The sequence below is a fragment of the Oncorhynchus mykiss genome, chromosome 2 (assembly GCF_013265735.2).
Source record: "Oncorhynchus mykiss isolate Arlee chromosome 2, USDA_OmykA_1.1, whole genome shotgun sequence".
Taxonomy (NCBI): domain Eukaryota; kingdom Metazoa; phylum Chordata; class Actinopteri; order Salmoniformes; family Salmonidae; genus Oncorhynchus; species Oncorhynchus mykiss.
The window spans coordinates 50,471,536-50,615,714 of NC_048566.1; the positions used below are offsets into that span (position 1 = coordinate 50,471,536).

Here is a 144,179-nt window from a genome sequence, read left to right on the forward strand (position 1 = left end):
CATCTGGTTTGCACACATTTGTTTTTCAACTCAATGACCCAAAACACACCTCCAGGCTGTTTGACCTAGAATGAGAGTGATGGAGGGCTGCATCAGTTGACCTGGCCTCCACAATCATCCAACCTCAACCCAATTGAGATGGTTTGGGATGAGTTGGACTGCAGAATGAAGGAAAAGCAGCCAACAAGTGCTCAGCATTTGTGGGAACTACTTCAAGAGTGTTAGAAAATCATTCCTCATGAAGCAGGTTGAGAGAATGCCAAGAGTGTGCAAAGCTGTCATCAAGGCAAAGGGTGGCTACTTTGAAGAATCTCAAATGTATTTTGATTTAACACTTTTCTTGGTACTACATGATTCCATGTGTTATTTCATAGTTTTGATGTCTTCACTATTATTCTACAATGTAGAAAATAGTCAAAATAAAGAAAAAACGTTGAGTGAGTAGGTGTCCAAACTTCTGTCCAGTACTGTATATGGTCTTGAAATTGGATTGGCATGGTATAATTGGGCGCGTTCGAGCGGATAACATTTTACTAAGTTGCCTTTCAAAATATGTATACAGGGATAAAAAAATTGTCCAACTTGTTCACTGCATGAACTTTACAAAAACCATGTGACCAAAGGACATGCAGTCGCCAGTTGCTTCTCACCAGCTGCATCATGCAGCCAGCGCCTGGCTAGTGGGGGGCACTATTTTTCAACCAATCAGTGTTTTTGTTTGACCCAGGTGAACGGGACCAAAGACTTGACTGAAATAGGAACCAACAGTAGCTAGGTTACCATCCAATTGGCAACAGATTTTCATGCGAATATTCTAGTATTATTTTCCTACTAGTGATGTTTCCATCAAATTGACTTGTTGCGGACAAATGTCTGTGCTTGATGACGTAGTGCACATAAAAATTTATTTTGCGGTTAAATTCCCATGTTCCTGAATAAAAAATAATAATAAACTGCATTCTTTCCCGATGAGTCACAGTGGGAGGACCACACGTCATCGTACGACTCCAAGTTGACTTCAGTCTGCACCAGTCTGCTTGGCACAGGCACTGTTTTACTCCCATGGGCGAAGTGAAAGCTGGTCCCTCTGCAGAGCAGGGGAGGCAGCAGTCCCTGTGCACCTAGCTCGATGACAGGAGAGATGGCACGGTCCCCTCCCCAGATGTTCACTGTGACAACAGTACTCCCAAATAGCATGGCCAAAACACTGGAAGCCGAAGCCCTCGAGCCCAGAGTGGACTGGGCTTCAGGCAAACGTTGGCACTTAGACACATTGTTTCAACTTGGGGTAGCCAAGTTCCAAGGTTGTTCAGAGTGCTGAAAAAACAAGAGAGGCATGGAAAAATAAACAAATTGCCACAGTCCACAAGGAGCCATTACACAACTTTACATAGCGCATTACGGGAGACTCTCTGTCGTCCTGGATTATGCGAACGTTGACCTTGGGGTACAGGCTACAATTCGTTGTGCATCCCTCACATTTTTACAGCATCATTACATTGGTTCTTCCTGAGGCATCAGCACCCCGTTGTGAGGGGGGAGATTTCTTCCCTTCTTAAGAAGCAGGCAATCCAAGTGGCTCCTATGTCAGAGGCCCAGGACGGCTGATTCGCAAAAGGGGTGAGACATTGCGTCCCATTTTAATCCTGCGTGCCCTAAACAAGCACCCCAGGCCAAATTTAGGCTGTGTCACATTTTTTGGCCAATGCCCGCGCTTATTGGGGATGATGACTTCTATGATCGCCATGGTTCCCCTCGGGCTGTTGCGACCTTTGGCGGTTGATAGACACTCGCTTGGACGCATTGCGGCACCTAAACCGGTCCTGTCATGCCTACGGGCTCTGGCTCGGTGGAGGGACCAGCAGCATGTGTCAAGTTATATCCTGCAAGTTGATCACGACAGATCACGATCCCCCCGAGGGTAGTGTATGCATTGTGAGGGCAGCTCAATTTGGGGGTTGGGTACATAGCACTCATGCATTTACTCCCGTTGTCAGGCCAGCGTGTGGTGGTGAGGACCGACAACTGGACAGTGGCGGCATACAGACAGAGAGGGCTGCAATCTCGCCCCCTTTTATCCATAGCTCGCTCCCTACTGCTGTAGAGCAGTGTGCACACTACCCGGGAGCCATGTTGGAGATCTCCACGCGTTATCCGTTCACCCCTCTTGTAGGAAGTTACCCGTGGCGACTCTAAGGCGACGTTGTGTCCTAACGCAGACTAAGTCATGACTATGTCCTACAGGTCTCTAGCTCTACCCTTTTCGCCTCCTCAGTTTGCTTCTGAGGAACAGCGGAGGTTACATGCCTTGTGTCTGGTATGAGTGTTATGCATGTACATTGAATGGACCAGGGGTTGCGCAATACCCAAATACCACAGGTTGGCTTGGAACTCTGGGTGGTCTGCCGTGGGCCATTTCATTTGATGTTGGCTTGGGGCTATCCCCATAGCTGTGTTGCACAAAGTTGACAAAGGGAACGTACAGTTATAACTATAACTACTATTCCCTGAAGAAGGGAAATAAGGTACACCTTTTCGGCCACGTGCTGCCCAGTTCTGGGCTTGGTGAAGAGCGGTACTGAATTGAAAGAATGAATCCGTGCCTCTGGTTTATTGCCTGTGGACGGTGGGGCTTACAGTTAGGCACGGGTTTCATTGGCCTTGTCAGGCGTGATTCTAATGTTCTTCAGTAGAGGGCGCTAGCTCGCAAGCTCCCCGTAGCTGTATTGTACCTAGTTTCCCTCCTTCAGGGAACAGTAGTTATAGTCATAACTGTACGTTTGTAAATGTGTGGTATGGAGGTTGGAGCCTTGCTATAGGTAAACCACAACAGTGTCCAACTTTCAGCTGTTGCAGATGCACCTCCCCCGAAATCACCCGTAGACTTTCTTCTGCAGTCGGCTGTTAGCATTACTGCTCAAACATAGCCAGTGAGTTGACAACAACCAGCAATATACAAATGTAGCTTTAAAAAAAAAAAAAAAAAAGACAGAAAAACAGTGTCAGTTGATCAAAATTAGCTTGTTAACTCAATGAAACTGCTTTCTGGAATACCCTACAGGGAACAGACAAGTAAATAACAGGACGATGACAGAGTTGGTGTTGAAGTTTTTTTTGTCCATTTAATGTTTTTTTTTGGTTGTTTGTTTTTTAGATATATAAGGAACAGCACAATTACTACAAATAACACCAATAGCAAATCACAGCCTACAAAGCAGATATTATGGATATTAAATGCTATAATACAAGATCTCATTCAAGTATTTTACATTTGTTTTTATTATTTTAGTCCCCCTCATGACAAGCCTAGGATATTGTAATGGTAATGAACTATTAAAAAAATCTATGGTTCATATACAGCTATCTTCATTTATTTGGCTTCATGGAATTTTGTCCTTTTTTTTCAGTCCCCAGACATCATAGCCATTCATAACCTCTGAATATTGACAAACCCAAAGTGGGTTACATCCTCCCTTCCCCTCTTTCTCGCCAGTCCACCTGACACTAGGGGGCGCCATGCCTGGTGTCCTGCTGAGTTCATTGGAGCACCAACAGTTCCAACCACAGGGTCTGATGCACTGTGCTAACGATTAGACTGGACCCCAAAGGACAGGTCTTACCTGTCCCCTCTATCCTGGTCTAGGAGGAGTGAGAGGGGACATTCACTGGGGGTGCATTCGGAAAGTCATGTCTTTATTCCTCGAGTAAACAATTTCTTGAGTGATTCAATCAATCATACAAGCACACTCAATTGACTCACAGTTCCCTTGAGTTAAACCCACAAGACAGGGGGGGAAAAAGTTAAAAAGAAAGTTAATTCTCGTAAAAACTCAACTTTTTCAACAATGACAGTTAATAAAAATATAATGGCCAATGTCTTCATGTTTGTTTTAAATTTTGACACAGCGGAACCACCTGTGAATATGAATCCCTTCTCAACCTCCAGCAGAAGGAACAGTTCTGTTATTTATGCCAATTGATATTGAACTAAAGAGGACCATATACCCATAGCATAGCTAGAAACACAGCAAATAAAAAAAGGCCTCATTTCAGACCATTTAAAAAAAGAAAAAGAAGTATGTACACATGCAAGTCGAATATATAAACTGTTCTATAAACAATAAAACAAGTCGCCTGGAGGTGAAAGTTATCTTCTGTCCAATTCACATTGGTGAAGAAAAAATGAATCACTCATCTATTTGATATCATCAGTCCTCTGTCGGATGAAGATGATGTTATCCACACCAGATTATTATAGTTTATCTGACTGTATGTAGTCAGATGTTCATGGGAATAGAACAGGTGGGTTGAGTTCAGGGGTCAGAAGGGAGACCGTCTGTCCATTGGTTGTACTCCTCCAGATGAACAGAGTAGAGCCTCTGGAAAAAAACATACGAGGGGTGTGTGTGTGGAAGCACTGGTGGGATGCAATGTTATAGGCCATGCTAAGCTGCAAACTGAAACCCTGCCTTGTTTAGCCCTGGGAAGCAGAACATAACCCGCCGCACATCTCCCCAAAGCAACCATCGCAGAACACCAGATCTACTGATAAACCTTTGTTTTTTTATTTTTTTCCCCAAGTAATCCGGATTGGTGATTCCAGTCCTGTAGCCTCAATGGTGATTGATGGATGGATAGATTTGGGGGGGATGTCAGGAGCGGCTGCCCCCCCAGCAAAGCGTTTCAGCACAAAGAACCACAACTTGCAAACACACTGAGGGGTGGGCTTTATGACACTTGGAAGACAGTTCATTCAGCAGGTTGCATTCAGAACTGTTTGGCAGGCAGGGAGTCACTGAGTGGCCACTACTGTAGGTGCTGACCAATGTTGCATATTTGCAATTGTCAATGCTGTACAATCGACATTACGGTGCCGGGCACAAGTAAAGCAGGAAAAACATAAAAATAAGGCAACTTTCAATGATCTTGTTCATACTGAGGGACTGGTACAAGTCATTTTTTTTCATCATTTGGTTTGGTTTTGACATCAATTTTTTTCTCCCTCTATTTCTCTCTCGCGCAAAACAAGTTAAATATGTATTTTTCAACGCATACATTTCTAATCCACCAACTAGATGGTGTCAAGTGGAAAGAGGGTCCATCAACAGAAAGGAATCACAAGGTTCGCAGTTGCCATCAAACGTCCTCAGAAACCATGTCAATTCCCCACATTGTAACCACGCGAGAAAATATACTTCATCCACTCCTTCAATAGTCATTCAGTTTCGTCTCTAATAAGTCAAAACGCTGGGTGTTTCAAAACTAAATAAATCAAAATGGAAGAGCCTTGATTTATTCAAATCACAAGCTGTTCGTCAGAAAGTCATTCTCTCATTCTTGCGGCGCAGAAAATATTCAATGACGTTGAGTTGATCCAAGTGGCTGAGGGTTGTCTGGGGTTACTTTGGTGGCAGCGCCCCGTCTGGGCTGCGGGGCGCTGGCTCTGGCTGCTGATTTTGGCATCCTCCCTGGTGGGGCCCTGGGCGAACGGGGCCGAAGCCAGTTTGGCTGTGGGGGCGGCTGGAGCCCTGGGAGGGGTGGCGGCGGCGACAGTCTCCGCTGGATGAGTGTCTCTTGCGACCTCCCTCCTCCATCGGGGGCTGTAAATGAAGGACAATGGTGGGATTGACTGGGGCTCTACGGACATTCTAAAAAGGGCAATTCCACGTTGTCAGATTTTCAAACTTTCAAATCTATGCTAAACAAAAACCTTTGATTTCAAAGTTTAACAAAGCAATGAACTATGCACAATTGAACAATTTACCCAGAACATTTCACAGAAACACATTTACTGGATGAACTGTGCAGATGCAGTGTGGCAACAGAATTACGGTAAAATCAGCTATGACATACAAATCAAAATGTATTTGTCACATGCTTCGTAAACAACAGACTATCAGTGAAATAATTACTTACCAACAACGGAGAGAAAAATAATAATACCATGGCTATACACGGGGTACCAGTTCCGACTATGTGCAAGTGTACGAGGTAATTGACGTAGATACAGCGCATTCGGAAAGTATTCAGACCCTTTTGTTACATTGCAGCATTATTCTAAAATGGATTAAATAAAAATCCTCAATCGACACACAGTACCCCATAATAACAAAGAAAACATGTTTTATTCCAAGTAAAAAAGCGTTGAGCTCAGGTGAATCCCTGTTTCCATTCACAATCCGTGAGATGGTTCTACAACTTGATTGGAGGCCACCTGTGGTAAATTCAAATCGATTGGACATGATTTGGAAAGGCACACCCCTGTCTATATGAGGTCCCACAGTTGCCACAGCAAAATGAGGATGACGTGCGGAGCGTTTATATCCGTGGCAAATCATTTTAAAGATGCCCATCTCCTCCTACTAACTTTGCAGCATCGTTGAGTTATGTATTTGTTTAATTTAACATGTCCCTTTTATGATGATGATTGGGACCTGTTAGTGGTAGTTGTAATAACTGCACTGTGATTTTAGTTGTCAACAAAAAAGTCTAAATGTTAAAGGTCCCAATTTTGTTGAACACCCCTACTCTAAACATCTCTATGCAACAGGGATTATTTTAATGTTAACAAACCCACTTGCTCAGTACTTCGACCCTAGAAAAACTTGAGGAAGCATGATAGCACTCACGTAGCCAGCAGTGAAAAAGTTGTAGTAAAGGTCTCTAAACGTGTACTTTGACAGGTTTCCCTAGTAGTAAAGAGTAAAAGACAAAATGTAACTGACAGGTTTCACTAGTAGTAAAGAGTAGAAGACAAAATGTAACTGACAGGTTTCACTAGTAGTAAAGAGTAGAAGACAAAATGTAACTGACAGGTTTCACTAGTAGTAAAAAGTAGAAGACAAAATGTAACTGACAGGTTTCACTAGTAGTAAAAAGTAGAAGACAAAATGTAACTGACAGGTTTCACTAGTAGTAAAAAGTAGAAGACAAAATGTAACTGACAGGTTTCACTAGTAGTAAAAAGTAGAAGACAAAATGTAACTGACAGGTTTCACTAGTAGTAAAGAGTAGAAGACAAAATGTAACTGACAGGTTTCACTAGTAGTAAAAAGTAGAAGACAAAATGTAACTGACAGGTTTCACTAGTAGTAAAAAGTAGAAGACAAAATGTAACTGACAGGTTTCACTAGTAGTAAAAAGTAGAAGACAAAATGTAACTGACAGGTTTCACTAGTAGTAAAGAGTAGAAGACAAAATGTAACTGACAGGTTTCCCTAGTAGTAAAAAGTAGAAAACTAAATGTAACTGACAGGTTTTACTAGTAGTAAAAAGTAGAAGAGAACATTTAACCTTCTTTAACAGGTTTCACTAGTAGCAAAAAGTAGTAGACAAAATGTAACTGACAGGTTTCTCTAGTAGTAAAGAGTAAAAGACAAAATGTAACCGTCTGACAGGTTTCCCTAGTAGTAAAACGTAGAAAACAAAATGTAACTGACAGGTTTCTCTAGTAGTAAAATGTAGAAAACAAAATGTAACTGACAGGTTTCTCTAGTAGTAAAAAGTAGAAAACAAAATGTAACTGACAGGTTTCACTAGTAATAAAGAGTAGAAGACAAAATGTAACTGACAGGTTTCCCTAGTAGTAAAATGTAGAAAACAAAATGTAACTGACAGGTTTCACTAGTAGTAAAAAGTAGAAAACAAAATGTAACTGACAGGTTTCACTAGTAATAAAGAGTAAAAGACAAAATGTAACTGACAGGTTTCACTAGTAGTAAAAAGTAGAAGACAAAATGTAACTGACAGGTTTCACTAGTAGTAAAAAGTAGAAGACAAAATGTAACTGACAGGTTTCTCTAGTAGTAAAAAGTAGAAGAGAACATTTAACCTTCTTTAACAGGTTTCACTAGTAGCAAAAAGTAGTAGACAAAATGTAACTGACAGGTTTCTCTAGTAGTAAAGAGTAGAAGACAAAATGTAACTGACAGGTTTCTCTAGTAGTAAAGAGTAAAAGACAAAATGTAACTGACAGGTTTCTCTAGTAGTAAAGAGTAAAAGACAAAATGTAACTGACAGGTTTCCCTAGTAGTAAAACGTAGAAAACAAAATGTAACTGACAGGTTTCCCTAGTAGTAAAATGTAGAAAACAAAATGTAACTGACAGGTTTCCCTAGTAGTAAAACGTAGAAAACAAAATGTAACTGACAGGTTTCCCTAGTAGTAAAATGTAGAAAACAAAATGTAACTGACAGGTTTCCCTAGTAGTAAAACGTAGAAAACAAAATGTAACTGACAGGTTTCCCTAGTAGTAAAACGTAGAAAACAAAATGTAACTGACAGGTTTCCCTAGTAGTAAAATGTAGAAAACAAAATGTAACTGACAGGTTTCCCTAGTAGTAAAATGTAGAAAACAAAATGTAACTGACAGGTTTCCCTAGTAGTAAAATGTAGAAGCCAAAATGTAACTGTCAGACAGGTTTCACTAGTAGTAAAACGTAGAAAACAAAATGTAACTGTCAGACAGGTTTCACTAGTAGTAAAAAGTAGAAAACAAAATGTAACTGACAGGTTTCACTAGTAATAAAGAGTAGAAGACAAAATGTAACTGACAGGTTTCCCTAGTAGTAAAACGTAGAAAACAAAATGTAACTGACAGGTTTCCCTAGTAGTAAAATGTAGAAAACAAAATGTAACTGACAGGTTTCACTAGTAATAAAAAGTAGAAGAGAAAATGTAACTGACAGGTTTCACTAGTAGTAAAAAGTAGAAAACAAAATGTAACTGACAGGTTTCACTAGTAGTAAAAAGTAGAAAACAAAATGTAACTGACAGGTTTCACTAGTAGTAAAAAGTAGAAGAGAAAATGTAACTGACAGGTTTCACTAGTAGTAAAAAGTAGAAAACAAAATGTAACTGACAGGTTTCACTAGTAATAAAGAGTAGAAAACAAAATGTAACTGACAGGTTTCACTAGTAGTAAAAAGTAGAAAACAAAATGTAACTGACAGGTTTCACTAGTAATAAAGAGTAAAAGACAAAATGTAACTGACAGGTTTCACTAGTAATAAAGAGTAGAAGACAAAATGTAACTGACAGGTTTCACTAGTAGTAAAATGTAGAAAACAAAATGTAACTGACAGGTTTCACTAGTAATAAAGAGTAGAAGACAAAATGTAACTGACAGGTTTCTCTAGTAGTAAAATGTAGAAAACAAAATGTAACTGACAGGTTTCACTAGTAATAAAGAGTAGAAGACAAAATGTAACTGACAGGTTTCTCTAGTAGTAAAATGTAGAAAACAAAATGTAACTGACAGGTTTCACTAGTAATAAAAAGTAGAAGAGAAAATGTAACTGACAGGTTTCACTAGTAGTAAAAAGTAGAAAACAAAATGTAACTGACAGGTTTCACTAGTAATAAAGAGTAAAAGACAAAATGTAACTGACAGGTGTCACTAGTAATAAAGAGTAGAAGACAAAATGTAACTGACAGGTTTCACTAGTAGTAAAAAGTAGAAGACAAAATGTAACTGACAGGTTTCACTAGTAGTAAAAAGTAGTAGACAAAATGTAACTGACAGGTTTCTCTAGTAGTAAAGAGTAGAAGACAAAATGTAACTGACAGGTTTCACTAGTAGTAAAGAGTAGAAGACAAAATGTAACTGACAGGTTTCCCTAGTAGTAAAACGTAGAAAACAAAATGTAACTGACAGGTTTCCCTAGTAGTAAAATGTAGAAAACAAAATGTAACTGACAGGTTTCCCTAGTAGTAAAATGTAGAAGCCAAAATGTAACTGTCAGACAGGTTTCCCTAGTAGTAAAACGTAGAAAACAAAATGTAACTGTCAGACAGGTTTCACTAGTAATAAAAAGTAGTAGACAAAATGTAACTGACAGGTTTCTCTAGTAGTAAAAAGTAGAAAACAAAATGTAACTGACAGGTTTCACTAGTAGTAAAGAGTAGAAGACAAAATGTAACTGACAGGTTTCCCTAGTAGTAAAACGTAGAAAACAAAATGTAACTGACAGGTTTCCCTAGTAGTAAAATGTAGAAAACAAAATGTAACTGACAGGTTTCCCTAGTAGTAAAATGTAGAAAACAAAATGTAACTGACAGGTTTCACTAGTAGTAAAACGTAGAAAACAAAATGTAACTGTCAGACAGGTTTCACTAGTAGTAAAAAGTAGAAAACAAAATGTAACTGACAGGTTTCACTAGTAATAAAGAGTAGAAGACAAAATGTAACTGACAGGTTTCCCTAGTAGTAAATCGTAGAAAACAAAATGTAACTGACAGGTTTCCCTAGTAGTAAAATGTAGAAAACAAAATGTAACTGACAGGTTTCACTAGTAATAAAAAGTAGAAGAGAAAATGTAACTGACAGGTTTCACTAGTAGTAAAAAGTAGAAAACAAAATGTAACTGACAGGTTTCACTAGTAGTAAAAAGTAGAAAACTAAATGTAACTGACAGGTTTCACTAGTAGTAAAAAGTAGAAAACAAAATGTAACTGACAGGTTTCACTAGTAATAAAAAGTAGAAGAGAAAATGTAACTGACAGGTTTCACTAGTAGTAAAAAGTAGAAAACAAAATGTAACTGACAGGTTTCACTAGTAATAAAGAGTAAAAGACAAAATGTAACTGACAGGTTTCACTAGTAATAAAGAGTAGAAGACAAAATGTAACTGACAGGTTTCACTAGTAGTAAAATGTAGAAAACAAAATGTAACTGACAGGTTTCACTAGTAATAAAGAGTAGAAGACAAAATGTAACTGACAGGTTTCTCTAGTAGTAAAATGTAGAAAACAAAATGTAACTGACAGGTTTCACTAGTAATAAAAAGTAGAAGAGAAAATGTAACTGACAGGTTTCACTAGTAGTAAAAAGTAGAAAACAAAATGTAACTGACAGGTTTCACTAGTAATAAAGAGTAAAAGACAAAATGTATCTGACAGGTTTCACTAGTAGTAAAAAGTAGAAGACAAAATGTAACTGACAGGTTTCACTAGTAGTAAAAAGTAGAAGACAAAATGTAACTGACAGGTTTCACTAGTAATAAAGAGTAGAAGACAAAATGTAACTGACAGGTTTCACTAGTAATAAAGAGTAAAAGACAAAATGTAACTGACAGGTTTCACTAGTAGTAAAAAGTAGAAGACAAAATGTAACTGACAGGTTTCACTAGTAGTAAAAAGTAGAAGACAAAATGTAACTGACAGGTTTCTCTAGTAGTAAAAAGTAGAAGACAAAATGTAACTGACAGGTTTCACTAGTAATAAAGAGTAGAAGACAAAATGTAACTGACAGGTTTCACTAGTAGTAAAAAGTAGAAGACAAAATGTAACTGACAGGTTTCCCTAGTAGTAAAACGTAGAAAACTAAATGTAACTGACAGGTTTCACTAGTAATAAAGAGTAGAAGACAAAATGTAACTGACAGGTTTCACTAGTAATAAAAAGTAGAAGAGAAAATGTAACTGACAGGTTTCACTAGTAGTAAAAAGTAGAAAACAAAATGTAACTGACAGGTTTCACTAGTAATAAAAAGTAGAAGAGAAAATGTAACTGACAGGTTTCACTAGTAGTAAAAAGTAGAAAACAAAATGTAACTGACAGGTTTCACTAGTAATAAAGAGTAAAAGACAAAATGTAACTGACAGGTTTCACTAGTAATAAAGAGTAGAAGACAAAATGTAACTGACAGGTTTCACTAGTAGTAAAATGTAGAAAACAAAATGTAACTGACAGGTTTCACTAGTAATAAAGAGTAGAAGACAAAATGTAACTGACAGGTTTCTCTAGTAGTAAAATGTAGAAAACAAAATGTAACTGACAGGTTTCACTAGTAATAAAAAGTAGAAGAGAAAATGTAACTGACAGGTTTCACTAGTAGTAAAAAGTAGAAAACAAAATGTAACTGACAGGTTTCACTAGTAATAAAGAGTAAAAGACAAAATGTATCTGACAGGTTTCACTAGTAGTAAAAAGTAGAAGACAAAATGTAACTGACAGGTTTCACTAGTAGTAAAAAGTAGAAGACAAAATGTAACTGACAGGTTTCACTAGTAATAAAGAGTAGAAGACAAAATGTAACTGACAGGTTTCACTAGTAATAAAGAGTAAAAGACAAAATGTAACTGACAGGTTTCACTAGTAGTAAAAAGTAGAAGACAAAATGTAACTGACAGGTTTCACTAGTAGTAAAAAGTAGAAGACAAAATGTAACTGACAGGTTTCTCTAGTAGTAAAAAGTAGAAGACAAAATGTAACTGACAGGTTTCACTAGTAATAAAGAGTAGAAGACAAAATGTAACTGACAGGTTTCACTAGTAGTAAAAAGTAGAAGACAAAATGTAACTGACAGGTTTCCCTAGTAGTAAAACGTAGAAAACTAAATGTAACTGACAGGTTTCACTAGTAATAAAGAGTAGAAGACAAAATGTAACTGACAGGTTTCACTAGTAGTAAAAAGTAGAAAACAAAATGTAACTGACAGGTTTCACTAGTAATAAAGAGTAAAAGACAAAATGTAACTGACAGGTTTCACTAGTAATAAAGAGTAGAAGACAAAATGTAACTGACAGGTTTCACTAGTAGTAAAAAGTAGAAGACAAAATGTAACTGACAGGTTTCACTAGTAGTAAAAAGTAGAAGACAAAATGTAACTGACAGGTTTCTCTAGTAGTAAAAAGTAGAAGACAAAATGTAACTGACAGGTTTCACTAGTAATAAAGAGTAGAAGACAAAATGTAACTGACAGGTTTCACTAGTAGTAAAAAGTAGAAGACAAAATGTAACTGACAGGTTTCCCTAGTAGTAAAACGTAGAAAACTAAATGTAACTGACAGGTTTCACTAGTAATAAAGAGTAGAAGACAAAATGTAACTGACAGGTTTCACTAGTAATAAAGAGTAGAAGACAAAATGTAACTGACAGGTTTCACTAGTAATAAAGAGTAGAAGACAAAATGTAACTGACAGGTTTCACTAGTAATAAAGAGTAGAAGACAAAATGTAACTGACAGGTTTCACTAGTAGTAAAAAGTAGAAGACAAAATGTAACTGACAGGTTTCTCTAGTAGTAAAAAGTAGAAGACAAAATGTAACTGACAGGTTTCACTAGTAGTAAAAAGTAGAAGACAAAATGTAACTGACAGGTTTCTCTAGTAGTAAAAAGTAGAAGACAAAATGTAACTGACAGGTTTCTCTAGTAGTAAAAAGTAGAAGACAAAATGTAACTGACAGGTTTCTCTAGTAGTAAAAAGTAGAAGACAAAATGTAACTGACAGGTTTCACTAGTAATAAAGAGTAGAAGACAAAATGTAACTGACAGGTTTCACTAGTAGTAAAAAGTAGAAGACAAAATGTAACTGACAGGTTTCCCTAGTAGTAAAACGTAGAAAACTAAATGTAACTGACAGGTTTCACTAGTAATAAAGAGTAGAAGACAAAATGTAACTGACAGGTTTCACTAGTAATAAAGAGTAGAAGACAAAATGTAACTGACAGGTTTCACTAGTAATAAAGAGTAGAAGACAAAATGTAACTGACAGGTTTCACTAGTAATAAAGAGTAGAAGACAAAATGTAACTGACAGGTTTCACTAGTAGTAAAAAGTAGAAGACAAAATGTAACTGACAGGTTTCTCTAGTAGTAAAAAGTAGAAGACAAAATGTAACTGACAGGTTTCTCTAGTAGTAAAAAGTAGAAGACAAAATGTAACTGACAGGTTTCTCTAGTAGTAAAAAGTAGAAAACAAAATGTAACTGACAGGTTTCCCTAGTAGTAAAATGTAGAAGCCAAAATGTAACTGTCAGACAGGTTTCCCTAGTAGTAAAACGTAGAAAACAAAATGTAACTGTCAGACAGGTTTCACTAGTAATAAAAAGTAGTAGACAAAATGTAACTGACAGGTTTCTCTAGTAGTAAAAAGTAGAAAACAAAATGTAACTGACAGGTTTCACTAGTAGTAAAGAGTAGAAGACAAAATGTAACTGACAGGTTTCCCTAGTAGTAAAACGTAGAAAACAAAATGTAACTGACAGGTTTCCCTAGTAGTAAAATGTAGAAAACAAAATGTAACTGACAGGTTTCCCTAGTAGTAAAATGTAGAAAACAAAATGTAACTGACAGGTTTCACTAGTAGTAAAACGTAGAAAACAAAATGTAACTGTCAGACAGGTTTCACTAGTAGTAAAAAGTAGAAAACAAAATGTAACTGACAGGTTTCACTAGTAATAAAGAGTAGAAGACAAAATGTAACTGACAGGTTTCCCTAGTAGTAAATCGTAGAAAACAAAATGTAACTGACAGGTTTCCCTAGTAGTAAAATGTAGAAAACAAAATGTAACTGACAGGTTTCACTAGTAATAAAAAGTAGAAGAGAAAATGTAACTGACAGGTTTCACTAGTAGTAAAAAGTAGAAAACAAAATGTAACTGACAGGTTTCACTAGTAGTAAAAAGTAGAAAACTAAATGTAACTGACAGGTTTCACTAGTAGTAAAAAGTAGAAAACAAAATGTAACTGACAGGTTTCACTAGTAATAAAAAGTAGAAGAGAAAATGTAACTGACAGGTTTCACTAGTAGTAAAAAGTAGAAAACAAAATGTAACTGACAGGTTTCACTAGTAATAAAGAGTAAAAGACAAAATGTAACTGACAGGTTTCACTAGTAATAAAGAGTAGAAGACAAAATGTAACTGACAGGTTTCACTAGTAGTAAAATGTAGAAAACAAAATGTAACTGACAGGTTTCACTAGTAATAAAGAGTAGAAGACAAAATGTAACTGACAGGTTTCTCTAGTAGTAAAATGTAGAAAACAAAATGTAACTGACAGGTTTCACTAGTAATAAAAAGTAGAAGAGAAAATGTAACTGACAGGTTTCACTAGTAGTAAAAAGTAGAAAACAAAATGTAACTGACAGGTTTCACTAGTAATAAAGAGTAAAAGACAAAATGTATCTGACAGGTTTCACTAGTAGTAAAAAGTAGAAGACAAAATGTAACTGACAGGTTTCACTAGTAATAAAGAGTAGAAGACAAAATGTAACTGACAGGTTTCACTAGTAATAAAGAGTAAAAGACAAAATGTAACTGACAGGTTTCACTAGTAGTAAAAAGTAGAAGACAAAATGTAACTGACAGGTTTCACTAGTAGTAAAAAGTAGAAGACAAAATGTAACTGACAGGTTTCTCTAGTAGTAAAAAGTAGAAGACAAAATGTAACTGACAGGTTTCACTAGTAATAAAGAGTAGAAGACAAAATGTAACTGACAGGTTTCACTAGTAGTAAAAAGTAGAAGACAAAATGTAACTGACAGGTTTCCCTAGTAGTAAAACGTAGAAAACTAAATGTAACTGACAGGTTTCACTAGTAATAAAGAGTAGAAGACAAAATGTAACTGACAGGTTTCACTAGTAGTAAAAAGTAGAAAACAAAATGTAACTGACAGGTTTCACTAGTAATAAAGAGTAAAAGACAAAATGTAACTGACAGGTTTCACTAGTAATAAAGAGTAGAAGACAAAATGTAACTGACAGGTTTCACTAGTAGTAAAAAGTAGAAGACAAAATGTAACTGACAGGTTTCACTAGTAGTAAAAAGTAGAAGACAAAATGTAACTGACAGGTTTCTCTAGTAGTAAAAAGTAGAAGACAAAATGTAACTGACAGGTTTCACTAGTAATAAAGAGTAGAAGACAAAATGTAACTGACAGGTTTCACTAGTAGTAAAAAGTAGAAGACAAAATGTAACTGACAGGTTTCCCTAGTAGTAAAACGTAGAAAACTAAATGTAACTGACAGGTTTCACTAGTAATAAAGAGTAGAAGACAAAATGTAACTGACAGGTTTCACTAGTAATAAAGAGTAGAAGACAAAATGTAACTGACAGGTTTCACTAGTAATAAAGAGTAGAAGACAAAATGTAACTGACAGGTTTCACTAGTAATAAAGAGTAGAAGACAAAATGTAACTGACAGGTTTCACTAGTAGTAAAAAGTAGAAGACAAAATGTAACTGACAGGTTTCTCTAGTAGTAAAAAGTAGAAGACAAAATGTAACTGACAGGTTTCACTAGTAGTAAAAAGTAGAAGACAAAATGTAACTGACAGGTTTCTCTAGTAGTAAAAAGTAGAAGACAAAATGTAACTGACAGGTTTCTCTAGTAGTAAAAAGTAGAAGACAAAATGTAACTGACAGGTTTCTCTAGTAGTAAAAAGTAGAAGACAAAATGTAACTGACAGGTTTCACTAGTAATAAAGAGTAGAAGACAAAATGTAACTGACAGGTTTCACTAGTAGTAAAAAGTAGAAGACAAAATGTAACTGACAGGTTTCCCTAGTAGTAAAACGTAGAAAACTAAATGTAACTGACAGGTTTCACTAGTAATAAAGAGTAGAAGACAAAATGTAACTGACAGGTTTCACTAGTAATAAAGAGTAGAAGACAAAATGTAACTGACAGGTTTCACTAGTAATAAAGAGTAGAAGACAAAATGTAACTGACAGGTTTCACTAGTAATAAAGAGTAGAAGACAAAATGTAACTGACAGGTTTCACTAGTAGTAAAAAGTAGAAGACAAAATGTAACTGACAGGTTTCTCTAGTAGTAAAAAGTAGAAGACAAAATGTAACTGACAGGTTTCACTAGTAGTAAAAAGTAGAAGACAAAATGTAACTGACAGGTTTCTCTAGTAGTAAAAAGTAGAAGACAAAATGTAACTGACAGGTTTCTCTAGTAGTAAAAAGTAGAAAACAAAATGTAACTGACAGGTTTCACTAGTAGTAAAAAGTAGAAGACAAAATGTAACTGACAGGTTTCTCTAGTAGTAAAAAGTAGAAGACAAAATGTAACTGACAGGTTTCTCTAGTAGTAAAAAGTAGAAGACAAAATGTAACTGACAGGTTTCACTAGTAGTAAAAAGTAGAAGACAAAATGTAACTGACAGGTTTCTCTAGTAGTAAAAAGTAGAAGACAAAATGTAACTGACAGGTTTCTCTAGTAGTAAAAAGTAGAAAACAAAATGTAACTGACAGGTTTCTCTAGTAGTAAAAAGTAGAAGACAAAATGTAACTGACAGGTTTCTCTAGTAGTAAAAAGTAGAAAACAAAATGTAACTGACAGGTTTCTCTAGTAGTAAAAAGTAGAAGACAAAATGTAACTGACAGGTTTCTCTAGTAGTAAAAAGTAGAAGACAAAATGTAACTGACAGGTTTCTCTAGTAGTAAAAAGTAGAAAACAAAATGTATCTGACAGGTTTCTCTAGTAGTAAAAAGTAGAAAACAAAATGTAACTGACAGGTTTCTCTAGTAGTAAAAAGTAGAAGACAAAATGTAACTGACAGGTTTCCCTAGTAGTAAAAAGTAGAAGAGTACATTTAACCTTCTTTGACAGGTGTCCCTAGTAGTAAAAAGTAGAAGAGAACATTTCACTTTCTTTGACAGGTTTCCCTACTTACATCGATTCTGAAATCCTCGAGACGCTTAAACTTGCTCAAGCACTCCTGCAACTTGGGGTCGATCCCCATGTTCTTGTTTTTGGAGTATTTAAGAAATGCCCAAAACTTTTCAAGTCCATACAGCTGGCCTGTGGGAGATGGGGACACAGATAAAGGCAGGTGTTAGGGAGAAGTCTAAGTCAAGGTCCCAAATGGCACCCTATTCCCTATATAAGGCTCTGGTCAAAAGTAGTGCACTATATGGGGAATATGGTTCCATCTGGTACACAGAATGTAGTCATTGTGGAGGAACAGTAGTAACCAAATTGAGAGTTATTACGCTGTGTGAATGTGTTGAGGTTCCCTAGGTGATGCATCTCACCAGCTTCGTAATCTTTCATGGTCTCCTCCTGGAAGTCCTTGAAAATGTTTGGCCTGAATTTCCTTTCCAGTCCGTAGCTGTAGTACCTGAACAGGCACTCCAAACCGTACCTGAAATACAGACAACAGGTATTAATCAGCTGTGTGTGGTGATCGACTAAACAAACACCAATTTACTAACACTAGTAGTGGTACTGGAATTTTCTATTCACCCACCCTGTCTAGCTTTTATTTGGGTGATTGTTAGTTCTTAAAGATGATAAACTATGCAAAACAAGAAACATCAATTTTCAGGACCCTGTCTTTCAAAGACATTTTGTAAAAATCCAAATAACTTCACAGATCTTCATTGTAAAGGGTTTGAATGCCGTTTCCCATGGTTGTTCAATGAACCATAAACAATTAATGAATATGCACCTGTGGAACGGTTGTTAAGACACTAACAGCTTACAGACGGTAGGCAATTAAGGTCACAGTTATGAAAACATAGGACACTAAAGAGGCCATTCTACTGACTGAGAAACACCAAAAGAAAGATGCCCAGAGTCCCGGCTCATCTGCGTGAACGTGCCTTAGGCATGCTGCAAGGAGGCATGAGGACTGCAGATGTGGCCAGGTCAATAAATTGCAATGTCCGTACTGTGAGACGCCTAAGACAGCACTACAGGGAGAGAGGACGGACAGCTGATTGTCTTCGCAGTGGTATACCACGTGAAACAACACCTGCACAGGATCGGTACATCCAAACATCACACCTGTGGGACAGGTACAGGATGGCAACAACTGCCCGAGTTTCACCAGGAACACACAATCCCCCCATCAGTGCTCAGACTGTCCGCAATAGGCTGAGAGAGGCTGGACTGAGGGCTTGTAAGCCTGTTTTAAGGCAGGTCCTCACCAGACATCACCGGCAACAATGTTGCCTATGGGCACAAACCCACAGTCGCTGGACCAGACAGGACTGGAAAAAAGTGCTCTTCACTGATTAGTCACAGTTTTGTCTCACCGGAGGTGATGGTCGGAATCGCATTTATCGTCAAAGGAGGACTGTACTCTGGAGCGGGATCGATTTGGAGGGTGAGGGTCCGTCATGGTCTGGTGCGTTATGACACAGCATCATCGGACTGAGTTTGTTGTCATTGCAGGCAATCTCAACGCTCTGGGATCTGTTTATTTCAGCTCATGAAACATGGGACCAACGCTTTACATGTTGCCTTCATATTGTAGTTCAGTAGGTCCATTATCTTTTCTACATACTTTATATCTTTATATACTTTTTTTCTTTCTGAAAAATAATTGTGTACACTGTTAAGACTTAGACGGCCCCAAAAAAACGCTTAGGCGGACCACCCAAGGATATAATTGGCAGAAAATGCCCTGTGCTTGATTGAGTCAGGTGTGTTAGAGCAGGGCTTGAACAAGTGTCTGCCCCTGTTGCCTCCCCTTCCCAAACACAATTTTAGGCCCAAATAATTTTATGGGTCAAGAGCCTTCACACATTGCGCTCTCCTTGCCCAACATGCAATTTTAGGCTCTTTACAATCAAAGTTCTGTGTATAATTGGTAGATTGGTAAGTATTAAGCAAAGAATGAAATGAAGCATTACCTGTATCCCTCCTTGCCGTCCTCCACCACCAGCTGTCTGAACTCCTCATACATCTTCCTGTTGAAGTGATCCCTCAGGAAAAACGACCAGAAACGGAACAGCGTGTTCATCTCCTGGGATTGGCCGATGCCCAACCGCTTGCGTTCTGTGATTAGTGGGGTGGAGGGGTGAAAGATCAGTCAGACACTGGATCTGTGTCCCAAATGCCACCCTATTCCCTATAATTTCAAAAGTAGTGCACTATGTAGGCCATTTGACCATTTGGGATGCAACCTGTGTGACAAAGCAAGCAACAGCTATTGTTTCTATGCGCAGTGTCCCTAGCTATTTACACACAAGTATAATGTGTCGTTACTTTCTAGTCTCCGAATGAGTGATCGTGCCTGCGTGTGAATGGGTGATCGTGCCTGCGTGTGAATGGGTGATCGTGCCTGCGTGTGAATGGGTGATCGTGCCTGCGTGTGAATGGGTGATCGTGTCTGCGTGTGAATGGGTGATCGTGTCTGCGTGTGATCTTTGTTTGGGGAAAGAATATGGGTAGCTATGGGTACCGTTTAGGCAGCGTCGACGGTACTTGTGATAAACGTGTTGTGTGAAGCCGTTCTCCTTGAGCAGCTCGTGGGAGGGGTGCTGGAAATTGGGGAGCGACTGGGGAGTGCAGCCAATTCCCCCCAATGCAGGTGTACCCTCTGAGGGGCTGGCGTTGGAGCTGGAGAGAGAGGGAAGAGGAGTGATTAAAAGTACATACAAACACCACCGACAAATTAAACCTGTATGAAATGAGTATCAGTAAACAATTCCAAACTCTGTCTTAGGGACCCCAAGGTGTGCACATTTAGTTTTTTGCCCCAGCAGATTCAAATAACCAACTCATCATTGGGATCTGATTGTTTGAGTCAGCTGTGTAGTGCTGGGGGGGGGGCGGGGGCAAGAAGAAAACATGCACCCCTTGGGGTCTCCAGGACCGAGTTTGGGAAACGCTGGTATAAGTACACGTACCAATGTGTAAATGATAAACAATTCTGTACGACCTCAACCATTCTTATAGCATTGAAATGTTCTAAAGAAGACCTAACAAAAATACTTCTGTAGTAATATGAACAAGTGCAAACGTTAGCAACAGGAGATGAGGGGACTTGACTCACCTGACGGAGGCGGTGCGAGATCGGTGCTCCCGCGAGTCCATCACCCAGCCAACGTGGCACTCCATGGGGGGGTTGGAGCTGTGCCTGGTCTTCCTTTTCCTGGGGGTCTAAAGACAGGGGGGGTTTAGAGAGAGGACAGTTAACCAAACAGTACCCACAGCAGTCAAGATGCCCAGACCCAAATCCACCCCTAGTCGGAGGTTTCAGATGTAAATGAAAGACACTTCACAAATGAAATGTATAAATAGAGGAGCAGTGTGCCGCCTCACAGATGTCAGAATCAATAACCAATAGACAACTGAACCCTGGTAGATCTACGGGATGTGGGTAAGACTAAGCAAAATGTCAGACACAAAATTGTTACCTTGGCGTCGACGGGCCGGCTCTCCTTCACAACAGGGTAGAAACGGGGCGTCATGGCGAGGTCCTTCCGGTGCGGGGTGCGAGGCGTGCGGGGTGTCCGGGCACTGCGGTAGTTGGGCGAGTCAGGTACAGTAGTCGGGAGGGAGCGTGCTATCGTGGAAGGCTCAGGGGCACCGAACAGTTTGTTCGCCAAGGCGTCTACGGGAACTGAGAGATGAGTCACGTGTTCATATGGGTCATTTCTGTATCACAGCTTCCATTTCAATATGCACATGAATAAGACTTACGTGGTGGTATTCCTATAGCTTGTCGGTGTTGTAAAGCCATAGAAACATTCCCACTGTATTATTCTGCTCTCTATATCTGGTGTTATTTCCCAACGTTGGTTCAGTAGAGTGGTTGTGTTCGGCATGTGATTAAGCCATAGCTGTGTGACCCCCCGTCTTAGTAAGAGGTCTGCGTCTCATCCGTTCATGTGTCTGTGGTACTCACTCTGCTGGGGCTTTGGGGGTCCAGGGGGCACCTCCTGGTTGGGGTCGACGGGGGGTTCTGGGGTCAGGCAGTCAAACTCCTCTCGGCTGATCAGGTGAACCTTTTTGAAGTTCTCCACCTCTTGCTGCAGAGACATGACAGGGAGGCTCAGTGAAACAGCGGTGGTGAACTCAATGGGTCGTTTCAGGGAGGCAGATCTAGTCCTAGAATAAAAAGCATGTACAATGGAGATTTTCCATTGAAAGTGCTTCTTTGTAAAAAGGTCTTCACGGGTCCTGGTTGACCCGATATACCCGAGACCCAACCGAAATTCTAACTTGTCCCTCAAGACCGGGTCCTGTTTGATTGTCACTACAGCTGATAGACCTGAGTGGACCCGACCACAACCGAAATTCTAACTCCATTTAGACCCAGAGAAATCTACTTAATCCAGGACTAGCCTTTATTTGTGTCCGATAAATCGTCCCAATATCAAATCAGACCAGGTGATGAACATTCAAAAGCAAAACATTTGATCATGTGATCATTTTCACCACCTCATTGCATGTCCAAAAACAGTTTTTTTCTTCTTCAATAGTCAAACAAAAGATGGGGGGGATTAGGAAATAGGCTGTAATCAACAATGATCTGTGGAGCATAATGTACCTTCTTCAAAGTTTGGCAACGGTCAGACACGCACCAACATGGCATGGTGACCAAGAATACTACTAGGCTATGGTATTAAAATAGCAACAAAATTATAGGAACTAAACTAGAACTTGACTTCTACACACACTGAGCTTTTGTCGCAAATGGCACCCTATTGCCTATATAGTGTATTACTTTTGAACAGGGCCCATACATTTCCGGTAGTGAGGTAAATAGGATGCCATTTTGGATGCAACCTAGGAAACAAGACGTACTTTTCAAGCGCCAGCCATCTCTGACCAAGTTACCTGTGAAGACATCTGAAGAGCCATTTGTCCCCGAAACCCACTCCACAGAGCCCTTAGCCAGGCAAAGGCAGCCCAGGTAGGGTTTATTTATTAACACACCACTGGATGGGGGGGGGGGGGGGGGGCACGTGAATGGCACAAAGTGCCCTGCCACAATGAGAGCAGGGACAAAAACAGCCCACTTAAGTTATATCAGTGATATGTGGTTGTTCATAACCGATTGGTTTATTATTGTTGTCTATTTGGGTTTTTTTATCTCCGAATGGTGACTGTCACAACAAGAGTGTATTTTGTTTAAATGGTTTCCGGTCCTGGTGGAAACTAGGCACATGCCTCATTTAACTAGAGAATCTGGAATTACTTAGGCTGTCCCCAAATAGTTAGTTACTACCTATTGAAAATTCTGATATCCATCCTCACAGTCCTCAAATGAATGCACCTATTCTAGATAAGAGTGCTTGCTACCTGACTACAGAGTTAAAGTGAAAGGGACTGACCTTGATGGTGGCGTACTCGGGTTCGTAGTTGTCATCCCACAGATCTGCTTCATAGTAGTACAGGCCGTCGTTGATCACCTTCACCAGCTCATTGGTCAGCTTGGAGCGCGACGTGTGGTGGCCCGTGCGGTCACCCCCTGGGTGCTTGCGCAGGTAGGGCGGCGTCTGTGTCACAATGAGGATCTTGTTGACGTCATTGTCGGCGATCTCGCAGTCCGAGTCCTCATCGGACCAGTCGGTAAATGTGTTCCTGCGGCCATCCATCTGCTCCATCTCCTCGTCAAACATGAAGTCCAGCTCCTCGGGCTCATCCTTGGCTGAGGCGGTGGAGGGGACAAGGCTGAGGCCTGCCTTGGGCACCGGGGAGAGAGCGTCTTCCTTCTGCTGCAACGAAGGGGTCTACCATCAGTCAACGTCCATGGGAGGAGGCGTGGATGGATGGATGGGTGCCAAGGTGGAGAGGGAGACAAGGAAGTAGAGAAAGGGCAATGTAGAGGTATGGAGCAGGCAGACAGTCATACTGTATACAGGCAGGGACACCATGAAGAGGGTGCTGGTGAACAGATGAATAGATAACACCACAGGCAGGAGGAATGGACTGGTGATGAACAGTAACATATTGAACATAACCCAACTGGCAACCTATTCCCTATGTAGTGCACTACTTTGAACAAGCGCTTTGGTCTATGCCTACTACCTGGCAGAATTAGATCATGATTACTTGCATCAATCAAGTGGCGATTTGTTTAGCAAACGCTGCAATCGCATGTGAACTACAAAAACACCCTAATCAAACAAATCCCTGGCTGGTGAGCACTTGAATAATGGGTATCTACACCAAAAAATAAACATTTCTTAGATTTTTCCCAGACCTCAAAAGCGGTCACCTGAAGTGGTGTAAGCATTGCTGTGGACTTAAAGCTGCACTATTCAGAAATTGCTCTGCCATTTTCTGGTCGCAAAAATTATGATAGCCAAATTTCAGACTACAATTTTTATATTGTAGAGGCTCATAGTACCATCTAAACTACTGTGAAAGATATTTTCCATAACCAAAAATATTGTATTTTCAGCTTTTTGAAGCTGGTGTACAAACCGAAAGAAAAAGACAAAAACAAAACTTAAGAACGGGAAGCATAGAAATAGCGCACATAAAACTGCTTCATAGACTCGTTTTCAATGAGAATGACAGATCTATAACACACCTTTCCATGTGAATTTGATAACGTCATCAAAAAACGTACATATTACAGTTAAAACATTACATTTAGTTGTTTTGGTTAAACTATCCCCGATTCAATGGAATGTACAACTGATTCTCAAGATCTTGCACACTATTGAGATGCTACTGAGCTGACACTACTACACTGCCTGAACCAAGGACTACACGCTTTCTGGTAAGTTTTGACTACAATACTGGGTGGGGTGAATATATTTTATATGACAATTTTTTGTTAACTAGTAAATAGTAGCCTACAGCAAAGTGTGTATAAATCATTTCTAACTTGTTAACAATTTCTGCGAGTTAGTTTCTGCTACCATGTGGGTTTTAGCTTGCTTGAGCCTGCTAACTGAGGAGTGTTAATTCACCTGTTTCTATACATGTTTCATTTTAAAACAGTTATCTTACAAAGGAGTTGTTTAATCTAGCTGCTTATCTATTTATCTGTACATGGAATTGTATTTGTTTTTTTACTCACTTTTTAAAATAATCTTTACAGGAAAATGCCACAGGCACCATCTGATGTGTGGAGACATTTCACTGCAGCTAATGTAGAAGGAAAAGCTGTGTACATTTGCAAATACTGTGCCAAATCATATGTGAGGAATGCAATAAAGATGCAGAATCATCTGGCCAGGTGCATAAAGTTCCCTCAGCGCTCACAACAACCCCTGACAAGTCCCTCTACTTCTATTTGAGGTGAAAATGATGAATCAGAAACATAATCAATAGCAACAGCTCATGGTCCTCCTGGAATCAGAAGTTTTTTAGACTCAATGGAGGAACGTAGTCCGAGAAATGCTGATGAATGTCTTCCTCGAGCTGTGTATGCAACTGGTTCACCTCTGATGCTCACAGGCAATGTGTATTGGAAGAGATTTCGGAATGTTCTTCGCCCAGCGTACACCCCTCCAACCAGACATGCTTTATCTACTCATTTGCTGGATGCAGAGTTCAACAGAGTTGAAGTGAAGGTCAAGCAAATCATAGAGAAAGCAGACTGTATTGCAATCATCTCTGATGGGTGGTTGAATGTTCGTGGGCAAGGAATAATTAACTACATCTCCACCCCTCAACCAGTATTCTACAAGAGCACAGACACAAGGGACAACAGACACACCGGTCTCTACATTGCAGATGAGCTGAAGGCAGTCATCAATGACCTTGGACCCCAGAAGGTATTTGCACAGGTGACAGACAGCGAACATGAAGGCTGCTTGGTCTAAAGTGGAGTCCTACCCTCACATCACACCCATTGGCTGTGCTGCTCATGCATTGAATCTGCTCCTCAAGGACATCATGGCACTGAAAACAATGGATACACTCTACAAGAGAGCCAAGGAAATGGTTATGTATGTGAAGGGTCATCAAGTTATATCAGCAAAGTGAGAAGAATAAGAGCACCACATTGAAGCTGCCCAGCAACACCCGTTGGGGTGGTGTTGTCATCATGTTTGACAGTCACCTGGAGGGGAAGGAGTCTCTCCAAGAAATGGCCATATCACAGTCTGCCGATATGGACAGCCCCATCAAGAGGATCCTCCAGGATTATGTATTTTGGGAGAGAGTGGTAAGCAGCCTGAAACCTCCGAAACCTATAGCAGTAGCCATTCCACAGATTGAGGGAGACAATGCCATCCTGTCTGATGTTCAGACTCTGCTTGCAGATGTAAGAGAAGAAATCCGTACTGCCCTGCCCACTTCACTGTTGCTCCAAGCAGAGAAACTGCAGTTCTGAAATAGGTCAAAAAGCATGAATACTCCTGCCTGAAGCCCATACACGCCGCAGCGTACACGTTGGACCCAAAGTATGCTGGCAAGAGCATCCTGTCTGGTGCAGAGCTCAACAAGGCCTATGATGTCATCACAAACCGTGTCTCACCCCCTTGGCCTGGATGAGGGCAAGGTTCTTGGCAGTGTGGCGAAGTACACTACCAAGCAAAGGCTTTGGGAGGGAGATGCAATATGGCAGTCGTGCCAACATATCTCATCAGCCACCTGGTGGAAGGGACTTTGTGGATCTGAGGCTCTTTCTCCTGTTGCCTCCAACATCCTCAAAATCCCACCAATATCAGCCACCTCAACTGGTCCTTGTTTGGGAACACACACCAAAGCACGCAACAGGCTGACCAATACAAGGGTTGAAAAATTGGTGGCCATACAGGCAAATTTGAGGCTTTTTGAGCCTGACAACAAGCCATCCTCAAGGTTGGAAAGTGACAGTGAAGATGAGGCCTCAGAGTCTGATGTTCAAGAGGTGGATATTGAGGAGGTCCAGGGAGAAGACATGGAAGCCTGAGAGGAAGACAATTAATTTCTTGATGTATGTTGAAAAAGTTTTTGGGAGATACGATGGATCATTGGGGATTTTTTAATATTCCCTTTCGTTGTTCAGCAAAATCATCCCATGTGAAGAGTCAACTCATTTAATTAAACTTCAATTTGTAACTAAATTGAATTATTTCGATTGGAAGGATTAAAATGTTTGTTTCCATATGATAAATATATCCAATGCAAAAAACAACTATATTTAAAATGATATTAATATTAATTCCCATATATTCCCGTTAATTCCAACAGAAAAATACATACAAATAGAACCGACAATGATCTTTGTTATAGAGATTTGTTTTTACAGATGTAGGATAATGGTCTTTCATTGCCAGACCACTCAACTGGACATAGAGTGGCTGGATCCAACTCCACTCACCTTGGTTCTGGCCGGGGAGGGCTTGGGTCTCTTCTTCACCTCGATCCAGGACTCAGAGTCCAGGTCGGGCAGGCTGGCCGACAGTCCCTTGGGCATGCTCTTCAGGTTGGACACGTCCTGCTCCATCTTGGGCTGCATGGAGGCCCTGGTCATGCCCCTGGTGGGCGTGGAAGACCGGGGAGACCCTGGAGCAGACTCTGTCGATTAGATTGACTCTATAGGTGAGCACAAGACTAGACAAGCCTACAGAGTGGCCTAGTGAGGGTAAGCCCACTCTATATCAGCTATCTTTCAATAGTTGTGTCTCAAATGGCACCCTATTCTGTTTATAGTGTGTGCTTGGGATGCAGTCATAGCTACCACTCATACCCCTTGAACTACCTACCAGTCCTACCTGATTAAATAAGCGTTTTCTAATCATTGTCTATTAAACACAAAGCAGGAAAGCACTTGACTGAATCAGTGTACTCACAGAGAAGCAGTAAGAAATAAGCCCTTTTATCCAATGGTTTTACACCTCACAGTATTACACTGTATACCTCGGTCCTTAGGGAACAAGTGTCTGGGTTCTGCTCCAACTGAGCCAATGTACAGAAGCATTTAGCCTTCACCTGAGCGTTGTGATGTAAGTGGATAGCAAGAAACAAGCGCGTAGATAGTGATTGTGGCTGGCTAGGTGGTAGAGCTACTTTATATGGCTAAGTATCACTGTGTTTTGATAGTGAATGTAATGATAATGATATAATGTAAAGATATATACACACACGTCTGTTCGATAGTCTCTTTATTAGACCAGTCTCTTAAAGTGGGTGCGGCTGACTAGGTTTTTGATTTTCTCTATTTTTGCATATTGTGGACACTGAATGTTAGATCTTCAACCAAAACCCAATATTAGATAAAAAGAACCTGAGTGAACAAATAACACATGTTGATAGCAGTGGAGGCTGGTGGGAGGAGCTATAGAAGGATGGACTAATTTTAAAGGGATGGAATTTAACCAATGGAACAGCATCAAACACACTGTTTAAATGCGTTTGGTACCATTCCATAGATTTCATTCCAGCCATTACAATGAGCCTGTCCTGATATAGCCCCTCCCACTAGCCTATTCTGATTGAGAATGCTTTCATTTATTTAATAAACAAAGTTAAGCAACACCCAATGCCTACAGTCGGAAAAAAAGAATTCCCCCCCTTAACACTCAAATTGTTGTGCCACCACCAACTACAAATGACTGCAACCTAACCAGGGATTTTTCTGCAATTGAAAGCAACACTTGAGTATAGAAATTCACTGAATAACAGTAACGAGTAAAAACAACATATACAGTAACGAGGCGATGTGCAGGGGTACGAGGTAGTCGAGGTAGCTACAGTGCATTCGGAAAGTATTCAGACCTTCACTTTTTTGCTACGTTACAGCATTATTCTAAAATGGATTAAATAGTTTTTTTCCCCCCTCTTCAATCCAAAAGTTTTCAGAATGGCACAAATATTAATTTTCAAAGTCTGCTGCCTCAGTTTGTATGATGGCAATTTGCATATACTCCAGAATGTTATTTTATTTTTTTATCCGTTATTTTACCAGGTAAGTTGACTGAGAACACGTTCTCATTTGCAGCAACGACCTGGGGAATAGTTACAGGGGAGAGGAGGGGGATGAATGAGCCAATTGTAAACTGGGGATTATTAGGTGACGGCGATGGTTCGAGGGCCAGATTGGGATTTTAGCCAGGACACCGGGGTTAACACCCATACTATTACGATAAGTGCCATGGGATCTGTAATGACCTCAGAGAGTCAGGACACCCGATTAACGTCCCGTCCGAAAGACGGCACCCTACACAATCACTGCCCTGGGGTATTGGGATATTTATTTTTTTAGACCAGAGGAAAGAGTGCCTCCTACTGGCCCTCCAATACCACTTCCAGCAGCATCTGGTCTCCCATCCAGGTACTGACCAGGACCAACCCTGCTTAGCTTCAGAAGCAAACCAGCAGTGGTATGCAGGGTGGTATGCTGCTTGCATATGAAGAGTGATTAATTGCAAAGTCCCTCTTTGCCATGCAAATGAACTGAATCCCCAAAGAACATTTTCACTGCATTTCAGCCCTGCCACAAAAGGACCAGCTGACATCATGTCAGTGATTCTCTTGTTAACACAGGTGTGAGTGTTGATGAGGACAAGGCTGGAGATGACTCTGTCATGCTGATTGAGTTCGAATAACAGACTGGAAGCTTCAAAAGGAGGCTGGTGCTTGGAATCAATGTTCTTCCTCTGTCAACCATGGTTACCTTCAAGGAAACACGTGCCGTCATCATTGCTTTGCACAAAAGGGCTTCACAGGCAAGGATATTGCTGCCAGTAAGATTGCACCTAAAATCAACCATTTATCGGATCATCAAGAACTTCAAGGAAAGTGTTTCAATTGTTGTGAAGAAGGCTTCAGGGCGCCCAAGAAAGTCCAGCAAGTGCCAGGACTGTCTCCAAAATTTGATTCAGCTGCGGGATTGGAGCACCACCAGTACAGAGCTTGCTCAGGAATGGCAGCAGGCAGGTGTGAGTGCATCTGCACGCACAGTGAGGCAAAGACTTTTGGAGGATGGCCTGGTGTCAAGAAGGGCAGCAAAGAAGCCACTTATCTCCAGGAAAAACATCAGGGACAGACTGATATTCTGCAAAATATACTGAGGACTGGGGTAAAGTCATTTTCTCTGATGAATCCCCTTTCCTATTATTTGGGGCATCTGGAAAAAAGCTTGTCCGGAGAAGACAAGGTGAGCGTTACCATCAGTCCTGTCATGCCAACAGTAAAGCATCCTGAGACCATTCATGTGTGGGGCTGCTTCTCAGCCAAGGCAGTGGTCTCACTCGCAATTTTGCCTAAGAACACAGCCATGAATAAAGAATGGTCCCAACACATCCCCGAGAGCAACTTCTCCCAACCATCCAGGAACAGTTTGTGGACAAACAATGCCTTTTCCAGCATGATGGAGCACCTTGCCATAAGGCAAAAGTGATAACTAAGTGGCTCGGGGAGCAAAACATCAATATTTTAGGTCCATGGCCAGGAAACTCCCCAGACCTTAATCTCATTGAGAACTTGTGGTCAATCCTCAATAGGCGGGTGGACAAACAAAAACCCACAAATTGACAAACTCCAAGCATATATTATGCAAGAATGGGCTGACATCAGTCAGGATGTGGCCCAGAAGTTAATTGACAGTATGCCAGGGCGGATTGCAGAGGCCTTGAAAAAAGTGTCAACACTGCAAATATGGACTCGTTGCATCAACTTCATGTAATTGTCAATAAAAGTCGTTGACACTTATGAAATGCTTGTAATTATACTTCAGTAGTCCATAGTAACATCTGACAAAAACATTAAAGACACTGAAGCAGCAAACTTCGTGGAAATTAGTATTTGTGTCATTCTCAAACTTTTGGCCACGACTGTACACACAATACCCCATAATGACAAAGCAAAACAGGTTTAGATTTTACAAATGTATATATAAATAAAAAAATGAAATATCACATTTACATTAGTATTCAAACCCTTTACTCAGCACTTTGTTGAAGCATCTTTGGCAGTGATTACAACCTCGAGTCTTCTTGGGTATGACGCTACAAGCTTGGCACACCTGTATTTGGGGAGTTTCTCCCATTCTACTCTGCAGATCCTCTCAAGCTCTGCCAGGTTGGATGGGGAGAGTTGCTGCACAGCTATGTTCAGGTCTATCCAGAGATGTTCAATCGGGTTCAAGTCCGGGCTCTGGCTGGTCCACTCAAGGACATTCAGAGACTTGTCACAAAGTCCCTCCTGCGTTGTCTTAAAGTGTGCTTTGGGTCATTGTCCTGTTGGAAGGTGAACTGTCGCCCCAATCTGAGATCAGGAGCGCTCTGGAGCAGGTTTTCATCAAGAATCTCTCTGTACTTTGCTCTGTTCATCTTTCCCTCAATGTCGCCTAGTCTCTCAGTCCCTGCCATTGAAAAACATCCCCATAACATGATGTTGCCACCACCATGCTTCACCGTAGGCATGGTGATGAGCGGTGCCAGTTTTCCACCAGACGTGGTACTTGGCATTCAGGCAAAAGAGTTCAATCTTGGTTTCATCAGAACAGAGAATCTTGTTAGGTGCCTTTTGGCAAACTCCGAGCGGGCTGTCATGTGCCTTGTACTGAGGAGAGGCTTCCGTCTGGCCACTCCACCATAAAGGCCCAATTGGTGGAGTGCTGCAGAGATGGTTGTCCTTCTGGAAGCTTCTCCCATCTCCAAAGAGGAACTCTGGAGCTCTGTCACAAGTAACCATCATGTTCATGATTTGTTTAACACTTTTATTTTTTACTACATGATTCCATATGTGCAAGTTATAGTTTGTCTTCACTATTATTCTACAATGTAGAAAATACAAAAAAAAAAAAAAAGAATAATCCTTGAATGAGTAGCGGTTCTAAAACTTTGACCGGTAGTGTAGACAGGTGTGTGCCTTTCCAAATCATGTCCAAATCAATTGAATTTACCATAGGTGGACTCCAATCAAGTTGTAGAAACATCAAGGATGATCAATGGAAACAGCACCTGAGCTCAATTGTGAGTCTCATAGCAAAGGGTCTGAATACTTACGTAAATAAGGTACCCGCCTTTTAGGTTTAATACATTTGCACAAAAGATAGTGTTTTTTGCTTTGTCATTATGGGGTACTGTGTGTATATTGATGAGAAAAATATAACATTTTAGAATAAGGCTGTAATGTAACAAGTCAAGGGGTCAGAATACTTTCCAAAGATTTCCCTTTATTGTAATTATGGGGCCTAGACCGAACCATGAAACATCCCCAGACCATTCTTTCTCCTCCACCAAACTTTACAGTTGGCACTATGCATTCAGGCAGGTAGCATTCTCCTGGCATCCGCAAAACCCAGATATGTTTGTCGGACTGCCAGATGAAGTGTGATTCATCACTCCAGAGAACGCATTTCCACTGCTCCAGAGTCCAATGGCGGCAAGCTTTATGCCACTCCAGCCGACACTTGGCATTGCACATGGTGATCTTAGGCTTGTGTGCGGCTGCTCGGCCATGGAAACCCATTTCATGAAGCTTCTGACGAACAGTTATTGTGCTGACATTGCTTCCAGAGGCAGTTTGAAACTCGGTAGTGAGTGTTGCAACAGAGGACAGACATATTTACGCGCTACAGAACTCAACGGTCCCGTTCTGTGAGCTTGTGTGGCCTACCACTTCGCGGCTGAGCCGTTGTTGCTCCTAGACTTTTCCACTTCACAATAACAGCACTTACAGTTGACCAGGGCAGCTCTAGCAGGGCAGACATTTTACGAACTGACTTGATGGAACGGTGGCATCCTATGATGGTGCCACATTGAAAGTCAGGGAGCTCTTCAGTGAGGCCATTCTACCGCCAGCATTTGTCTATGGAGATTGCATGGCTGTGTACTCGATTTTGTACACCTGTCAGCAATGGGTGTGCCTGAAATGATGAATCCACGAATTTGAAGGGGTGTCCACATATATACAAATGTATGTGTGTGTGTGTTGGGGTGTCAGTGTAAGTATACAGTAGGGCAAAAAAGTATTTAGTCAGCCACCAATTGTGCAAGTTCTCCCACTTAAAAAGATGAGAGGCCTGTAATTTGCATCATAGGTACACCAACTATGACAGACAAAATTAGTTTCCCCCCCCCCCCCCCCCCAGAAAAATCACATTGTAGGATTTTTTATGAATTTATTTGCAAATGATGGTGGAAAATAAGTATTTGGTCAAAAACAAAAGTTTCTCAATACTTTGTCATATACCCTTTGTTGGCAATGACAGAGGTCAAACGTTTTCTGTAAGTCTTCACAAGGTTTTCACACACTGTTGCTGGTATTTTGGCCCATTCCTCCATGCAGATCTCCTCTAGAGCAGTGATGTTTTGGGGCTGTTGCTGGGCAACACGGACTTTCAACTCCCTCCAAAAATGTTCTATGGGGTTGAGATTTGGAGACTGGCTAGGCCACTCCAGGACCTTGAAATGCTTCTTACGAAGCCACTCCTTCGTTGCCCGGATGGTGTGTTTGGGATCATTGTCATGCTGAAAGACCCAGCCACGTTTCATATTCAATCCCCTTGCTGATGGAAGGAGGTTTTCACTCAAAATCTCACGATACATGGCCCCATTCATTCTTTCCTTTACACGGATCAGTCGTCCTGGTCCCTTTGCAGAAAAACAGCCCCAAAGCATGATGTTTCCACCCCCATGCTTCACAGTAGGTATGGTGTTATTTGGATGCAACTCAGCATTCTTTGTCCTCAAAACACGACGAGTTGAGTTTTTACCAAAAAGCTATATTTTGGTTTCATCTGACCATGTGACATTCTCCCAATCTTCTTCTGGATCATCCAAAATGCTCTCTAGCAAACTTCAGACGGGCCTGGACATGTACTGGCTTAAGCAGGGGGACACGTCTGGCACTGCAGGATTTCAGTCCCTGGCGGCATGGTGTGTTACTGATGGTAGGCTTTGTTACTTTGGTCCCAGCTCTCTGCAGGTCATTCACTAGGTCCCCCCGCGTGGTTCTGGGATTTTTGCTCACCGTTCTTGTGATAATTTTGACCCCACGGGGTCAGATCTTTCGTGGAGCCCCGGATCGAGGGAGATTATCAGTGGTCTTGTATGTCTTCCATTTCCTAATAATTGCTCCCACAGTTGATTTCTTCAAACCAAGCTGCTTACCTGTTGCAGATTCAGTCTTCCAGGCCTGGTGCTGGTCTACAATTTTGTTTCTGGTGTCCTTTGACAGCTCTTTGGTATTGACCATAGTGGAGTTTGGAGTGTGACTGTTTGAGGTTGTGGACAGGTGTATTTTATACTGATAACAAGTTCAAACAGGTGCCATTAATAAGGTAACGAGTGGAGGACAGAGGAGGCTCTTAAATAAGAAGTTACAGGTCTGTGAGAGCCAGAAATCTTGCTTGTTTGTAGGTGACCAAATACTTATTTTCCACCATAACTTGCAAATAAATTCATTAAAAATCATTTTAATCATCTTTTAATCATCTTTTTAAGTGGGAGAACTTGCACAATTGGTGGCTGACTAAGTACTTTTTTGCCCCACTGTATGTGTGCGGGTAGAGTCTAGAGGGTGTGGATAGAGTCAGCGCAAGACAGTTTAAAAAAAAAAGGGTAAATGCAGGTATTCCAGGTAGCAATTTGATTAGCTATTTAGCAGCCTTGTTTAGCAGTCTTATGGCTTGGGGGTAGAAGCTGTTTCAGGCTCCTGTTGGTTCCAGACTGGTACTGCTTACCGTGCGGTAGCATTGAGAACAGTCCATGGCTTGGGTGGCTGGAATCTGACAATATTTTGGGCCTTCCTCAGACACCCCCTGGTATAGATGTCCTGGATGGCAGGGTGCTCGGCCCCAGTGATGTACTGGGCCATACTCACCACCCTCTGTAGCGCCTTGGGACGGGTGCCTTGCAGTTGCCGTAATAGGTAGAGATGCAGCCAGTCAAGACACTATCAATGGTGTAGTTGAAGGACTTTGAGGATCTGAGAGAGCCCATGCCTAATCTTTCCAGCCTCCTGATTGTCCGAAAGGTCACATTTTGACAAATTCTTCCAGGAGTCTTGATGATCATCCAGGTGCTTTTTGGCTAAATTTAAGTCAACTTTTTGGACGACATGGGTCCCATTATGTCTGGTGAAATCCAAATACTGCATCCCACAATAAGAACATCATAACAACGGTCAAGCATGTTGGTGGTAGTAATGTGATGGATTGGGGATGCTTTGCTGCCTCAGGACCTGGATGACTTGCCGTCATTGAAGGAACCATGAATTCTGTTCTGTAATAGATCATTTTAATGGAGAATGTCAGGCAATTCGTACGTGAGCTGAAGCACAGCTGGGTCATGCAGCAAGACCCAGCAAAAGATCCAGAACACACAAACAAGTCTACATGAGAATGGCTGAAAACAAACAAATGTAAAGTTCTGGAATGGCTTAGTCAAAGTCTGGACCCGATTGAGATGTGGCAGGATCTGAATCGAGCAGTTCATGCTCGAAAACCCACAAATGTTGCTGAGTTAAAGCAGTTCTGCATGGAAGAGTGGGATGTTAAGAGACTGATCATCAGTTACAGGAATCATTTTGGTTGCAGTCATTACAGCTAAGGGGGGCATTGGGTGTTGCATAAGTTTGTTAATTACAGAGCCTTCAGAAAGTATTCACTTTCTTTTCCCCCACATTTTGCTGTGTTCCAGCCTGAATTTAAGCTCTATCAAATTAATATTTTGTGTCCCTGGACTACACACAATACCCCATAATGTCAGTGGAATTGTGCTTTTTGAGATTTTTACTGATGAATTAAAAAAGAGAAACTGGAATTTCTTAAACGGGTTGAATACTTGACAAGGCCAGCCTGAAGAAGTTCAGGAGTAAAAATGTGCTTAACAGGTTACACGGACTCTGTGAGCAACATGATTTTTGAATAACTACCTAATCTCTGTACACCACACATACAGATAATTGTACGGTCCCCTCAGTCGGAGCAGTGAATTTCAAAACACAGATTCAACCACAAAGACCAGGGATGTTTTCAAACGCCTCGCAAATAAGTGCACCTATTTGGTAGATGGGTACAAAAAAACAGACATTGAATATCCCTTTGAGCAAGGTGAAGCTATTAATTACACTTTGATGATGTACCCAGTCACTACAAAGTTACAGGCGTCCTTCCTAACTCAGTTGCCGGAAAGGAAGGAAAGCGTCTCAGGGATTTCACCCTGAGGTCAAAAAACAGAGTTTAATGGCTGTGATAGGAGAAAACTAAGGACATTGTAGTTACTCCACAACACCAACCTAAATGACAGAGTGAAAAGAAGGACGCCTGTACATCATTTTATTTCTTACAAAACATGCTTGTTTTGTAAAAAAAACAAAACAAATTGCAATAAGGAAGGTAAACTGCAAAAAAAGTGGGAAAGAAATGTACTTTATGCCCTGAACACCCCTTAGTGTTATGTTTGGGGCAAATCCAACACATCACTGAGTACCACTTCATATTTCCAAGCATGGTTGCAGCTGCATCATGTTGGGGGTATGCTTGTCATCGGCAAGGACTAGGGAGTGTTTTGGGGAAAAAAAGAAAAGCAATAAAGCGAAGCACAGGCAAAATCCTAGAGGAAACCCTGGTTCAGCCTGCTTTCCAACAGACACAGAGAAACAAATTTCACCTTTCAGCAGGAAAATAACCTAAAACAATAAATATACATTGAAGTTGCTAATCGAGTTACAGTTTTGACTTAAATCAACTACCAACGATCAACTTGACAGAGCTGGAAGATTAATAAAAATGTGCAAATATTGTATCAATCCAGGTTTGCAAAGCTCTTAGGGAGACTTACCCAGAAAGACTCACAGCTGTAAATCGCTACCAAAGGTGAGTCTAACATGTATTGACTCAGGGGTGTGAATGAGACATTTCTGTATATAATTTTCAATAAAACTTGTAAAAATGTCTAAAAACATGTTCACTTTGTCATTATGGTGTATTGTGTGTAGATGGGTGAAAAAGAAAATGTATTTAATCCTTTTAGAATTCAGGCTGTAACAAGAAGAATGTGGAATAAGTCAAGGGGTATGAATACTTTCTGAAGGCGCTGTAAATAAATGATATAAGTATCAACATTGAGTTATTTGCTCATTCGGTTATACTTTATTACATTTTAGGTTTTGGTTGAAGATCTGAGTACATTCAGTCTCTATCAGTTGTATAGTGTGTGGCTGGCTAGGGGGTATAGCTACTATACCTGTCTGCTTAGTGGGCATCTGCCGGGGCACGAACTCGGGGCAGTGGATGAGCTGGGTCAGGTCCACCTGGTTGTGGTCCGGTCCCATGGACTGGCCAGGAAGTGGCCACTTCTCCGGCTCCACCTTCCGACGGATCTTCATGTCAATGATTTCCACCTCTTTGCTGTCCTTCAAAGACTACGGGTAGATTTTTAAAAAGTGTTGAGGGTATTAAACACAATGATATAGTATGCATCTACATGCAACTGTCAAAATAAAGAAAACACTTGAGTAAATGAGGTATATAACGTATATTGAAAGCAGGTGGTTCCACACAGGTGTTGTTCCAGAGTTCATTAAGCAATTAAAATCTCATCATCAAATCAAGTGCCTTTGGAAAACAAAATGTGGAAAAAGTCAAGGGGTTAGAATACTTTCCAAAGGCACTATATACAGCACATTTCAGACATGGATGCAACAGAATATGCTTCACAGAAAAAAAAGTAAACTGAAATATTTTCTACAGAGGGTATATATTGTTTTAAGAATCACAATAAAATCAGACTAAAAAGCACCCTAAGGAAAAGCAGTGCTAAAAAGGTGTGTTTTAAGATCTCTTAATTATGTTCACTGTTTCGGCCCCCCTCAGGTTCGCTGGCAGGCTACTCCAGAGGCTGGGGGCATAATAACTAAAGGCTGTCTCTCCATGTCTCAAGGTCCCCCTCAGGTTCTCTGGCAGGCTATTCCAGAGGCTGGGGGCATAATAACTAAAGGCTGCCTCTCCATGCCTCTTGGTCCTAGGCTTCGGGATAGTTAAAAGGCCAGTGCCAGAGGACCTGAGGGAACTACTGGTTACATAACTTAAAACCATGTCTAAAATGTATTGGGGTGCACAATCGTGGATTGATTTAAAAACCAATAGAATAATATTTAAATGAATTCTAAAACTCACAGGCAGCCAGCGCAGACAGACTTTAAAACTGGTGTAATGTGTGCTCTGTCTAAAAAATATAAATCCATATGCCTTTCCATTGTAGGCTAGGGCACAACATTCTCATCAGGTTTTGCTTGACTGATAACCAGCCTAATGATTGTGATCTACCACAAAGACATCACATTTAGATAAAGCAACATCAACAAGGGGATGTCAATAGAAAGCTCCTTTGGTAATAACCAGGTCCAGAGTATGGCTGTGGTTAAGGGTGGGCCCAGTAGAAAGCCCCTTGGTAATAACCAGGTCCAGAGTATGGCTGTGGTTATGGGTGGGCCCAGTAGAAAGCCCCTTGGTAATAACCAGGTCCAGAGTATGGCTGTGGTTATGGGTGGGCCCAGTAGAAAGCCCCTTGGTAATAACCAGGTCCAGAGTATGGCCGTGGTTATTGGTGGGCCCAGTAGAAAGCCCCGTGGTAATAACCAGGTCCAGAGTATGGCTGTGGTTATGGGTGGGACCAGTAGAAAGCCCCTTGGTAATAACCAGGTCCAGAGTATGGCCGAGGTTATGGGTGGGCCCAGTAGAAAGCCCCTTGGTAATAACCAGGTCCAGAGTATGGCCGAGGTTATGGGTGGGCCCAGTAGAAAGCCCCTTGGTAATAACCAGGTCCAGAGTATGGCTGTGGTTATGGGTGGGCCCAGTAGAAAGCCCCTTGGTAATTACCAGGTCCAGAGTATGGCTGTGGTTATGGGTGGGCCCAGTAGAAAGCTCCTTGGTAATAACCAGGTCCAGAGTATGGCTGAGGTTATGGGTGGGCCCAGTAACATGTTGGATAAAGTCCATAGTCCACTCTGCCCCTGGGGCGTCGGCGTTGAGGTAACGAAAGGAATAACCAAACTATTAACGTTGAAAATCAGGTTTTCTGACAGACTCCAATCTATCAGAATGGTAGAAGACATTTTGTATAAACTCACTAGAAGACACAGTTAGCGGAAGGAACATCAATTCAGTTACTCACAAGTCCTGTGTTGCTTATAGTGAGGACTGGAGAACTACCAGACCCTGTCCATCAGTCTCTAAAACAGTTCATAAATGTTTCTGGAAATAATTCTGGAACCCCTGTGGTTAGGGTGAATCCCGTCTCTTAAAAAGTGCTCGTTGTACCCACAGCAAATTCAAATTATCACAGAAGGAGACATTCCTGTCGCTGCAAAGTTTCATCAGATTCTTGTTTAGGGCAACGAGTCGGCTGAAAACTTTCCAAACCCCTTCGATAGCACGGGAGGGGGACAGATAATTATTCACCTCCCTGTGCTCGCGAGGGTGTTACATTTTTCTTTGTAGTCCTCCCTAAGTTCCTCAGATCGCCTAAAGCGGAGGTCATTAAAACATATTTGAGTGACGATGGTGTCAATATTGGAGTAGTTGTCCAGAACCATGGGCAGGAGGGAGTTGATATCATGATACGGGCTCCTGGGTGACAGTGGACCTTTGGTCGTTTCGAGCTGCCCACAGTGATGGTGCCCGTGATGGAACCCGATGGGAAAGGAAGAGGGGGATGGGACTGCCCCAGGCAGGGCAGATGGAGGCTTCAAATCAGGCTAACTTGACTCTTCGCACCAGCAGATGGCATCGGAAACCCCAGAAAGGTGGAGGATGGCACGAGACCGTTCTGTCTTGAGTCAGCGACCTGCTGAACTGTATGGGGTGGCCGTGGGTGTGGGTGACACTAGGCGCGGGTTTCTGGTATATTCCCAGGATCCGTGCTGACCCCCGGGGCTGTTAGGTCGGTCTCAAGTGGAGCGAAGCTGTTTGATAGCTGGATCAGATCTTCTCGGATAGATGAAGGGCCTTGCGAGTGTCCAGTCTCCCATGGAGTTGAGCTTAGCATCTGTTCATTGAATTGGGACAAATAAACGTCGCCCGACTAATCAACAGCTTTTCTTTGGGAGGCATTTAAAATTGAGATTGGGTTTGCTTGGGTTACAGCACGGTCGGTGTACTTAGAAAGGTTATCCTTTTCTCACAGCCGGAGGATCTCTTCTCTAAGCTGCTTGATGGTGATGCATTAAGGGCAGAAGAATCCCTCTCCATTTCTCAGTTTATGGTCATGTATAAAAATGCCCAGTTGCCCATTATTTTGGCTACCATGGCTAAAAAAGAAATCTCAGTGACTTTCAAAAAGGGGTGTCAAAGGAGCATATGGGGTTTAAAGTGTGTGGCAGGTAGCCTTGCGGTTAAGAGCATTGCCATTCGACACAATGACTAAGCGAAAACAGGTTTCAGTAATTTTTCAAATCTCAAAAAAATAAAAATGTATCTTATTTACATAAGTATTCAGAGAAATTGAGCTCAGGTGCATCCGGTTTTCATTGATCATCATTGAAATGTTTCTATAAATTGATTAGAGTCAGCCTGTGGTACATTCCATGGATTACACATGATTTGGATAAGCACACACCTGTCTAAATAAGGTCCCACAGTTGACAGTGCACCCAAGAGCAAAAACCAAGCCATGAGGTTGAAGGAATTGTTTGTAGAGCTCTGAGACAGGATATTGTCGAGGCACAGATCTGGGAAGGGCACCAAAAAATGTATGCAGTATTGAAGGTCCAACAACACAGTGGTCTCCATCATTCTTAAATGGAGGAAGTTTGGAACCAACAAGACTCTTCCTAGAGCTCTGGCTGCCCGGCCAAACTGAGCAATCAGGGGAGAAGGGTCTTGGTCTGGGAGGTGACCAAGAACCCAATGGTCACTGACAGAGCTCCAGAGTTCCTCTGTGGAGATGGGAGAACCTTCCAGAAGGACAAGCATCTCTGCAGCACTCCACCAATCATGCCTTTCTGGGAGTGACCAGACAAAAGTCACTCCTCAGTAAAAGGCACATGACAGCCCGCTAAGAGTTGCCAAAAGGCATTCGCTGGTCTGATGAACACAAGATTGATCTCTTTGGCCTGAATGCCAAGTGTCACATCTGGAGGAAACCTGGCACCATCCCTACAGTGAAGCATAGTGGTGGCAGCATCATGCTGTGGGGATGTTTTTCAGCGGCAGGGACTGGACCCTGACTTGTCTCCAAGGGAAAGATGAACGGAGCAAAGTAGAGCGAGATCCTTGATGACCTGCTCCAGAGTGCGCAGGACCTCAGACTGGGGCAAAGGTTCACCTTCCAAAAGGACAACGATTCTAAGCACACATAAAGACAATGCAGGAGTGGCTTCGGGACAAGTCTCTTAATGTCCTTGAGTGGACCAGCCAGAGCCCGGACTTGAACCCAATCGAACATCTCTGGAGAGACCTGAAAATAGCTCGCCAAATACAGGTGTGCCAAGCTTGTAGCGTCATACCCAAGAAGACTCAAGGCTGTAATTCCTACCAAAGGTGCTTCAACAAAGCACTGAGTAAAGGGTCTGATTACTTATGTAAATGTGATATTTTTTGCTTTGTTAATATAGGGTATTGTGTGTAGATTGATGAGGAAAAAATACAATTGAATCAATTTAAGAATACATAAAAATATGGAAAAAGTCTAGGGGTCTGAAAACTTTCCTAATGCACTATGCATACATACAGTACCAGTCAAAAGTTGACACCTACTCATTCAAGGGTTTTCATATTTTTCTTTTTACTATTTTCTACATCAAAACTACGAAATAATACATAGAATCATGTAGTTACCAAAAAAGTGTTAAATCAAAATGTATTTTATAGTCAAGATCTTTCAAAGTCGCCACCCTTTGCCTTGATGACAGCTTTGCACACTTGGCCTTCTTTCAACCAGCGTCATGAGGTAGTCACCTGGAATGCATTTAAATTAACAGGTGTGCCTTGTTAAAAGTTCATTTGTGGAATGTCTTTCCTTCGTAATGCGTTGGAGCCAATCAGTTGTGTTGTGACAAGGTAGGGGTGGTATACAGAAGATAGACCTATTTGGAAAAATACCAAGTCCATATTATGGTAAGAACAGCTCAAATAAGCAAAGAGAAACAACAGTCCATTATTACTTTAAGACATGAAGGTCAGTCAATCCGGAACATTTCAAAAACTTTGAAAGTTTCTTCCAAGTGCAGTCACAAAAACCATCAAGTGCTATGATGGAACTGGTTCTCACGAGGACCACAGGAAAGGAAGACCCAGAGTTACCTCTGCTGCGGAAGTTCATTAGAGTTACCAGCCTCAGAAATTGCAGCTGGTGACTATCGGTGATTTATTTACAATTCAAGGCACACTTAACCAGCATGGCTACCACAGCATTCTGCAGCGATACGCCATCCCATCTTGTTTGTGCTTATTTGGACTATCATTTGTTTTTCAACAGGACAATGACCCAACACACCTCCAGGCTGTGTAAGGGCTATTTGACCAAGAAGGAGAGTGATGGAGTGCTGCATCAGATGTTCTGGCCTCCACAATCACCCGACCTCAACCCAATTGAGATGGTTTGGGATGAGTTGGACCGCAGAGTGAAGGAAAAGCCTGACTCGTAGTCTGCGTTCCAATTCATCCCAAAGGTGTTCGATAGGGTTGAGATCAGGGCTCTGTGCAGGCCAGTCAATTCTTCCACACCTATCTCGAAAAAACATTTCTGTATGGACCTCACTTTGCGTACGGGTGTAGTGTCATGCTGAAACTGGAAAGGACCTTCCCCAAGCTGTTGCCAGAAAGTTGGAGGCTCAGAATCGTCTAGAATGTAATTGTATGCTGTAGCATTAAGATCTCTTCACTAGAACTAAGGGGCCTAGCCCGAACCATGAAAAACAGCCCCAGACCATTAATCCTCCTCCACCAAACTGTACAGTTGTCACTATGCATTGGGGCAAGTGGTGTTCTCCTGGCATCCACCAAACCCAGATTAGTCCGTTGGACTGCCAGAAGGTGAAGTGTGATTCCCCACTCCAGAGAACAAATTTCCACTGCTCCGGAGTCCAATGGCAGCAAAATGTACACGACTCCAGCTGACACTTCGCATTGTGATCTTAGGCTTGTGGGCGGCTGCTTCAGTAAGGTCATTCTACTGCCAATGTTTGTCTGTCTATCAAGATTGCATGTCTGTGTGATCGATTGAATATAACTGTCAGCAACAGGTGTGGCTGATATAGCCAAATCACCACATTGTAAGGGGTGTCCACATACTTTTGTAGATTGATAGATATTAAACAACAACATTAAAAGAGAGATCAGTCCTATTTAATACGGTCTGCAGAAACTGTTTTTTACAAGTCAAAGCTCGATGAAAAGCCATGAAATACCTACAAATTATACAGCTGATGAGGCATAGAAACATATTTAGTTATGAGACTAAAGCCATCTGGCTAAACATGTAAATAAGGAACATAATGTACCTCTATGATGAGGCTGACATCAGTGGTGAGGGCCTGCACCCTGTGGAAGCTGGCAATCAGGCCAAGTGACAGGAAGCCCTCCTGGTCCATCTTCTTGCGCAGGAAGAAATCCCGCTCCAGGTTGCCAAGGCTGAAGTAGTACTCACTACGGAGAGACGCGGAAAGTTCAAAAACAAGGAGGATCAAGGTACTCTTCCTATAATTAAAATGCCTTTATTATGAAGGCATGTTCAATAGAAGAAACACTGTCAAGCCAAGCCCTTGTCAGGGAATACAATGACATAATGTGGGAAAAGTTGAGACTAAATATTTGCCTACGTTCTCAGCATTGTTTGAGTTGGAGATAAACGTAATTTCAATTGTCATCAGATGTTTAGGAGATGGAATTTGATTCAGATTCCATGTTATATTCTGGGGACACCCATATGAGAAAGTATGCATGCATGTTTAAGTCGGTTTGGATAAAAGTGTCTGCTAAATCGCATATATATTATATTACACTATTCCAAGGCTGAACAACAGTGACATCTGCTTCCTCTTGAAACATTGACCTATAAAGCGTAGTAACCAATGGCAGAACTTATGACGCATAGTTACCAATGGTAGTACATTTAAAGCAACGTAACCAACGGTAGGTAGGTAAGTACTCACATCTGCCTTTTGACATAGTCCTTGAGCAGGCCCTGGTCCACTGTGTACAGGTCACTGCTGCTCATGTTGTCGTAGTAATAGGTCACTGGAGCACCAAACTTCTGTCCGTAGGCACCGTCCTTCCCGTTGTAGGCCTTGTAGCCATAATGGTAGTCAGGGTGACCTGGTAGGAGACACGGCAGTAGTAAACCATTACAGGGCCACTGTCACAAGCCTACTACAAGTGAACAACAAGGCTGCAGAGCTACAAGAGTTCACCAACAGCAGGGAGACATTTGCAGCACAGCTGTTGAATCCCAGGAAGGCGCGCAATGATTTACTAAATAGGAACTAGCTAAGATTTAAAATGTGGTGTCCCCCGGGGGAAAATCCTTTGACTTCTGAAAGTAACACTGTGTTCCTGAGGAGAGGGAAGAGTCTGAAAACTCAAAACAGGTGGATCTCGGCCAAGTGAGAAGGAGAAGAACGGCAGGTTTCATCACAACAGGGGGTGGGTGGAGGGAGGGAGTGTCACCTTTACTCCTCTTCCCCTGTTCCACCCCCTTTCTCCTCAAATGAAAGGTGGCAGTGTTTTCCTGTCAGAGGCAGACTCCCATGGCCCAGTCAGAGGTGAGAGAGGAGCGGCTGGTTGCCAAAACCAACAGGCCCAGCCAGGCTAGGGATGTAGAATATTTGAATATCCAAACGGACGTTAGTATTCGAATACTTGTGTGAGTACTACTGCATCTCCCTCTCAATTAAATTCAAGGGGTTTTATTGGCATGGGAAACATATGTTAACATTGCCAAAGCAAGTGAGGTAGATAATACACAAAAGTTAAATTAACAATAAACAATGCACTCACATAAGTTCACCTCTCCCTCCGTCTGCTCCCTCCCATCTCACACCGGCCCCTCCACAGCTGCAGCAATAGAGCTCCACCCTCTCTCCCTCCCATCTCACACCAGCCCCTCCACAGCTGCAGCAATAGAGCTCCACCCTCTCTCCCTCCCATCTCACACCGGCCCCTCCACAGCTGCAGCAATAGAGCTCCACCCTCTCTCCCTCCCATCTCACACCGGCCCCTCCACAGCTGCAGCCATAGAGCTCCACCCTCTCTCCCTCCCATCTCACACCAGCCCCTCCACAGCTGCAGCAATAGAGCTCCACCTTCTCTCCCTCCCATCTCACACCGGCCCCTCCACAGCTGCAGCCATAGAGCTCCGCCCTCTCTCCCTCCCATCTCACACCGGCCCCTCCACAGCTGCAGCAATAGAGCTCCACCTTCTCTCCCTCCCATCTCACACCGGCCCCTCCACAGCTGCAGCAATAGAGTGCCTCCCTCGTGCAGCAGTGCTCGGGTCAAACACTTAAGCTAATTAACCCCACATGGATTTTGAATATGCAACACATTTATGATACTACTCCAATAGTGAAATTATTTTAAACTCTTAATCCCGAGCACCATGTCTAACCCCACTGCCCTGAGCTATCCCAGGTCTTGACACGTCCTAACACACTCTGGTAGTTATTAAATTGTTTTGCTCATACTGTTTCCTTAGTGAGGCTGGATCAGGGTCACACAAGACCAAGGCAAAGCCAGCAGACAGATCATTCCACCATTTCCACATAAGCACAACCACACATTGATCGGAACCAGCAATGGAGCGCAACCACACAAAGAGAGAGCTGGTAGAGTGGAGAGCTGGGCTTTATGACATGTGGCGAAGCTTCATTCAACAGTATTGTTCTACAGAGGATCGAATGCGCTCGAACCATCCAGCTGATAGCCCTCCATATAACAATTCATGATTTTCCACTAAGGGGATTTTGGAAATGTAACCAGTTTATTGACTGACAGCACGTTAACAAAAACTAAAGAATTCATAACAGATTTTTTTCTTGCACAATATAGGTTCAGCATACCCACTTAGATGCCTTTAAGAGTGACATTTAGAGGCCAATGAAATGTTTTATCCCAATAACAAAACGGTCAGAACAATTAACATTATAAAATCAATGGTGTCGAAAAGTGTGAAGGTGCAACACTGGCCTGGTGAGGAGGTAGGCTACAGTCCCCCCATCAGGGTGATAACTTGACTCTGAGACATGGCGAAGGTGTAGCCTCTCATGGAGGGTTGCCTGGATACTTGACTACCGATGCCGGTCTACTCTGCTTAGCAGCAGCAGAAGAAGCCTGATCCCTCATGACTGAGCTCACTCATCTTGTCCAGAAGGTCTACTACTTGTTCTTACGCTGGCTGCTCTAACTCATCGTTATCGTACTCCTCACTGAGCTCTTCCTCTAGCTCAACTGGGGGAATGAGGTGGACTGGAAAAACGGACTCAATTCGTACATTGGGGCCAGACTGTTGCTGAGTAGACTTTTTTTTTTGGGGGGGGGGGGGTATAGCTGGCTGCAGACCTTATCCACAAGCTTCCCCATTTCCTGTTTAACGCCATGAACCTCGAATTCTCGCTCTACGGCTAGATGAGATATCTGGTGTCCTGTGTGAATTTAAGTATGCTTTCTCTAATTCTCTCTCTGAGGACCTGAGCCCTAGGACCATGCCTCAGGACTACCTGGCCTGATGACTCCTTGCTGTCCCCAGTCCACCTGGCCATGCTGCTGTTCCAGTTTCAACTGTTCTGCCTGAGGCTATGGAACCCTGACCTGTTCACCGGATGTGCTACCTGTCTCAGACCTGCTGTTTTCAACTCTCTAGAGACAGCAGGAGCGGTAGATATACTCTGAATGATCGGCTGTGAAAAGCCAACTGACATTCACTCCTGAAGTGCTGACCTGTTGCACCCTCGACAACCACTGTGATTATTATTATTTGACCCTGCTGGTCATCTATGAACATTTGAACATCTTGGCCATGTTCTATTATAATCGTCACCCAGCACAGCCAGACTGGCCACTCCTCATAGCCTGGTTCCTCTCTAGGTTTCTTCCTAGGTTTTGGCCTTTCTAGGGAGTTTTTCCTAGCCACCATGCTTCTACACATGCATTGCTTGCTGTTTGGGGTTTTAGGCTGGGTTTCTGTACAGCACTTTGTGACATCAGCTGATGTAAGAAGGTCTTTATAAATACATTTGATTGATATACGCAGCTTCTCGTTCTCTTTCCGGATTTCCTCTAGCTCTGCTTGGAAAGCTGTTGGCAGCTTCCTGTGTTCCCGGTAAGGGTAGGGTGTGGGGGCTTCTCAGCTTACCTCCATGTGTTCTCTTTTTCTCTGCAGGCTGTGGGCTATCTAGGGTTCTAACCCATACCCTCTGGTGATGGCTCTGATCCCTCTCTGAGCCAGCATCCCATTGAACCTGGCGAGTGGATGAGGTTGCATGTGACAAGGTGAAGGGGGTCATCTTTGCCGCTCCTTCATGATGAAAATACCACTCCTCTTCTTGACCATTTACATCATTCGGTGCTGTGCTATGGTGGGGTGAAGTATGCCGTGTATGGCTCACATAGCCTACCTCGCAATCTTGTAGATGCTGTGGTGGCCGTTTCTGATGCGTCGAACGAACTGCTGGATGTGTGAAAGCCTCACTCACGTAGTAGTCTTGCACCTTGCACCGGGGAAAAGCACTTAAGATCCGTCTCGAATGGACCATAATGTAGTGGAGGAGGACCTGCTGGACTGTATATCTGGGCTCCCGAGTGGCGCAGCAGTCACTGCATCTCAGTGCTAGAGGCGTCACTACAGACCCTGGTTCAATTACAGGCTTTATCACAACAGGCCGTGATTGGGAGTCCCATAGGGCAGCGCACTATTGGCCCAGTGTCGTCCAGGTTAAGGTTTGGCAGGGGTAGGCTGTCATTGTAAATAAGAATTTGTTCTTAACTGACTTGCTTAGTTAAATAAAAGGATAAATGTTCTCTCCCAGGTGCTTGTAAGGGCACAGATGGCAGACCGGTAGGATTCCAGTTGAGGTAGTTTAATGAGGCTGATTCTCATAGAGCAGGAATGGCACAGCACACTGTATGGCTTGACAATTGTGTTAACCAAGAGTGTGTGATTTCTGAAGGAAAGTAGGTAAAAATACAAGAGAATGGAGACAGGTGAATTGCACTGAACAGTTCAGTAGATGTGAGTCGACTGTATCCAACTAAACTGAATACTAATAGAAACAACATGTAAAGTGTTGGTCACATGTTTCATGAGCTGAAATAAAAACACTCCAGAAATGTTCCATACACACAAAAAGCTCATCTCATTTTGTGCAAAAAAATGGTGAAGTCAAAGAAGCATAATTATTACACAGATGCACCTTGTGCTTGGGACAATAAAAGGCCACTTTAAAATGAGCAGTTTTGTCACACAGCACAATGCCACAGAGTGTGCGATTGGCATGCTGACTGCAGGAATGTCCACCAGAGCTGTTCCAGAGAATTGAATGTTAATTTTGCTCCCATAAACTGTCTCCAATGTCGTTTTAGAGATTTTGGCAGTACATCCAACCGGACTCCAAGGCCCACCCATGGCTGCACCCCTGCCCAGTCATGTGAAATTAGGGCCTCTATTTCTATTGACTAACTTCCTTAAATGAACTGCGACAATTGTTGCATGTTGCGTTTATAATTGTGTTCAGTATAGTTACAATATGATATGACTTTGACCATTTGCATGGTAATGCATTTTTGGGGGGAGATTATAATTTGTATTTTTGCTTACCTCTGGAGCCTCTGCCTCGTCCCCGGCCCCTGCCACGACCCCGGAACCCGGCACGGAAGGGAGCACCCTCGCTCCTCACGCTGGACACCTCATCATGGTCATCACTCCATTCACGCTCGGACTTCCCTCTGTACCCGTCTGAGAACATAAAATACACTATATATACAAAAATATATGTGATTTCGGCTATTTCAGGCACACATTGCTAAAAGGTGTTTAAAACAAAGCCATGCAATTGCCATAGACAAACATTGGCAGTAGAATGGCCTTTACTGAAAAGCTCAGTGCCTTTCATCATGGCACCGTCATAGGATGCCACCTTTCCAACAAGTCAGTTTGTCAAATGTCTGACCTGCTTGAACTGCCCTGGTCAACTGTAACTGCTGTTATTGTGAAGTGGAAACGTGTAGGGGCAACAACGGCTCAGCAGCAAAGTGGTAGGCCACAAAAGCTCACAGGATGGGACCACCGAGTGCTGAAGACCTATGGACACAGGTCAAAATCTTCTGTCCTCGGTTGCAACACTCACTACAGAGTTCCAAACTGCCTCTGGAAGCAACGTCAGCACAATAACTGTTCGTCAGAAGCTTCATGAAATGGGTTTCCATGGCTGAGGAGCCGCACACAAACCAAAGATCATCATGCGCAATGCCAAGTGTCGGCTGGAGTGTAAAGATCGCCACCATTGGACTCTGGATCAGTGGAAATTAGTTCTCTGGAGTGGTGAATCACACTTCACCATCTGGCAGTCTGACGGACGTATCTGGGAAAGCTACCTGCCCGAATGCATAGTGCCAACTGTAAAGTTTGGTAGAGAAGGAATAATGGTATGTGGCTGTTTTTCATGGTTCGGGCTAGGCCCCTTAAAAAAACACTATAGCATACAATTACATACTAGACAAATTCTGTGCTTTCAACTTTGTGGCAACAGTTTGAGGAAGGCCCTTTCCTGTTTCAGTATGACAATGTCCCCGTGCACAAAGGGAGAAATAACAGTTTACGGCGCGTATCAGGCCCGTATCACTAAGTGACCTGCCTAGCAGTCAAGATAAACAAAGCAAAAAAAGAAACGTTCGCTCACTGTCAACGTTTATTTTCAGAAAACGTAACATGTGTAAATATTTGTATGAACATAAGATTCAACAACAGACAGACTAAACAGGTTCCACAGACATGTGACTAACAGAAATGGAATAATGTGTCCCTGAACAAAGGGGGGAGTCAAAATCAAAAGTAACAGTCCGTATCTGGTGTGGCCACCAGCTGCATTAAGTACTGCAGTGCATCTCCTCATGGACAGGTGCATGTTCATTCATTGTTTATGGTTCATTGAACAAGCACCCATCCGTAGCACGCGCTCCAGCAGGTGTATCTCACTGATCATCCCTAAAGCCAACACCTCATTTGGCCTCCTTTCGTTCCAGTTCTCTGCTGCCTGTGACTGGAACGAATTGCAAAAATCGCTGAAGTTGGAGACTTTTATCTCCCTCACCAACTTCAAACATCTGCTATCTGAGCAGCTAACCGATCGCTGCAGCTGTACATAGTCTATTGGTAAATAGCCCACCCATATTCACCTACCTCATCCCCATACTGTTTTTATTTATTTATTTTTCTGCTCTTTTGCACACCAATATCTCTACCTGTACATAACCATCTGATCATTTATCACTCCAGTGTTAATCTGCATAATTGTAATTATTTGCCTACCTTCTCATGCCTTTTGCACACAATGTATATAGACTCCCCTTTTTTCTACTGTGTTATTGATTTGTTAATTGTTTACTCCATGTGTAACTCTGTGTTGTCTGTTCACACTGCTATGCCTTATCTTGGCCAGGTCGCAGTTGTAAATGAGAACTTGTTCTCAACTAGCCTACCTGGTTAAATAAAGGTGAAATAAAAAAATAAAAAAAATAAAAAAATAAATTTAAAAAAAAGCATGGGAAACAGTGTTTATAATGTAGATCTGTGAAGTTATTTGGAATATTAGGCAGGGTCCTGAAAGGGGACGTTTCTTTTTTTGCTGAGTTTATATCGGCTGTTCAGATGTGTAGGAGGAGACAGCCTAGGAGGAAGGGTTAAATATCACTGCTTGTGTGAAAAGGGTTTGTCTAATGCAGCTGTATTGATCCTCTGGGAAGAATAAACTTGGTCAAACTTTTCATTTTTTACAGTTTTTATGGTGGAATCCATAATGTGTTACGGGGAATTAAAATCTTTCTGGTGCAACATTTCTCTAACAGGAACCCTGGTGTGTGTGTGTCAGTCACCAGATCTCAGCCAAATTGAACACTTAAGGGAGATTCTGGAGTGGCGCCTGAGACCGCGGTTTCCACCACCATCAACAAAAACCCATTTATAGAATTCCTCATGGAAGAATGGCATCGCATCCCTCCAATATAGTTACAGAAGCTTGTAGAATCTATGCCAAGGCGCATTGAAGCTGTTCGGGCGGCTTGTGGTGGCCAACGCCCTAGTAAGACACTGTTGGTGTTTCCTTTATTTTGGCAGCTACTTGTAAATCCCCTATGGACACAGGTCAAATGTAGTGCACTACATAGGGCATAGGCTGCCATAAGAGGTCAGGTTGGCGATGGGAGATGACACTCACCTCGGAGGTCGTTCTTCCTGTTGGGGGGCATCCTGGGCACCTCGTTCTGACGGGAGTTATTCCTTGAGGCCGAGCGTTCTCTGGGCCCCTCAGACTTCACCTCCATCATCAGCGGCACCCACCTATGCTTGTTTCCTACAAAAAACACACAAAAACAATACCGTTAGGGAGTCGCCTGTCTGCCAAATTTCCACAATGTACCACAATGTAGTTATTTTGTTGTGGTGTTTTTTTGTTGTCCAAGACCAAGAGTCCCTTTCTGTAGTGAAATGCAGGCAGGCAGGCAGGGATAGTATGAAACTAGTTGATGTGTGTAAGGGGAATGGACAGAGCAGCACAGTAACTTATTGTGCTAGACCAATTCAAGTTTAAAAGGTTTCACGTCTGGGATTGTGAATGGGAATTCTAATCCTACTGAGAGGTGAGAAAAAACACCCCAAAATAAATACCTCACGTTTTACTTGGTTGATATATAACCCCCCCCCCAAAAAGCTATTCAGTCTAATATGTAGTTCCCCATGCTGGCCAGCAGGCTGTGTCAGTGGTCTGTTAGTGGAGTATGTGCATAGGTTTAAAGTACTTAAGTAGTATTTAAGTATTTTTACTAAAGTGTTTTTTTGGGGGGGTATCTGCATGTTACTATATTTCTGACTACTTTTACTTCACTACATTCCTAAAAACAATGTACTTTTTACTCAACACCCAAAAGTACATTTTGAATGCTTAGCAGAGAGAGTGAGACAAAGAAAGAGAGCAAGACAGCAAGAGAGAAAGAGCAAGACAGTGAAACAGAGCCAGACAGCGAGAGAGAAAGAGAGCAAGAGAGCGAGACTGAAAGAGAGCGAGACAGCAAGAGAGCGAGACAGCAAGAGAGCAAGAGAGCAAGAGAGCAAGAGAGCAAGAGAGCAAGAGAGCAAGAGAGAAAGAGAGAAAGAGAGAAAGAGAATGAGACAGCAAGAGAGCGAAAGAGAGCAAGAGAGCGAGACAGAAAGAGAGCGAGACAGAAAGAGAGAAAGAGAGCGAGACAGCAAGACAGCAAGAGAGCGAGACAGAGAAAGAGAGAAAGAGAGCGAGACAACAAGACAGCAAGAGAGCGAGACAGCGAAAGAGAGCAAGAGAGCGAGACAGCGAAAGAGAGCAAGAGAGCGAGACAGCGAAAGAGAGCAAGAGAGCGAGACAGCGAAAGAGAGCAAGAGAGCGAGACAGCGAAAGAGAGCAAGAGAGCGAGACAGCGAAAGAGAGCAAGAGAGCGAGACAGCGAAAGAGAGCAAGAGAGCGAGACAGCGAAAGAGAGCAAGAGAGCGAGACAGCGAAAGAGAGCAAGAGAGCGAGACAGCGAAAGAGAGCGAGACAGCGAAAGAGAGCGAGAGAGCGAGACAGCGAAAGAGAGCGAGACAGCGAAAGAGAGCGAGACAGCGAAAGAGCGCGAGACAGCGAGACAGCGAAAGAGAGCGCGAGACAGCGAAAGAGAGCGCGAGACAGCGAAAGAGAGCGCGAGACAGCGAAAGAGAGCGAGACAGCGAAAGAGAGCGAGACAGCGAGAGAGAAAGAGAGCGAGACAGCGAGAGAGAAAGAGAGCGAGACAGCGAGAGAGAAAGAGAGCGAGACAGCGAGAGAGAAAGAGAGCGAGACAGCGAGAGAGAAAGAGAGCGAGACAGCGAGAGAGAAAGAGAGCGAGACAGCGAGAGAGAAAGAGAGCGAGACAGCGAGAGAGAAAGAGAGCGAGACAGCGAGAGAGAAAGAGAGCGAGACAGCGAGAGAGAAAGAGAGCGAGACAGCGAAAGAGAGCGAGAGAGAAAGAGAGCGAGAGAGAAAGAGAGCGAGACAGCAAGAGCGAAAGAGCGAGACAGCAAGAGCGAAAGAGAGCAAGACAGCAAGAGCGAGAGAGAAATAGAGCGAGACAGCGAGAGAGAAAGCGAGCGAGAGAGAAAGAGAGCGAGAGAGAAAGAGAGCGAGACAGCAAGAGAGAAAGAGAGCGAGACAGCAAGAGAGAAAGAGAGCGAGACAGAGAGAAAGAGAGCGAGACAGCAAGAGAGAAATAGCGAGACAGCAAGAGAGAAATAGCGAGACAGCAAGAGAGAAATAGCGAAAGAGAGTGGAAGCCAGAGCCAGCAAGTTAAAGTGATCGAGAATGCGAGATAGCAAGCGAGAGCGAAACAGAGAGCGAGCAAGAAAGTGAGATAGCTGGCACAAAAGAGAGCGAAACAGAAAGATTGTGAGAGCGAAAGAGTGCGAAAGAAAGAAAGAGCGAGAAAGAAAGCTTGAGAAAAAAGAGCGAGAGAAAAAAGAGAGCGAGAGAAGAGGGCAAGAGAAAGAAAAAGAGTGAGAAAGCGAGAGAAAAGAGCGAGGGAAAAAGAGCAAAAGAGCCAGAAAGAAAGAGTGATAGAAAGGGAGCGAAAGAGAGATTGAGAGCGAAACAGAGAGAAAAGGGAGAAAGAAAGTGCGAGAGAAAAAAAGGGGGCGAGAGAGCAAGAGAAGGAGAGAGAGAAAGAGCGAGTGAGCTGAAAAAAGGCATGGGACGTCTCATTCTGAAGGTCAAAAACCACTTGCTGGCAGGCTGGTGGAATTTCAACCCTTTATTTCTGCCAACACATCTCCCTGTCTGCATGGCCTCCTACTCATTCCCTCGCCGTGCATTCAAAGGAGTGTGGGAAAGGCTCAGTGTAGTAGTCACTACTAGGGCTGTGGCGGTCACAAAAGTGTGTCAGCCGGTGATTGTCAAGCAAATAACTGTCGGTCTCACGGTAATTGACCGTTATTTAATAAACACATTTAGCCTCTCCTGGCTCCCACACATAGCCTATAAGCCACTGATGTAGACCTTTGGAATATCTACATTTTAAAAAGTCTAATAAATCCATGTAATATAGCCTACACCTTCACAATAAAAATCTATTATTCATTTTTAGACAGGACTAAAGAAACATGATATGGAGGAAATGTGGTCTATTTCAGCAGAATAGCATACTCTGTTGTCCTTATGTTAGGTCCTGATATGGCTATGTCATATGACTGTGGGCTACACTAGTTAATTTAGCAGATAAGATTTGCTTAGAATTCTGTGGCATTATTTTACAGTATGAAGAATATGATTGAACAAAGCTGAATTAAATAGATTTTATCCAAATTATTTGATTGAGTGCACACATAAGGTTATTCTGTGTTGAGTGGTTAAAGAAAAAGGTACTCCTATATGCTTAAATTTAGAGTTAATGTAACTTTAGTTGATCTACAAACGTTGGGCTATATGTTTTGATTTTTAATACATTGTAATGCTGCATAATGCGATGATGATTTTTAAAAAGTTGCTTGAAAAGCATGACTTCTGATTTGTTTTTTTTTGTGCAGGCTGTACACACTTCATCAGTCTCTCATTCACAATTGAACAAGTACTTGATAATGCCTAGAATTTCCCGGTGGCATCCCCTTTGTGTTGCCGTAAGGCACCCTAAAAAAATCCATGACTTTTGCGGCCAGTGGCAGTTGTTCCCTTCACCCCGAGTGCTCCGACTGGGGTGCAATCCTCAGATAATAGCGTTGTTTGCTTTCGCCGAAAAGCCTTTTTGAAATCTGACACGTTGGCTGGATTCACAACAAGTGTAGCTTTAATTTGGTATCTTGCACATGTGATTTCATTTAAAATTGCATAGTAATTTATTTGAATTTGGCGCTTTGCATTTTCACTGGATGTTGGCTAGTTGGGACGCTACCGTCCAGCATATCCCAGAGAGGTTAATTAACGGGAAGACACCATTATCAAAAGCGAACACAAATGCATGCTGTGTGTGTGTGTTTTTGTAGGTCAAGGTGAAGTCTGAGGGGTCTAGAGAACCGCTCCCACACACACACCAGGGTTCCTGTTAGAGAAATGTTGCACCAGAAAGATTTTAATTCCCCGTAACACATTATGGATTCCACCACAGGTGCTCAGAATCACATTAAATTATTTGAATTAATCTTAACAGAAAAGTAATAAAGTTGTAATAAAATAAAGAACATTTCTTATACCAACAGAACAGGTTTTATTGAAAAGCAAAACATTGCCTGTGGTCTTCATCCCTGGTATAAATCATGAATTAATATAATTGAAATGTAAAAACCTTTGTCCAAGAAGAACAAATTGCCTCCGCAGTGTTAGGTTCTAATAGTAAGAGTAAAAACTCGACGGACACTTGCACTCACTGTATATAGACTTTCTTTTTTTTTCTATTGTGTTATTGACTGTACTGTTGTTTATTCCATGTGTAACTCTGTTGTTTCTGTAGCACTGCTTTGCTGTGGAACGGTCGTTAAGACACTAACACCTTACAGACGGTAGGCAATTAAGGTCACAGTTATGAAAACATAGGACACTAAAAGAGGTCTTTCTACTGATTGAGAAACACCAAAAGAAAGATGCCCAGGGTCCTTGCTCATCTGCGTGAACATGCCTTAGGCATGCTGCGAGGAGGCATGAGGACTGCAGATGTGGCCAGGACTATAAATTGCAATGTCCGTAATGTGAGACGCCTAAGACAGCACTACAGGGAGAGAGGACGGACGTGTAACAACACCTGCACAGGATCGGTACATCCGAACATCACATCTGCGGGACAGGTACAGGATGGCAACAACAGCCCGAGTTACACCAGGAATGCACAATCCCTCAATCAGTGGTGTCACTGTCCGGCCCTGTTGTAAGGCAGGACCTCACCAGACATCACCGGCAACATTGTCGCCTAAGGGCACAAACCCACCGTTGCTGGACCTGACAGGACTGGCAAAAAGTGATCTTCACTGACGAGTCGCTGTTTTACCTCACCAGGGGTGATGGTCAGATTCGAGATTAACGTCGAAGGCTTGAGTGTTACACTGAGGCCTGTATTCTGGAGCGGGATCGATTTGGAGGTGGAGGGTTCGTCATGGTGTGTCACAGCATCATCGGACTGAGCTTGTGCGATACAGGGAAGACATCCTCCTCCCTCATGTGGTACCCTTCCTGCAGGCTCATCCTGACCCTCCAGCATGACAATGCCACCAGCCATACTGCTCATTCTGTGTGTGATTTCCTGCAAGACAGGAATGTCAGTGTTCTGCCATGGCCAGCGAAGAGCCCAGAACTCAGTCCAATTGAGCACGTCTGGGACTTGTTGGATCGGAGGGTGAGGGCTTGGGCCATTCCCCCCAGAAATATCTGGGAATTTGCAGGTGCCTTGGTGGAAGAGTGGGGTAACATCTCACAGCAAGAACTGGAAAATCTGGTGCAGTCCATGAGGAGGAGATGCACTGCGGGACTGAATGCAGCTGGTGGCCACACCAGATACTGACTGTTACTTTTGTTTTTGACCCCCCCTCTTTGTTCAGGGACACATTATTCCATTTCTGTTAGTCACATGTCTGTGGAACTTGTTCAGTTTGTCTCAGTTGTTGAATCTTATGTTCATACAAATACTTACACATGTTAAGTTTGCTGAAAATAAACGCAGTTGACATTGAGAGGACGTTTCTTTTTTTGCTGAGTTTAATTGTGATACAAACCTTATTAAAACATATAGGCTAGGCTACATGCAGTGTGTGACTGTTCTTTACCTTATGCTGGGCATCATTCACAAGTGATGATATATAATTCACAAGTGATAGGCTAATATTGTCAAATCAGACTGTTCTTGATTTAATCTCGTCTTCACATACACTAAATAATGTGTGAAATTATCATGCACTGGTCTCGATACAGGGGCAAAAATACATAATCTATGCACTTAAATAACAAATGGAGGACACTTTTCCCGTGGTCCTTTTCATGCCAGCCAGGTAGACTATATTCCTGTTGTAAAAATAAGCAATATGCTTAATATCAGGAAAGTTAAGCATTAAATATAGTAGACCTAGCCTATAGAAAGCTTATGGGATCATACTATTTTTTAATAGAGGCCATCCCTCAGTTTTGTTATGCAATTGCAGAAAAATGCAACATTAGCTGATGGGCTCTCATGAAGTGTTTGATTAGATTATCGATCACATTTGCATTGATGTCAGAGTGATTAGAGGGACAATAGAGTGCTGAGTACCAGGCAGTTAACAAGTTTGGTCGGCTACTAATGACCATCAGCAGCATCAGAGCTTAGAGAATCCTAATTACCATGACTAAATGGTCACGTGGAATTTGACTACCTTCATGACTTGTGACCCCCGGTGTGGCGGTAATACGGTCACCGAAACAGGCCTAGTCACTACAAAGCTAGACTGGGTCCTGCCCTACACAAAAAAATAGGAGGATAAATTATTAATTTTCCTCAAGTGAGAAAGTATCTTCCCACATTGTTAAGGCCTATAGCATGTGTCCACTAGGGTAAAATTAAACATGGACAGTTCAACTGTTAATATAATGAGTGTAAAAAGTAGGCTATAGATACTTGTGTTTCCACACAAACAAACATACGGCAGCAGATCCACAAGGTATGTCATGAGAGGTGACTGTATAGTTCCCTGAAGGAAAAGCACCTTTAGTAAATCTGCTTTCTCTGTGAGAGCTTCCAATGTCTGGAATACACTGCCATCAGACACACATAACTGCACCACATATCACACTTTCACAAATGTATGAATACATGGCTAAAGGTCATTCAGATTTGTGAACATAATCCCTAGCTGTGTATTGCCGCTTTCCATGTTGCCCTGCTGCTTTTTGTTCTGTTGCTCTGTCCGTATGCTACACCTTGCGTGTCCTATGTTGCTCTGTCTGTATGCTACGTCTTGCTTGTCCTATGTTGCTCTGTCTGTATGCTACGTCTTGCTTGTCCTATGTTGCTCTGTCTGTATGCTACGTCTTGCTTGTCTTGCCTTGCTTGTCCTGTCTTGCTCTGTCTGTATGCTACGTCTTGCTTGTCCTGTCTTGTCTTGCTTGTCCTATGTTGCTCTGTCCGTATGCTACACCTTGCTTGTCCTATGTTGCTCTGTCTGTATGCTACGTCTTGCTTGTCTTGTCTTGCTTGTCCTGTCTTGCTTGTCCTATGTTGCTCTGTCTGTATGCTACGTCTTGCTTGTCTTGCCTTGCTTGTCCTGTCTTGCTCTGTCTGTATGCTACGTCTTGCTTGTCCTGTCTTGCTTGTCCTATGTTGCTCTGTCTGTATGCTATGTCTTGCTTGTCCTGTCTTGTCTTGCTTGTACAATGTTGCTCTGTCTGTATGCTAGTCTCACTAGTCCTATGTTGCTCTGTCTGTATGCTACGTCTCGCTAGTCCTATGTTGCTCTGTCTGTGTGCTACGTCTCGCTTGTCCTATGTTGCTCTCTCTGTGTGCTACGTCTCGCTTGTCCTATGTTGCTCTCTCTGTGTGCTACGTCTCGCTTGTCCTATGTTGCTCTGTCTGTATGCTACGTCTCGCTTGTCCTATGTTGCTCTGTCTGTATGCTACGTCTCGCTTGTCCTATGTTGCTCTGTCTGTATGCTACGTCTCGCTTGTCCTATGTTGCTCTGTCTGTATGCTACGTCTCGCTTGTCCTGTCTCGCGTGTCCTGTCTCGCTTGTCCTGTCTCGCTTGTCCTGTCTCGCTTGTCCTGTGTTGCTCTGTCTGTATGCTATGTCTTGCTTGTCCTATGTTGCTCTGCGTGTGCGCACTGCTCAATGATTGTCTATATTGTAAATGTTTTTCATAACCTGCCCAGGGACTGCGGTTGAATATTAGCCGGCTGGCTAAAACCGGCACTTTTACTGAAACGTTGCTTAATGTGCACTGTCCCTGTAAAGATAAACTCAAACCTCCAGCACCGTCCTGGTCCCTTCACATTATTGTCTCTGGTAAACACACTATATCAAATAAAATCAACTTTTATTGGTCACATGCACAGGATACAGAAGGTGTAAACGGTACAGTGAAATGGTTACTTGCATAATGGAGTCTTTTGTATAGACATGTAGCTAGCTAGCTAAACAATGAACCATAATCCAAACTCATAACATTACTACCCTGCATGAATCTACAGGTAGCTGAATGCTAACCAACTAAGTTCAATGTTAGTTAGCTAACATTAGGCTATAACTAGCAATGCAAATGTTTCTGAGATACAAATCATATTACTACACAGACCATACACGTGAGGTTAGCTAGCGAGGCAGCCAATATTACCGAGCTAGCTAACAGTACGCTTTAAATTGCAATGAAAACAACTTCCTGATGAAATTAGATAGGTATAATATCTGAAAATTTAGCTCGCTAGACACTCTTAACCGTATACATGGATGAACGCTTCTCCCTCTCTTTCAGATACCATGGTTGCCCTTAGTTTGAAGATGCAATCCAGGGAAAGGTGTTTTACAATAGCCTTCTGTGATCATTTTGACTCCCTCAGCATTCACAATCAAATGCCTGAATTTTCTCCATCTCCTTAGCCATCATACTCTGCTTCCACTGGGCACTCCAATGATTTCAATACTCTGTCCTCCAGAAATTGGAGAGCCATCTTCCAAAAAAATCTGCATTAGAAAGGATTACCTACACACACACACAAAGCAGCTCATTATAGACAGGAGCGTACTACATGGCAGACCAATCGAAAATCTTCTCTCTGCATTTCCAGCCCATCCATTATCTCAGCCAATCATGGCTAGCGGGAAGGTTCCTGTCTTTTTCCGTGGCTAAACCAACTACGCTCATAATTTAACCATTTTACTCATATTTACAGATGGCATTCAAGTTTGTTATTAAGGCACATGAAAAGTCACATGTTCCAGAAGGCCTCTGGCAAAGTAGTGACATGGGACATAGTTTCCTGAAACGAGTCACTTGTACAAAAGTGCCGTTTTTTCACACGTTCTGTCGTTAAAAAGAAAAGGTCAATCCAAGTAAAGGAACGCACCTTTCTTCTTCTGTCCGTTCTTCTGAGAGTCCTCGTCGCTGTTCTTCTGAGAGTCCTCGTCGCCGTTCTTCTCCTCTCCAGAGTCGTCCGACTTCGCATTCTGGTTCTCCTTGCCCTCCTCGTTGGTGTCACGCTTCTCCTTCACCTCTTTCTTCAGCACAGGCTTCTTGGGGGCCTGGGGGGGGGGGGGGGGGGGGGGGGATAGGTTAGTTAACACAGGGTACAATATCACAGCAGTTTTACCACCCAGGTTTAAGAGCATCAGTTAGGCTGCGTCCCAAATGGCACCATATTCTTTATATGGGCACTGGTCAAAAGTAATGTGCTAAATAGGGAATATAGTACAAACACTAAGGTCACTACTGGTCACTGGTCACACTCACCCACAGTACACTCAGGTGAGACTGACCTGGCTACTGGAGTTGCACATAAGCCATCATCATTTGGGGCAAATCCTAACTTCCATTTAAGTCAAATGTTCACTTTGTCATGCTTTGATGTCAAAGGGTGAAAAGTGAAAATCTGACTGAGGTGGAAGTTAGGATTCCCACTGTAGTGCTCTTAATGTGCAACTCAATTGTGCATGGGAAAGGAAACCAACTAAGCACAGAAATCCCATTCTATTCATTATTGCTGTCACTCATGGACACAGCCAGTCCTGGGGTTAAGACTAGTGACTGGTGAGTGACATGGGCCATATAGATGGCCAGACTATTTCATTAAAGGTTGTGCTCCAAATAGCACCATATCCCCTATATAATGCACTCATTTTGACCAGGGCCCATAGGGTTCATCACTGAAGTCATTGGTGGTATGAAGTGGATAAGATCCAGGCAAGATGCACACACAGAGAGCTGCCTACAGACAGTTGCAGATCCTGTGTGTACAATCATTTTTGCTCGTCATGAAGTGTGTGACATGGTCAAATCAAATGCAAGTTTAGTTCACTTGATGTTTGAGCTCACTCCCTCAGCTAACACTTCCACTCATCTAAATAACTCCTCTTCTGGGGCACTTTTGCAAAGCATTCAGTTGAAGGGTTAGTTTTGCAAGAACAGGTTAGTTGTTTTCTAGCTTCACACACTTTTACCACACTCACTTAAATATGCGGTGGGATGTTGTTTTTTTACTTGTCACAAATGAAGTAATCCATAAAAAAAAACCCTGTCACCTATTTAGCAAGGACAGCCCTAATGACGCACTGCACTAGGGCCTTACATGGACATCCATTCTAATCTGATGGAAAACTAAATCACTATACAAACCCATACAATCCCACTCAAATAGAAGATGAACTGTACACTTCCTGCATTTTAACTGGATCCAGAATCGCTGTCCACATTAAGCATAAATGAGTAACTACCGGAAAACCAAGAGCCTAAATAGGAAGTTAACGGCCATTGAGGAGTGAATACCTAATATAAAGCCAATTTCACCCCAGCAGCAGGCCAGTCCACCATTATACTCCTTCTGGACATCCAAAGACAGCTGGTTACACAGACCCACATTCCGACAACTACTTGACTAAACCATGTTCATGGTGAGTCACCATTGATTGGTAGTTCAATCCAGGAGTAGGCTTAGTCAGAGTCTGTGCAACAGTCTCCCCATATTATCATTCATTCCCCAGCAAGCTTTAGATTGGTTAACATCACTCCAGGTAACAGGCCATACCACTAAACTCCTGCTGAGTAAGTATCCTGTGTTTTCATTCAGGTTATATGGAGCCAGGAGGCCGGAAACTCCAAGTCCAGGCTGCTCCAGGTCCCTGTGGAGGGTGAACTTACTGGGGATCTCCGTGTGGAGCCCACTTCTCTGACCTGCCTGACGGGCATGGGGCATGACACAGTCTGATTCACAACCTCAATCTGAGCAGATGGGACAGAAGGGAAGCTTTTTAGGACAAAAGGGCGCAATCACAATCACAGGATTGCGTCATGAAGGAAAATGTTTGCCATTTCAACAATGGCACACACACGACAATGACAGATGATGATGATGATGATGATGTGTGTGTTCAATGCCTTGTAATGGGAGTGTGTATTTAAAATGGTATGGAATCAGTCATTGTTATGAGATTGTGTTGGTTGCAAAAAGTGCTTATGACATGTGCTCTGAATCATTCTTCAGAATTTGCTGTCATTCATTGGGCAGAACTCTATACATTGTGCCATCATTCTACAGAATTTGCTGCCAGAACTTTATACAATGTGCTATCATTCTACAGGCAGGACTTTAAACACTATTCTCATTCTGTGGACAGAAAGGATACTCAGAAGATCGGTGTCTGGGACCTAAACTAACACCCTGTGTGCACCCTAAAGTAGATATACCGTGTGCTAACTAAGGCTAAGCAGAAAGACCTCAGAGACAAAGAGCAAGTTGAGTCTCATCTGAGCACACTACAATTACACCACACCACAGAACACCCAGATCAGTGTCATAAACAGAGGGAAAAGAGCACCAACTTTATTTACATCTCATCATGACTCCACTCTGTGTTGTTCTTCAAACAACCCCCGCCTGGCCTGCACACCCTGTTGTTTTCCTACCAATGAGACGCTAGAAAAAGTCTCCTGTTTCGAAGAGGTATTATTAATTGATACGTGAGGGTGACTTGTTAAGCCTGCGGAAGTCCTGAAGGGACTACTGAATAAACAAGAGCCGTGTGTTCACTACCACTGCAAACGCACTGTGCCCTACTCAACTGGCCACTGGGGGGGTGGTGTGTGTGTCAGTAGTATTACCTCCGGGCACTGACTTACCTGCGTTTCTTTAGTTGCAATCTCCCCAGGGGTTGGCCACTTCATAGCATCACCAAAATCTCCAACCTAAAAAGAATATCAAGGGATTTTAACACTCTTCAGCACTTCTGTCACAAATGGCACCCTATTCCATACACAGTGCACTACTTTTAACTAGGGCCCATAGGGTGCCGTATATAGGAAATAGGGTGCCATTTGGAATGCAAACATGTCTTTATGCTCATCACATTAAAGATTCACCATATCAACAAAGGTGTGGCCCAATAGAAACAATCCTCATTTACAACATAAAAATCTAAAACAAATTACAGCTCGGGAAGTATTCAGAACCCTTGACCTTTTCCACACTTTGTGATGTAGATTGAGGATTTTTATTAATTAATTTATTTTTACACACAATGCCCATAATGACAGAGGAATAACTGGTTTTTAGAAATAAAAAATTGAAATATTCAGACCTTTTACTCAGTACTTTGTTGAAGCACCTATGGCGGCAATTACAGCCTTGAGTCTTCTTGGGTATGACCCTACAAGCTTGGCACAGCTGTATTTGGGGAGTTCCTCCCATTCTACCTTGCAGATTCTCTCAGGCTCTGTCAGGTTGGATGGGGAGCGTTGCTGCACAGCTATTTTCAGGTCTATCCAGAGATGTTCGATTGGGTTCAAGTCCGGGCTCTGGCTGGGCGACTCAAGGACATTAAGAGACTTGTCCTGAAGCCACTCCTGCGTTGTCTTGGCTGTGTGCTCAGGGTCGTTGTCCTGTTGGAAGGTGAACCTTTGCCCCAGTCTGAGGTCCTGAGCGCTCTGGAGCAGGTTTTTATCAAGGATCTCTCTGCACTTTACTCCGTTCATCTTTACTCCGATCCTGACTAGTCTCCCAGTCCCTGCCGCTGAAAAACATCCCCACGCTTCACTGTAGGGATGGTGCCTGGTTTCCTCCAGACGTGACACTTGGCATTCAGGTGACACTTGGCATATTGGTTTCATCAGACCAGAGAATCTTGTTTCTCATGGTCTCAGGGTCATTTAGGTGCCTTTTGGCAAACTCAAAGCAGCTCAGTTTGGCTGGGGGGCCAGCTCTAGGAAGAGTCTTGGTGGTGCCAAACTTCTTCCATTTAAGAATGGAGGCCACGTTGTTCTTGGGGACAATGCTGCAACAAAAAAATGTGGTACCCTTCCCCAGATCCGTGCTTTAACACAATCCTGTCTCGGAGCTCTATGGATAATTCCTTCGACCTCATGGCTTGGATTTTGCTCTGACATGCACTGTCAACTGTGGGACCTTATATAGACAGGTGTGTGCCTTCCAAAATCATGTCCAATCAATTTATCACAGGTGGACTCCAATCAAGTTGTAAAAACATTAAAGGATGATCAATGGAATCAGGATGCACCTGAGCTCAATTTCGAGTCTCATAGCAAAGGTTCTGAGTACTTATGTAAATAGGGTGTTTTTTATTTTTAATACATTTGCAAAAATGTATAAACCTGTTTTTGCTTTGTCATTGTATGGTATTGTGTGTAGATTGATGAGTATTTTTGCTGTAAAAAGTCAAGGGGTCTGAATACTTTTAGAATGCACTGTATAATGGCGAAAATGTGTTTTCCAGCCCTCACAAAAGAGGTGTTTAACCTCAATGGGTCTTACCTGGTTAAAGGTTAAATAAAATAGGCTGTCAAGAGTTCACATATTCACTTGATGATAAGAAAAGACAAGTGACCATTTTGTTTTGCTAATGTATGATAGGGGTCCCTTGGTCGCCGGTTTGCCTGAGAGGTGGTCTTTGGGGAAGAAAAGGTTGAAGACAGGGGTTCTCATGTCACTCGGGGGGCCCTCCTTCCAGCATTGGGGAACATCCCGTACCATATCTATTTCCATTGGCACAAGCACTGTTCATGACACAAACTGTTCACACCCCTCTTGTTGGTGGAGAAAATAGAACTTGGTTCTATTTTAGATGGGAGAAGCAAGTCCCACCTCTCCCATCTCCTCATTTGTTTTTAGGAGCATATACCCACGTGGGTGATTGAAAGATGAACTGAAGTCCACACTCCAGTCCAGTTGGTGGTGGTAATGCACCTTAAAGTTGGTTGTCAACCGCCACATAAAGTCCAAAGAAGAAGCCTGAAGGAGGAGAGATTACTAGAAACAAACTCGGTTGACCCTTTTATCTGTGGATTAACTGTCGGAGTAGAGGACCTTGTGCATTTCAGGTAAAATAACAACCCAATGTTTATAACCCAGGACAAATTAATTAGCAACAGCAAGCTAGCTAGCTAAATTGTCAAAATGTTTCATGCTTTTTGACCTGTCCCCAATTGAATGTAGTTGGTTCAGAGTTCCTTTTGATATTTCAAGCTGCGTGTCCTGATGGCGTCTGGTGTGGGTGGACAAAATCCAACATGAGTGTGGGCGGTCTGGTCAGCATACAATGACTAACATGACAAGAGGAAATTTCCAACATGCACCTTGTGCATTGTATTACAAGTTCCTTTAAAAAACCCACCTCATAGTTTGGGAACCACTGCTTTAGAGTGTTTATACACCTTACCTGACAGACTCCCCAAGTACTACCACGTGCATACCAGGAAGCATGGACTGTTTCTAAGCATAGCCGCAGATGTCCACACAGGCACACACACACACACACACAATTTTGGCCAACAGGAGGAGGACGTTACCCTTTCTCCTCTCCGAGGCCGGGGGTTTGGGGCCTTCACCACCTTGGCTGGGCCTGTTGTGATTGGCGGCTCTGTGGAAACAAGAAATACGGTGGACATCAACAGTCTACTACAGCCATCAACAAAAACTACATGTGAGAGATCGCTGCACCAGTACATAGCCAATCTGTAAATAGCCCACCCAACTACCTCATCACCATATTGTTATTTATTTTGCTCCTTTGCACCCCAGTCCCGCTACTTGCACACTCATCTTCTGCACATCTATCACCCCAGTGTTTAATTTGCCATACTGTAATAATTTCGCCACTATGGCCTATTTATTGCCTCACCCCCCCCTTATCCTACCTCATTTGCACACAATGTATATAGACTTTCTCTTTTGTGTAATTGACTGTACGTTTATTTAATGTGTAACTGTGTTGTTGTTTGTGTCACACTGCTTTGCTTTATCTTGGCCAGATGGCAGTTGTAAATGACTACCTCAATTGGGCCGACCAACCAGTGCTCCCGCATTTGGCTAACCGGGCTATCTGCATTGTGTCCCGCCACCCACCACCCAAAATATCAAAACAAACTCTGAACCAATGACATTAATTTGGGGACAAGTCAAAAAGCATTAAACATTTATGGTAATTTAGCTAGTTAGCTTACACTTGCTAGCTAATTTGTCCTATTTAGCTAGCTTGCTGTTGCTAGCTATTTTGTCCTGGGGTATAAACGTTGAGTTGTTATTTTACCTGAAATGCACAAGGTCCTCTACTCCAACAACTAATCCACACAAAACGGTCAACCGAATCGTTTCTAGTCATCTCTCCTCCTTCCAGGCTTTTTCATCTTTGAACTGATATGGCGATTGGCATCTAAACTTTCATAGTATTACTACACCAACCAGCAACACAGTTCGTCATTCAATCACCCACGTGGGTATAACCAATGAGGAGATGGCATGTGGGTACCTGCTTCTATAAACCAATCAGGAGATGGCAGAGGCAGGACTTGCAGCGCGATCTGCGTCAGAAATAGAAAGCAGTTCTATTTTAGCCCTTGGCAACGCAGACGCTCGTTGACGCATGCGAGCAGTGTGGGTGCAATAATTGAAAAACATAGATTCCTACATTTATTTTTGCAAGCTCGCGCACACTATGCGTGCGGTGTGGTCAGCCTGTTAGGGACCGAAAGACACAATCATCTACATCAGAATGGTTTAATCAAATTTCCTCATAAACACCACAAAAGTCACTAACATAACTACAGCTATTAATGCTCCCAATGCTTAAGTAGGCCTACTCCCTCTTACCAAACGTTTTTGAAGTTTAACACTTGCGCACAGCTCGCGCACACTCAGTCTCTCTCTCTCTCACTCACACACACACACACCTTTAAGTACTGTTAAAGCTTCAGGCATTCTAAATGAGTGTGACTATATGAAAAAATAACTGTTTATATGGACAAAGAACAAGAGTTTTAAAACTTGTCCAAACGTATGAATACACTAAACATTTGGTTCTGTTCAGATAACTTCACACACATATAGGTCTATACACTCTCCCTCACACTATTGACTATGATATTGATTACTCCATTGAGAAAAGTTCTTACTCTAACGCACATCCTCTCTCACACACAAGTATACACACCCCACTCTTTCATACGCAGTGTACCTTTGAAGCATCTTTTTGCTGAGCGCATTTTCAGTTTTTCCTGAGCAATCGAAATTTGAGCATAGCCCATTCAGTGGTCAAGTTCGGGTTGCTAGCTAGTAATGTTGTTTGTTATCAAAACAAAAAAATAGTGGCTTGTGAGTAGTTTAGAAATGGCCCGCGACATGGCAACCAACCCACTGCGAAAAGAAAGAAAAAAAACATAGCTCCAGTAATATTGGAAACAACTTCCACATGATTTTGGTGAGAAATACCCCAGGTGTTCTACAGTCAAAGCTATTGGCTGTCAAAGCAATGGTCCACTGCCGTTGTCCATCAGAATACATATTTTTCTTTAGGAACATATTGGCATTTGGGGGATGGGATAGTTCTATGTTCATTGACATGTGCTGACAACGTATTTTCCTCAACTCTATTAGGCGGGGTAAGGTGCCAAAAGCTACATCCACAGCTGATGACACCAATAATTTCCTATTGCAAGAACTTGTGCCAGCAAGACAGCCTAACTACACTGCTCAAAAAAATAAAGGGAACACTTAAACAACACAATGTAACTCCAAGTCAATCACACTTCTGTGAAATCAAACTGTCCACTTAGGAAGCAACACTGATTGACAATTTTCACATGCGGTTGTGCAAATGGATAGACAACAGGTGGCAATTATAGGCAATTAGCAAGACACCCCCAATAAAGGAGTGGTTCTGCAGGTGGTGACCAGACCACTTCTCAGTTTCTATGCTTCCTGGCTGATGTTTTGGTCACTTTGAATGGTGGCGGTGCTTTCACTCTAGTGGTAGCATGAGACGGAGTCTACAACCCACACAAGTGGCTCAGGTAGTGCAGCTCATCCAGGATGGCACATCAATGCGAGCTGTGGCAAGAAGGTTTGCTGTGTCTGTCAGCGTAGTGTCCAGAGCATGGAAGCGCTACCAGGAGACAGGCCAGTACATCAGGAGACGTGGAGGAGGAGGTCGTAGGCGGGCAACAACCCAGCAGCAGGACCGCTACCTCCGCCTTTGTGCAAGGAGCAGGAGGAGCACTGCCAGAGCCCTGCAAAATGACCTCCAGCAGGCCACAAATGTGCATGTGTCTGCTCAAACGGTCAGAAACAGACTCCATGAGGGTGGTATGAGGGCCCGACGTCCACAGGTGGGGGTTGTGCTTACAGCCCAACACCGTGCAGGACGTTTGGCATTTGCCAGAGAACACCAACATTGGCAAATTCGCCACTGGCGCCCTGTGCTCTTCACAGATGAAAGCAGGTTCACACTGAGCACATGTGACAGACGTGACAGAGTCTGGAGACGCCGTGGAGAACGTTCTGCTGCCTGCAACATCCTCCAGCATGACCGTTTTGGCGGTGGGTCAGTCATGGTGTGGGGTGGCATTTCTTTGGGGGGCCGCACAGCCCTCCATGTGCTCACCAGAGGTAGCCTGACTGCCATTAGGTGCCGAGATGAGATCCTCAGACCCCTTGTGAGACCATATGCTGGTGCGGTTGGCCCTGGGTTCCTCCTAATGCAAGACAATGCTAGACCTCATGTGGCTGGAGTGTGTCAGCAGTCCCTGCAAGAGGAAGGCATTGATGCTATGGACTGGCCCGCCCGTTCCCCAGACCTGAATCCAATTGAGCACATCTGGGACATCATGTCTTTCAAATGACAGCTGCCCGCCAAAACCGGTCTGCGTGGTATGTCAGATTTGCCTCGGCAATGATGCTATGAAGCCATCAAAAATGCTAAACTACACTTTTTTCTAGAAAAAAAAGAGAACCAATCAAACATAAATGCTTTACTCTCCAAGTGCAAGGCTTCTTTCACTATAGCTGATAAACTGGTCATAGCCAAGAGGTTTTAGGCCTATCTGCTGCTACAAAAATCTGCATAATCCAACTTTACAATGATACCGTCACGTATAGAAACAAGGATATAGCCGATGATATTGAATCACAGGTTTTAGACAGAGCCTTCGCATCAAATTGGTTTACAATCCAATTAGATGAGACAACTGACATGCCCACGTTTTGTATATATTCTCTTCATATTAATAATTTATTTGGTGCAGAGATTTGCCTCAGAATACAACTGCAAGGGAAATGTTCTGTGTTCTGAACGAGTACATAACAAGACATGGATTAGGATGGGACCGTTGTTTCTGGGTCTGTAACGACGAGACTGCTGCTCAACCTATCCATGCAGGGCTGAGCAAGTGACATTTTCCAAGCAAACGGTAAAATTGCCGCTTTCAAGAAAAAGCCGGGTGTCTGGAGAGACCGAGTGGATAGAGGCATTTTCAATATGTTCCCCATATTCTCAACACGGGTCGACACGGGTGATGTAGACATGGATCACGTATTTCTATTGTTTTGGTCATTTACAGACAGCCCAGAGAGACAGACACTGCCCATGAAGACAGCACAGACAAACCATGAAACCACAATGAAGTAGCCAAGTAAATACATCGTTCATTATTTTTAGAGTAAAGTCAAAATCAATGAAGAGTTTCTTGTTTTATAAAGAAAAAAAGCGATTGTCTATTTGTTTTACCAACGTGGTCCCGAGAACAAGGCGGCCATGCCTTGCTGGTCCCTGGCACAAAAAAAGATTGAGAATGGCTGAACTAGGCTACAGATTTCAGGCAAGAGACTCCTTGCCGCAACAAGGCAGTCTAAGTGTATGTACTCAGGTCTATAAACAGATTATACATTAACTTTCCAAGATAAAAATAGGTTAAGGAGTGGGGGAATTTTATCAGCAATGCTGATTGTGAACTCAAGGTGTTTTCCAGTATGACCTTCAGAAAGATAATGCTAAAACCACAAAATAAAAATGGAAACAGCCAGGGCATGAGCAATGACACAGCCTGAGGTTGTGGGAAGGACAGTAAAAATGATCCTGCTGTAATGCAGTTACCCATACTGTCAGAGGGATTGAAAAGCTTGAACTTGTACAAGCCCCCTCAACTAACTATTTTCTTCTAAACATGGACCAAACTCTGGAATTGTGTTTCGTGGTAAACTACGTATGCACATGGGCACATCCCCACAGCATGATGCTGCCACCACCATGCTTCACCGTAAGGATGGTGCCTGGTTTCCTCCAGATCTTAGCATTCAGACCTTGCAGTTCAATCTTGGCTTCATCAGACCAGAGAATCTTGTTTCTCATGGTCTGAGAGTCGTTTAGGTGCCTTTTGGCAAACTCCAAGCGGGCTGTCGTGTGCCTTGTTCTGAGGAGTGGCTTTTGTCTGGCCACTCCACCGTAAAGGCCTGATTGATGGAGTTCAGCAGAGATGGTTGTCCTTCTGGAAGGTTCCCCCACCTCCACAGAAGAACTCGGGAGATCCGTCAGTGACCACTGGGTTCCTGGTCACCTCCCTGACCAAGGCCCTTCTCCCCCGATTGCTCAGTTTGGCTGGGAGTCCAGGTTTAGAAAGAGTATTGGTGGTTCCAAACTTCATCCATTTAAGAATGGAGGACACTGAGTTCTTGGGAACCTTCAATGCTGCAGAGTTTTTTTGGTTCCCTTCCCTACATCTGTCTCGGAGCTCTACGGACAATTCCCTCGACCTCATGGCTTAGTTGTAATCATGTCCAGTCAAGTTGTAGAAACATTTCAAAGGTAATCAATGGAAACAGGATACACCCGAGCTCAATTTCGAGTCTCATAAACAAGGGTCTGAATACTTATGTAAATAAGGTACTTGTTGCAAAAATGTGTAAAAAGCCGTTTTCGCTATGTCATTATGGGGTATTGTGCTTAGATTTATGGAGGAATATTTATTTTATTTTATCTATTTTAGATTAAGGCTGTAAAGTATCAAAAAGTGCAAAAAGGGAAGGGGTCTGTATACTTTCCGAAAGCACTGTATACGTTAGAGAAGCTTCCATTGAAGAACATTGGGTTTTATTGGATAAATAACTCCAACCATGTGATGGCAGGTCATGTAAAGATACAGCAAGTGAGTTTATTCAATAACAATTTACAATCAAGAACATCAAAGGCTGGGGCCTCCCGAGTGGCCAGCGGTCTAAGGCATTGCATCGCAGTGCTTGAGGCGTCACTATAGATCCGGGTTCAATCCCAGGCTGTCACAACCGACCGTGACTCCCATAGGATGATTGGAGATGTTTAATGCGAGTCTGGAAGGAGAGTTTACAGTCTAACCAGACACCTAGGTATTTGTAGTTGTCCAAGTATTGTAAGTCAGAGCCGTCCAGAGTAGTGATGCTGGACGGGCGAGCAGGTGCAGGCAGCGATCGGTTGAATAGCATGCATTTAGTTTTCCATGCGTTTAAGAGCAGTTGGAGGCCACGGAAGGAGAGTTGTATGGCATTGAAGCTCATCTGGAGGTTAGTTAACACAGTGTCCAAAAAGGGGCCAGAAGTATACAGAATGATGTTATCTGAATAGAGGTGTACCAGAGAATCACCAGCAGCAAGAGCAACATCATTGATGTATACAATGACCGGTGTTTCCTCCAACACATTGGTGCGGCTGGCTTCTGGGTTAAGCGGGCGGATGTTAAGGAGCGCTATATGGCGGATGTTTCGGAGGATGCATGACTCAACCGTCACCTCTCCCAAGCCCATTGTGGAGTTACAGCACTGAGACAAGAGCGTAATTGGAAACCACAAAATTGGGGAGAAAAGGGGGGTAAAATACACAGAAAATAGCTCCAACTAAGATATTTACTTTATGTCCTGAATGCAAATCCAACACAACACTTCACTGAGTACCACTTCATATTTTAAAGTATGGTGGTGGCAGCATCATGTTATGGGTATGCTTTTTTAGAATAAAGAGAAACGGAATAGAGCTAAGAACAGGAAAAATCCTAGAGGAAGACCTGGTTGTCTGCTTTCCAACAGACACTGGTTGATGAATCCACCTTTCATCAGGACAATAACCTAAAACACACAGCCAAATATACACGAGTTGCTTACCAAGACGACATTGAATGTTCCCGGGTGGCATAGTTATAGTTTGAATTATCGGCTTGAAAATCAAAAAATTGCAAGAAAATGGTTTAAAATGGTCTAGCAATGATCAACCACCAACTTGCCAGAGCTTGAAGAAGTTTAAAGAATAATGTGCTAATATATTAGACATAATATGGAGACTAGGGATGCACGATATAGTCAGTGAACATATCGGATGTCTAGTTTGTCTAGTTTAACGCCCAATGTCGCCCAATGCAAAACCGATGTCAAAGCTGACGCGCATACCTATATAAACTAAGTTACATGACATAATGACGGCGCATAAAATTTTGCGCTGAACATGCAACACAGCATTCCTAACCTAGCCCTCAATGTCTGCTGTGTGGATCGAGCAGTCAACAAGTAGAGCAGTCATTTGAAAGAGTAAGACAATTTCAGCGAGACAACTCAAAGGCGAAATCCATTAAACGCCAAGATAATGGAATTCATTGCCCTTGACAATCAACCGTTCTCTGTCGTGGGTGATGTTGGCTTTCGCCGACCGGTCGAGCACCGTAACACACTACCAAGTGTGCTATTTTTCAGATGTTGCCCTACCGGAGTTACACAGTAATAGCGTCACTGCTATTAGCTTCACGGCATATTATGGAACGCCGTTTGGGTCTTTGCGTGTCAAAAAAGATACAGTAGCACTGTCAAAGCTGTACAAAAAAAGTCTGCAGAAAAAGGCCACAAATGATGTGTTCACAATACTGTGTTGGTAATAAAGCATGATTTGTTCAACCGCAAATTCTGGGGTAGTTAGCTTTAGCTTGGTACCTAGCTAGCGCCGATACAAGGAGGAAAACAATGACCATTTAAAACTGCAGTCATTTTAATTATTTTTAGCAATGATTTAGGAATCCGTGTAAGTTTAAGCTAGGTTTCCACTTGTTGTTCACCTTTTGAAATTGAACTTCAGTTTATGAAAATAAATGCTAGCCAGCTTCTGTTGCCCAAAGCTAACGGTATAAGCAGCCAGCTAGCTTCATTTGGCTAGCCACAATAAGGACATTGGGTTCAATAGTGGACTTTGCAGTTAGCCTTCAAAACAAAAGTGTAATTTACAATGATGCAAATGAATACAAATAGTAGAATTATGCCATACTTTTATTTTGAAGGCAAAGTCCACTATTGTGGCTAATCCTTATTGTGGCTAGCTTCACATAGATGGGTCCGACAATTAATCAAATAAGAACGGTCTTATAAATGAGGGTTATTTTAGATGACACCTAGCTATATAGTTAGCTAGCTAACTATAGCCACTGAAACAGATTGTCGTTTTCCTGTGTTTTGGGGGAAGAACATTGTTTGCATCCATGAGTTAGCTAGCTTTTTTTATGACCAGCACTGTAGGAGTGCGAGACAACTTTACCAGAATCATAGCATAGGTATCGCTTAATCGTTGTGACATGAAATACGAGTGAGTGTAAACACGTAAAAAAACTTTAAATGTATGACCGCATTAAAATATTGTGACGTGCAGTCATATTCAGGCCCTGATTGGTCATCAAGCTTATTTGACACGTTAAATAGTGTTAAATTGTATCTTTTTTGATACGCAAAGACTCAAACAGCATTCCATATAAATCCTGGTTGAGAATGAAACAACTGAAAAACGAAACAGCACAGCAAGTAAGTGAAAGAAATAGGTTTTGATTATGTTTTACTGGTAATGGGGACATACGTAAATGCCAACAAAAGAACTTTTTGATCAGTGTGGTGTGTAACCTTTATTTAACTTGGCAACTCAGTTAAGAACAAATTCTTAGTTACAATGGCAGCCTACCCCAGCCAAACCCGGATGACGCTGGGCCAATTGCGCACCACCCTATGGTACCCCCAATCACAGCCGGATGCGATAAAGACTGGATTCGAACCAGGGACTGTGGTGACACCTCTTGCACTGAGTTGCAGTGCCTTAAACCGCTGCGCCACTCGTGTGTCGGCCAGTGACAAAAAAATCTCAGTTTATAAATGCAGGCTGTAACAACAGAATGTGGAAAAAGTTAAGGGGTGTGAATACTTTCTGAAGGCACTGTATGTACTGAATTTCAGGGGACTAGGTCACAGTTTGCTTTCTCAGTTGCTTGTTTTAGCACCACCATGTGGCCAATTGGCATGAGATCGCACGAGAGGGTGTGGCCCATGGCCTTTTCCCATCTTGCAAAGTTGCACCCTCCTGTGCCTTACCATCTCCTGAAAATGTGAATTTTTAAACAAAATTGACAGAGGAACTCAATAATAGCCAACAAATAAAATAGGGTTTCACCCATTTTTTCTGTCTAGAACCCCTAAACAAAATCTGACTGTGTGGTTATGGCTTCAAGGGAAGTAGAGGAACATGCTCAAACGTATGATAGCAAGAAGTGTTCTGTGCCACCACTCCAGCTTGTGTTCAGCCCAGAAGCAACCTGCTATGGCCCAGCCTCCACCTATGAGGAATCGTCAACAGGGTCTTTTCTGCATAGAAAACAATACTAAGTCCAAACAACCCAAAAATTAACCAAAATATTTGTAATGGTAAAACGTTTGTGTAAACTAAGGCTAAAACCAGATAAACAAGATAATGGCGATAAATGGACCTATATACACTAAGTGGCTAGTTTTTTTAGGTACATTTTACATTAGCATTTGAGTGAATTTGCAGACGCCCTCATCCAGAGAGATTTACAGTGGTGAGTATATACATACATACATTTTCGTACAATACCCGATCGGACCCACCTTTGCCTTAAGAACGGCCTGAATTCTCTGGGGGCGTGAATTCTACAAGGTGGTGTTCAAACATTTCTCAATTGGTATCAAGGGACCTAATGTGTGCCAGGAAAACATTCCCTACATCACCAGCCTGTACCGTTGACACCAGGCAGGATGGGGCCATGGACTCATGCTGCTTATGCCAAATCCTGACTCTGCCATCAGCATGACGCAATAGGAACCGAGATGCATCGGTCCAGGCAATGTTTTTCCACTCTTCAATTGTCCAGTGTTGGTGATCACGTGCCCACTGGAGTCACTTTCTCATTTTTAGCTGATAGGAGTGGAAACCAATGTGGTCGTCTGCTGCAATAATCTGTGACAAGGACCGAGAAGTTGTACATTCCAAGATGCCGTTCTGCACCGTTATTTGACCGTTTGTGAACCACCAGTTAGCTTGCACAATTCTTGCCATTCTACTTTAAAACTCTCATCGAGCCGTTTTCACCCACTAGACTGCCAGACTGTATGTTTTGTTTGTCACACTATTCTCAGTTAACCCAAAAGACACTGTCGTGTGTGAAAAGCCTAGGAGGCTGGCCGTTTGAGAGGTTAGAACAAAGTCACTTAGGTCACTCGTTTTGCCCATTCTCATGTTCAAATGAACACTAACTGAATGCCTCAATGCCTGTCTGCCTGCCTGCTTTATATAGCAAGCCACAGCCACGTGACTCACTGTCTGTAGGAGCGAACCCATTTTCATGAACTGGCCCAATAAACTGGCCACGGAGTGTATTCTTAAATAAGATCATCTTTGAGAACTAACAATCACCTAAATAAAGGCTGACATTCAAAATATTATAGATTGAGGTATTTTTTCATTGCACCGATTGCTATGTTTGAGTCACTCATAGCATAAGAACACAGCATAAACCATGGCAAAATGTGTAGAATTTCAGGGAATTAGCTTAAACTGCCACACCAACCATCAGACATGAAAGACGCCAAAGAAATGTTTAGTCTATCAGCACTTATTCTGACAGAAGCTGCACAAGAACTGGGCTCAGGGGAAGATAATGAATCAACTGAAATAGAAAGCAGTCTGTAGCGGTCTGCATCTAAGGCACTTCAACACACAGTAGTGTCCTAGATTAGATCTAAGGAGAAGAGCTGCTGCAACACCATGACGACGGAGGTCAGTGAGAACCAAACATGGAGGAAAAGACACCCGCAGCCATACACACTCCCTCCCTCTTGCGCACACATCTCGAAGACACTCACTAGCGTCACATGATCAGTAGGGTGACATCACCACCAGCTGAGTAACAGGCTCAAACACTGGAGTGCTGGCTGAGCAGGAAAAAGGCCACTGTGCCTCTGCCTGAGGCGACAGCAACACACACCCTAGGCATAGGCCAGCACTCCCATCTGAAGCACAGTGTGCTTTCACTGGGATGTGTCCATGTCGATGAGCCAAAAACAGATGCAACTCTTTAAAGGGATATTGCAAGATTCTGGAACTCGTGGATACCATGTTTATATCTCTGCGTGCAGTATGAAGGAAGTTAGGTAGTTTCACGAGCCAATGCTAACTAGCATTAGCGCAATGGCTGGAAGTCTACAGGTACACTAGTGCAGGGTTCTCCCAAAATAATGTAATAGAGGCACTGCGTGACCATGTGGACTGGCTGCAACTCTATGGAAAAGCATCCCTTTAAAGATCAAAAGTCTAGAGCTGAGAGACCTGGGTAGACGGGCTGACATAAACAGCTGAGAGAGAGGAAGGGAGGACTTCACTACCCAGAGTTTCGCTTTTTGCTATAGTAAGCAAGTACCTCAGTGAACCAAAAAGTCGCTTTTTAAACTAATGATTAGAGCTGCATAGTGCACACCACCGTCTGGTCAAGCAGACCAGACCATTATGCTTTGGGAGAAACATTTAAGTTGAAGTGAAAGAATAGCCTATTCCACCACAAACCTAGACCCAGCTCATTTCTTCCCCATCATTGAGAAGAACCCCTTCAAAGCTGTGCTGCTGGTTTTAAAACCAACAGCTGTTACAGCATTAGGCAAACACTTCATGGCAAAAATAAAAGGCCAAAAGAAGAGGATCACAGTTGTAACTTTATTGCAGCCTACAGAGATGGGCATGACATTCTGTCATTGTTCGAGGCCTCGTCTGATTGTTTTTCAGTACTTTAATAAAAACAGGCACACACTGGAAAAATAAGTGCACGTTTATCTATATGCCAACAGTGCACAACAATGCCTAATTTATCATAACTATTACAGATAACAAATCCTAATTGCCTCATATACACTATATACAAAAGTGGACACCCCTTCAAATTTTGTGGATTGATTGTCAAGGGCAATTAGTGAATCGAGCACACCGCCATGCAATCTCCATAGACAAACATTGGCAGTAGACTGACCTTACTGAAGAGCTCAGTGACTTTCAACATGCCACCGTCATAGGATGCTACCTCTCCAAGAAGTCAGTTGGTAAAATGTCTGCCCTGCTAGAGGTTCCCCGGTCAACTGTAAGCCCTGTTATTGTGAAGTGGAAATGTCTAGGAGCAACAACAGCTCAGCAGTGAAGTGGTAGGCCACAAAAGCTCACAGAACAGGACTGCCAAGTGCTGAAGTGCTAATGTTGCTACAGTTACAAACTGCCTCTGCAAGCAACGTCCGCAAAAGAACTGTTCATCAGGAGCTTCATTAAATCGGTTTCCATGGTCGAGCAGCCGCACACAAGCCTAAGATCACCATGAGCAATGCCAAGCGTCGGCTGGAGTGGTGTAAAGCTTGCCTCCATTGGACTCTGGAGCAGTGGAAATTCGTTCTCTGGAGTGATGAATCACCCTTCACCACGTGACAATCCGACGGACGAATCTGGGTTTGGCGGATGTCAGTCGAATGTTTCCCGTCCAAATGCATAGTGCCAACTGTAACATTTGGTGGAGGAAAAAGAATGGTCTGGGGCTGTTTTTCATGGTTCGGGCTAGGCCCCTTAGTTCCAGTGAAGGGAAATCTTAATGCTACAGCATACAATGACATCCGAGACGATTCTGTGCTTGCAACTTAGTGACAACAGTTTGAGGAAGGCCCTTTCCTGTTTCAGTATGACAACACCACTGAGTGAGGCCCCTACAGAAATGGTTTGTCAAGATCGGTGTGGAAGAACTTGACTGGCCTGCACAGAGCCCTGACCTCAACCCCATTAAACACCTTTAGGATGAATTCCAACACCGACTGCAAGCCGGGTCTAATCGTCCAACATCAGTGCCCGACCTCAATAATGTTCATGGCTGAATGGAAGCAAGTCCCATCAGCAATGTTCCAACATCTAGTGGAAAGCCTTCACAGAAGAGTGGAGGCTGTTATAGGAGCAAAGGGGGGGACCAACTCCATATTAAGGCCCATGATCTTGGAATGCAATGTTCGACGAGCAGGCGTCCACATACTTTTGGCCAGGTATACATTTAGTTCATAAAAAAAATCAAGCGCCATTTAAGATGAATGTATTGAAATCGTAATATTAACTGGTTATATAGTGGAACACAATATTCAAAAAGGTAGTGAGATCAGCAGTGGCGCTTGCTTGTAGAAGCCTGTGCAACAGCATAGCCTTGTTTTGTTCATTCTTAAAAGTCTAAGCTGACATTTGGAATTGTTTTAAGATGGTCTACTATGGTTCATTTTCAATTGTAGGTATCAAAAAATAATTTGGATTTTACTACTATAGCCCAGACAAGCACATTGAATAACACATTAATAAGAGGCAAAAAAAAAAATTGTCAAAAAAATTGTCAAAAAATGTATCATGAGAAACAAGGTTTTGAAGTGTTTGTCCTATATCTAGGAGATATGACAAAGCTCAGGAAATATATAATTTTTACACACATTTAACCGCTTTTTTGGGTTGGCACAAAACTACCTTCATACTGCCCTTCATTTTTTAAAACCGGTACCGATTACCTTCAGGAGTCCCCTGACACGTGTTGGGGTCGTAGAGCAAAACGGAACCCGTCAATGTTTAGGGGGGTTATAGCCTAGGCCAGGCATACCCCTGCCGTCGGGGGTACGCCAAATGTGATTTACATGTTTATTTTTAAAGAAAAATTAAAAACAGTACATTTATATTTTCCAACGAGGCTATACATTTGGGTAAGGTTTGTTTTCCTCGCCTGAGTAGCCTTGTTTCACTGCCCAAAATAAAATTAAACCATCCACAGGTAGCCTAGTCAAATAATTAACATCCAATCACAGTAACCGTTACTATCTTGTGGGAAATCTTCACTCTTGTGCAGACATTTAGAAACATGACAATGTGAAAAATAAGCCACTCAACTTTCAAGTAGCGAGACATGTATAAACGCAACAGATACCATTAATAAGGAGAGGCTAGAAGCGTCTGGTGAGCTACCGAGTGGCTAGGACAGGCAAGCCCCATACTATTGTCAAAGACTTAATTGTTCCTGCTGACGCAGATATGGCTGGGACAACGCTGTGGGAAAAGGCCAAAAAGGCTACACAGAATGTCTTCATCAAACAACACTGTTTCACGACGCATCAGTGACACGGCAGGAGATGTTTTGAAACAATTACTGCTTGGCATACAAGCCAGTGAATTCTGTGTGTTACAGCTGGATGGGTCAACAGATGTGGCGGGCATGGCACAGTTCCTGGTATATGTCTGTTATATTTATGGGGGGGTCAATTAAGGAAAACATCCTCTTCCGCAAACCAGGACAACTTGAGATGATATTTTTTAAGTACTGGACAGCTTTGTGACATCAAATGGACTTTGGTGGTCAAGATGTGTTGGTATCTGTTCTGATGGCGCAAAAGCCATGACTGGGAGACATAGTGGAGTGGTAACGCGCGTGCAAGCTGTTGCTCCCGACGCCACTTGGGTACACTGCAGTCTCCACCAAGAGAATGCCTGACAGCTTGAAAGACGTTTTGTGTAAGAGGGGCCTTGCTTTATGTTAAAGCAAGGCCCCTGAACTCTTGTTTATTTTCTGCACTATGCAATGATTTGGGCAACGACCATGAAACGCTTTTACAACATACAGAAGTGTGCTGGTTATCAAGGGGCAAAGTATTGAAATGTTGTTTTTTTTAATTGAGAAACAAGCTTCTCACACGACTGGCCTATCTGGGTGATGTTTTTTCTTGCCTGAATGATCTGAATCCACAACTATATTCAATGCTGTACAACAGTGAGGCTGTGATTAAGAAGTTGGAGCTCTTTTCTGTCTGCATTAACAAGGACAACACACAGGTCTTTCCATATTGTATGATTTTTTTGTGTGCAAATTAACTCAAGCTTACGGACAATGTCAAATGTGATATAGCGAAGCACGTGAGCGAGCTAGGTGCGCAATTATGCAGGTATTTTCCCGAAACTGACAAACAACTGGATTCGTTATCCCTTCATACCCTGCCTCCTGTCCACTTACCGATAACTGAACATGACAGAAATTGCAACAAGCGGTTCTGTGAAAATGTTATTTAATCAGAAGCCACTGCCAGATTTCTGGATTGGGCAGCCCTTAGTTTCTTGCCCTGGCAAATCACGCTGTTAAGACACTGATGCCCTTTGCAACCACATACCTATGTGAGAGTTGATTCTTGGTCCTCACTAGCATGAAAATTAAATACAGGCACAGACTGTGTGTGGAAAATGATTTAAGACAGGCTCTCTCCAATACAACCCAACATTGCAGAGTTATGTGCATCCTTTCAAGCACACCATTCTCATTAACCTGTGGTGAGTTATTCACAATTTTTGATGAACAAATAAGGTTTTATATGTAAGATTGCTAAATAAAGGGCAAAATTATTTTGTATTATTTATGCTCTGGTCCTATAAGAGCTCTTTGTCACTTCCCACAAAGTGATGGCAAAAAACAACATTTGAGAGTGCGCTGACCCTGGTACGCAGCTGGAGGTTGAATGTTTGAAGGAGTACGGACTATAAAAAGTTTGGAAACCACTGGCCTAGGCTAGGCTAACCAATTCAAAATGGCACTAGCAGTTCGTAAAGTAGGGGTCTTCACTAGTTACCACAGACAAAGTTATAAACCCTTCTTATTACTAACATGTATCTTGTTCCAATCAGATTTTAAACCTAACCGTTACCCCTAACCATACTGCTAACCTTATGTCTAATCCTAAATTAACCCAAAAGCACATTTGTTGTTTTCATCATTTTGATATTGTGGCTGTAGTAACTAGTGACACCAGCAAAGTAGCCTAAACTGAAAATAGACGCAATTATTCCAAATCAGGTCGTGGTAACACATATTTCCCTACTTCAGTCTATTTTGAATTTGTAATAAAACTTGAGCGCTCGTCCCAACATTAGAACGAATTGCATCAACAAGGGGTACAACATTACAAATATTTTCTGGGATAACGAATTTGCTATCTAGTGTCATATAGCTTTGGAATCGTGACATTACGTACCTGAGGAAAATAGGCACGTTTTTCGACATATACATTGACTTTAAGAAGGGATTGCAAAACGATTAGTTTAGCAACCGCGTGACGCGACATGACAACCTGTACATGTTTGGTCGACAGTTTGTTGGGTGGGGCGTTATAGGTTCCTTCATTCATTGGATTCCTTTTTATAACATCTCTGGCAATGGCACCATGCAATGCACCCTGGATTATAGACAAATTACATATTTCTCAAGGTAGGAATATCGCAAAAATATGATCAATGGCTCATTCAAGAGAAGACATCCTCCCGCGTTATGACAATGGCCAGTATAGGGCTGGGCGATATGTCCAAAATAATATATCAAGGTATTTGAAAAATTTAACAGTATAAAACAATCAGAATGGAGAAAGACCCATTGAATTCACTTAGAATGTATGTGTTGCCACCCTAGGGTCACACACTACTCCTAAAGCAAATTTAGAACTTGTTATTAAAAAACATAAAATACTATCACGTTTTTTTTAAACCAAAAAAAGTTTTTTTTTTTTTAAATGTCTGCATATGAGATCATTTCTACACTGCTACACGATATTGGCAAGCAATCTGGGCCTTATTTTTAACCAAATGTTGCAATTTGACTTGCAATTTAGAGCAACACACTTGGTTTAACTGTTGGAATCATGGAAATATGTCTATTCTAATTCTATAGTTAGAATATAAGTGGGCACTTTAAATACAGTGTTGTTTGTACCAAAAAAACGGTACACCGCTCAGCCCTAGTCAGTATTGAAATCTGACATGCATGATAGACATTTTTGCGATTTAAAAATAATCTTCCTATTAAACTTCCAGTGTAGTGAGAGCGACTATCGCAGTGCTACATCATACTGGTCTGAGCTGTCATATGTGACAGACTTGTAAAAGGGTGCTTCAAACAATGGACATTTGTTGTTTGCTCGGCATACAAATCAGATAATTTCTTGATACATTTGAGACAAGGTCTAGTTATGGCCACAACCAGACTAGATTGTAAACAACTCCTGGCGGAAGGCCTTGTTTGACTGCTGTGAGGGTGATAAGTACAATGTTGTGCACCATGCTATCAATTATCAGTTCTAAAACAGGTATTTGTTCTCTTCTTCTTTTCATGATGTTCCTGCGTGGATACAGAAAGTTGGTCAGAGGACGTTTCTGGAGCAGCTGAGTGTGAGGAGCATGTATTAATCCTACTGTAGGACTCATTTGAGGTCAGCATTAGCAGATCAAATGACCGGCTTAAATGAACAAGTCACTTAGAAAAACTGACTGGAGTCCGTACAAAAAAATAAAAAGAATTAAAAGACTTGTTCAAAAAGAATGAATAGTTTGCGAACTGCAGATTCAGATTTTACACTGGTCTCCTCACAATCTGTGTCAAACACATAGTGACACAGATAACACTAAACTTGCTAGCAAGGTAACCAACTACACTGAACAAAAATATAAACACAACATGCAACAATTTCAAAGATTTTACTGTGTTACAGTTCATATAAAAAAAATTGTCAAAGACTCCAGTCACCCCAGTCATAGACTGTTCTCTGCTACCGCACGGCAAGCGGTACCGGAAAGCCAAGTCTAGAACCAAAGGGATCCTTAACAGCTTCTACCCCTAAGCCAGAAGACTGCTGAACAATTAATCAAATGGCCAACAGACTATTTACATTGACCCCCCCCCCATTTGTTTTTACACTGCTGCTACTCGTTGTTTTTTATCGATGCAGTCACTTTAGCCCTACCTACAGTTGAAGTCGGAAGTTTACATACACCTTAGCCAAATACATTTAAACTCAGTTTCACAATTCCTGACATTCAATACTAGTAAAAATTCCGTTTTAGGTCAGTTAGGATCACCACTTTATTTTAAGAATGTAAAATGTCAGAATTTTACATTCTAATAATAGGGAATGTAGAGTAGAGTAGAGAGAATTATTTATTTCAGCTTTCATTTTTTCATCACATTCCCAGTGGGTCAGAAGTTTACATACCAAATACTAATTGAGTGTAGCATTGCCTTTACATTTTTTAACTTGGGTCAAACGTTTTGGGTAGCCTTCCACAAGCTTCCCACAATAAGTTTGGTGAATTTCGGCCCATTCCTCCTGACAGAGCTGTTGTAACAGTCTGGTTTGTAGGCCTCCTTGCTCGGACAGGCATTTTGAGTTCTGCCCACAAATTTTTTATAGGATTGAGGTCAGGGCTTTGTGATGGCCACTCCATTACCTTGACTTTGTTGTCCTTAATCCATTTTGACACAACATTGGAAGTATGCTTGGGGTCATTGTCCATTTGGAAGACGCATTTGCGACCAAGCTTTAAATTCCTGACTGATGTCTTGAGATGTTCCAATATATCCACGTAATTTTTTTCCCTCCCCATGATGGCATTATTTTGTGAAGTGCACCAGTCCCTCCTGCAGAAAAGCAACCCCACAACATGATGCTGCCACCCCAGTGCTTGACAGTTGGGATGGTGTTCTTTGGCTTGCAAGCCTCCCCATTTTCCTCCCAACATAACAATGGTCATTATGGCCAAACAGTTCTATTTTTGTTTCATCAGACCAGAAGACTTTTCTCCAAAAAGTACAATCTTTGTCTTTTGATTTCCCCATGATGTCAAGCAAAGAGGCACTGAGTTTGAAGGTAGGCCTTAAAATACATCCACAGGTACACCTCCAATTGACTCAAATTACATCAACTAGCCTATCATTTTCTGGAATTTTCCAAACTTTTTAAGGGCACAGTCGACTTAGTGTATGTAAACTTCTGACCCACTGGAATTGAGATACAGTGAATTATAAGTGAAATAATCTGTCTGTAAACAATTGTTGGAAAAATTACTTGTGTCATGCACAAAGTAGATATCCTAACTGACTTGCCAAAACTATAATTTATTAACAAGAAATGTGTGGAGTGGTTGAAAAATGAGCTTTAATGACTATATAAGTGTATGTAAACTTCCAACTTAAACTGTACATGTACAAAATAACTTGACTAACCTGTACCCCAGCACATTGACTTGGTACCCCATGTATATAGCCTCGTCATTTTTATTGTGTTACTTTTTATTTTACTATTAATACTTTAGCTTATTTAGTTAATATTCTCTTAACTCTTTCTTGAACTGCATTGTTTTTTAAGAGCTTGCCAGTAAGCATTTCACCTGTTGCATTTGATGCATGTAAAATCAAATTTGATATATACGGAAATCAGTCAATTTAAATTAATTAATTAGGCCCTAATCTATGGATTTCACATGAATGGGAACACATATGCATCTGTTGGTCACATCTTTTTTTTTTTTTTTTATAATTAAAATGTAAAAGGCGTGGATCAGAAAACGGTATCTGGCATGACCACCATTTGTGCAGAAATTCTTTGGTGGTGCAAACCCAGTTTCATCGGCTGTCCGGGTGACTGGTATCAGAAGATTCCGCAGGTGAAAAATCTGGATTTGGAAGTCCTGGGCTGGCGTGGTTATACGTGGTCTGCGGTTGTGAGGCCAGTTGGACGTACTGCGAAATTCCGTAAAATGACGTTGGAGGCGGCTTATGGAAGAGAAATTAACATTAAATTCTCCGTCAACAGCTCTGGTGGATAATCCTGCAGTCAGCATGCCAATTGCACGCTCCCTGAAATCTCAAGACATCTGTGGCATTGTGTTTGTGTGACAGAACGGCACATTTTAGAGTGGCCTTTTATTGTCCCCAGCACAAAGTGCACCTGTGTAATGATCATGATGTTTACATTCTGTTAGTGAGTATTCCTCCTTTAAAGATAATCCACCCACCTGACTTGTGGCATATCAAGAAGCTGATTACATTTGTGCACAGCATTTGAGAGAAATAATATTTGTGTGTATGGAACATTTCTGGGATATTTTAATTCTGCTTATTAAACATGGGATCAACGCTTTACTTGTTACGTTTATATTTTGGGTCAGTGTAATAAACTAGGGTCTCATTTATTCTATATCAGAAGGATATGATAGTTTGTTGTGTACCTGGCGCCTAATACGTTCTAATTGGGTTGTCTACATCCAAGCTGATAGGTAGCTAGCATAGCAAATGAGCTAACTTACTGGCTAACATCAAGCTAGCTTTTGATCATGTGGCGGCTGTATGATGAATCAATACTCCAGGTCGACCAATTAATCGGAATGGCCGATTAATTAGGGTCGATATCAAGTTTTCATAACAATCGGAAATCTGTATTTTTGGGGGCCGATTTCCGATTATTATTATTTTTTCTACCTTTTATTTAACTAGGCAAGTCAGTTAAGAACACATTCTTATTTTCAATGACTGCCTAGGAACTGTGGGTTAACTGCCTTGTTCAGGGCAGAACGACAGATTTTCACCTTGTCAGATCAGGGGTTCCAATCTTGCAACCGCACAGTTAACTGGTCCAACGCTCTAACCATTGCACTCCACGAGTAGCCTGCCTGTTATGCAAATGCAGTAGAAGCCAAGGTAAATTGCTAGCTAGCATTAAATGTATCTTATAAAAAACAATCACTAATCACTAGGTATAACTACTAATCCAGTTTAGCAGGCAATATTAACCAGGTGAAATTGTGTCATTTCTCTTGCGTTCATTGCACGCAGAGTCAAGGTATATGCAACAGTTTGGGCTGCCTGGCTCGTTGCGAACTAATTTGCCAGAATTTTACATAATTATGACATACATTGAAGGTTGTGCAATGTAACAAGACTATTTAGACTTAGGGATGCCACCCGTTAGATAAAATACCGAACGGTTCCATATTTCACTGAAATAGACGTTTTGTTTTCGAAATGATAGTTTCCGGATTCAATCATATTAATGACCAAAGGCTCGTATTTCTGTGTGTTATTATGTTATAATTCAGTCTGATTTGATAGAGCAGTCTGAGCAGCAGCAGGCCCGTAATCATTCATTCAAACAGCACTTTTGTGCGTTTTGCCAGCAGCTCTTCGCAAGCACAACGCTGTTTATGACTTCAAGCCTATCAGCCTAATGGCTGGTGTAACCAATGTGAAATGGCTAGCTAGTTAGCTGGGTGTGCGCTAATACTGTTTCAAACATCACTCGCTTTTAGATTTGGAGTAGTTATTCCCCTAGCGCTGCAAGGGCCGCGGCTTTTGTAGAGCGATGGGTAACGATGCTTCGAGGTTAGTTTTATTTTATTTCACCTTTATTTAACCAGTTAGGCTAGTTGAGAACAAGTTCTCATTTGCAACTGCAACCTGGCCAAGATAAAGCATAGCAGTGTGAACAGACAACAGGAGTTACACATGGAGTAAACAAGTCAATGACACAGTAGAAAAAAAATAATCTATATACATTGTGTGCAAAAGGCATGAGGTAGGCAATAAATGGGCCATAGGAGTGAATCATTACAATTTAGCAGATTAACACTGGAGTGATAAATGATCAGATGAACATGTGCAGGTAGTGGTGTGCAAAATAGCAGAAAAGTAAATAAATAAAAACAGTATGGGGATGAGGTAGGTAAATTGGGTGGGCTATATACCGATGGACTATGTACAGCTGCAGCGATCGGTTAGCTGCTCAGATAGCAGATGTTTAAAGTTGGTGAGGGAGATAAAAGTCTCCAACTTCAGAGATTTTTGCAATTCGTTCCAGTTGCAGGCAGCAGAGAACTGGAAGGAAAGGCGGCCAAATGAGGTTTTGGCTTTAGGGATGATCAGTGAGATACACCTGCTGGAGCGCGTGTTACGGGTGGGTGTTGCCATCGTGACCAGTGAGCTGAGATAAGGCGGAGCTTTACCTAGCATAGACTTGTAGAAGTCGAGGATCGGTAGGATAGTCAGTTTTACTAGGGTAAGTTTGGAGACGTGAGTGAAGGAGGCTTTGTTGCGAAATAGAAAGTCGACTCTAGATTTGATTTTGGATTGGAGATGTTTGATATGAGTCTGGAAGGAGAGTTTGCAGTCTAGCCAGACACCTAGGTACTTATAGATGTCCACATATTCTAGGTCGGAACCATCCAGGGTGGTGATGTTAGTCGGGCGTGCAAACGGTTGAAAAGCATGCATTTGGTTTTACTAGCGTTTAAGAGCAGTTGGAGGCCACGGAAGGAGTGTGGTATGGCATTGAAGCTCGAGTGTGGCTGTTGTCGATGTGTTCCTGATTCGAGTCCAGGTAGGGGCGAGGAGGGGGACGGAAGCTATACTGTTACACTGGCAATACTATAGTGCCTATAAGAACATCCAATAGTCAAAGGTATATGAAATACAAATGGTAGAGAGAGAAATAGTCCTATAAATACTACAACCTAAAACCTCTTACCTTGGAATATTGAAGTCTCATGTTAAAAGGAACCACCAACTTTCATATGTTCTCATGTTCTGAGCAAGGAACTTAAACGTTAGCTTTTTTTACATGGCACACATTTTACATGGTACATATTACTTTCTTCTCCAACACTTTGTTTTTGCATTATTTAAACCAAATTGAACATGTTTCATTATTTATTTGAGGCTAAATTGATTTTGATGTTTTATATTAAGTTAAAATAAGTGTTAATTTAGTATTGTTGTAATTGTCATTATTACAACAACAACAAAAATCTGCCGATTAAATCGGTATCTTTTTGGTCCTCCAATAATCGGTATCGGCGTTAAAATCATAATCTCAACCTCTAATCAATACAATTCAAGAGCCAGCTATCTGCCCCCGATAGCTGAATCATAAACAAATATTGATGAAATTGTTAGAAATGCGCCCTAAACATACATTTTAAATAAAAGTATTGTTCCTGGCCATTTGGTGGATGAACACGTTTTCATCCCGTTAGATAAACCTGCGCAAGTATTGTCCAACACTGCATAACTGTCAAACTATCCGACATAAGTGTAGCATTAAATAACATGAGTTGGTTCCGTCAGCTGCCCGAAGATCAGCCAACTAGCGTTAGCTAGAGCCTGAAGATCAGCCAACTAGCGTTAGCTAGAGTCTGAAGATCAGCCAACTAGCGTTAGCTAGAGCCTGAAGATCAGCCAACTAGCGTTAGCTAGAGCCTGAAGATCAGCCAACTAGCGTTAGCTAGAGCCTGAAGATCAGCCAACTAGCGTTAGCTAGAGCCTGAAGATCAGCCAACTAGCGTTAGCTAGAGCCTGAAGATCAGCCAACTAGCGTTAGCTAGAGCCTGAAGATCAGCCAACTAGCGTTAGCTAGAGCCTGAAGATCAGCCAACTAGCGTTAGCTAGAGCCTGAAGATCAGCCAACTAGCGTTAGCTAGAGCCTGAAGATCAGCCAACTAGCGTTAGCTAGAGCCTGAAGATCAGCCAACTAGCGTTAGCTAGAGCCTGAAGATCAGCCAACTAGCGTTAGCTAGAGCCTGAAGATCAGCCAACTAGCGTTAGCTAGAGCCTGAAGATCAGCCAACAAGCGTTAGCTAGGCCCAGTTGCCAGCGTTGTTATTAGTTATCAGCACTCACTTCCAGCGTGGTAGGCTAATCTTTCTCAAATTAAAACAGGAGCTTCAGACGTCCACTGGCAGCATGTCACTGCAAACAGCGCTTCACAATTATCGGCCAACAAAAAATAGTAGCTACCGTAAGTTACATAGCGTTGAATCGTGAAAGTTAAAGCGCAGTGCCACCTATGACGATGCTACGGTATTAATGTGCCTTGCCGATTCAGTTCAGACATCGTGTTGTTGCTAACATTGTCTACACAGCCATGATAGCCAGCCACGCAACTGTAATGGGAAAGCAACGGTCAACCCAAATCACTCCATCCGCAGCTGGCACAAAAATAAAGACATGGGAAATGATCATTTGCACAGGCGATGTCAGTAGTGTAATGATAACGTTATGGTTTTTAAATATCATAACGTGAAACCTCGCTGGGCTCAGCCTGTAAAGTACCCTAGTGAGGCCTGACACTGTCAAACTATTCTAGCCATCTGCTTAATTTATCTGATTGCATTTGTAGAACAGGTGTCCTCAGTCAGAGACGACAGAGTACGATGTTTTGAACGTGAACTCAAATGATATCGTGGAAGAAGCTTACAATCCACTCTATTACAGAACTAGTTTGAGGCCTTACTCTATATATAGTTAACTATCTAGAGGTACACTAGATGGGAGATTGCAATGCAGCATTATCCTGTGAGGAACTCCCTACTATCATAGATCTGACAGCAACAGATCATGCTTGGCCTTCAAGTGGTTCAGGTGAATGCACCCTAAACCCAGGCAGTACTAGTTTTTGAAGAATACAAACCATGATGTGATTGTCCATTCTGGCTGACCACGGTCACCGCATTCTTTTTCTTGGTCCATGGGTTCACCTTGGGCGGGGGTGCTTCAGCAAACTCATTTTTACTGCATTTCACACAGTCTTCCGTTTGATCAGTCGTGTGCATCTCTTGATCCAGGGTGTCTTTCTCTTGATTGTTACTCTCTTCTTTTGCTTGTTTAGAGCGTAGCTCCCTCGTTGCAATCCAACACTGTTCTGAGTTGTTTGTTTTCATATTGCTACCCTCGTCGGCAACACATGTCTGCTTCACCCCCTTTTCAGGACAGTCCTCTCCATGCTGTATCATCTTGCTCGTATGCCCATTCTCCTCTGGTTTAATACGAGGATTGTTGGGTAGGAGAGCCTCTACCTGAGTAGCCATTTCTCCTTTTCCTCACGATACCAACAAATTCGCCTACTACTCAACAAAGAAAATGTGAAGTATTCCTCGAATGAACTCGTTTCTCCACTCCACCCCTAGACTAAATAGCATTCAGTCTAAGACGCAGAGTGGTTTGTGTTGAATTAAAACATTTAAAAAGCGCCCGGGAGCCTCTTTTAAATTGCAAGCCAAACTTCACCACTAACAGCAATATGGATGATCAGCACCACGCGATAGAAGGGTGCGCGCACATACGCTCGGGGGGCGTGACCACGCAAAGACGTGCGCGCAACAGGGTTCTTCTTCTTCTTTGGTATAATGGCGTTCGCAACAATATGTACATTCCGCAACCCACTGTACAGGTGGATAATTAGGACCCAAAAGTGAAAAAAAAGCATCGTTTACCTATCACTCCACAAAATCCGACTTGATTGAAGTACAACATTTACAACTGGTTGTGGTGCATCCACCCCCATATCTTCTTCAGAACTGTGGCCTCTTGCCCCTTCTACGCTCTTCACCGCCTCCACATACTGTAGGAGATTTGCTGTACAGCCCTGATCCTTGACACCTCAACCTCTTTCATCCTAACAGGGCACTTAGGGAATTCACAAATATGATCCCCACCACAGTTGCAACATTTTACATTCACAGACTCTTCAATATTATATTCCTTCTGTCTGCAAACACTTCACACATGGCCAAACTTTTTAAACTTCATGCATTGCATCAGATTTTACACAAATGCTCTTACGGCATATTTTCTATACAATGCCTTTGGAAAGTATTCAGACCCCTTGACTTTTTCCACATTTTGTTAGGTTATAGCCTTAATCTGAAAATGTCCCTCATCAATCAACACACCATACTCCATAATGGCAAAGCAAAAACAGGTTTTTAGAATTTTTGCTAATCTGTTAAAAATAAAAACAGAAATATTACATTTACTTAAGCATTCAGATCCTTTTCTCAGTACTTTGTTGAAGCTGTTGATTGATTACAGCCTTCTTGGGTATGACGCTACAAGCTTGGCACACCTGTACTTAGGGAGTTTCTCCCTCTCATGCTATGTCAGGTTGGATGAGGAGCGTTGCTGCACAGCTATTTTCAAGTCACTCCAGAGATGTTTGATCAAGTTTAAGTCTGGGCTCTGGCTGGGCAACTCAAGGACATTCAGAGACTTGTCCCAAAGCCACTCCTGCATTGTCTTGGCTGTGTGCTTAGGTTCGTTGTCCTGTTGGAAGGTGAACCTTCGCACCAGTCTGAGATCCTGAGAGCTCTGGAGCAGGTCATCAAGGATCTCTCTGTACTTTGCTCTGTTCAGCTTTTCCTCGATCCTGACTAGTCTACGAGTCCCTGCACGCTGAAAAACATCTCACAGCATGATTCTGCCACCACCATACTTCACCATAGGGATGGTGCCAGGTTTCCAATGACGCTTGGCATTCAGGCCAAAGAGTTCAAACTTCCGTCTGGCCACTCTACCATAAAGGCCTGATTAGTAGAGTGCTGCAGAGATGGTTGTCCTTCTGGAAAGTTCTCCCATCTCCACAGAGGAACTCTAGAGCTCTCAGAGTGACCATCAGCTTCTTGGTCACCTCCCTGACCAAGGCCCTTCTCCCCCGATTGCTCAGGTTGGCTGGGCGGCCAGCTCTAGGAAGAGCCTTGGTGGTTCCAAACTTCACACATTTAAGAATGATTGAGGCCATTGTGATCTTGGAGACCTTCAATGCTGCAGAAATGTTTTGGTACCCTTCCCCAGATCTGTGCCTAGACACAATCCTGTCTCGGCACTCTACAGACAATTCCTTTGACCTCATGGCTTGGTTTTGCTCTGACATGCACTGTCAACTGTGGGACCTTAGATAGACAGGTGGACTCCAATCAAGGAGAAACATATCAAGGATGATCAATGGAAACAGGATGCACCTGAGCTCAATTTCGAGTCTCATAGCAAAGGGTCTGAATACTTATGTAAGTAAGTTATTTTTATTTGTAATTAATTCTCAACATTTTCAAAAAAACTGTTTTTGTTTTGTCATTACAGGGTATTGTGTGTAGACTGCTGAGGAAATTTGTTTATTTAATCAATTTCAGAATAAGGCTGTAACGCACATATGTCAGAGTCAAGGCCCGCGGGCCACATCCGGCCCGCAAGAAGGTTTTTTACGGCCCCTGGGATGATCTTGATTTATTATTAGAACCGGCCCGCAGCAAGCCGGCAGCCCGCAGATCTTTTACACGCACCAATACTACATTTCCCACAATGCAAAGGTGACGCACCGAGCAGTAGGCTGCTTCATTTCAATATTTATTGGCACAGCAGTCGTCAGCATCACAGTAAAATTAACTTTCAGATACCCATCAAAAATGGCAAAACGGAAGGTGGATACTGAGAACCGGGGGTTTCAAACAAGGTGGGAGTCGGAGTATATGTTCACGAAGGTAGCTGGAAAACCTGTGTGTCTTCTGTGTGGAGAAAGTGTGGCGGTACTGAAAGAGTATAATCTGAGACGACATTATGAAACGAAACACGCGGACACACACGCGGACGCAACTGTCAAGGCCAGTTTTATTTTGGCAGAAGAGATCGCTAAATCAGCCCGGCCATTTACGGAGGGGGATTTCATCAAAAACTGCATGATTAAAGTTTGTGACGAAGTTTGCCCAGAAAAAAGGCAACTCTTTTTAAATGTGAGTCTGAGCAGAAACACCATTGCCGAGAGAGTAGACCAGTTGTCCATCAATCTAAAAGAGCAGCTTGTGAAAAAGGGAAAAGATTTTATTGCATATTCCTTGGCTGTGGATGAGAGCACCGACATTTCTGACATTGCCCAGTTGTCAATTTTCATCCGCGGAGTGGACTCCAACCTAAGCGTGACAGAGGAGTTTTTGGCTTTACGTCCTATGCATGGCTCAACTACGGGGCATGATTTGTATGAAGAGGTGTCAAGATGTGTAAATGAGATGGAGCTGCCTTGGGAAAAACTCGTGGGTTTGACAACCGACGGAGCACCTGCGATGTGTGGACACAGGAGCGGACTGGTGGCGAAGATACGGGAAAAGATGCAAGAGGAAAACGCGACAGGTGAGCTGACAGCTTATCATTGTATCATACACCAGGAAGCGTTGTGCGGTAAAGCCTTGAAAATGGAGCATGTAATGAGCATCATCACGCGCACAGTTAACTTTATCAGAGCCAAAGGTTTGAATCACCGCCAGTTCAAGGCATTTCTGACGGAGTTAGAAACGGAGCATGGTGATTTGCCTTATCACACAGAGGTGCGATGGCTAAGCCAGGGAAAGGTGCTTCAAAGATGTTTCGAGCTTCGTGAGGAGATTTGTCTGTTCTTGGACAGCAAAGGGAAAGACACAACACAACTCCGAGACGAAATGTTTCTGTGTGAAATGGCTTTTCTGTGTGACATTACGAGTCATCTGAATGCAATAAACTTGCAGCTGCAGGGTCGGGATCGTGTCATCTCTGATATGTACAGTACAGTGAAGGCATTTAAAACCAAACTGACTCTGTGGGAGACGCAGATGCGGAAAGAAAATTTGAGCCACTTTCCCAGCTGCCAGACCATGAAAGAGAAGCTCTCTACCAGTGCGTTCCCGAGCACACAGTTGGCTGATAAAATAGGTATGCTTGCCGCTGACTTTCGACGCCGATTTGCTGACTTTGAAGCACAAAAAAGCAGGTTGGAACTGCTCGGTAACCCATTTGCTGTTGACGTGGAAAGCTCACCACCAAACCTCCAAATGGAGTTGATTGACCTCCAATGCAATGATGCACTGAGGGCAAAATATGCGGCAGTGGGTGCTGCGGAGTTCGCCCGTTTCCTCCCCGGCACAATGCCCCAGCTGCGCATCCAGGCTGCTCAAACGTTGTCTATGTTTGGCAGCACATACCTGTGTGAACAACTGTTTTCTTTGATGAACCTGAACAAAACATCACACAGAAGTCGACTTACTGCTGAACACCTCCACTCAATTCTGAGGATTTCTTCAGCTCAGAGCCTTACCCCGAACATTGATGAACTTGTGGAAAAGATGGGACACCACCAAGTATCACCCTCAACCTCAAACAAGTGAACATTACTGTGCAATCACATATTTAGAGTTTTTACTCAGTTCAAGTTTAAAAGTTAAAATTTAATATTTGTTTTCACTGCATGTTACTTCTCCTTAAACAAAGTGTTGTTTTTGATTAATAGATTTTTGCACTTTATTTTTTTGTATTTCAATCCAATTATATTTTAAAAATATTTCAGTTGAGTGGATGATAGAAAATTGCTATTATTGTTTTTTCTTTGAAGTAAATTTAGCCCACTTTTGCTAAAATAGAAAATATAGTCTACTGATGGTGCCTTGAATACCGGTTTCTTTCATTTAATGTTCATGTTATGGGGATATTTATATAAAGGAAATTTGTCTTTTGTGTCTGTTGAAAATTAAAGATTACTGACAGAGCCATAAGAAAATATTGCTTTATTTATCTGATCATATTGTAATATATTTGTTAGGTTTTCAGTAGGTTCAATTAGGTTCACTAGACTATATGCGTCATTTAAAAATTTTTCAATGAACATTCGAACAGTCCGGCCCTCGTCTTGTAGCTGATTTTTTTATTTGGCCCTCCGTCCATTTGACTTTGACACCCCTGCTGTAACGTAACAAAATTTGGAAAAAGTCAAGGGGTTTGAATACTTTCCGAAGGCACTGTATCCCAACTTTACAAGTTGCAAATACTTATCTAACATCAATAGTACAGATCAACTTTGCTCCTTTTTCCAATTCTCCATATGGGTCACTACTCCTGGATTTTTTTCCCTAAAATATAGATTATTTTTGGGGCGTCAGACTCCTGCTCTAATGCCGATTAAATTATGATGATATGTTTTGTTTGCCATGCTAGTCATGGAAGTACCAACTTGCTCGTGAAGCATCTCAAGTTGAAGCATGGAATGTGCCCTGGTAGAACTCAGACTAAAATGTGGTCAAGCAGATTTGTGTATTTGGTACATTTTCAGGCTTTAGTAAGCATTTAAACTGGGCACATTCCGGAGACTGTCAAATTTTGTTAAACGCTAACTTGGATGCTAATACAGCCGTTGATATCAGCCAAGTAATGCTGATTATCCTTCAAATTCTAGTTGCAACCAATGTTGTACCAATTTCTAACAAGAACACACTTGATATGTGTGAGTCTGCTATTGCACAACTGCAGGTTGCAGGTGTAGGTCAGACGACTGTAAATAGTTTAGTATATTCCATGGAAGAAGCAGTTCAAGAGATACAGGGTCAAGCTAAAACAACCACTCTTGCATCTTCAAAAGACACAAACTATCAGAAAAGTTCAACATTCTTTTCAGAATATTGAAAATCCTTTCACATTGTTGAATTCGGTATCATAACAAAGTGCTTATATCATACAAATTAGGAACAGTTCAACCAGTTGAGAAAGTCATTGGTGTTAGATATAACAATAGAATAAACAAAACGACTGGAACTTATGATCAAATAGTCAGAACTGATACATTTTCTTACGTTCCAATTATTGAGACATTGCAGTCAATTTTGAAGAACCCAAACACAAGTGACATGTTTAACTCAGGGCACAATTTTTAAGATGGGAGTTTACTTTGATTTGTAAGATGGACTATATATGAAGAGACATATTCTCTTTTCTAAATGCATAGCAAATTCAACTCTTTTGTGACGGGGTGTCAGGTAGCCAAGTGGTTAGAGCGTTGGGCCAGTAACCAAAAGGTTGCTAGATCAAATCCTCGAGCTGATGAGGTAAAAAATCTGTCGTTCTGCCCCTGAACAAGGAACCCACTGTTCCTAGGCTGTCATTGTAAATAAGAATTTGTTTTTAACTGACTTGCCTAGTTAAATAAAGGTTCAATATAAAATCAATGTCTAGCGGGACGCCAGAAATCACACTTTTTACCGGTGCCATGCTCCAAAAATCAAAGATGCTCACTTCATGCGCCACAATCCATGCTCCTTTTGCTCTTTAGATACACACTATATAAACACCATACCGCTCCTGGTTACTTTGACTGCATCCACTTTTCCCAACGCCTTCTTCACCCTCCTCGTCACGTCAAACGGGTTTACCAAATAAACATCTTTATCCAAATAAACATCTTTATCCAAAAAATGTACTCCAACAAGGAACGATTCATCAGACTCATTTTAGCCCTTTTTGTTCCATTCTTAGACTTTACTGTTGTCCACTCATTTTTCTCTTTTGGGCTCCCGAGTGGCGCAGCGGTCTAAGGCACTGCATCTCAGTGCTAGAGGTGTCACTAGCAGTATCACTACTGGCTGTGATTGGGAGTCACATAGAGCGGCGGACAATTGGCCCAGCATTGTTAGGGTTTGGCTGGGGTAGGCCGTCATTGTAAATAATAATTTGTTCTTGGCTTCCCTAGTTATTAAATTAAACATATTTAAAATTTCTCGATAACTGTGCTCGATGCACTTTTAACTTCAAACCCCACTTCTGCTTTCGACATCTCACAGCTTCTTCTTCTATGATATACAGTGCCTTGCGAAAGTATTCGGCCCCTTTGAACTTTGCGACCTTTTGCCACATTTCAGGCTTCAAACATAAAGATATAAAACTGTATTTTTTTGTGAAGAATCAACAACAAGTGGGACACAATCATGAAGTGGAACGACATTTATTGGATATTTCAAACTTTTTTAACAAATCAAAAACGGAAGAATTGGGCGTGCAAAATTATTCAGCCCCTTTACTTTCAGTGCAGCAAACGCTCTCCAGAAGTTCAGTGAGGATCTCTGAATGATCCAATGTTGACCTAAATGACTAATGATGATAAATACAATCCACCTGTGTGTAATCAAGTCTCCGTATAAATGCACCTGCACTGTGATAGTCTCAGAGGTCCGTTAAAAGCGCAGAGAGCATCATGAAGAACAAGGAACACACCAGGCAGGTCCGAGATACTGTTGTGAAGAAGTTTAAAGCCGGATTTGGATACAAAAAGATTTCCCAAGCTTTAAACATCCCAAGGAGCACTGTGCAAGCGATAATATTGAAATGGAAGGAGTATCAGACCACTGCAAATCTACCAAGACCTGGCCGTCCCTCTAAACTTTCAGCTCATACAAGGAGAAGACTGATCAGAGATGCAGCCAAGAGGCCCATGATCACTCTGGATGAACTGCAGAGATCTACAGCTGAGGTGGGAGACTCTGTCCATAGGACAACAATCAGTCGTATATTGCACAAATCTGGCCTTTATGGAAGAGTGGCAAGAAGAAAGCCATTTCTTAAAGATATCCATAAAAAGTGTTGTTTAAAGTTTGCCACAAGCCATCTGGGAGACACACCAAACATGTGGAAGAAGGTGCTCTAGTCAGATGAAACCAAAATTGAACTTTTTGGCAACAATGCAAAACGTTATGTTTGGCGTAAAAGCAACACAGCTGAACACACCATGCCCACTGTCAAACATGGTGGTGGCAGCATCATGGTTTGGGCCTGCTTTTCTTCAGCAGGGACAGGGAAGATGGTTAAAATTGATGGGAATATGGATGGAGCCAAATACAGGACCATTCTGGAAGAAAACCTGATGGAGTCTGCAAAAGACCTGAGACTGGGACGGAGATTTGTCTTCCAACAAGACAATGATCCAAAACATAAAGCAAAATCTACAATGGAATGGTTCAAAAATAAACATATCCAGGTGTTAGAATGACCAAGTCAAAGTCCAGACCTGAATCCAATCGAGAATCTGTGGAAAGAACTGAAAACTGCTGTTCACAAATGCTCTCCATCTAACCTCACTGAGCTCGAGCTGTTTTGCAAGGAGGAAGGGGAAAAAATGTCAGTCTCTCGATGTGCAAAACTGATAGAGACATACCCCAAGCGACTTACAGCTGTAATCGCAGCAAAAGGTGGCGCTACAAAGTATTAACTTAAGGGGGCTGAATAATTTTGCACGCCCAATTTTTCAGTTTTTGATTTGTTAAAAAAGTTTGAAATATCCAATAAATGTCGTTCCACTTCATGATTGTGTCCCACTTGTTGTTGATTCTTCACAAAAAAATACAGTTTTATATCTTTATGTTTGAAGCCTGAAATGTGGCAAAAGGTCGCAAAGTTCAAGGGGGCCGAATACTTTCGCAAGACACTGTAAATGCAACATGTAAAGTGAGCTGAAATAAAACATCCCAGAAATTGGTCATCAGAGCTGTCATCAAGGCGAAGGGTAGCTATTTGAAGAATCTCAAATATAAAATATATTTAGATTTGTTTAACCCTTTTTTGGTTACTACATGACTCCATATGTGTTATTTCATAGTTTTGATATCTTCACTATTATTCAACAATGTAGAAAATAGTAAAACAATTCAGAAAAACCCTTGATTAAGTAGGTGATCTAAAACGTTTGACCGGTAGTGTATACATGAACTATGGAAACTCAGTATTTTGATGCTAGAACAGGGTGAGATAAATATGATGAGATCAAATTCAATAAATATCATATTGTTTGGCACATTATCTACGATATTCAATACCAACTTTATTTACACCTTTAATTTCAGAGAATAAAACCCATTCTCCTTGGATCTCCAAAACATGTTTGTAGGAAAAAAGCATATCAACACAATCTCTTTTTGCCTGCCTACAACCCACCACCACACACAGACTCACAAATGCTCGACCATAGCACCAAGCTAAACCAACACACTATGAACATACACCTTCTAACCACAAACACACACACACACACACACACACACACTCTCTCCACCCTGTGGTGGCTTCTTGTTGTAAACACAGTGACATTCTGACCAACTGCAGAATCCTATTCTTTACATCCGATGACATCAGTGACATGTAAAGCTCTCTGGCATTGTCCAGTCTATTGGAGCTCTTTAGTAATTTAAATCGCCAGTTAAATGGCCATGGGCTACAGGGATGAAAACTAAAGTCAGCAACTGGTCAGCAAATCACAATTGAAAGCTTTAAATGGTGGAATTGCTCCGTAAGCAATGCATGCTGGGGGCATTGTGGAGCTGCTGCTCAGGCAGAGGGGAGGCAACTCGGAGAGATGTAGTGGTTTGAATATATTTAATACAGTCCCATTATGGGATCTGTAAATATTACATATGTTCTAAACTAGACAGAGAGAGAGAGAAAAAAATACTCTAGAATTACACAAATAAAATACCTTATAACGTAATCCATTTGTAAACAACTTTTAGGCTGGGTCTCTGTACAGCACTTTGTGATATCAACTGATGTAAGAAGGGCTTTCTAAATACATTTGATTGATTGATTGATCGAACTGGGGAATATCAGTGGATTTAATTTAGAGTCACCTGAATGATCTTAGTGGACCAAGCTCCAAGCTAATGCAAACAGAGTGTAGGCTGTGTAATCAAATGCCACAGTGTGAAAAATCTGAAATGTGATTGACTGGAGATATACTAGTAAACCCCTGAATGTGATTCATATCTAGATGTAAGCTCAGCTTGATCTCTTCAACTAGGCTTTCAGTATGGCGCACTACTACCATATTAAACTTTTGTGATATGGCCCAGAGTTTGTCCTGACCACGTTACCCGACCAGGGAAAAGTTTGGGTCCTATAGTTATAAGCTATAAATAAGTAGGCCCTGGAGTTTGTCCTGGTCAGATCAGGTGGTCAGGGAAAAATTCAGGGCCCTACTTTTTTTTAGGATCCCTAGGTTGCAGCCCAGCGAAAGGGGTCAGGAGCAGGCCAGAGAGAATAGACAGAGAGAGACAGTGATACTGTCACCCAGTGTGCCCATGCTGTCTGAATGAGAAGCATCTGAAACAATTACAATGGGTGTGTGAAAGTGCTACTTGCTGGGCAGGTGGAGTGGACGGATTCAGTGTACTCAGCAAAACTGATGCTTGTTATTGATACTCATACATACAGTTTGTGTAATAGTTAATGATAATAATACTTCTGCATAAAGTTATGATATTTGAAGAAGAACACATGAGTATTTTTTAATTGGTTATGTGAGAAAGTTTCCTTTTATACAAAAAGCTCTGGAATTGATGATATTTTGAAGGAAATTAGATGTTAAATAAATAATAAAAACCCAGGTGATATTTAAGACCAGAGTATTTCATGAATAGTAATTGTGTGGATATATTGAACAATATCAGCTGAACTATCACTGACTAAGTTTACATGCGCACAGTATCCCGCTTAAGGTCTTATTTTGGCTAAGCTGTTTACATGCACCTTTGATATCCCGGTCATGAGTATCCCTGTAACCATGAATAAACAGAATATGCCTAATTTAAGTTCATATGGGTTAAATGGAATATTAACTGAAATATGGACACTTACTGTAGGCCTATAACCTATAATATTAACTCCTGCAGAATTATGCATTTCTTGCAGTAAAGTTATACAACAAATGTCAATTTTGTCTCGGGAACAGGTGTGGAGAAATATGATCTCTTTCAGCATCTTTAGAAAATGTGAATGTGTGTGTAATGTGTTATCTTTGACACTGTTATGCAAGCAGACCGTATTTCAACCACATCAAACATGCACCCAAGATGAACTGAAGTCTTATCAAAAACGAGTTATCGATTTCTCAGTTTTTCATTTTCTTAAAAATGGTCAAACTGATGACATTTGGACATTTTGCACAGGACCAGTCTTTCCACTGTTTTGGAGTTAGTGTTTTCTCCCTGATCCCTAAACTAAAGAGACAACTTTACCAGTGTTAACTAGATGACTAGCGCATTCATTCTATCGATGCAAGACATTATTCTGGTCAGCACTACGTTATTTAGTCTTCTGGGGCAACAAGTTGTGACAGAAGAGAAGCTGCATGTATTTAATTATAGTTGACAAATTAGGGGTGAAATATAGCCAGTGGTCAATTATAATAAATCAATTATAGGTTATTATTCTGGAAATATTATGGTGGATGGAACTGCGCAGGTAGCCTATGTTTTGAAGGGATTTGTTTGACAATCAGATGAAAGTGCAGTCACACAACACCCATGATATGTGAAACGGAGGCCTGTGCAGAACACAAAAACAACAGTAAACAGGAGAAGATCTTTACATGACACTGTTTCCCGTCTTAGATAAGCATATGCCAGGCATCTTATCCAGGTTTCTCATACAAGCATTTTCAGTTTATTGTAAACGGGATACAACGTTTGTATGCGTTTCTATAACTCAAAAATATAATACTTATTGTAAACGGGATACGACGTTTGTATGCATTTGTATAACTCAAAAATATATATATAATACTTGTGTCCCAAATAATAATAGGATATTGGTGCGCATGTAAATGTGGTCAATGTGAAAACATTTGAAAAGACAACTCTCATGGATAAATCAGTCAAAGCCCCACCTAGTGGTAGTAGTCACCGATTTCAATTATTGGGTTTTTTATAGTCAAGTACAAACATGTGGTTAACACAATTTTCTGTAGAGAAAGCCTTGCTGTTTTCTTGAACTCCATATAAACCATATGAAGCACAACATTATAGTCAAAAATAGTCAAAAAGAAAAATAATTGTGTAAGTAACACAAAACCTAATGTTGTGTGTGTCAAAGAGCCAGTGTTTCTGTCTGGCATTGCCCTCAGGCAGATTAGATGGGCACATCAGGCCCTGACCCCATCCTAAAACTGGTGATTCACCACAGTGGGGTTGTTTGCTAAGCCAGCTGGTGCTATCTCAGTCTCCCAGGAAGGCAATGGGCCGTTTCACTACAAATGTAGGATCTTCATTTGATCACTCTTTTGTTGCTGAGAATTGTCCTGTCTTTTAAAAAGGCTTCTAATGTGTATAATTTCCACTTAGAAAATTCAGACTTGACTTGCCCTAAAGAAAATGTATCAACCCCTACAAAAATGTCCATTCATAATATTCCACATAATGATTCACATTTTTAATTTTCCTGCAGTAGCAAACTGGCTCAAATTAAGATCCTACGTATGTATTACCACCACTTCCACTCAGTCCCTCAAGCTGCATTGTGTTTGTGGAAATCATGTTTAATTAAACCCATCATAAAATTATTCACAATAATGTAACTGGCAAATTGTCCATCCTTTTACATTTGCATAACATAACTGTTTGAAAAAGCATGAATGGATTTTACTTAGCTGACATGTTATCATAAGTAGGCCAACGATGGAGTGTTATGTAAAAAATATTTGAAGGCATGCACAGTCTTGTCAAGTATGCTTACTAAAACCCTTCTGGCAACAGTCCTATTGAATCCCCTTGGGTAGAGAGGGAACCTAATATTCAGGTTTCTCCTATTTGGAAATAGGAGAAGGGTGCACACACACACACAAGTTACTCTTGTGGGGAGGTCGGGTTATGAACAGTAAACTCACAGTGTGCTGTGGGATGCTCCTGTAATCAGGTACCCTGCTGAGTGAGGGAGTATAGGCCTACATTTACTGTGGCGTTGATGTGTTTTGGTGTTGAATATAACTAGTTATTCTGATGGGAAGTTTATGAATAGGGAACTCCCAGTGAGCTGTCTGTCTGTGGGATGTTCCTGTAATCAACCCCTCCCAGTGAGTAGAGGAACAGCTATCAGGGTAGGGTGTGCCATATGTGACAGAAACGGATAGTTCTGCTACCCCCCTCCCTCCTATCGTCCCTCACAGAAAGATGACCAAGAGAACACACACAGATAGTGAATATAGTAGACAGACAACTAGTTCTCACAGTCTCACGTCAGAATTAGACGTTCATCCATGTTTCTCAAACTTCACATTTCAGAGTTGTTCCAAATGTAACAGTTTGAAGTGTTTAAGGTTAAGTTTAGGCATTAACTTCAAATTTTTTAAGGTTAGGGTTAAAGTTAGGAATTAACTCTGAGTGGTTAAGGTTAAAGGTTGGGATAGGCTTAAAACAAGAATAACTTTCTATTGCTGTGGCCAGTTTCCACATCATCTCCTGACGTCCTCAGAATTGTATTTTTGTTATTTTTTATTTAACCTTTATTTAACTAGGCAGAAATGGATGGATGTTGAATACTGACTTGTATCATGAGTGACCTGGCTGAGACTCTATTAATCATGCATTGAGCTTTTGACATATGCTTATATTGTTTTATGCATTTCTTTCTGTTTTTGATGCTTTTTTATTTTAAATTGTGGTATTTAACTATGGAAGAAGTAATATTTCATTTTAAAATAATTGTTATAGTGTGCTGAGAACATTTGATTGATTTGATTGATTCAATTGTAATTATTGTCCTTATTTTTCACAATAGTGTCTGTTGGCAACATAACAACAATGTTTATTAAATCTTGTAACCCTTTCATGATGTTCATGTCTAAAGGCTGAGCTTGCTTGTTGAGACACAACCAAGATGCAAAATGGACAGTTCCAATACAGAATGACAGTGGACTGCAGATGTATTTACATAGTTCACTTGGCTTCCGTTTTATATAACCTATCCTACATCAATACTGATGTCAAAAGTCTTGATGGGTGAGAGCTCCTAGCAGAGCTCTTTAAGGAAAAGGGAGGAAGTTAAAGAAGCATTGACAGACTTATGACATGATTATTTACTCCCATCTAGTGATCAAATATGCAACTACAGTATTATGTTTCTGTAAGGGTCGGTACTGTAAAGGGAGGAATGTATTGCTGTAGGTTGGACTTGAGAGAAATAAGATCAAGATTTGTGAATTTCAAAATAATATATAGAAATATTCATACCTAGGATCTCAAAACAAAAATAAGGTATGACTCCCGTATACAGTATTTTCTTCATTCCATAATGATTCAACAGCTACTTTCAGTCTGCATAAAATACATAATACAGCCTATTATGCTAATATTATTAGCTATAGGTTATTATTAAGCCATAACTAAGGGTCCAAGGACAGCGCCCCCCAAAATTGTAGCCTGAAAGCACAGAGTTTCTAAACTCAGAGGCGCAACACCGCGAAACTTCCGGGAACGCTTGCGAAACAGACCAAACATTCCAGGCCGGAGTCTGGGGTAAGAGAAATGCAATTGTTTTATTTAGTCATTAATTTTCTCGAAATCTCAAGGCACAACCTAGATTCGAGCCAATGTCTTAAGTAGTTGACCATATTATTACTCCAACCTCGTGAAAGTGACAAACTGACACGTTTTTATTTTTGTCAAAAAACAACTTTATGTCGGAGTGCTTTTGATTTGACGGCTCACACATGCGCAGTTCGGCACGAGACGGCCGTTAGACCCAATGAAGTGTTCCTACGCATGGCCTTTGCTAGCCAACTTCGCCGTGGCATCGCCTACGTGATCGGGGATTTCTATTGCAGAAGCAGTGTTTGCCTCTCTTCCTAGTGTACCGTCTTTGCTGAAGGTGTCCCACCGTTCTACAATGCGCGTGCGCAATTCTTACAACCAACGATCCGACGTCATTGAATGATGTTGATCGTCAAATCAGTTCTGACATGGACTCAGCGCTGACTTTAGAACGTTTCTCCGCGACGTCAAAAGTCTTGTTCTTGTGTGAGTTTGAAGAAGTTTGCTACCGCGTCTTCTCTGCTTATCAGGCTACCTTGTTTCAGTGATGGCGTTACATGGCAAAGTGGCTTTAGTGACTGGTGCGGTGCAAGGTTTGGGTAAAGGTTTCTCAGAAATTCTTTTGCAAAAAGGAGCAAAGGTAAGAGTCCGCGTCAGTGTTGTCAATGAAACTGTTGTTTTGTTTTTCACTGTCAGAATACATGCTACAATATGCGTTACGTCTTGTAAATGACTTCTAATATTAAAATAAATAAACGTAATCAAAATAAATTTATTCGATGTTCCATGATTTTCTTTATTAAAAGTAATATTTTGGTTGTTCTGTATGTTTAGGTAGCCCTGTTGGATATAAATGAGTCAGGGGGGAAGGATTTGAAGGCTGCCTTTGATAAAGAATATGGACCAGACAGAACACTGTTTCTTACCTGCACCGTTGAATCTGAGGAACAACTAAAAGGTAAATCATGACTGCTTTATCATTTAGTAACATATTGAGATACTTGTAAACGCTTTAAGGAAAGAACCACAACTGTCCATATCCATTCTGTTCATCATTACCTCAACACTGGTAGTGATTTCAGATAATGTTGATTAACAAAGATAAATATTAGGCTACAATTATCAACTTGCCACAACTGAAGTTTCCTCTGGGGAAAATACAATTATTCCAATCTATAAATCTTGTTGCATATATACTTGAGGAACTTTGAGCAGCAATTGGGTTTTACTTTACACACACACTCCAGTCATATAGACTACAGTAAAGCCTACAGCCAGGCTGAACGTGTGGATTGCCTTCTATGCTGCATTCTTTTGTGCTTTTTTTAAGGCACACTAATTCCTCAAGGAGCAGAACAGTTTATGTAATGTATGGACTGTTTACCCTCAAAATCAACAGAGTGTTTCCAATGTATTACTACGTAGATTCAAAATGAAGCTGATATACAGTATCTTTGTCAACACAAAGTTCTGACACAGTAATACCGGGAAGGACTTCCCTTCACTAAAGGGTGCGCTTGTAAATTCGCTCTGGCTATCTACTCCGATTTCAAAGCACTCGTCGGAGTGTGCCAGAGCGTCGAACATCTGATGAATTTACAAACGCTCAAAACCCGTTGAATATGTCCGGTGTCAGTACACGTCTGGGAAAAAAAGCGTAATTAAATTGTTTTCAGCAGCACAGTTACAGTCACAAACGCTTGGAATTTCCGGACAATCTAACAACGCTCTGAATTTAAGAACGCCCTGAGCGCACTCTGGCACTCCAGATTGAATTTACTAACACACCCAAAATAACAAGTGAGAAGTAACTCCCTCGCACCTTTTTCTTCACTTTGCAACTCATGGTGACATTTCTATTCTGTTGACAGATGCCTTTCAGAAAACGGTAGAGGCGTTTGGGGGCTTAGACATCGTCTGCAACAACGCTGGTATCATCGATGAGACGAACTGGGAGAAATGTGTGTCTATAAACCTCGTAAGATGAAGTATTTTTTTTCTGTTGTTTTAGTACAGAGTTTACTCTTGAGTTTTTAGGGAAGCTGTTTGCGAAAAACAATGTTGGTTGTTAGCTGAGTAGTCAGAAAAAGTGTCATATTTTGGCTATGACGTGCTCGTATATAAGATTACACATGACAGAACTTGTCTTCTCTGTGTAAGATACACACCATACATATAGAAAACACATTTATGAAAAGTATGTTAAGTGGTTGGTATGAATATGTATTGTCATTGCTCTTCTGTTTTATAGGACTATGATTGTTTTATGGCAGTTATTTTCTTATTTTTAATGTTATGACTTTTACATTTTTATATCTTGTTTTTATTTTGGGAATACTCTCTTAAAATGTTCTGATTATTTCCATTCCATAATGTTAAGCACATTTGGCTGCTGTACTGTTCTGATCATCCTGTGCTGCCCTACAGAATGGAGTGGTGAGAGGCACATATCTGGCTCTCCAGCACATGAAAAAGCAGAACAGAGGGCAGGGAGGCGTCATCATCAACATAGCGTCTATGGCAGGTGCAGTGTCCATTTGATTTACTTCCACGTCAGTTACTTTTCACTTCAGTTATTATAATGACAATTCTAGAGTTCCTTGGCTGACTCCCAATACACAAATGGCACTCTATTTACTATAATTTTGGAACATTAAGTGCACAACTTTTGACTAGAGTCCTATGGGCCCTGGTCAAAAGTAGTGCACTAAATAGGGAATAGTGTGCCATTTGGGATGCAGGCCTTGTGTCTTCTGTTCTGACATCTGACTGAAATGTTCCTTTGCCTTTCCATAGGTCTGGGTCCTCTGCTGACTGCTCCCATCTACACAGCCACCAAACACGGGGTGGTGGGGTTCAGTCGGGCTATGGCGGTATGTCCCTCTTAGAATCAGGAATTGGTGTGCTCCACTCAGTTTGACCTCTGCAGCTGCTAAAGACCAACGGATGTTTCGACAACAGCCTTCATCAGCATTTCTCTCCTCCCCGGGGGTTAGACACTGCTCATAGGTTTCTAAAGGCAGGAGGATTGGGAAAAGCATATGACCAGGAGTTTCTACAGTAATAGGTTCTAACAAGGGCCACATGGTCAGGAAAAACTCAGGGTTCTAGGCATGGGGGCATAGACAATTGCTCAGTGTGACTTCATACTTATTTTGATCATGCACTGTGTGAAGTCAATTGATTCCAAAGAGCCAGAGTATGTAGATTATTAGAATAACGCGCACAATTATGAGTTGTCCCAAATGTGGCGTCCCTATGGGCCCTGGTCAAAAGTAGTGCACAATAGGGTGCCATTTGGGATCCAACACAGGTTTGATTTAGATCCTTCAGAGCACTTAAGTGTCTGAGTAAAAGCAGACATCAGATCAGAAAGAGGATTGCTTATATCTCTGCAGCACAGACAACCAGGGTGACAAAAATGCCATCTCCTTTTTTTGCTATCTGTTGCATTTGCATTGTAACTGTGAGAGAACGTGGTAGCAGGGTATTTGGTAATTTGTACAGGAAAACCACAACAAAAATAATAGCTGAACGTTAGTTCCTCATGCTCAATTTAGGTTCCCTGTGTCAGTGGACAGTAAACATGATGCTTGTGTGTGTGTGTTTTCTGACAGGATGTCTCCCGTTTGTGTGACTACGGGGTGCGAATTAATGTCCTCTGCCCTGCTTTCGTCCAAACCGCCATCCTCTCCTCCATGAGTTCAGAGGAGACTGCGGGACAGTTCGCAGGTCTGAGGGGAGTGGCAGAGAAACTACTGGAACAGTTTGGTGTGCTTGAGTGAGTCTGTCCTCCCCAGCCCCTTTCATTAGATGGGCAGTGTTCGATTCTTTACCCCCACCCCATGTAGCCTACTATAGCACAGAAGCACACACACTTACGATGAACACTACACATTTAGAGCAGTTAACTCACTACCTACTAAACTACAGTGTTGTGGTGATTTACCCAATGACAGTATGCTACAAAATCGCATCCCACAAACAAATAGACGATAATACCTTGCATGGTGTATAAGACAGTCAACTTATAACAACCCAGAATATTACGCCATTACCCATACACTCCAGAGAATTCACTAGTAACAACAGGGGCTTGTCAGTGCTGCAACCTGTAGGCAGGTATGTGTGCTCCGTGCTCACTGCTAGGTAGGGAAGAGCGGAGCGGGTTGATCTGTTTTACAGTATGCTAAGGACGTGTTGTCACATGTTTCATTTCAGAGTCTCTGAGGTAGCCAAGAACTTCTTGAAGCTGGTGACGGATGAGAGTCGAAACGGAGAGGCCCTTTTGGTACGGAAGGAGGGAGCTTCATACGTAACGTTTCGCCAAGAGGCTTCCCAGCTGCCCAGTATCCTTGCCCCCTCTCTGTAGCAGAATCCCTCCCCCAGCAAGCTGGTATGTCTGCACACTAACAGAAGGCCTGGACCTGTGTGTTCCGGTCCTGTTGCTTGTATAAAATAACTTGTGTAAACAACATGATTGTATTATCACCTCCCACTATATAAGGGACATGTAACCATTTACTCTTCGACTTCTTACCTGTGAAATCAGAGATCTCATTCTTGCAGCTGCATGATTAAAGATTTTTCTATTATACAATTAAATAGTCTCTGCCTTAATCTTTCGATTGAGTTTTCCATAACCTTTGGTGCCGTGACCCAGATGAGTGACTTGACTTTTTCCATCTGTTACGCTCATTTGTTCCCAGACATCCCTCTGACCACAAAAGCCCCAAGCATCCCGGAGTCGCCTCCTCACTGTTGACGTTGAGACTGGTGTTTTGCAGGGACTATTTAATGATGCTGCCAGTTGAGGACTTGTGATGCATCTGTTTCTCAAACTAGACACTAATGTTCTTGTCCTCTTGCTCAGTTGTGCACTGGGGCCTCCCACTTTCTATTCTGGTAAGAGCCCATTTGCGCTGTTCTGTGAAGGGAGTAGTACACAGCGTTGTACCAGATCTTCAGTTTCTTGGCAATTTCTCACATGGAATAACCTTCATTTCTCAGAACAAGAATAGACTGGTGAGTTTCAGAAGAAAGGCCTTTGTTTCTGGCCATTTTGAGCCTGTAAATGAACCCACAAATGCTGATGCTCCAGATACTCAACTAGTCTAAAGATGGCCAGTTTTATTGCATCTTTGATCAGAACAACAGTTTTCAGCTGTGCTAACAATTCTAAAAGGGTTTTCTAATGATCAATTAGCCTTTTAAAATGATAAACTTGGATGAGCTAACACAACATGCCATTGGAACACAGGAGTGATGGTTGCTGATAATGGGCCTCTGTATGCCTATGTAGATATTCCATAAAAATCTGTTATTTTCAGCTACAATTGTTCATGTTGCAAATGACTGTCTACACTGTATTTATGATTAATTTGATGTTAATGGACAAGATATGTGCTTTTCTTTCAAAAACAAGGACATTTCTAAATGACCCCAAACTTTTGAAAGGTAGTGTAAGTATTCAGACCCTTTGCTATCAGACTCGAAATTGGGCTCCGGTGCATCCTGTTTCCATTGCTCGTCCTTGATATTTCTACAACTTGGAGTCCACCTTTGCTAAATTAAATTGATTGGACACACACCTGTCTATATAAGGTTGCACCTTTGACAGTGCATGTCAGAGCAAAAACCAAGCCATGAGGTCAAAGGAATTGTCCGTAGAGTTCCGAGACAGGATTGTGTTGAGGCACAGATCTGGGGAAGGGTACCAAAATATTTCTGCAGCATTGAAGGTCCCCAAGAACACAGTGGCCTCCATCATTCTTAAATGGAGGAAGTTTGGAACCACCAAGACTCTTCCTAGAGCTGGCCTGGCCAATCGGGGGAGAAGGGCCTTGGTCAGGGAGGTGACCAAAAACCTGATGGTCACTGACAGCGCTCCAGAGTTCCTCTCTGGAGATGGCAGAACCTTCCAGAAGGACAACCATCTCTGCATCTCCACCAATTGGGCCTTTATGGTGGAGTGGACAGACGGAAGCCACTGCTCAGTAAAAGGCAATTGACAGCCTGCTTGGAGTTTGGCAAAGGGAACCTAAAGACTCTAACCATGAGAAACAAGATTCTCTGGTCTGATGAAACCAAGATTGAACTCTTATAGGCATGAATGCCAGGTGTCACGTCTGGGGAAACCTGGCATCTCTACGGTGAAGCATAGTGGTGGCAGCATCATGCTGTGGGGATGTTTTTCAGCGCCGGGGACTGGGAGACTGGTCAGGATCGAGGGAAAGATGAACGGAGCAAAGTACAGAGAGATCCTTGACGAAAACATCCCGGTGAACAAAAGTTATCATGTTTGTTTTTAAACCTTACAATGGGGGTAAAAGCAAAACACTGTTTGTGAGTGATCCATGTGTGTTAGCAGTAGAGATTGAGAGGGTTTTCCTATTGGAAAGAATCGGGGGCAAGACTTTTGTTTTAGAAGTGGGGGGGACAACCTCGCGGGGAGTCTGATGGTCCTCCCCCATAATTTGTTGGGTCATCTAAAGCCAATTTCCTGCATTTTTACACAATCCTGTATTAATTATGGATCCCCATTAGCTGCTGCCAAAACAGTAGCTACTCTTCCTGGGGTCGTGCAAAATTAAGGCAGTTTATACAATTTTAAAACATTACAATTCACTGATTTCACAACACACTGTGTGCCCTCAGGACCCTACTCCACCACTACCACATATCTACAGTACTAAATCCATGTGTATGTATAGTGCGTATGTTATTGTGTGTGCGTATGCATGTGTCTGCCAATGTTTCTTGCTTTCCTGCTGTTCCATAAGCTGTTTTTTAAATCTAATTTTACTGCTTGTCAGTTACTTGATGTGGAATAGAGTTCCATGTAGTCATGGCTCTATGTAGTACTGTGTGCCTCCCGTAGTCTGTTCTGTAATTTCGGACTGTGAAAAGACGTCTTGTGGGGTATGCATGGGTGTCCGAGCTGTGTGCCAGTAGTTTTAGACAAACAGCTCGGTCCATTCAACATGTCAATACCTCTCATAAAAGTAGTGATAAAGTCCATTTCTCCTCCACTGTCAGCCAGGAGAGATTGACATGCATAGTATTAATATTAGCTCTCTGTGTACATCCAAGGGCCAGCAGAGCTGCCTTGTTCTGAGCCAATTGCAGTTTTCCCAAGACCTTTTTTGTGCCACCTGACCACACAACTGAACAGTAGTCAAGGTGCGACAAAACTAGGGCCTGTAGGACCTGCCTTGTTGATAGAAAACTCTTTATCCACATTATAGCAGGGTGTGTCAGCCAATCATTAATTTGTCTAAGTGCTGTGCCTGTTGAGTGTCCTTCCCTAAAAGCATTCTGAAATTCTGTTGTTAATTTGTTTACTGTAAAATAGCATTCTGCGTATCAAACTGTTTTTTTTCCAGAAGTTTACTTAGGGTTGGTAACAGGCTGATTGGTTGACTATTTGAGCCATTAAAGGAGGCTTTACTGTTCTTGGGTAGCAGAATGACTTTAGCTTCCCTCCAGGCCTGAGGGCACACACTCTAGTAGACTTAAATTGAAGATGTGGCAATATCGTCTGCTATTATCCTCAGTAATTTTCCATCTAGATTGTCAGACCCTGGTGGCTTGTCATTGTTGATAGACAGCAATACTTTTTTCACCTCTTCCACACTGACTTTACAGAATTCAAAAGTACAATTCTTGTCTTTCATAACTTGGTCCAATATACTTGGATGTGTAGTGTCAGTGTTTGTTGCTGGCATGTCATCCCTAAGTTTGCTTATCTTTCCAATGAAAACGTCATTAAAGTAGTTTGCAATATCAGTGGGCTTTGTGATGAATGAGCCATCTGATTCAATAAATGAAGGAGCCGAGTTGACTTTTTTCCCCAGAATTCCATTTAAGGTTCCCTAAAGCATTACTATCATTCTTTATATAATTTCTTTGTTTCATAGTGTAGTTTTTTTATTTAGCATATTGGCTGATATAGCCCAGTAATATAATATAAGGGCCATGTGAGAATCTCTGGTAATTAAACATAAGAAAAAAGTTATTTTTGCGCATTTGATATTGCCTATTGTTGGGAACATGGCTGGTAAGTGAGCTGCGCCTAAAATAACTTTGCAACACTGCTGTTGGGTTTGGGACCAATTCTTGTGGGAAGAGGGTGGGATTAGGACAGAACCAGCGGGTGCAGGCGGGAGTGGGATGAAGAAATCGGTCACAGGCAGACTTCTACACTGCACCATGACAGTGAAGCCTGTAACATTAGAGCTGTGTATTACTGTCAGGGTGAAAAGTAGAGAATTAGCTAGGGATACTGACAGATCAATAAAAAACATCAGAATAGCAATCTTCAAACATTGGCCAATGGTTTCATCATTTGATTCAGAAAATAACTAATGTTAGCCAACTTTTGGCCAGCTCTCTCTAACGGTACATCAACTGGCGAAATCTAGCCAAGTTCATTTACTTCAGAAACGGGACAACAAAGGCTACAAAACGTTTCCACAGAAACAGCTGTTAGATAGTAATAAAGCCACCTCATATCGCTATCTGACGGATAACGAGAGGCTAGAGCTGACCTGGCTGTGGCAGGTACTAGCTAGCGTAGCTTATTCATTCCCCTCACTCGAGAGGGAATGAAACATTAGCGAATGTTACATATCAGTTACAATACTAGCTCAACACTGCAAATAAACACATACAGTGCCTTGCGAAAGTATTCGGCCCCCTTGAACTTTGCGACCTTTTGCCACATTTCAGGCTTCAAACATAAAGATATAAAACTGTATTTTTTTGTGAAGAATCAACAACAAGTGGGACACAATCATGAAGTGGAACGACATTTATTGGATATTTCTTACTACTTATTACTTATTACTTTTTTAACAAATCAAAAACTGAAAAATTGGGTGTGCAAAATTATTCAGCCCCTTTACTTTCAGTGCAGCAAACTCTCTCCAGAAGTTCAGTGAGGATCTCTGAATGATCCAATGTTGACCTAAATGACTAATGATGATAAATACAATCCACCTTTGTGTAATCAAGTCTCCGTATAAATGCACCTGCACTGTGATAGTCTCAGAGGTCCGTTAAAAGCGCAGAGAGCATCATGAAGAACAAGGAACACACCAGGCAGGTCCGAGATACTGTTGTGAAGAAGTTTAAAACCGGATTTGGATACAAAAATATTTCCAAGCTTTAAACATCCCAAGGAGCACTGTGCAAGCGATAATATTGAAATGGAAGGAGTATCAGACCACTGCAAATCTACCAAGACCTGGCCGTCCCTCTAAACTTTCAGCTCATACAAGGAGAAGACTGATCAGAGATGCAGCCAAGAGGCCCATGATCACTCTGGATGAACTGCAGAGATCTACAGCTGAGGTGGGAGACTCTGTCCATAGGACAACAATCAGTCGTATATTGCACAAATCTGGCCTTTATGGAAGAGTGGCAAGGAGAAAGCCATTTCTTAAAGATATCCATAAAATGTGTCGTTTAAAGTTTGCCACAAGCCACCTGGGAGATACACCAAACATGTGGAAGAAGGTGCTCTGGTCAGATGAAACCAAAATGGAACTTTTTGGCAACAATGCAAAACGTTATGTTTGGCGTAAAAGCAACACCCTGAACACACCATCCCCACTGTCAAACATGGTGGTGGCAGCATCATGGTTTGGGCCTGCTTTTCTTCAGCAGGGACAGGGAAGATGGTTAAAATTGATGGGAAGATGGATGGAGCCAAATACAGGACCATTCTGGAAGAAAACCTGATGGAGTCTGCAAAAGACCTGAGACTGGGACGGAGATTTGTCTTCCAACAAGACAATGATCCAAAACATAAAGCAAAATCTACAATGGAATGGTTCAAAAATAAACATATCCAGCTGTTAGAATGGCCAAGTCAAAGTCCAGACCTGAATCCAATCGAGAATCTGTGGAAAGAACTGAAAACTGCTGTTCACAAATGCTCTCCATCCAACCTCACTGAGCTCGAGCTGTTTTGCAAGGAGGAATGGGAAATAAATTCAGTCTCTCGATGTGCAAAACTGATAGAGACATACCCCAAGCGACTTACAGCTGTAATCGCAGCAAAAGGTGGCGCTACAAAGTATTAACTTAAGGGGGCTGAATAATTTTGCACGCCCAATTTTTCAGTTTTTGATGTTCGCAAGGCACTGTACGTTTTTGTTAAGGTGAACAGCAGTTACCTTGCAAGCTACATCAGTCAACTAAAGAGTAGCCAGTCTATGTTCTGCTTGCTTTTACAACTCAATGAAAGAGCACAACACATACACACTGAACTAAGCTCAACTTTCCTAAAGCACCCTGTGATGCTTTTTGTATCACATTGTAATGATAAAACTGGGGGGACAAAAATGTTATTTCAGAATGTTGCGCCCCTGGGAAGAATAGAAGGGGGGTCCAAGTTGAAGGAAACTGACATGGAGACTAGTGAAATTAACCAAGACATTGATAAAGAAAGTAAAATGGAAAGATTCATGGTAATATGTTAATAGCATCCAGATAGCACTCTATTAATGAAATATTTTAGTAATTTGAAAAAGCTAAGGTTTCAATACAAAGTCACATGACGAATACAAGTGTGAAAAGCATTTGGTTGCTATTGTTTGGTTTTATTATGTGCCTAAGTGAACAGAGTGATTGAGCCTTGGGACTGATATTAAATTAAAGGCTGGTGTTTGTGTTAATAAAATCTTCCTGTGGACCCATAGATAAGCCGCCAGTGAAAGTGAGTGGTACTCCCCTAACTCAAACAGGCTGTAAGGGACACAGTGGGGAAACTTTGGAACAGAGGTATGAATAATTGAATAAGATACATTTTGATTATTACTTCTCAATTCGATAGAAGTTGAGTAAGACCAGTGATTTAAGTAAGAAGGTAATGTCATCTGAAACAATCTTCTGTTTCCTTTACGTGGAACACTGTCCACAATTGAAGTGAGCAGATCCAAATGTTTTTAGTACAAGGGCTGTGGAGAAACGAGCTGATAAGCCAGCACCAACTTTTTGAAGGCCCTAGCAGATTTGTTATACAACAGGTTTCATAGTTTGACTAGTTGATGACCCAGGGATAGAAGGTACAGAACACAAGCCATACGTCAAGGCAACAGGTCTAGACAATAAGATTACAAGAAAAGGGCTCTGGGATTGTTTACTTTAGAAGGTACCTATTTTGCTTAACACAACACTGTATTTTTATATGTAACCTTTATTTAACTAGGCAAGTTAAGAACAAATTCTTATTGACAGTGACGGCCTACTGGGGAACAGTGGGTTAACGACCTTGTTCAGAGGCAGAATGACAGATTTTTACCTTGTCAGCTCGGGGATTCAATCCAGAAACCTATCGGTGACTGACCCAACGCTCTAACCACTAGGCTACCTGCCTCTAACCACTAGGCTACCTGCCTCTAACCACTAGGCAACCTGCCTCTAACCACTAGGCTACCTGCTGCCCCCATCTGATGTGTCTCCAGTATGATTATGTATATGCATGGTTTCATCAAGGCTTCCTGCCCAAAATGCAGCAACTCAATTGAAAAAGAGAGGGACGTACATAGGCATAGTAGTATAGAATATTGCATTTTTAGGACAAATTAACCTGTTAGATCTCTAGGGGCGCTATTTCATTTTTGGATAAAAAACGTTCCCGTTTTAAGCGCGATATTTTGTCACGAAAAGATGCTCGACTATGCATATTCTTGACAGTTTTGGAAAGAAAACACTCTGAAGTTTCAGAATCTGCAAAGATTTTGTCTGTAAGTGCCCCAGAACTCATTCTACAGGCGAAACCAAGATGATGCATCAACCAGGAATTAGCAGAATTTCTGAAGCTCTGTTTTCCATTGTCTCCTTATATGGCTGTGATTGCGCAAGGAATGAGCCTACACTTTCTGTCGTTCGCCCAAGGTCTTAGCAGCATTGTGACGTATTTGTAGGCATATCATTGGAAGATTGACCATAAGAGACTACATTTTCCAAGTGTCCGCCTGGTGTCCTGCGTGGAATTCGGTGCGCAATTGCCAGCTGCTCGTACTTTTCCATTTGATATAGGGGAGAAACCATGTGTCCAAGAACGATGTATCAATGAAGAGATATGTGAAAAACACCTTGATGATTGATTCTAAACAACGTTTGCCATGTTTTCAGTCGATATTATGGAGTTAATTTGGAAAAAAGTTCGCGTTTTGAGGACTGAATTTTCGGATTTTTTTTGGTAGCCAAATGTGATGTATAAAACGGAGCTATTTCTAATACACAAATAATCTTTTTGGAAAAACTGAGCATCTGCTATCTAACTGAGAGTATCCTCATTGAAAACATCAGAAGTTCTTCAAAGGTAAATGATTTTATTTGAAGGCTTTTATGTTTTTGTTGAAATGTTGCGTGCTGGATGCTAACGCTAAATGCTAACGCTAAATGCTAACGCTAAATGCTAACGCTAAATGCTAACGCTAAATGCTAACGCTAGCTAGCTACTTTTACACAAATGATTGTTTTCCTATGGTTGAGAAGCATATTTTGAAAATCTGAGATGACAGTGTTGTTTACAAAAGGCTAAGCTTGAGAGATGGCATATTTATTTCATTTCATTTGCGATTTTCATGAATAGTTAACGTTGTGTTATGCTAATGAGCTTGCTGATAGATTTACACAATCCTGGATACAGGGGTTTTTTCATAGCTAAACGTGACGCAGAAAACGGAGCGATTTGTCCTAAACAAATAATCTTTCAGGAAAAACTGAACATTTGCTATCTGAGAGTCTCCTCATTGAAAACATCTGAAGTTCTTCAAAGGTAAATGATTTTATTTGAATGCTTTTCTGTTTTTTTGTGTAAATGTTGCCAGCTGAATGGTAATGCTAAATGCTACGTTAGCCATCAATACTGTTACACAAATGCTTGTTTTGCAATGGTTGAGAAGCATATTTTGAAAATCTGAGATGACAGTGTTGTTAACAAAAGGCTAAGCTTGAGAGCTAGCATATTTATTTCATTTCATTTGCGATTTTCATGAATAGTTAACGTTGCGTTATGGTAATGAGCTTGAGTCTGTATTCACGATCCCGGATCTGGGATGGGGAGATCAGAAAGGTTAAGATTAGTTTTCACTATGCTACAGTACATGTTTATTTTCTCTTTCAGGACTGATGGAATGTCCACTACTAAGTTTTCTGAATAGCTCAAACAATGATTCTGTATCTCTCCCTTTTGAAAGGCTTCCTGAGGTAGGTGCCTTGGGTGAGCAGTTAGTGAAATTCTGCAGTACTGTAATGTTTAAAGGTACCCGGATCCAGCGGTTAAGGAACATCCCTAATGAATTACTCTGGTCTTCAAGCTCTGTTAGGGAACGATGAACCTCTGAAGGCTTGCATAAAGTGGCATGATGACCTTGATAAAAATGGGGAAAGCTCTTTTAAGATGCTCAGCATCTGTCATTTAACACGAGGAACAAGTTGATGCAATTCAATACTTTACATAGGGTCTACTTTACACCAGAGAGTCTGTATAAGATCAATTCTAAATATTCAACATTTTGCCCAAGGTGTAAAACGGGAGTGGGCACACGTATGCATATGTTTTTGTCCTGCCCTGAACTAAGCAATTATTGGTAAGACATTATTCAGATCTTATCACAGGTCACTAATATGACGGTACCACTATATCCTTCCTTTATTCTTCATGGAGATGACTGTTCTACCAGTTAATATTGGTAGCAAAACCAGATTAATTAAATTGGCAATTATTGCAGCCAATAAATGCACAGCTAGTATATGGAAGAGTGACATTCCGCCAAGCAAGTAGATGTGGCTAAAATAACTATCTTCCTATATTCCATCTGAAAAAAATAACATACAATTTATGTAATAAACCCTTTGAATTTACTGATGTCTGGGGGGCCTTTCAGTAGTTTCTAGAGACGTCACCTTAGCTGCCTCATTACTACTGTCTTCATTAATGTATTATTATTCTTTGTTTTTGTGTTTTAATCATTTATTTTCTAGCATGGAATGTGAAGGTCATTCTGTTTCTTTTTTTGTTGTCAATCAGTGAAGCTAAGGGAGGGGGGTGTTCATGTGTTGGGGTGGGAAGGTGCCCCCATGTAACTTGATGTTTTGGTTAGGTGGATGGAATAACAGGGACATGTGTCATGTTTTGCAGATTGTTAAATAGTTTTTTTTTAAATGCCCCAAAAATATATTGTAATTTAATTTTTTACATTTTAATTTTAAAATAAAAAAATATTTGTTCACAGTGGGGATTTTGAAGGAGGGGGATTAGAACCCCAAAGTAATAGTGAAAGAAAGATCATAAAGGTATAAAAAACAGGTATTAAAAACAGGTAAAGATCAAAAGGTATTTCATATTCCTGTTTAGGGGGTAATAACTATATGGAAACCACTATTCACATTGTGGATTATAAACTGATGTAGAGAACCATCACATCATGGTGTAACAGGGATGAATGGCTATTCAATGTACAACAGTAGTCTTCTGTAACAAGCAATACGTGTTAAATATGTTTACATCCAGGACTGAATGGTTTCAAAAACTATTTAAGGTTTTGAAAGCAAGTTGTAACAGACCTGATTCAGCAGTCTGAATGATCCTAGTGACACCAAAACATCAATGTTTAGAGAAGCTTGGAGATGATTACACAAGGGGCAAAGAGCTTATTTACCTAACTCGGTATCTCTGTACAAACCAAAATCATTTCCAGAGCTAGCAATCCCTGAGACTGTGTATGATAACGCCGACTCGAACATCTAATGGTTATTGTAGATGACAAAAACTGATTTGATTTGACATGTGCGCTGAATACAACAGGTATAGTAGACCTTACAGTGAAATGCTTACTTACAGGCTCTAACCAACAGTGCAAAAAAAGGTATTAGGTGAACAATAGGTAGGTAAAGAAATAAAAACAGTAAAAAATAACAGTAGTGAGGCTATATACAGTAGCGAGGCTACATACAGACACCGGTTAGTCAGGCTGATTGAGGTAGTATGTACATATGGTCAAAGTGATATATGAACAGAGAGTAGCAGTAGCGTAAAAGAGGGGGTGGCGGGACACAATGCAGATAGCCAATGTGCAGGGGCACTGGTTGGTCGGGCCAATTGAGGTAGTATGTACATGAATGTATAGTTAAAGTGACTATCATATATGCATAAACAGAGAGTAGCAGCAGCGTAAAAGAAGCAGAGCAACTGCCGTACCAGGCAGTGATGCAACCAGTCAGAATGCTCTCGATGTTGCAGCTGTAGAACCCTTTGAGGATCTGAGGACCCTTGCCAAATCTTTTGAATTTCCTGAGGGGGAATGGGCTTTGTCATGCCCTCTTCACGACTGTCTTGGTGTGTTTGGACCATTCTAGTTTGTTGGTGATGTGGAGACCAAGGAACTTGAAGCTCTCAACCTGCTCCACTACAGCCCCGTTGATGAGAATGGGGATGTGCTCGGTCCTCCTTGTCCTGTAGTCCACAATCACTTCGAAGGACATGTGTTCCCACCCCTCCCATGTGTTCCCAGGTGCATATTTTATAGCACATATACATCCAGGATGTAAGGCTTACTAGTTATGGCAAATGTTGCGAAGACCTGATTGTTTTAACACAACAAAAATGTAAAAATTTTAATAAACCAGCAAAGTTTGATACTTTGACCACATCTTCTCACATGCATTTTATTTGGGTCTTTTTCATTTACCCTGTGTCATGGTCGTCCTCCTCTTCATCTGAAGAGGAGAGGCGAGATGGATCGGAAGACCAAAATGCCTCGTGGTAAGTGTCCATGGTAAATCTTTAATAAAGAAAATACTGACACTGCATACAAAACAATAAACATATGACGACCATGAAGCTACAAAATAGACCTGTGCTGACACAAGCCACTGACATAGACAATCACCCACAAACAAACAGTGCAACCCAGGCTACCTAAGTATGATTCTCAATCAGAGACAACTAATGACACCTGCCTCTGATTGAGAACCATACTAGGCCGAAACATAGAAATGCCCCAAAACATAGAAAAACAAACATAGACTGCCCACCCAACTCACACCCTGACCATACTAAATAAATACAAAACAACGGAAATAAAGGTCAGAACGTGACAGTACCCCCACCAAAGGTGCGGACTCCGGCCGCAAAACCTTGACCTATAGGGGAGGGTCTGGGTGGGCGTCTGTCCGCGGTGGCGGCTCTGGCGCGGGACACGGACTCCACTTCATCACCGGACAGGCGGGAGGCTCCGGCAGCGGCGCCGGACAGACAGGCACACCTGCAGGGAGGAGACAGAGACAGCCTGGTGCGTGGGGCTGCCACAGGAACCACCAGGCTGGGGAGACCTTCAGGAGGCTTGGGGTTAAGAGGAGGCACCTGAAAGACCGGGCTGTGGAGGAGCACTGGAGCTCTGGTGCACAACCTTGGCACCACTTTCCCAGGCTGGATAACCACTCTAGCACGGACCCTCCGGAGTGCAGGCACAGGTTGAACCGGGCTGTGGGTAAGCACGGGAGATCTAGTGCTTACTACACGCACCTCTCCCTTAGGCTCCACTCCCACATTTGCCCGACACGAGCGGAGCGCAGGCAGAGGACGCACTGCACCCTCCCAGCGCCCCGGAGACACAGCACGCAGAGCCGGCGCAGGATACCATGGACCAAAACTGCGTACTGGCGACCAGACCCGCTGAGCAGGCACCATACGCCCTGGCTCGATGCCCGCGCTCGCATGACACTCGGGGGGCTGTCCTATAGCGCACCGGGCTATGGACACGTACTGGCGACACCGTGCGCTTAACCGCATAACACGGTGCCTGACCAGTAACGCGCTGCTTATAATAAGCACGAGGAGTGAGCGCAGGTCTGCTACCTGGCTTAGCTCCACCCCTCGTGTGCCCCCCCCCAAAAAAATTGGGGGCTGCCTCTCGGCTGCCTACCTGTCGCACTGCCGTCGCCAACCTCATTCTCCTGTAACCCTCCTTGCACTGCTCCATCGAATCCCAGGCGGGCTCCGGCACTCTCCCTGGGTCGATCGCCCATCTGTCGATCTCCTCCCAAGTTGTGTAGTCCAGTGAAGCCGGCCGCTGTTGTTGCTGCTGCTGCCTCTGTTGCTTCTCCTGCTGCTGCTTTCGTCGCTGTTTTTTACCATGTCGCTTGGTCCTTGGTTGGTGGGTGATTCTGTCACGGTCGTCCTCTTCATCTGAAGAGGAGAGGCGAGATGGATCGGAAGACCAAAATGCCTCGTGGTAAGTGTCCATGGTAAATCTTTAATAAAGAAAATACTGACACTGAATACAAAATAATAAACATATGACGACCGTGAAGCTACAAACTAGACCTGTGCTGACACAAGCCACTGACATAGACAATCACCCACAAACAAACAGTGCAACCCAGGCTACCTAAGTATGATTCTCAATCAGAGACAACTAATGACACCTGCCTCTGATTGAGAACCATACTAGGCCGAAAACATAGAAATGCCCCAAAACATAGAAAAACAAACATAGACTGCCCACCCAACTCACGCCCTGACCATACTAAATAAATACAAAACAACGGAAATAAAGGTCAGAACGTGACACCCTGTTGCTTGGCTCCAGCCATTGGAAGCTCGGGGGCATGTACAAAGAAAAAGAAAGCGAATCAACCATTGATGGATGGTGACAAAAATAATGACATTGACAGTAGTCATGTTAAGGTTTTCATTGTTTTATTGCTGTGCTTATTGCTGTGCATTATATGATGCCTGAATAGGAAAGAGGATCTGATCATGTCTATTAATACTCTGGATGAAGGATTAATTCCACATCTGTTTACATTGCTCGGTAGTGGATTATATAAATAAATATATATATATAAATAATTATATTATATAAATAATACCATTTAAGTAAAGTATAAAATATACAGCATTATCCTAAATTGAGAGCTGAATAAAAACATGTGTTATCACTTCAACATCATAATCTTTCAGAATGTACCTGTTTTCAGTATAGAATGACATGTATACAGATTATATATGTCTTAATGACTATTCTTTAGTAAATAGGAAACTCAACAGTGTGTTGGTCCAAGAAACATTAATTAGATAGTTGTTTTATGTTTGTGAAACCTTGAAATGTAAAAAATGAGAAGTGATTTTGTAACAGTTTTGAATGGGTAATTGTATCAAATATATATATCATTGTATGTTTGAATTAGTGCTCATATAAAACTGTTTTCATCACTGTCTTGTAAACACATTCTTGTAAGTTGGAGCTACTGTACGTGTGGCTGCTGTACAGATTTGAGCACTTGACAAGACTTTGACATTTCTGAGTATGTCTCACCTGTAACAAAATAATAATAATAATTATTATTATTATGTTTTTGATTTGTTAAAAAAGTTTGAAATATCCAATAAATGTCGTTCCACTTCATGATTGTGTCCGACTTGTTGTTGATTCTTCACAAAAAAATACAGTTTTATATCTTTATGTTTGAAGCCTGAAATGTGGCAAAAGGTCGCAAAGTTCAAGGGGGCCGAATACTTTCGCAAGGCACTGTATATTTATATAAATTTTTGAATTCTTTCTTAGAGAAAAAGGCCTTGGGAAGGGTCTATTGTAAACCAACACCCCCACCAGTCTCTAAATCCCCGTCCTCAAGCTGTGAGCACGTCAGACAATGTCTCTTTCATGACGGATCTCCAGGGCCTTCCAGGTTTCGTATGTTCTCTTTTCCATGATAGATCAACCTTCTTGCCTTTAAGCCCAAGTTATGTCTTGAGGACAGAAGGGCCCATCATCAAATGTTCACGAAAAACCACTGTACTTGTTTCATCATATCAAGCGTTTTAAAATAATCTCCCCACCTAAAGCTAAAGACAGGCACAAAATAGTTGACCACTGCATGCTTTTGAAAATACATACGAACTAACAGATTTGGTGGCATTTGAGCTATTGAATTCGGCACAATTGGTCTAGGAGCCATGCTTTATGTAGTTTATCTCTCTTGAGGTTTCTTGCCACTCGTAGTGTTCACAGGTCTTAATTATACTCAGACAGACCTACCCCGGAAATTACTTTTTCATATACAAGGGGTCACAAGATACACAGCAGATCCATAAGTTCACTACAAAATTTCCCAACTGTTTCACATTTTCTCAATCACCAGGACATTTTTCTTGCAAACATTTTCTCTATCCAAAACAGCTCCACTATCATGTTACATAAGCACTTACTCAACAGCGTGAGAACATCCGGACAGGATGTCCATAAAAGGGCATTAACACGTGACACGAAAAATAGATCAATCACTTTTTGACACATGCCGTATACTGTATTCTCTCTCACGTGTAAGTTCTCCTGATGAGAAATATAGTGGGAAAAAAAACTATTTAAACCAGGTATAGAGAATCTTTTAAATGCTTTACAACAAGATCACAATGCAGGAAAGCAAGTACTGACCTCTGTCAAGCCTACCAGTCCCCTGGGGCCCTTTTTGTAGAAAGCAAATTGATTTTGTTTACATACTTGCCTGTAAAATAAAAACATATATTTTGGTTATGGTTGACAGCTACTCCAAATGGATCGAATCCTTTCCCACATCATATGAGGAAGCAAAGACTGTGGCTAAGTGCCTGTCATAAGACTTTGTTCCACGATTCGGTATACCACAATGTTTAGATAGCGATAGGGGAACACATTTCACCTCAAAGAGGAAGAAACTGTGTGACATGATGCAAGTTAAGAGGAATTTGCATGTGCCATTTCAACCTCAACATTTCTGGACTCGTAGAATGCTACAATGGTGTTCTGAAAAATACATTTGCAAAAATATGTTCAGGTAAAGTGCTTAGGGAAAGACACCTGGATCCACACCTCTCACTGTAACCAAGCAGCAAAGCCAGAAAAATATGTTACTCCCTACAACCCAGTAGGGGCACTCTGCTTACTCTTGGACAGACTATGTATAGGAGGACCATTGTAGCTGGCCCGGCAAAAGTTCTCTGCATTCATTCCCGTTTATGGCATGACAACATGCTTGATTCCATTCAAGAAATAATTGGTAATGCTCTTGCTACTGGAAGAATGAATTGCTTAACTTGTGGCTATGCTTACCATGGTCTTACAAAAATAGATCGGCTTTGGATATTCTCCTAGTGGCTAAGGCAGGGGTTTACTGAATACATTTCTTTAAAATGGACAGTTCTGTGTCAATTCAAACTGTCTTGTGCAAGTATTAAATTGACACAATCCTGTTTTGCAAAGGTGTCAGCTGGAGATGACATGCAGGACTTGCAGGGATTTGTAGTTTTGCATGATTTCTACGTTGATGCTAAACTTGTGATTTGTTGGGAGAGTTGTCTGTCTGAAGGGACCCTCTCCCGGAATTTTTTCCCTCCCCTTTATGAAGTTACCAATAGAATGAGACTACCCGGATGGTGACTTGCACTCTACTCAATCAATACTTTAAATGGCTTTGAGTACAAAGCAATAAGTTACTTTACATCTCATAATCACAACAAATACCTTAGCGAAGCCACCATCACACCGAGCATGGGGGAACCCGTGGAGTGGCACTTGGGGAAAGATATACAAAAACACAGATAGCCGACAACCCTGAATACAGGGCATACTACACTGTGTACAAAACATCAACACCTGCTCTTTCCATGACAGGGGAATCCAGGTGAAAGCTATGGTCACTTATTGATGTCACTTGTTAAATCCACTTCAGTGTAGATGAAGGGGAGAAGACAGATTAAAGAAGGATTTTAAAGATGCACTATGAAGAAATTGCTCCGTCATTTCCTGGTTGCTAAATTCTAATAGTTTGCCTAATTTAAGTTAATGAGACAAAATAAGCAAGTATAGTGTAGAGAGCAGGGTTTCCCAAACTCGGTCCTGGGGTCGCCCATGGGTGCATGTTTTTGTTTATTCCCTAGCACTAGACAGCTGATTGAAATAACCAACTCATTATCAAGCATAGATTATTTGAATCAGCTGTGTAAAGCTGCGGGGGGTACCTTCAAACTCAGTGCCTCTTTGCTTGACATCATGGGAAAACCAAAAGAAATCAGCCAAGACCTCAGAGAAACAATTGTAGACCTCCACAAGTCTGGTTCATCCTTGGGAGCAATTTTGAAACGCCTGAAGGTACCACGTTCATCTGTACAAACAATAGTACGCAAGTATAAACATCATGGGTCCCACGCAGCCATCATACCGCTCAGGAAGGAGACGCATTCTGTCTCCTAGAGATGAATGTACTTTGGTGCAAAAGGGGCAAATCAATCCCAGAACAACAGCAAAAGGACCTTGTGAAGATGCTGGAGGAAACAGGTACAAAAGTATCTATCTCCACAGTAAAACGAGTCCTATATTGACGTAACCTGAGAGGCCGCTCAGCAAGGAAGAAGCCACTGCTCCAAAATCGTCTTAAAAAAGCCAGACCATGGATGGCAACTGCACATGGGGACAAATATCATACTTTTTGGAGAAATGTCCTCTGGTCTGATGAAACAAAAATATAACTATTTTGCCATAATGACCATCATTATGTTGGGAGGGAAAAGGGGGAGGCTTGCAACCCGAAGAACACCATCCCAACCATGAAGCACGTGGGTGGCAGCATCATGTTGTGGGGGTGCTTTGCTGCAGGAGGGACTGGTGCACTTCACAAAATAGATGGCATCATGAGGAGGAAAAAAATGTGGATATATTGAAGCAACATCAAGACATCAGTCAGGAAGTTAAAGCTTGGTCGCAAATGGGTCTTCCAAATGGACAATGACCCCAAGCATACTTCCAAAATTGTGGCAAAATGGCTTAACCTCTAGCGTCTAGCCATCCCGGATCCGGGATCGTGAATACAGCCTCAAGCTCATTACCATAACGCAACGTTAACTATTCATGAAAATCGCAAATGAAATGAAATAAATATGCTAGCTCTCAAGCTTAGCCTTTTGTTAACAACACTGTCATCTCAGATTTTCAAAATATGCTTCTCAACCATAGGAAAACAATAATTTGTGTAACAGTAGCTAGCTAGCGTAGCATTTAGCGTTAGCATTCAGCAGGCAACATTTTCACAAAAACCAGAAAAGCATTCAAATAAAATCATTTACCTTTGAAGAACTTCAGATATTTTCAATGAGGAGACTCTGTTAGATAGCAAATGTTCAGTTTTTCCTGAAAGATTATTTGTTTAGGAGAAATCGCTCCGTTTGGTGCGTCATGTTTGGCTACCAAAAAAACCCGAAAATCCAGTCATCAAAACGCCAAACTTTTTTCCAAATGAACTCCATAATATCGACTGAAACATGGCAAACGTTGTTTAGAACCAATCCTCAAGGTGTTTTTCACATATCTCTTCGATGATATATAGTTTGTGGAAGTGTGCTTTCTGTCCTGAATCCCAGGAGAAAATGACCGCAACTGAAAATTACGCACCAATTTAGACAAAGGACACCGGGCGGACCCCTGGAAAATGTAGTCTCTTATGGCCAATCTTCCAATGATATGCCTACAAATACGTCACAATGCTGCAGACATCTTGAAGAAACGACAGAAAGCGCAGGCTCGTTCCTGGTGCATTCACAGCCATATAAGGAGACATTGGAAAACAGAGCTTCAGAAATTCTGCTCATTTCCTGTTTGAAGTTTCATCTTGGTTTCGCCTGTAGCATGAGTTCTGTGGCACTCACAGATAATATCTTTGCAGTTTTGGAAACGTAAGACTGTTTTCTTGCCCTAGCAGATTTGTTATACAACAGGTTTCATAGTTTGACTAGTTGATGACCCAGGGACAGAAGGTACAGAACACAAGCCATACTTCAAGGCAACAGGTCTAGACAATAAGATTACAAGAAAAGGGCTCTGGGATTGTTTACTTTAGAAGGTACCTATTTTGCTTAACACAACACTGTATTTGTATATGTAACCTTTATTTAACTAGGCAAGTTAAGAACAAATTCTTATTGACAGTGACAGCCTACTGGGGAACAGTGGCAGAATGACAGATTTTTACCTTGTCAGCTCGGGGATTCAATCCAGAAACCTATCGGTGACTGACCCAACGCTCTAACCACTAGGCTACCTGCCTCTAACCACTAGGCTACCTGCCTCTAACCACTAGGCTACCTGCTGCCCCCATCTGATGTGTCTCCAGTATGATTATGTATATGCATGGTTTCATCAAGGCTTCCTGCCCAAAATGCAGCAACTCAATTGAAAAAGAGAGGGACGTACATAGGCATAGTAGTATAGAATATTGCATTTTTAAGACAAATTAAGATTAGTTTTCACTATGCTACAGTACATGTTTATTTTCTCTTTCAGGACTGATGGAATGTCCACTACTAAGTTTTCTGAATAGTTCAAACAATGATTCTGTATCTCTCCCTTTTGAAAGGCTTCCTGAGGTAGGTGCCTTGGGTGAGCAGTTAGTGAAATTCTGCAGTACTGTAATGTTTAAAGGTACCCGGATACAGCGGTTAAGGAACATCCCTAATGAATTACTCTGGTCTTCAAGCTCTGTTAGGGAACGATGAAGCTCTGAAGGCTTGCATAAAGTGGCATGATGACCTTAGTCTCATTGTTGAGGATAAAAATGGGGAAAGCTCTTTTAAGATGCTCAGCGTCTGTCATTTAACACGAGGAACAAGTTGATGCAATTCAATACTTTACATAGGGTCTACTTTACACCAGAGAGTCTGTATAAGATCAATTCTAAATATTCAACATTTTGCCCAAGGTGTAAAACGGGAGTGGGCACACGTATGCATATGTTTTTGTCCTGCCCTGAACTAAGCAATTATTGGTAAGACATTATTCAGATCTTATCACAGGTCACTAATATGACGGTACCACTATATCCTTCCCTTATTCTTCATGGAGATGACTGTTCTACCAGTTAATATTGGTAGCAAAACCAGATTAATTAAATTGGCAGTTATTGCAGCCAATAAATGCACAGCTAGTATATGGAAGAGTGACATTCCGCCAAGCAAGTAGATGTGGCTAAAATAACTATCTTCCTATATTCCATCTGAAAAAAATAACATACAATTTATGTAATAAACCCTTTGAATTTACTGATGTCTGGGGGGCCTTTCAGTAGTTTCTAGAGACGTCACCTTAGCTGCCTCATTACTACTGTCTTCATTAATGTATTATTATTCTTTGTTTTTGTGTTTTAATCATTTATTTTCTAGCATGGAATGTGAAGGTCATTCTGTTTCTTTTTTTGTTGTCAATCAGTGAAGCTAAGGGAGGGGGGTGTTCATGTGTTGGGGTGGGAAGGTGCCCCCATGTAACTTGATGTTTTGGTTAGGTGGATGGAATAACAGGGACATGTGTCATGTTTTGCAGATTGTTAAAAAAAAAAAATTTAAATGCCAAAAAATATATTGTAATTTAATTTTTTACATTTTAATTTTAAAATAAAAAAATATTTGTTCACAGTGGGGATTTTGAAGGAGGGGGATTAGAACCCCAAAGTAATAGTGAAAGAAAGATCATAAAGGTATAAAAAACAGGTAAAGATCAAAGGTATTTCATATCCCTGTTTAGGGGGTAATAACTATATGGAAACCTATTCACATTGTGGATTATAAACATGTATAGACATAGAGAACCATCACATCATGGTGTAACAGGGATGAATGGGTATTCAATGTACAACAGTAGTCTTCTGTAACAAGCAATACGTGTTAAATATGTTTACATCCAGGACTGAATGGTTTCAAAAACTATTTTAAAGGTTTTGAAAGCAAGTTGTAACAGACCTGATTCAGCAGTCTGAATGATCCTAGTGACACCAAAACATCAATGTTTAGAGAAGCTTGGAGATGATTACACAAGTAAGGGGCAAAGTGCTTATTTACCTAACTCGGTATCTCTGTACAAACCAAAATCATTTCCAGAGCTAGCAATCCCTGAGACTGTGTATGATAACTCCGACTCAAACATCTAATGGTTATTGTAGATGACAAATAAACTTTGATTTGATTTGACATGTGCGCTGAATACAACAGGTATAGTAGACCTTACAGTGAAATGCTTACTTACAGGCTCTAACCAACAGTGCAAAAAAAAGGTATTGGGTGAACAATAGGTAGGTAAAGAAATAAAAACAGTAAAAAAGACAGTGAAAAATAACAGTAGTGAGTCTATATACAGTAGCGAGGCTACATACAGACACCGGTTAGTCAGGCTGATTGAGGTAGTATGTACATGTAGATATGGTCAAAGTGATATATGATGAACAGAGAGTAGCAGTAGCGTAAAAGAGGGGGTGGCGGGACACAATGCAGATAGCCCAGTTAGCCAATGTGCAGGGGCACTGGTTGGTCGGGCCAATTGAGGTAGTATGTACATGAATGTATAGTTAAAGTGACTATGCATATATGATAAACAGAGAGTAGCAGCAGCGTAAAAGAGGCAGAGCATCTGCCGTACCAGGCAGTGATGCAACCAGTCAGAATGCTCTCGATGTTGCAGCTGTAGAACCCTTTGAGGATCTGAGGACCCTTGCCAAATCTTTTGAATTTCCTGAGGGGGAATGGGCTTTGTCATGCCCTCTTCACGACTGTCTTGGTGTGTTTGGACCATTCTAGTTTGTTGGTGATGTGGAGACCAAGGAACTTGAAGCTCTCAACCTGCTCCACTACAGCCCCGTTGATGAGAATGGGGATGTGCTCGGTCCTCCTTTTCCTGTAGTCCACAATCACTTCGAAGGACATGTGTTCCCACCCCTCCCATGTGTTCCCAGGTGCATATTTTATAGCACATATACATCCAGGATGTAAGGCTTACTAGTTATGGCAAATGTTGCAAAGACCTGATTGTTTTAACACAACAAAAATGTAAAAATTAAAATAAACCAGCAAAGTTTGATACTTTGACCACATCTTCTCACATACATTTTATTTGGGTCTTTTTCATTTACCCTGTTGCTTGGCTCCAGCCATTGGAAGCTCGGGGGCATGTACAAAGAAAAAGAACGCAAATCAACCATTGATGGATGGTGACAAAAATAATGACATTGACAGTAGTCATGTTTTCATTGTTTTATTGCTGTGCTTATTGCTGTGCATTATATGATGCCTGAATAGGAAAGAGGATCTGATCATGTCTATTAATACTCTGGATGAAGGATTAATTCCACATCTGTTTACATTGCTCGGTAGTGGATTATATAAATATATAAATAATTATATTATATAAATAATACAATTTAAGTAAAGTATAAAATATACAGCATTATCCTAAATTGAGAGCTGAATAAAAACATGTGTTATCACTTCAACATCATAATCTTTCAGAATGTACCTGTTTTCAGTATAGAATGACATGTATACAGATTATATTACAACTCTTTATGTTGTCTTAATGACTATTCTTTAGTAAATAGGAAACTCAACAGTGTGTTGGTCCAAGAAACATTAATTAGATAGTTGTTTTATGTTTGTGAAACTTTGAAATGTAAACAATGAGAAGTGATTTTGTAACAGTTTTGAATGGGTAATTGTATCAAATATATATATATCATTGTATGTTTGAATTAGCGCTCATATAAAACTGTTTTCATCACTGTCTTGTAAACACATTCTTGTAAGTTGGAGCTACTGCGTCTTGTCAAGTGCTCAAGTTTGAGCACTTGACAAGACGTTGACATTTCTGGGTATGTCTCACCTGTAACAAAATAATAATTATAATAATAATAATAATAATAATAATTATTATTATTATTATTATTTCGGTAAGTTTCTCTCTGAGTATAACTGAACACCATGCGCCCCACACACACACACACACACACACTTTTCTTTTAAAATCTTCAGTACAGAAATGCGGTTCCACATTATTATTGAACAATACTCCATAACACGTTTATATTTTTGAATTCCTTTCTTAGAGAAAAAGGCCTTGAGAAGGGTCTATTGTAAACCAACACCCCCACCAGTCTCTAAATCTCCGTCCTCAAGCTGTGAGCACGTCAGACAATGTTTCTTTCATGACAGATCTCCAGGGCCTTCCAGGTTTCGTATGTTTTCTTTTCCATGATAGATCAACCTTCTTGCCTTTAAGCCCAAGTTATGTCTTGAGGACAGAAGGGCCCATCATCAAATGTTCACGAAAAACCACTGTACTTGTTTCATCATATCAAGCGCTTTAAAATAATCTCCCCACCTAAAGCTAAAGACAGGCACAAAATAGTTGACCACTGCATGCTTTTGAAAATACATACGAACTAACAGATTTGGTGGCATTTGAGCTATTGAATTCGGCACAATTGGTCTAGGAGCCATGCTTTATGTAGTTTCTCTCTCTTGAGGTTTCTTGCCACTCGTAGTGTTCACAGGTCTTAATTATACTCAGACAGACCTACCCCGGAAATTACTTTTTCATATACAAGGGGTCACAAGATACATAGCAGATCCATAAGTTCACTACAAAATTTCCCAACTGTTTCACATTTTCTCAATCACCAGGACATTTTTCTTGCAAACATTTGCTCTATCCAAAACAGCTCCACTATCATGTTACATAAGCACTTACTCAACAGCGTGAGAACATCCGGACAGGATGTCCATAAAAGGGCATTAACATGTGACACTAAAAATAGATCATCAATCACTTTTTGACACATGCCGTATACTGTATTCTCTCTCACGTGTAAGTTCTCCTGATGAGAAATATACTGAAAAAAACTATTTAAACCAGGTATAGAGAATCTTTTAAATGCTTTACAACAAGATCACAATGCAGGAAAGCAAGTACTGACCTCTTTGTCAAGCCTACCAGTCCCCTGGGGCCCTTTTTGTAGAAAGCAAATTGATTTTGTTTACATACTTGCCTGTAAAATAAAAACATATATTTTGGTTATGGTTGACAGCTACTCCAAATGGATCGAATCCTTTCCCACATCATATGAGGAAGCAAAGACTGTGGCTAAGTGCCTGTCATAAGACTTTGTTCCACGATTCGGTATACCACAATGTTTAGATAGCGATAGGGGAACACATTTCACCTCAAAGAGGAAGAAACTGTGTGACATGATGCAAGTTAAGAGGAATTTGCATGTGCCATTTCAACCTCAACATTTCTGGACTCGTAGAATGCTACAATGGTGTTCTGAAAAATACATTTGCAAAAATATGTTCAGGTAAAGTGCTTAGGGAAAGACACCTGGATCCACACCTCTCACTGTAACCAAGCAGCAAAGCCAGAAAAATATGTTACTCCCTACAACCCAGTAGGGGCACTCTGCTTACTCTTGGACAGACTATGTATAGGAGGACCATTGTAGCTGGCCCGGCAAAAGTTCTCTGCATTAATTCCCGTTTATGGCATGACAACATGCTTGATTCCATTCAAGAAATAATTGGTAATGCTCTTGCTACTGGAAGAATGAATTGCTTAACTTGTGGCTATGCTTACCATGGTCTTACAAAAATAGATCGGCTTTGGATATTCTCCTAGTGGCTAAGGCAGGGGTTTACTGAATACATTTCTTTAAAATGGACAGTTCTGTGTCAATTCAAACTGTCTTGTGCAAGTATTAAATTGACACAATCCTGTTTTGCAAAGGTGTCAGCTGGAGATGACATGCAGGACTTGCAGGGATTTGTAGTTTTGCATGATTTCTACGTTGATGCTAAACTTGTGATTTGTTGGGAGAGTTGTCTGTCTGAAGGGACCCTCTCCCGGAATTTTTTCCCTCCCCTTTATGAAGTTACCAATAGAATGAGACTACCCGGATGGTGACTTGCACTCTACTCAATCAATACTTTAAATGGCTTTGAGTACAAAGCAATAAGTTACTTTACATCTCATAATCACAACAAATACCTTAGCGAAGCCACCATCACACTGAGCATGGGGGAACCCGTGGAGTGGCACTTGGGGAAAGATATACAAAAACACAGATAGCCGACAACCCTGAATACAGGGCATACTACACTGTGTACAAAACATCAACACCTGCTCTTTCCATGACAGGGGAATCCAGGTGAAAGCTATGGTCACTTATTGATGTCACTTGTTAAATCCACTTCAGTGTAGATGAAGGGGAGAAGACAGATTAAAGAAGGATTTTAAAGATGCACTATGAAGAAATTGCTCCGTCATTTCCTGGTTGCTAAATTCTAATAGTTTGCCTAATTTAAGTTAATGAGACAAAATAAGCAAGTATAGTGTAGAGAGCAGGGTTTCCCAAACTCGGTCCTGGGGTCGCCCATGGGTGCATGTTTTTGTTTATTCCCTAGCACTAGACAGCTGATTCAAATAACCAACTCATTATCAAGCATAGATTATTTGAATCAGCTGTGTAAAGCTGCGGGGGGTACCTTCAAACTCAGTGCCTCTTTGCTTGACATCATGGGAAAACCAAAAGAAATCAGCCAAGACCTCAGAGAAACAATTGTAGACCTTCACAAGTCTGGTTCATCATTGGGAGCAATTTTGAAACGCCTGAAGGTACCACGTTCATCTGTACAAACAATAGTACGCAAGTATAAACATCATGGGACCCACGCAGCCATCATACCGCTCAGGAAGGAGACGCATTCTGTCTCCTAGAGATGAATGTACTTTGGTGCAAAAGGGGCAAATCAATCCCAGAACAACAGCAAAAGGACCTTGTGAAGATGCTGGAGGAAACAGGTACAAAAGTATCTATCTCCACAGTAAAACGAGTCCTATATTGACGTAACCTGAGAGGCCGCTCAGCAAGGAAGAAGCCACTGCTCCAAAATCGTCTTAAAAAAGCCAGACCATGGATGGCAACTGCACATGGGGACAAATATCATACTTTTTGGAGAAATGTCCTCTGGTCTGATGAAACAAAAATATAACTATTTTGCCATAATGACCATTATTAAGTTGGGAGGAAAAAGGGGGAGGCTTGCAACCCGAAGAACACCATCCCAACCATGAAGCACGTGGGTGGCAGCATCATGTTGTGGGGGTGCTTTGCTGCAGGAGGGACTGGTGCACTTCACAAAATAGATGGCATCATGAGGAGGAAAAAAAATGTGGATATATTGAAGAAACATCAAGACATCAGTCAGGATGTTAAAGCTTGGTCGCAAATGGGTCTTCCAAATGGACAATGACCCCAAGCATACTTCCAAAACTGTGGCAAAATGGCTTAAGAACAACAAAGTCAAGGTATTGGAGTTGCATACACAAAGCCCTGACTTCAATCCCATAGAAAATGTGTGGCCAGAACTGAAAAAGCATGAGGGAACAAGGAGGCCTACAAACCTGACTCAGTTTCACCAGCTTTGTCAGGAGGAATGGGCCAAAATTCACCCAACTTATTGTGGGAAGCTTGTGGAAGGCTACCCGAAACATTTTGCCCAAGTTAAAAAATTTAAAGACTTAAATGCCACCAAATACTAATTGAGTGTATGTAAACGTCAGACCCACTGGGAATGTGATGAAAGAATTAAAGCTGAAATAAATCATTCTCTCTGCTATTATTCTGACATTTCACATTCTTAAAATAGAGTGGTGATCCTAACTGACCTAAGACAGGGAATTCTTACTAGGATTACATGTCAGGAGTTGTGAAAAACTGAGTTTGAATGTATTTGGCTAAGGTGTTGTCAGGTGCGTGAATGAGGACCCAAAAGCGAATTAACGTAAACTGAGCTTCTTTAATAACAAAACAAAACGTAGGCTCAGATGGACTGGCAGGTTCCGACAGGACAGGACAAGGTTGCAGCAAACATGACGATAGTCTGGTTCAGGCATGAGACACACAAACAAGAATCCGACAAGGACAGGAACAAAAACAGAGAGAGATATAGAGGACTAATCAGAGGGAAAAAGGGAACAGGTGGGAAAAGGGGTGACGAGGTAGTTAGGAGGAGACAAGGAACAGCTGGGGGAAAGCGGGGGAGAAAAGGTAACCTAATACGACCAGCAGAGGGAGACAGGGTGAAAGGAAAGGACAGAAAGACACAACATGACAATACATGACAGTACCCCCCCACTCACCGAGCGCCTCCTGGCGCACTCGAGGAGGAAACCTGGCGGCAACGGAGGAAATCCTCGATCAGCGCACGGTCCAGCACGTCCCGAGAGGGAACCCAACTCCTCTCCTCAGGACCGTACCCCTCCCAATCTACGAGGTACTGGTGACCACGGCCCCGAGGACGCATGTCCAAAATCCTGCGGACCCTGTAGATGGGTGCGCCCTCGACAAGGATGGGGGGGGGGGGGGGGAAGACGAGCGGGGGCGCGAAGAACGGGCTTGATACAGGAGACATGGAAGACCGGGTGGACGCGACGAAGGTATCGCGGAAGAAGAAGTCGAACTGCGACAGGATTAATGACCCGAGAAATACGGAACGGACCAATGAACCGCGGGGTCAACTTGCGAGAAGCCGTCTTAAGGGGAAGGTTCTGAGTGGAGAGCCAAACTCTGACCGCGACAATATCTAGGACTCTTAGTTCTACGCTTATTAGCAGCCCTCACAGTCTGCGTCCTATAACGGCAAAGTGCAGACCTGACCCTCTTCCAGGTGCGCTCGCAACGTTGGACAAAAGCCTGAGCGGAGGGGACGCTGGACTCGGCGAACTGAGATGAGAACAGCGGAGGCTGGTACCCGAGGCTACTCTGAAAAGGAGATAGCCCGGTCGCAGACGAAGGAAGCGAGTTGTGGGCGTATTCTGCCCAGGGGAGCTGTTCTGACCAAGACGCAGGGTTGCGAAAAGAAAGACTGCGTAAGATGCGACCAATAGTCTGATTGGCCCGTTCTGCTTGACCGTTAGACTGGGGGTGAAAGCCGGAAGAGAGACTGACGGAAGCCCCAATCAAACGGCAAAACTCCCTCCAAAATTGAGACGTGAATTGCGGACCTCTGTCCGAAACGACGTCTGACGGAAGGCCATGAATTCTGAAAACATTCTCGATGATGATTTGTGCCGTCTCTTTAGCAGAAGGAAGCTTAGCAAGGGGAATGAAATGAGCCGCCTTAGAGAACCTATCGACAACCGTAAGAATAACAGTCTTCCCCGCTGACGAAGGCAGTCCGGTGACAAAATCTAAGGCGATGTGAGACCACGGTCGAGAGGGAATGGGAAGCGGCCTGAGACGGCCGGCAGGAGGGGAGTTACCGGACTTAGTCTGCGCGCAGACCGAACAAGCAGCCACGAAACGACGCGTGTCATGCTCCCGGGTGGGCCACCAAAAACGCTGGCGAATGGAAGCAAGCGTACCCCGAACGCCAGGGTGGCCGGCTAACTTGGCAGAGTGAGCCCACTGAAGAACGGCCAGACGAGTAGGAACGGGAACGAAAAGAAGGTTCCTAGGACAAGCGCGCGGCGACGGAGTGTGAGTGAGCGCTTGCTTTACCTGCCTCTCAATTCCCCAGACAGTCAACCCGACAACACGCCCCTCAGGGAGAATCCCCTCGGGGTCAGTGGAGGCTACTGAAGAACTGAAGAGACGAGATAAAGCATCAGGCTTGGTGTTCTTAGAGCCCGGACGATAAGAAATCACGAACTCGAAACGAGCGAAAAACAGCGCCCAACGCGCCTGACGCGCATTAAGTCGTTTGGCAGAACGGATGTACTCAAGGTTCCTATGGTCAGTCCAAACGACAAAAGGAACGGTCGCCCCCTCCAACCACTGTCGCCATTCGCCTAGGGCTAACCGGATGGCGAGCAGTTCGCGGTTTCCCACATCATAGTTACGTTCCGACGGCGACAGGCGATGAGAAAAATACGCGCATGGGTGGACCTTGTCGTCAGAGAGGGAGCGCTGAGAAAGAATGGCTCCCACGCCCACCTCTGACGCGTCAACCTCGACAACGAACTGTCTAGAGACGTCAGGTGTAACAAGGATAGGAGCGGATGTAAAACGATTCTTGAGGAGATCAAAAGCTCCCTGGGCGGAAACGGACCACTTAAAGCACGTCTTGACAGAAGTAAGGGCTGTGAGAGGAGCTGCCACCTGACCGAAATTACGGATGAAACGACGATAGAAGTTCGCGAAGCCGAGAAAGCGCTGCAGCTCGACGCGTGACTTAGGGGCGGGCCAATCAATGACAGCTTGGACCTTAGCGGGATCCATCTTAATGCCTTCAGCGGAAATAACAGAACCGAGAAATGTGACGGAGGAGGCATGAAAAGTGCACTTCTCAGCCTTCACAAAAAGACAATTCTCTAAAAGGCGCTGGAGGACACGTCGAACGTGCTGAACATGAATCTGGAGTGACGGTGAAAAAATCAGGATATCGTCAAGGTAAACGAAAACAAAGATGTTCAGCATGTCTCTCAGGACATCATTGACTAATGCCTGAAAGACAGCTGGAGCGTTAGCGAGGCCGAAAGGAAGAACCCGGTATTCAAAGTGCCCTAACGGAGTGTTAAACGCCGTCTTCCACTCGTCCCCCTCCCTGATGCGCACGAGATGGTAAGCGTTACGAAGGTCCAACTTAGTGAAAAACCTGGCTCCCTGCAGGATCTCGAAGGCTGAAGACATAAGAGGAAGCGGATAACGATTCTTCACTGTTATGTCATTCAGCCCTCGATAATCTATGCAGGGGCGCAGAGACCCGTCCTTCTTCTTGACAAAAAAAAAACCCCGCTCCGGCGGGAGAGGAGGAGGGGACTATGGTACCGGCGTCAAGAGCTACAGACAAATAATCCTCGAGAGCCTTACGTTCGGGAGCCGACAGAGAGTATAGTCTACCCCGGGGGGGAGTGGTTCCCGGAAGGAGATCAATACTACAATCATACGACCGGTGTGGAGGAAGAGAGGTGGCCCTGGACCGACTGAACACCGTGCGCAGATCGTGATATTCCTCCGGCACCCCTGTCAAATCACCAGGCTCCTCCTGTGAAGAAGAGACAGAGGAAACAGGAGGGATAGCAGACATTAAACATTTCACATGACAAGAGACGTTCCAGGAGAGGATAGAATTACTAGACCAATTAATGGAAGGATTATGACAAACTAGCCAGGGATGGCCCAAAACAACAGGTGTAAAAGGTGAACGAAAAATTAAAAAAGAAATGGTTTCGCTATGATTACCAGAAACAGTGAGGGTTAAAGGTAGCGTCTCACGCTGAATCCTGGGGAGAGGACTACCATCCAGGGCGAACAAGGCCGTGGACTCCCTTAACTGTCTGAGAGGAATGTCATGTTCCCGAGCCCAGGTCTCGTCCATAAAACAGCCCTCCGCCCCAGAGTCTATTAAGGCACTGCAGGAAGCTGACGAACCGGTCCAGCGTAGATGGACCGACAAGGTAGTGCAGGATCTTGAAGGAGAGACAGGAGTAGTAGCGCTCACCAGTAGCCCTCCGCTTACTGATGAGCTCTGGCTTTTACTGGACATGAAGTGACAAAATGACCAGCAGAACCGCAATAGAGACAGAGGCGGTTGGTGATTCTCCGTTCCCTCTCCTTAGTCGAGATGCGGATACCTCCCAGCTGCATAGGCTCAGCTCCCGAGCCGGCAGAGGAAGATGGTAGTGATGCGGAGAGGGGGGCAACGGAGAGCGCGAGCTCCTTTCCACGAGCTCGGTGACGAAGATCAACCCGTCGCTCAATGCAAATAGCGAGTTCAATCAAGGAATCCACGCTGGAAGGAACCTCCCGGGAGAGAATCTCATCCTTTACCTCTGCGCGGAGACCCTCCAGAAGACGAGCGAGCAAAGCCGGCTCGTTCCAGCCACTGGAGGCAGCAAGAGTGCGAAACTCAATAGAGTAGTCTGTTATGGATCGATTGCCTTGACATAGGGAAGACAGGGCCCTGGAAGCCTCCTCCCCAAAAACAGATCGATCAAAAACCCGTATCATCTCCTCCTTAAAGTCCTGATACTGGTTAGTACACTCAGCCCTTGCCTCCCAGATTGCCGTGCCCCACTCACGAGCCCGTCCAGTAAGGAGAGATATGACGTAGGCGACACGAGCAGTGCTCCTGGCGTAAGTGTTGGGCTGGAGAGAAAACACAATATCACACTGGGTGAGGAACGAGCGGCATTCAGTGGGCTCCCCAGAGTAACACGGCGGGTTATTGATTCTGGGCTCCGGAGATTCGAAAGCCCTGGAAGTGGCCGGTGGATCGAGGCGGAGATGGTGAACCTGTTCTGTGAGGTTGGAGACTTGGGTGGCCAGGGTCTCAACGGCATGTCGAGCAGCAGACAATTCCTGCTCGTGTCTGCCTAGCATCGCTCCCTGGATCTCGACGGCTGAGTGGAGAGGATCCGAAGTCGCTGGGTCCATTCTTGGTCGGATTCTTCTGTCAGGTGCGTGAATGAGGACCCAAAAGCGAATTAACGTAAACTGAGCTTCTTTAATAACAAAACAAAACGTAGGCTCAGATGGACTGGCAGGTTCCGACAGGACAGGACAAGGTTGCAGCAAACATGACGATAGTCTGGTTCAGGCATGAGACACACAAACAAGAATCCGACAAGGACAGGAACAAAAACAGAGAGAGATATAGAGGACTAATCAGAGGGAAAAAGGGAACAGGTGGGAAAAGGGGTGACGAGGTAGTTAGGAGGAGACAAGGAACAGCTGGGGGAAAGCGGGGGAGAAAAGGTAACCTAATACGACCAGCAGAGGGAGACAGGGTGAAAGGAAAGGACAGAAAGACACAACATGACAATACATGACAGGTGTATGTAAACTTCAACTGTACCTAAGCTGTTTCTTTATGTCCTCTTGGTGAAGGTAAGGTTGCTAGCTAATCTCCTTCCCAGAGCTCTTTGCCCTTTTGGATGCATTTAAGATGCATTAGTTTGTGTCTTTGAAGTTTTTCGTGTCTACCCAGTTAATCAAGAAGGAATAACGCTTTGTTAAGGAGGTCCAATAGTTTTTTTCTATCTGCTATAGAGCATAGTGAACTCCGGTTTCTCTGCAATGTAGGTAAACTAAGGAAAACATAATCTATATATTGCTCAATGCCATTAATATTTCCCAATGCCTCAAACCGAAGAGAATAATTCAAGTTGATCAACTCAAGCAAACTGGCCGTAATGTCAAACTGTGCATGAGAGGAAGCCAAGCTTGCCATGTATCCTACCAAATATCACAATCCCAGCCACTACAGATAACTCACAAAACATTGTGAATGCTATCTGTGAAGCTGATGGGTTTGGGCCCCACATTGGATGTTTTGCACACATCCTGAACCTCGCAGGCAAGAGGGCTGTCTCTCTCAAGGCAGTGTACCACCTCCTGGGGAAGGTCAGAAAAGTGGTTACTTTTTTTCATCAAAAGCACCACCGCTCACCAAGTTTTGACAGTCAAGCAAGAGATGCTAGATACACCAAAACTACAAATGAATCCATGATGTCACAACCCGTTGGAATACCATACATGACGTGCTGGAATGTTATGTGGAACAGCAACCGGCCAGCTACTCTGCTGTATTGGACAAGGCTGTGAAGAAGTCGGTCAAAGACACAGCCTTGCTGACTGACAGTGAACTGAAGCTGGCAGAAGAACTCATTCAATCAAATGTATTTATAAAGCCCTTCTCACATCAGCTGGATGTCACAAAGTGCTATACAGAAATCCAGCCTAAACCCCCAAACAGCAAGCAATGCAGGTGTAGAAGCACCTTCAGCTACTCAACCCCCTGAACACAATGACAACTCTCATGAGTCGTGAAAAAAGTCCCACCTCGTCAAGGATTCTTCCTCTAAAGACAATGATTCTCAAATCCATGGCACCAGGCCCTGAGGACAGTGTAATCAGTGAGGCCCAGCAGCCATCACTCAGGACTTTGAGAGAAGATACACAAATCAAATGTATTTATATAGCCCTTCGTACATCAGCTGATATCTCAAAGTGCTGTACAGAAACCCAGCCTAAAACCCCAAACAGCAAGCAATGCAGGTGTAGAAGCACGGTGGCTAGGAAAAACTCCCTAGAAAGGCCAAAACCTAGGAAGAAACCTAGAGAGGAACCAGGCTATGTGGGGTGGCCAGTCCTCTTCTGGCTGTGCCGGGTGGAGATAACAGAACATGGCCAAGATGTTCAGATGTTCATAAATGACCAGCATGGTCGAATAATAATAAGGCATGACAGTTGAAACTGGAGCAGCTGCACGGTCAGGTGAACTGGGGACAGCAAGGAGTCATCATGTAAGGTAGTCCTGGGGCATGGTCCTAGGGCTCAGGTCAGTTGAAACTGGAGCAGCAGCACGGCCAGGTGGACTGGGGACAGCAAGGAGTCATCATGTCAGGTAGTCCTGGGGCATGGTCCTAGGGCTCAGGTCAGTTGAAACTGGAGCAGCTGCACGGTCAGGTGGACTGGGGACAGCAAGGAGTCATCATGTAAGGTAGTCCTGGGGCATGGTCCTAGGGCTCAGGTCAGTTGAAACTGGAGCAGCAGCACGGCCAGGTGGACTGGGGACAGCAAGGAGTCATCATGTCAGGTAGTCCTGGGGCATGGTCCTAGGGCTCAGGTCAGTTGAAACTGGAGCAGCAGCACGGCCAGGTGGACTGGGGACAGCAAGGAGTCATCATGTCAGGTAGTCCTGGGGCATGGTCCTAGGGCTCAGGTCAGTTGAAACTGGAGCAGCAGCACGGCCAGGTGGACTGGGGACAGCAAGGAGTCATCATGTCAGGTAGTCCTGGGGCATGGTCCTAGGGCTCAGGTCAGTTGAAACTGGAGCAGCAGCACGGCCAGGTGGACTGGGGACAGCAAGGAGTCATCATGTCAGGTAGTCCTGGGGCATGGTCCTAGGGCTCAGGTCAGCCTACTGCGTCTACATGGATCTCAATCAAATTGTGGAGCATGAACATCAGGTATTTGATATATTTTTAAATGATTTTTCATGATATAGTTTATTGTTTTTATCATGTGCTTTAAAATGTGATGAGATGTGTCACTTACACTTATTATTATTATTATTATTATTATTAAGTTTGCCATTATTCTTGCAGTTTCAAGCAGTGCAAGCAGGGCCATCCACAGAGGAAGAAAATCCATCCTCGTTATCCTCAAAAGAAGATTGCCATGTCAGAGTTATTTGGGGAGCTTTTCAGAGGAGCAGACCAAGCCCTTTCTAAAGTTATTGAGTAGGAGGTCACCTCATACAAGGCAGCAGATTGCCTTCACGTGGATCCTTTTGTGTGGTGGAAAACAAACCAGTCAAAGTTCCACCATGTTGCAAAACTTGCACAACAGTGGCTCAGTGTCCCGAGAACCTCTGTTGCAATTGAGAGCGTTTTCTCCATCGCAGGGGACATTGTCAGTGCAAGCCGTTCTCGTCTTGCCTAAGAGAATGTTGACATGCTTATCTTTTTACAGAAGAACCTCGACATAAAGGAATAGATATAGGGTACCAACTTGATGGTGCACTTGATGTTATTTTTACATTTAATATTGCCTATACATGTACCCTGTTTATTTAAAATAGAGAAGGCAAAGCACCTACAGGTTGTCAAAGCTAAGACAAAAGAACCTCCTGATAGGTACGACATGCCCATCCTCCCCCTGGAGCCACACTCCATAAACATCCAGGGTTGCCAAATGGCCAGTCCAAGGGTCCTTCTCTTACATAATGTTCCTCTTTTATAGGTGTATTTCCCTGTGGCTCTAGGGTGAACTTCCCCCTGGGTGACTAATTAATAACCGTGTGTACAGCTTCACTGTGGTTTGTATGAGAAGAGATTTTAACCGTGGTAAGACACAACAATAAAAAAATTATTGATTTATTTCACCTTTATTTAACCAGGTAGGCAAGTTGAGAACAAGTTATCATTTACAATTGTGACCTGGCCAAGATAAAGCAAAGCAGTTTGACACGTACAACAACAGAGTTACACATGGAGCAAAACAAACAGAGTCAATAATACAGTAGAAAAATAAGTCTATATACAATGTGAGCAAATGAGGTGAGATAAGGGAGGTAAAGGCAAAAAAAAAAAGGCCATGGTGGCAAAGTAAATACAATATAGCAAGTAAAACACTGGAATGGTAGATTTGCAGTGGAAGAATGTGCAAGGTAGAGATAGAAATAATGGGGTGCAAAGTAGCAAAATAAATAAATACAGTAGGGAAAGAGGTAGTTGTTTGTGCTAAATTATAGATGGGCTATGTACCGGTGCAGTAATCTGTGAGATGCTCTGACAGCTGGTGCTTAAAGCTAGTGAGGGAGATAAGTGTTTCCAGTTTCAGAGATTTTAGTAGTTCGTTCCAGTCATTGGCAGCAGAGAACTGGAAGGAGAGGCGACCAAAGAAATAATTGGTTTTGGGGGTGACCAGAGAGATATACCTGCTGGAGCGTGTGCTACAGGTGGGTGCTGCTATGGTGACCAGAGAGCTGAGATAAGGGGGGACTTTACCTAGCAGGGTCTTGTAGATGACCTGGAGCCAGTGGGTTTGGCGACTAGTATGAAGCGAGGGCCAGCCAACGAGAGCGTACAGGTCACAGTGGTGGGTAGTATATACAGGGCTTTGGTGACAAAACGGATGGCACTGTGATAGACTGCATCCAATTTATTGAGTAGGGTATTGGCAGCTATTTTGCAAATTACATCGCCGAAGTCGAGGATCGGCAGGATGGTCAGTTTTACAAGGGTATGTTTGGCAGCATGAGTGAAGGATGCTTTGTTGCGAAATAGGAAGCCAATTCTATATTTAACTTTGGATTGGCGATGTTTGATGTGAGTCTGCAAGGAGAGTTTACAGTCTAACCAGACACCTAGGTATGTGTAGTTGTCCACATATTCTAAGTCAGAACCGTCCAGAGTAGTGATGTTGGACAGGCGGACAGGTGCAGGCAGCGATCGGTTGAAGAGCATGAATTTAGTTTTACTTGTATTTAAGAGCAATTGGAGGCCACGGAAGGAGAGTTGTATGGCATTGAAGCTCGTCTGGAGGTTAGTTAACACAGTGTCCAAAGAAGGGCCAGAAGTATACAGAATGGTGTCGTCTGCGTAGATGTGGATCAGAGACTCACCAGCAGCAAGAGCGACATCATTGATGTCCAATAATTGAACCCTGTTGCACCCCCATAGAGACTGCCAGAGGCCCGGACAACAGGCCCTCCAATTTGACACACTGAACTCTATCAGATAAGTAGTTTGTGAACCAGGCGAGGCAATCATTTGAGAAACCAAGGCTATTGAGTCTGCCGATGAGGATGTGGTGATTGACAGAGTCGAAAGCCTTGGCCAGGTCAATGAATACGGCTGCACCATATTGTTTCTTATCAATGGCGTTTAAGATATAGTTTAGGACCTTGAGCGTTGCTGAGGTGCATCCATGACCAGCTCTGAAACCAGATTGCATAGCGGAGAAGGTATGGTGGGATTCGAAATGGTCGGTAATCTGTTTGTTGACTTGGCTTTTGAAGACCTTAGAAAAGGCAGGGTAGGATAGATATAAGTCTGTAGCAGTTTGGGTCAAGAGTGTCCCCCCCTTTGAAGAGGGGGATGACCGCAGCTGCTTTCCAATCTTTGGGAATCTCAGGCGACACGAAAGAGAGGTTGAACAGGCTAGTAATAGGGGTGGCAACAATTTTGGCAGATCATTTTAGAAAGAAAGGGTCCAAATTGTCTAGACTGGCTGATTTGTAGGGGTCCAGATTTTGCAGCTCTTTCAGAACATCAGCTGACTGGATTTGGTAGAAGGAAAATGGGGAAGGCTTGGGCGAGTTGCTGTGGGGGGTGCAGTGCT

General features: G+C 42.3%; 2 protein-coding genes across 9 annotated transcripts; one reads left to right on the forward strand and one right to left on the reverse strand.

Annotated features, from left to right (window-relative positions):
* Window positions 1-3,096: 3,096 nt before the first annotated feature.
* LOC110491068 (La ribonucleoprotein 1, translational regulator) lies at window positions 3,097-89,772 on the reverse strand. Of its 7 annotated transcripts, none has more exons than XM_036950070.1 (20): window positions 89,087-89,772; window positions 65,011-65,081; window positions 62,329-62,394; window positions 61,351-61,431; window positions 59,564-59,738; window positions 50,732-50,866; window positions 48,118-48,255; window positions 43,460-43,622; window positions 42,809-42,953; window positions 36,553-36,730; window positions 26,736-26,932; window positions 22,804-23,187; window positions 21,372-21,495; window positions 20,881-21,086; window positions 20,517-20,623; window positions 19,923-20,080; window positions 19,372-19,516; window positions 17,767-17,876; window positions 17,406-17,533; window positions 3,097-5,600 (listed from the first exon to the last, which is right to left on the reverse strand). In XM_036950070.1, exons 1-20 carry the CDS (start codon window positions 89,481-89,483, stop codon window positions 5,400-5,402), a joined length of 3,309 nt encoding a protein of 1,102 aa, XP_036805965.1. In that variant the 5' UTR covers window positions 89,484-89,772; the 3' UTR covers window positions 3,097-5,399. The 7 variants fall into 7 exon arrangements, with proteins under 7 accessions (XP_036805965.1, XP_036805956.1, XP_036805946.1 ...); XM_036950061.1 differs by having other exon boundaries at window positions 22,804-23,202; window positions 26,736-26,920; window positions 89,087-89,771; XM_036950051.1 differs by having other exon boundaries at window positions 22,804-23,202; window positions 89,087-89,771.
* A 14,108-nt stretch (window positions 89,773-103,880) lies between these two features.
* zgc:56585 (SDR family oxidoreductase) lies at window positions 103,881-108,681 on the forward strand. Of its 2 annotated transcripts, XM_021564453.2 has the most exons (8): window positions 103,881-104,163; window positions 104,358-104,481; window positions 105,395-105,501; window positions 105,951-106,047; window positions 106,320-106,396; window positions 107,141-107,304; window positions 107,745-107,919; window positions 108,233-108,681. In XM_021564453.2, exons 1-7 carry the CDS (start codon window positions 104,071-104,073, stop codon window positions 107,893-107,895), a joined length of 813 nt encoding a protein of 270 aa, XP_021420128.1. In that variant the 5' UTR covers window positions 103,881-104,070; the 3' UTR covers window positions 107,896-107,919; window positions 108,233-108,681. The 2 variants fall into 2 exon arrangements, with proteins under 2 accessions (XP_021420128.1, XP_021420121.1); XM_021564446.2 differs by lacking the exon at window positions 108,233-108,681 and having other exon boundaries at window positions 107,745-108,128.
* Window positions 108,682-144,179: the final 35,498 nt, after the last annotated feature.

What these genes read in the sequence shown, in the direction of transcription:
- LOC110491068 (XM_036950051.1), bottom strand. Translation starts at nt 89,483, where the DNA reads ATGGCTACTCAGGTAGAGGCTCTCCTACCCAACAATCCTCGTATTAAA. An exon ending in GAACGGACAGAAGAAGAAAG is followed by an intron (nt 50,867 to 59,563) that starts GTGCGTTCCTTT and finishes TGTTTTTTGTAG; the next exon opens with GAAACAAGCATAGGTGGGTG. An exon ending in ACCCCCAAAGCCCCAGCAGA is followed by an intron (nt 21,087 to 21,371) that starts GTGAGTACCACA and finishes CTCATCTCTCAG; the next exon opens with TTCCCGTAGACGCCTTGGCG.
- zgc:56585 (XM_021564453.2), top strand. Translation starts at nt 104,071, where the DNA reads ATGGCGTTACATGGCAAAGTGGCTTTAGTGACTGGTGCGGTGCAAGGT. An exon ending in ATCTGAGGAACAACTAAAAG is followed by an intron (nt 104,482 to 105,394) that starts GTAAATCATGAC and finishes TTCTGTTGACAG; the next exon opens with ATGCCTTTCAGAAAACGGTA. An exon ending in GAACAGTTTGGTGTGCTTGA is followed by an intron (nt 107,305 to 107,744) that starts GTGAGTCTGTCC and finishes GTTTCATTTCAG; the next exon opens with AGTCTCTGAGGTAGCCAAGA.